Genomic DNA, 121,896 nt, shown 5'->3' with positions numbered 1-121,896 from the left:
AACATACTTAAAGTTCACTGCAAGGCATGAGCCACGGAAAGGTTAGCATACGCTTCAGCTACACCAAAATCTATTACTAATTTATTATGTTTTTGTTACAAAATTACTGTCCAGCATTTGCTTTTGTAGTTTTGCCCTGTAGAGTAACGAAGAAGTCTATTTCACACCATGTGTTTTTCTTAAATATAAGCATAAATCTTTGAATACTTTCTTCAGATTACATTGTTAACCTAGACTATATGGCTAAAAGTATGGGAACACCTGATCTTCACACCCATATGTGGTTCTTCCCCAAACTGTTGCCACAAAGTTGGAGTGGAAGAAAGGTTAGCAGAAAGAAAGAAAGAAAGCCCTGACATCAAACCCACTGAACACCTTTGGGATGAATTGGAGCACTGATTGCACACCAGGCCTCCTCACGTGACATTAGTTCCTGATCTCACTAATGCTCTTGTGTCTGAATGAGTACAAATTCCTAAAGTCACGCTCCAAAATTTAGTGGAAAACCTTACCAGAAGAATGGAGGTTTTTAAAACAGCAAATGGGTGGTGGGGCACAACTCTGTGTTAATGCCCTTGGATTTGGAATGGCCTATATGGGTGTGATGGTCAATAGTCCGCATTCATCAAGGTGGAATAATTCCATGGTTGGTTTTGACGGTGTGGTCTACGAGGTGAAATGCTAACTAATTGTGCTGAGAGAAAAAAAGAATTCCAGTTTTCTTAGATGGCTGTCCCCAGAACTGCACAGTGTTTGGCTATATGTTTCTTTTTTTTCAAGTCCCACTCTGAAGAACAGGACATGGTTTGCTGCAGATATTTTTTGGGGCTAAAACTGACTTCCATTACTTTTTTTTTTTTTTTTAGCTACAATAGCCTCATAACTCCATTGAAAATCTAAAAAAAGAAAAGAAAAGAACAGGAAAAAAAAAGGGAATGTCAGACAGCAGCTAAAGCACACTTCCGACATCCCCACTACTTATTAATCCTCTCATCTCCTCTCGTCAGCCATGACCTAAATGTGTATCAGAAAGACAAAAGCTCCTCCATGTCAGTTCTGCTTTGGAAGAGTGGCTCAAGAGAAGATTGTACTTATTTCACGTGACAGTCCCAATCTCATGAGGCCCTTTTGGGAACCAAACATTTCACAAATAACCCACAAATAATGGCACAGACTCCTCTGACACTGTACAGTCATTAAAGTGAGCCTGTTTTACTGCTTTGCTTCACAGAAATAAAGGAAAGGTAAAGAATGCACTAGTTGAAGGGCTAACTTTAGTGGCTCTACGTCAAAATATAGAGAACAGGCTTTTACAAAAGCTCCCAAGTATGACCTCTTTAGAAAGCTCGAACTTTTAGACACTCAACAAATCTCAAGTCCCAACTCCATATAGATAACAAACACTACATGATGTTAAGGTATCAAATTGTTTAATTTACAATATGGACAAAAGAGTGATTTGTGTGGTTAAGGGTTCTACTGCCATAAAGAATTCTTCATTGTCTGAAACATTTCCTTGTAGAGCTCTTCACGGTCCCTGAGCTCGGGTTACTGTCTATGTGGAACGTCTGTGCATGTTCTCTATCCCTACGTCCCAGTTGGCTTACTTATACTATATATTAAAAGTATGTACTCTTTTTGGGAATAAAAAAAGTGGATACTTTTGAGTGTGGATTAAAAGAGTATGCAAGTACCGGGACATACTACACGTCATGTAACAGAAGAGAATGTTAAACAAACTCCTCGTTGCATTTCAGCTTTTCTTCATTCAATATTCCTTACATAATTTATACTATATAACTGAATTTACTATTTCATTGATTTCTTTTTCCACAGTTCATTTACACCTCTCTAAAATGCGTCCTTGAATTTGGCCAAGCAAACGGACACAAAGGTCCTCCTCCCTCACGCAAGGGCAATATTAGCTGAAAAAGTGTCCACGGATCCACACTTCGAAAATTTACCAGAAACAGTAGACCATCCGAGGGCACACGGTGGCTTAGTGTTTCGCACGTTCGCCTCACACCTCCAGGGTGTGGGGGTCGATTCCTACTGTGGCCCTGTGTGTGTGGAGTTTGCATGTTCTCCCCGTGCTGCGGGGGTTTAATCCGGGTACTCCGGTTTCCTCCCCCAGTCCAAAGACGTGCATGGTAGGCTGATTGGCATGTTCAAAGTGTCCGTAGTGTATGAATGGGTGTGTGGGTGTGTATGTGATTGTGCCCTGCGATGGACTGGCACCCTGTCCAGGGTGTACCCCGCCTTGTGCCCGATGCTCCCTGGGATAGACTCCAGGTTCCCCGTGACCCTGAAGGAAGGATAAGCGCTATAGAAGATGGAAGAATGGAAGGAGTAGACCATCCGGGTACCTTTGGGATACTCGTTTCAATATACTACGAATTGGGACATGCTGTACAAATTCTCTTCTCATCTTGTGTTTACTCAGGTTGCCTTTGTTTTATGTTGTATTTCATTTGAAGCTCTAAAACGATTTAGTTTGAGATATACACAAAACCAGAAGAAATCGAATCCTTTTTCACAGCACTGTAGAACCTTTTAAGGGTTCCAAAACAAACCGAATTTCCCTTTAGAGTGCTAGACTCAAGCTTTATACAGTCAAAAACAATCGAGGCACAATCAAACGCATTAAACCAGGGGTTCCCAAACTTTTCCAGGGCAAGGCTGCCCAAATGGCATTAACATTTGACCAAGGCCCCCCTTTTGCAAGATGTCTTTAAAACACATTAAAAATACAGATTTCTAAATACATCCCCCGTTTTATTAATAATTACATCTTACATCTTTACATCACATTACATTAGGAATTGATTGTGTGTGTGTGTGTGTGTGTGTGTGTGTGTGTGTGTGTGAGAGAGAGAGAGAGAGAGAGAGAGTGAGAATTTATTTTTCACACCAAATTGTTGAGGCCCCCCGGGCGCCCCCTGGCGGCCCCCACTTTGAAAACCACTGCATTAAACAATTGCGTTACAAATCTGGCTTTTTCAAACTTTCCATTTGAAGTATTTTTAGCCATATTAAATGCTTTCTGTCATCTGTTGCTTTCAGAAAATCTTACTACAGTCATCTACTACTAATTGTGTACCAGTTATGTTGGTGGAGCTAGTAGGAAAATTAAGAATCTCTCCCACGGCTTTCCCGGGAATTTATTTTCTCCCCGTCCGCGCCGCTGCCTTCCTACGCGCACACGCTTGCGCGCTCCCGATAAACCCGCTCCAGCGGGAGCGCGCACTCGAGGATATGGTTTGCTTTGCTCGCGAGCCGCTCACAGAGCGAAGGCTGCAGGCGGCGAGGCGCTGAAGGGTGTGACAAGTTTGGTCTGGTCGCTCGTCAATGTGGATCATTTTGTCAGTTCCTTTTTGCTGGTATGCATGGAGTTATGGTGAGTTTGATCGAGTTTTATTGTCACTGTCCGTGATCTAAAGTGCGCTGTCGCGGTCGATTTTATAATGAATCCTTGTCAGAATTAAAAAGACAGCACGAGCTCAGCACTAGGTGTCCCACTACTTTTAAAAACAACCACGAGCCGTATTGTATTTGTTTACTAAAGCGAGAGATTTCTGAAGAGTCATGTGACAAAATGTTACTTTGAATAAGTTTTGTTGTTTGTACCTGTTTTGACTGCTATAAACCATGCCTAGGTAAAAATAAATAAATAAATACATATATAATATTTACCATTAACCATCTTATTAACCAATTAATAGCTCTATAATACTTTAAATACGCTAATGAGAGTCAATCAGGTCGCAGTGGTTGAAGAACTAAGACATTCAGTTGAAGTGAATGAACCTTAACTGATCTCATCTCACGGTATGTCTTGAAAATGAGGTTTTAATGACCTATCATTAATTGATGTTTGCTTTTCTTTAGGTAAGAGCACCTCAGTGCTATGTGGTAGTCTTCAAGAACCCCCTGCAACTAAAAAACTAGACCAGTCCTGTTTAAGGCTGTGTAGAACATGCCAGCAAAAAGCACATGAAAACTACAGGCTGATTTTTAGCCCGCATCTAGCTCGTATCCGTTTATATCCCCGGCCTCTTTGTTCGATTTGATTCACAGTTTGAAAATGCTCAAAAGTGAATCCAAAAGCGACCGAGTGCTACGGAGTGCCTCTCCTCACAGAAATGCATACAAATCAGACTTCCACTCCATCAAATGCTCTTTCGAGGGCCCATCCGTCCTTTACTCCTTTGGAGGTAGCGAGGCGCGAGGCAGACCGTCAGGGAGCCGGGTGAATGAAATCAAAAACATCTTTCTTCAAATGGATGCCCAACAGCCTCAGGACAGCACAAACCAAACCAAACCTGGAACGACTAAATTGCAACTAAGCTCCTCTTCGTACAGGTCTAGCATGGGAAGTGCCTCCAGCGTGGAATCGGGCACCTCGGACGTGGTACGAAAATCAGAGAATATTTCATTTGACAAAGTGGCACTGGCTGAGAAGTTTTCAGAGACTAGAAAGCTCTTTGAGAGTGGACTACCAACAGACAAAGGTGCGCCCGGTAGATCTGTCAGCCGATCTTCTGTGCGTAGCGTTTCAGAGGAAGGCAGGTGTGTGAAGAAGCTGACAGAAAAGACAGACCAAATTCAAGGCAAGGACAGAGGAAGGACTGAGCGTGAGACACCACAGCATAAGCATGCAGTGATGATGAAGAATGCAGGACCTATATCCAGGAGACTGGAGAGCTTCATGTTAGACAGTGACAATGAGTCCTTGTCTGGCCCATCTGTCTCAACGCGTTCCCAAAGTCCAAGTGGTCATTCCCAACCACCATCGTCCCCAAACAGTGAGCATTCAGGTCCACCTTTGTCACCAGAAAGTGACAGTTCTCCCACATCATACTCCCTGTGGCCTGACAGCCCTTTTGGCCAGGCAGATGCAAACTTAACTTCAAAAAATGAGTCCCAGTATTCGCCTACACCAGTGAATGGAGTGTGCGCAGAAGAAAGCCCTCACTGGAGTAGCCATTGCACGAACACTACAGTGGACAATGCTAATGAAACTTCAGTTTCTGTTGTCTCAACAGAACCAACTATTCTTTTTAAAAGCGAGAAGCGTCATCGTTTGTCTCTGAGCAGTGGTTCTGGCAGTCCTTCAGCGGATGGAAATGAATGTTTGGAATCGGATGTCTCCAAAGAGAAGCAACACAAGGGGGTGTTTGGCTCCCCGAGTCTGTCTACGGTCCGAGCTGAGTTAGTGGTGGTCCATAATGAATCATCAGAGGGTGAGAGCAATGAGGAAGACCGCAATGTGGATGACGTTTTTGAGGAAGTAAAGAGCGAGCAACCTCCCACAGACCTTCCTTCAGAGAAGGAGGTCCAAATCATATATCATGAAGATAAATCAGGGAGGGATTTTAGGATAGGGGAGGAGAAAAAGAAGGAGGGGATGGACGGAGCAATGTTTATAGAAAACAAGGATCAGGAAAGGCAGGAAAAATTGGCTGAGGGTAAAAGTATGCACAAAGAGGAGCAGAAGGAGGAAGAGGAAGACAAGGAGGTGAAGGCAGGACAAGATCAGGGAGAGCAAGTGCAAGAGGAACCATGTCCAGACAGTGAGATGAAAGCCAAACACGACTTGAAGGAAGAGGAGGAAAGCGGCATGCAGGATGAGCAGAGGGAAACCGAGGAGAATGTGGAAGATGATAGTGATGTGGTGAAAGAGGGATTAGACGAAGAGGATGATGAACATGATGTTGAAGTGTCTGTGGAAGAGAGGCAACAGCAAGTGAACGAGGACTCTGCTGGGAAGAGACCTTTAATATGTGGGATTGAGAATGCTGCTTTTGTGGATGACCGGGAAAATAAGTTACACTATCAGCAAAAGGGACAGCACACTGGACCAGACTCTGACCACTTCCAGGAATATGAAGAGCTTTCAGGCCTCTCTGATGAAGAAGACCTCAGCCCAAGGAGGAAGATCAGATTCTCCACTGCTCCCATCAAGGTATGGCTAACTTAACCTTGTATTTTCATGCCTCTATAAGCACTGCTTGGCAATAACAATAGGTGCACTCTGTGTAAAGTAGACATTTTGTGGAATACCTATACAATACCTCTGTCCTAGCTTACTAGCATTAACCAAAATACCTTGACAGCACTTTCTAAAGGTCTGCTTTTGTATATTGGTCAGTCCCGGCACATCCTTGTGTTGGAAAGTTTTCTTTGTGTGTTTATCTCTGTTTATCCTTCCTCTACATTTTTAAACAAGATCTCACATGCTGGTAAAAGTGTTTTGAGTACCTACATGTTGTGCAATAGTGGCAACCAAAGAGCAGGTTTTCAATAGTACTGTGTACATTAGAAGATCTGATTCTGGATCAGTAAATAGTGCACTCAAGTGTGAGGAAACAATCCACTTTTTGAATGAAGGTCCTGTTTGAGCTTGCATTAATTCAGGCATGTCATTTTTTGCCTCTGACAGTTATCGCGGAAAAAGAGACTTGGAGGAAGAACGAGAAATAGCCTTGGGTATGGTTTATTTCTGTGAGTCAAGCTCTTAGCTTGACCTGAAATAAGGGTTGAAATTGGCAAAAACTTTTTCACAGGTGGTAACCAAATGGTCGATGAAGGTTAATCCCATCTATTTGAGCTCATGTTCTGAGGGTGTAGAAAAGTAAAAGTTCTTGGAGCAGTAATGCTGATGGGCTGAGACATCAAAAAGTGATCCCATGTTCAGTGTATCAATATGATCCCATATTGATATATCTTGTGAATAGGTTCCTTAAACTGTTATTATTATTTATAAATGATCGGGCCTATGAGGAAAACTGTTTCCAGATCATTTTAATGGTAAGAGCAGTAATGCTTCACCAACGAGCTTGGGTGACTGTGGATCAGGTAGGGTTGTCCACTATCGTAGGCTTGGTGGTTCGATTCCCGGCCCACATGACTCCACGTGCCGAAGTGTCCTTGGGCAAGACACTGAACCCCAAGTTGCTCCTGATGGCAAGCTAGCGCCTTATAATGCAGCTCTGCTACCATTGGGGTGTGTGTGTGTGTGTGTGTGTGTGAATGAGAATCAGTGTAAAGCGCTTTGGAACCGCTAAGGTTAAAAGCGCTATGTAAGTGCAGACCATTTCCCAGACCATTACCAACGATTTTGCCATTTGATTGCAAATCTTTATTACTTAAAATTGACTTTGACTTGCCCTGCCTCTGTTGTTACAAATACCACAGTGGGTTCACATAGGATATTTACAGGAGATCTTATCTTAATAGCATTACTAATGCTGTCTGTTATAGTTGCTACATGGTTTAAACGACTTCCAATTCCAGCACTCCGTTTTCCCTGCTTAGAGATAGAGTTGTGCCTGAGGACTAGACCACTGAGATCCAGTGGGACTCATGGAACAACCCAACAGATAAGCATATTGTGACTCCCAACATGGGATCAGATGTGTTAGGGGCAGGGATGACATGGTAGGTTAATCGCACTGAAAAATTAAATTTCGTCTGAGGGCCCTGGAATTTATCCCTACCATCCACCCCCATTATGCTTGCCTTATGTTGTATTCAACTAAAGCTCAACTAAATGCAACTAAAGTCCGACTTCTCACTTCCTAGAGAACATAGCATGATATGGAAGCTACAAAAACTGCAAATCATTCACGGTACTGCTTTCCCAGGACTTGTGTTGAGAGATCCTGGTCTAAAATACAGCCCATGGCACTTTGTACTTTACCATTCTACCTCATTTAAGACAACTGACTCAGCTAAGTACCAAGTTTTGCTGTACCAGAAGAGGTGAAAACGCTCATTTCTGCAGCATTCATTGTCTTCAGGAATCGACTCTGACTGCCTAAACCGGGGTGTCCAACCTTATCCGCAAAGGGCCGTTGTGGCTGCAGGTTTTCATTCTGATCAAGCAGGAGCCACACCTGATTCCACCTGTTTAATCAGTTGAGCTTAGCTTTCAATAGACTCGGGTGAGGTTTGTGCTTGGTTAGAATGAGAACTCGCACCCACAACGGTCCTTTCTGGATTAGATTGGACACCCAAAAGTCATATTCCCTCAGGGCAGTTCAGGAATATTTGCAGTTGTACACAATGGCTTGCTTCACATCAATTTCTATTAAGCAATGTAACTACAGGTTTCGCCTTAGCAATAAGTGCTAACTCTCCAGATGTTGACTTTCAGTCCTTTTCGCAATATTAATTTTCCTCTGTTGATTTGTATGTATGTTTTTGCAAGGTCATGCAGTCGTCCAGATGCCAAAGCAGGGACATCCTGGGGGGGATAAGGATTGGTTGGCATCACATAGGAAGTGTATTGTTTACAAGGTCACATGACTCTGTTGGACTACTAGAAAGTGGAATACTTGAAAGGCACAGATCCTGTTTAGGAAAGAAAGACCCCTCTGTGTGTCTGTGTCTGTGTGTGTGTGTGTGTGTGTGTGTGTGTGTGTGTGTGTGTGTGTGTGTGTGTGTGTGTGTGTCTGTCTCTGTGTGTGTCTGAGTCAGATAGTCTGTCTGATTTCTATGTTAATGCACATGGACTGTAGTGTGTGTGTGAGTGTGTGTTAAGTGTGTTAACTGGTTGTAACTAATGTTAATTTTACATTTAAAAGGTGTTTTAGGAACAAAAAAAGGGGTTAGTATTTTCTTTAGTAGATAAAACATTTCCATAATATTGTACCATTTTTTTTTTCCTCTTATGGATTTAGTGTTTTTAAATTTCCTTCATTTAATTGCGATATTTATTCTAGCAGACATCTTCCATTTTGCCTTGTCTTGTCGTCTATGGCACACACTTCAGTTTCCTCTTCTTGTTCTTTTCCTGGTGTAGTGTGTAAATTTGGATTATCCTCTGATATGTATCAGTGTAAGACAGGTTAGATCAGGATGTTTGTTGAGCTGCCTGTCTTGAATGACAGAGTGTCAAGCTTTTTTTTTCTCTTTCATCTTGAGCTAAAAACAGGTTTCTCCGATGCCCTCGTAACTATTCTGTACGCGTAAACAGTTTTTCGTGCTCATTAGACTTTCAGCACCATTATTTACTGTCCAAGTCCTGTTATGTAAAATATTTCCACGAAAATACCCCTCTCACATTTTGTATTGTAAGATTACATAAGCAACCAAATACATTATATTTATATATATATATATATATATATATATATATATATATATATATATATATATATATATACACACACACACACACACACTCTGAGTGTGTCTCAGTTGCTAGAGTGAGAAGTCAAGATGTCTGGCACTAGCAGGTGGGGCTAAATCAGGCTGCTTTCTGTGCTGCTGTGGTGTAGGAGAGATTTCACCCTCGACTAGTTTCACCTCGAGTCTTGCTATGCTTATTAGCAAGCTGAATCCAGAGCCTGAGACACGGCAGTTCCTTCTTAAAAAAAAAAAAAAAACCCGCTGTGGAATCCACGCCTAATGTGTGACCTGATTACTGCGCTCACTCCTGTGTGGTTTCTCACTCTCATCTAGTTGTGCAGTTATAAATCTCATCCTTGCTTGTTTCTAAGAATAAACTGTGCCCTTTGTTTGGGAAAAGAGACATGCAGATGGAAAGAGAGACTCCTCTGTGCATGACTGCTGAAGAAAGGACATTGTTCAAAGGTGCACGGTTACTCCATGACAACCAGAAGGACTTAAACAGAAAGAGAAACAGAAAATGTTATGCATAAGACAGGGTTGGAAAAAAAAATGCAGATTGTGACGTTATAATGTTTGGGTCTGTTTGGAGAAAGTGCCGTTTTGAGATACGAGGCATTGTTGTGATGGTCCAGCTAGCAAAACTACAATGTGTCCCAAAAGCCTCCTTACATATGGGAAAGTAACACGTTTCAGCAAAAATGTCTTCAAAAATGTTCATACTTAGTCTAATGTGTTGAAATCATTCTCTTGGCTGGATCGGGAAGCTGTCGCAAGGTTGCGATGAACTTTAACAGGAAACATGGCGAGCACATCACACACGACACTGTTCCCAAACTTATTAACAAATTCAAAAAGACTGGAAGTGTTGAGGACCAACTGAGAAGTGGACGTCCACAAACATCCACTGACGAAGGCACGACCGACGTGGTGCTGGTAAACACTGTATGGAGACTTTTGGGACACTCTGTAGTATGAATAAAAAGTGGTTACTGTAATCTTTATTAACAGCTCAACAAGGCCTAAACTTTACAGTGACCTCAAATGTACCTTATCAAAGTTTTGAGACAATTAGTAAGTGAATTATTTTAACAGCAGTGAAATTCTGTCAAATCAAAGCATTTTCATAGAAAGTCCATATTTCTCACTACGGTTATTAAATAGAAATGACAAAACGTAATGTTTCAGGTTTGGGTTTTAAATGCACACTGTGATCACATTCCTGATCATGGCTGTGGAGCCTTGACTGTGTACGTTTCGCTATAGTTTTGGCAGTTCAATCTTTCCACCCAGTGTATTGTTTTATATGGATTACAGTCAGGATGGCAATAATAATGGGCTTGACTTACTGTAAGAGACTAAGGAGAAAGAGAAAAAAGGGAGTGGCCTGGTTGTGCCACTCTGGACTGGTAACTGATTTGTAGTCAGTGTGTTTCCTTTATTAGTTCCTTGCAGGCAAAGATTGTTGCTTGCATGAGGAGTGTGCGCACACACACACACACACACACACACACACACACACACACACACACACACACACTCACTATCTGATCTGCTTTAGTCTGCCAAATTAAACATACCTAGGCCTATGTTTAATAGAGCCGTTCAGTCAAACATGCTTATAGTAAATACTAAATTCCGAGGCTAAAATGGCAGTTGGGGTTTCCTTTTTGTTTCCGGAAGGATTTCTCTATATCTGTGCTCCTTAAAGTTGGGCCTGGGGTCGAGGTCAAACGATAGACATTGGTATTAATAAAATCCACTAATAAAATCCAATAAAATCCAATTGAGTAGTACCTGCCAAGTACTGATTAATTAACAGAGTTTTTAAAATGAATATTGAATGAAAACACAACACACACAGTAAAATATTGTAGAACTTTATTACAAAAATGAAATGTACTGACTGTGCCATGAAACTGTACTGTAGTTTTTTTTTAATGAAACAAATATGAATATATATTACAGTAAATAAAATATACATTCAAACTAAAAAAATAAAAAAAAAGAACACCCCAAATAAATATAAATAATAAACAAGTGAGACATCCAAAATTAATCAAAAACACTTCAAATAACACAACAAAATCAGTCAGTGAGTTTTTATTTCGCTAGAGGCCCTTCTCGTACTCTATAATGAAAGCGGACCCTTCTCAGCCGCTCCACAACAGACGCAACTAGGAAAAAATATCGGTGTGGATTTCAATAACCGATCGTTCCAGGAACCGCTTCTCAATGCAGATTAATCAGCAAAACCAATCATTTGGTCAGCCTCTAATCCGAGGAGCTTGGGGGTTTGTGGTTACAGTGGTGGAAACCACAGCCCTGTTATCAAAGTTATGCTTAGAAATAATCAGTATTGAAAGGGTCCATGATCTTTAAAAAAAAAAAAAAAAAAATTTTTAAACAGTTAAAAGGACTCCTGGCTATAAAACGTTTGAGAACCCCTGGTCTAGATTAATCATTTGTTAATCAAAAACTAATTTGGGTCACATTGAACTGTCATTGTCTGACTTAATCATTATGGGATTCAAATAACGCTCTGTGTGTGTGTGTGTGTGCGCACGTTCGCTCCGCAGGTGTTCAGTACATATTCCAATGATGAATACGATCGCAGAAATGAAGAGGTTGACCCCGTATCCGCTTCAGCCGAGTACGAGCTGGAGAAGAGGGTGGAGAAAATGGACGTCTTCCCAGTGGAAATTCAGAAAGGTAAGGTATGAAAAAACACCTTGTAACTTGGTGAGTGAAAAGCCGGGCTTGGTTTGGTCACTACTGTCTGTTTTGGGTATCATGGGAAATTAGATTTATCAGGTGCAGGGAAATAACCTTCTTTGAAAATAGGTGATCATCTGGAATTCCAGTTATGGACTAGACCACAGAAATTCTTAAGTGGAGAAAAAAATGCATTTAAGAGAGCGAACCCCATTTTATCCCAATCTCTACTGTGAATGAGATTTCACTTCCAGTGATCATTATGGGATGGATATTTTCATCATCTTTTGGATCTTGGCACTTGAGTATATAATCATTCTTCCATATGTGCACTGGTTTTGTTTTGTTTTTTTGTTTTTTTCTACATGTATTGGCTTATTGTTTGTATTGTATATTATATACTTTCCATTATATATTTGTTAACCTTAATTTTCTGAAACATAGTTATGCACAGAATTGTATTCTCTTCAGTGTAGCTATCCTGTGTGTATTGGTTTGTTGGAACAGGAGATGAAGGTCTGGGGATCAGTATAATAGGAATGGGCGTAGGAGCCGATCAAGGTCTGGAGAAACTCGGCATCTTTGTCAAAACCATCACCGAGAAAGGAGCAGCTCAGCGTGATGGCCGGTACCTAACCCAAGTCTTAAGTTTCTATGCAACAATGCTAATAATGTGTTAGGGAAATATTGCGGGCCAATTCCTACTAGCTGCTAATTCATATATATTGCCCAGCTTTTAATTTATTGATCATTTTGAGACTAAATTAAATATGATAAGTCAATCATTTTTTCCAGTATTAGAGTCAACGATCAGATCGTGGAGGTGGATGGGATCAGCCTCGTAGGAGTCACCCAACTGTTCGCTGCCACTGTACTGAAGAACACCAAAGGACTCGTGAAGTAAGAACACGCATATAAACATGACTGAGCTCAAAAATACATAATGAATCAATCATTTACTGTTAAGGAATTCATGGGGAGGTCCATTTATCGTCAGAGCTTCATTATTCATCAGTGCCTTTTTATTGTGACCTCTTAACTGTAGTGTCTGGTTTTAGTGGTCATAGATCGTAGGGCGTGGTTGTGTTTGTTCACTGATAGTGCACACTGAGACAGGGAGATCAGTTAATGATTTATTACACTTATCTCTTCTATGTGCCTTTACTGCTACCGATAAAGGGACAGAGAACCTAGAGCACGCCAGGAACTGGTAGATAGACTAGTTTTAGTCTTGTACTATTAAAAGTCAAATAAAATAAGAGCTTTTCCACATTGTTTTGGTGAAATATATGTATACATTACAGGTAGAAAAACTCAACTGGCCAAAACTGGAGTTTCAGCTCTCTGTGTCCAAATGCAGGTTTCTGATTGGCCGAGAAAAGCCAGGGGTCGAGAGTGAAGTAGCTCGATTAATCAGTGAAACTCTGGAGCAAGAAAAGAGCCCACAAAAACAGGTCCAACAAGATGACGACACTGACGACCAGGAAGCAGACAGTGGAGAAGATATCCCCCAACCTCAAGAAGCTCAGCCTGAAGACCAAACAAGTCACATCCTACAGGAACATGATCACGTCAAGCTAGAAGACCAGCTACTAGCAGGAGAAACGAACAAGAACACTATGAAGGAGGTAAGAGAGAGACAGTAATGATTGATAGGGCAAGAGGCATCGCCATAAATGATGGGCTTGTTTGATGACTCGTTTACATTAGATCTTTTCAGCAGTATCTGATTCGTTTGCATTGTTTGGTGCCATAATACAGGATGGAGAGACTCAAGTGGAAGAGAAGAAGGAGGAGGAGAAAGAAGACGACACAACCTTCGATTTGGCTCAGGAAGTGTTTGCACATCTGAAGAATCAAGGCATCGTTATTCCAGAGGACATTAATTACACCGAGCTGGACCAAACATTCAAAGAGGTATTATGCAGGAAAATTGTATAATTGGATGCTGAGATTAAACTCTTACTGTGTTAAATGTGAGGTCATTAACATTTAAGTCAAAAGAAGTTTTCTTATAAGCTTAAAAATGGCTAGCTTCAGCTAACTTCCTACTGCAATAACTACAATGCCATTTCAAACCTAACTAAACCTGATATTCATACTGAACAATACATACTGGAGAAAATTAGCATTTATGCGCTATGCTAAACTGGTAATCATTCCTTTCCTTTACTTGTTAGCAACAGTTGTCTTGTGCCTTCAGCGCAAAGCAATAAAAAAAGCTAACTTTGCACAGGAAACATGTTTGGGATGAATTTGGTGAGTGGGGACAATTGTGTGCATTTGATTTATATGAACAAATTTATTGGCATTAGTACCAAAATTAATATGTCTAAGAATGTAATAACAATAAAAATAACAATAGGGTTGAAAGTAATTCCCCTTGGCTAATGCATGACTTCCAATGTAAGCTTTCTTTAATACTCTCTATGCTAAATCTATCTCTCTTACAGCTCCAAATGAAGCACAACACAACTATGCTGGAGCTGAAGCAGATGAAGGAAAAGGTAAGCAGAATCTCTGCCATGCCCTCTGTGTTCATCTGTAGCTGCAAAACACTGTGTCTGTACGTGTTTCTGTAGCTGCGAGTGTGTGATGCCGAGCGCTTAGCCTGGGAGGCTCGAGGCACATCTCTGGAGAAGAGTGTGAACGAGAGCAGAGAGAGAATAGAGAAGTTGGAGAAATACTGGCTTGATGCTCAGGCTCTCTGCAAGACCATCAACCAGCGACTCAGCGAGGCTCAGAGCCAGCACGAGTCGCTGCAGGTCAAATACGACAAAACCAACACACTACTACAACAGCACAAGGACCGGTACTGCATACACTTATGTTCAAATATAATAAAGTAATGGCACCCTGACATTGTACACTGGACCATTCTTGTAATGGTTGCACTATGTAGAATAGTCAAGTGATTTCTACAGGATCTAAATTTTCCATGCTAATTGGTGGCTTTTATACTATTTGGTATTTAAAATAAAATGGACAGAGTCTCTTTGCACCTGGGTGAAAATAGCATTGGCCAAACAGAATAGCACTCTGAAATGACTATTGTCCTTATTTAGTAACATTAGCTAAGGCAGCCATCTAACTAAATACAGCAGTGCACTAATGTTGCCAGTATTTAGCTTAGATAATATTGTTGAACTTTTTATAACTTATTATAACCATCTACATTTACTAGCTAGTCATGTTTGCCAATTAGCTAGTTAATGCTACTCCTAATTAAGCAAATCCTGAAGATCCAGATGGGGATCCAGATGGGGATCTTCAGAAGATCCTGAAGATCCCCATACCTAGGCCCATCATCTGTTTTGTTGGTCATCCCTATACACCACTGGCCCAATCTTGGTTTGCTACCAGACCAAAATTTTAAATATTGTATCAGCATTGGCAAAGTGGATTTAAACATAGTTGAAAGTCTTATCAAATGGTTGGACCATTATTGGCAAGATGGATTTAAAGGTGGCCCAACAGCCAAAATTACATTGGACCAATGTGGGCAAAGATTTACAGTTGACTCAACAAACAAAATGACATTGGGTCAGCATTACAAAGGTGGATTTAAAATTCACCCAGCAGACAAAATAACACTGGGTCAACGTTGGCAAGGCAGATTTAAACGTAGCTAAAAATCTATTGGCCCTTTTGGCCAAACAGACATTATATTGGGCTATCACTTGAACCAAACATTGGCCCAACAAATTGGTATCTTGGGGCTGACTATTATATAAATTTATTTTGTATAGCTATTATATAAGTAGTCAAGGTTGCTAGCAATATTTCTAACTTTAGGCATTGATATAGAGTAAATCAGCAGTCAGTGTTGCCAACAAGCTAGCTATTAGGCTAACTGTAGTATAATTATAACAGTGAAACAGATTTGTTAGCAAGCTCTCTAATAGTAGGCTAGTATATTGTGTATACTAGAAGCCAAGGCCACTAGAAAGAGTTGATATCAAGCCTAACCTCCTAGAGTTTAGGTAATGACTGCTGCAGGGTTAATATCAGCAATGGTTAAATTAGGTGCAAATAGTATAGCTTTTTACTTTTGCAAGTAGCCTGTGCTTTATAAATGTAACTAAAACTCTCAGAAATACAAGTTAACACTCACAAGCTAATTAGCGTTCGATTTTCATAACACTTACAGCTATTGACATTGTTAGCAGAATTCAATTTTTTTTTTTTTGATTGAACAGTTTTTTTTATTTACATAGAACATTTCTTCTAAAGTGGCATTTCTTCTCATCGTGCCAGAAGTCACAAGATATTTCTTTCATTATAGTGGTATTTATTATTTAAAGATTTTCCTCTTCCATTATCATTGAGATTGAAGCGAAACTCTGTTTTGCTTGTTTCAGCTCACTAGCCTTTTGGATCTGAAGAGGCCTTTGGGTAGCTTCTAAAGTCTAAAAGAGTGGAAAAGGCCTTGAATAATTAATTGATTTGAGTGCGAGCGAGTTTAATTGTGCTCCATTTGCAGGGAGGCTGAGTTTATGAAGAGAGAGGAGGATTTGAAGAGACTTCTAGAGGAAAGAGAGAGGGATTATAAGAAGACTCTGAGAAAGCTTCATGAACAGGTAAATCTGAGATTAGTGTGGAAGTGTGCTAAGCCTCGGGTATAATATAGACAGAGAGCCATCACTAGATGATATGATGCTAATTTGTGATTTTAAATTACAGCGTTTCTAAGGACTAGGATTAATATTTGTCTGCAACATTTTAATAATTGTGAAATTTTGTGACTTAGCATCATTGTTGTGCAGTGTGAGTGGTCATGTAAGAATTTATACCACAGCATTGTTGAATCAGCTGAAAGCTGATTGGTCATGTTGGTTAATTTTCTATAGCAGCAGCTCTGACAGTGGTTGTGGTAATGCACTTCTTCTAATATATTAGCATTTCTGCCACAGGTAAGTCTTCAGAACAGAGGACGTTCTGCTTCTTGGTTTCTTACTCATACCTCCACCACTAGGTTGTCGAAGCGTTCTGTTTTCAGGTTGTCCGTGCATGCGAACATCCGAGATATTCGTTAGTGTAATATCTCACGAATGAATGTTTGTAGGCTTTATATGGAATTATCATTGTAACAAGCAGATGAACTGATTGGATTTTGGATTTGATTCGAACAAGGTCAAGCTCACAGCAAGGTCAGATGGTTGAAATGTGTCCGTTTTTCTTCAATAGCGTCCTTGCTGTTTGAAGTATATTTTCAGGGTATTTCAGGCATAGAGATTTGTAGCTAGAAGGGTTAGACTTGTTGGTGGATGAGGCATCCTCTTTTTCCAAATTGTCCAATGTGTGAACCCATTGCGATTGTGCCCTGTGATATGTTGGCACCCCGTCCAGGGTGTACCCCCGCCTTTTGCCCAGAGTTCCCTGGGATAGGCTCCAGGCTCCCTACAACCCTGTGTAGGATAAGCGGTATGGAAAATAGATGGATGATGTTTACATTTTGTCTCTCTATTGGTCCTCAGGTTGCTGTTTTGGAAGGTCGAGTGAGTTCGGATCAGCCTGAGGAGTCCTGCAGTCCTGCAGTAGAGAGCCAGCAGAGCAGCCCCACCTCGGGATCCTCAGATAGGAATGAACACGCTTCAGACTGCCTCGTCCACGGTAGTGCAGAACCATTACCGTGTCTTACATTCTCATTTATGAGGCAGCTTTGCCCAAAACATCCTCACCCTTTTGCATCAACAGGATTACAGACTGTGTTATGGTAGTGTGGTTTGCTCACAGAGTGCACTACGAACTCTTACTACACCTTAGAGATTTTTGTTTTTTGTTTTTGTGTACTTTTTTTGCCGAAGTACTCTATAAAATATTACAGAGTGTCCATCTCAGTGGCTTGATACTTTGCTATGCTGACAACCCAAATTTGCTCCTAGTTTGCACTGCAAATAATGGCCGCTGTAGCAATAATAAGCAGATCATAATGTAACGTGTCACTCCTCAGATGCAGGCTTTGGAGAGGCGGTGCCCCGGACGGATCGTCTTGACTGCAGCGCTTACAGGGCCAAAGCCAGGCTCGCCCAAGGAGTCCAGCGCAAAAGGCCATCTCGAAACAAACTCCGAGAGTCCGCTAAGAGCACACAGTCCTCCATTCAACCTCAGGTGACTTCCAGGATATCGCTGAGCCTGTTTATAACTGGTCATTTAATGCAGTTTGTATTAGGATTCTCTCACTTGTAGTCAAATGTGTTTAGGTTCGGCTAGATTAATATCAGAATGTGTGTTCCGTGCAAATCGGTTCCTCACACGTTATAAAAATATGTTTGCTTTGAAGATCGCATTGATTTTTCCCAAAACTATTATAGTGTGTATAATACTACATTATAGGATCTCTAGTATTTTCACTGTTGTCTGTTATAGTATGGTATATTATTATAGTATTTTCATTGTTGTCTGTTATAGTATGGTATATTATTATAGTATTTTCATTGTTGGCTTTTATTATAGTATTGTGGTTGTTGTCTGTTTTAGTATTATAGTATATTATAGTATTTTGACTGTTGTCTGTTTTAGTATTATGGAATTTTGACAGTTGCCTATTGTAGCATAATAGTATTCTAGTACTGTAGATTATAGTATTTTAAATGACTGTTATAGTATCTTATAGCATTATAGTACATTATGGTGTATTATAGTATTTTGATAGTTGCCTGTTATAGTATAATAGTATTCTAGTGTAGAACAGTATTTAGATTGTTGTCTGTTGTAATATAGTGTAATATTATAGTATTTTGTTTGCTGCCTATTATAATATATTATAGTATAGTATTTCGATGGTTGCCTATTATAGTATAATAGTATTCTAGTATATTATAGTATTTTAAATGTTGTCTGTTATAGTATATTATAGTATTTTGACTATTGTCTGTTTTAGTATTATAGAATTTTGACAGTTGCCTATTGTAGTATAATAGTATTCTAGTACTGTAGATTATAGTATTTTAAATGTTGTCTGTTGTAGTATCTTTTAGCATTATAGTACATTATGGTATATTATAGTATTTTGATTGCTGCCTATTATAGTATATTATTTTTATAGTTGCCTATTATAGTTGAATAGTATTCCATTATGTTATAGTATTGTATTTTGACTGTTGACATTGTAGTATAGTATTTTGAATGTTGTCTGTTATAGTACAGTGTATTGTAGTACATTATGCTATCTAATAGTATTGTAATATATTGATTGTTGCCTTTCATAGTATTACTTCAGTGCTTTAATTCCAGTGATTATTTCAAACATATAAGGCTGTTAAATTTCATTCTTTATTTCTTTCCGTAGCAAGAAGAGAGTATAAACGATAACGATATTGAAACTAACCGGAGACGATCCTACTTGGAGAGCCTCACCATACCTGTACCCAGTGCACAACCAGGCTACGAGCAAAGGAGTGAGTTTCAAGGCAGGACGAGGCCTGGAGGAGAAAGAGGAGGTGATCTGTCTAGCTCTCCCTCCCTTCAGGGTCTTCTGCCTCATGGAGAAGGCAGTACAAGGTCTAGCCTGTCTCCTCCTAAAGACTCGTCTACACCTCACTCTCCCACGTCCAGCCAGTCATCCACCGGCCTGCTCCACAACCTCCGTAACAAGAGGTACAAGAAGAAGGAGAGCAGCCAGAGCAGGAAGAGCAAAGGTGTAGCATCACTTAAATCTATTCATTTTTGATCATGTAAACCTATTGACTTTTGGACTGTCTTTGAGATGTATATTGTAATATTACAGTGATTTTAGGAAAGCAGATTAGCACTGATGCTTGTTTTAATGAAGAACAAAAACACTTTAGGATCTGCTATAATAGGAAATAAACCAAGATGCTGCTGTGATGTGTTCCATCACAAAGTGGGATTATGTTACCAAACCAAAGTTGATTTATTTTCCTATAACAGCACACCCTGAAGTGTTTTCTTTCTGCTTATACCACAGCAATTCATCAACAATTGCATTAGTTCTCTTTTGAAGTTTAAGACCAATAAAAAAGCTCATGTTACAGAGAAACCAGAAAGCACTGTTCAAACTCCTCTTTTCTGAAGACTTTCTTGTGGTGGAAAACTTACAAGAACTGACACTGGAGACTCCTTCCATAAATGTTAAACAAATGACTCCTTACAGAAAAAGCCATGCCAAAGATTATACATTATTCTTTCATAAATAACACAATTTTCAACCCATTTATAATTAAACTTAAACTATGCGGAGCGTCCGTCGTACAGTTCTTTTGTGAAATAGCTGTTGCTATAGATACGACAACATATTAGAACGATCACATGTGATTTGCCTTTCGGCCAGGAATCCGGTCGAAGCTGCAGTTAGAGAAACTTAATCAACACTACCTGACCAATCAGAATCGAGAACTCAACAGCGCTGTGGGATAAGCTAAATAATCAAATTGCTCTTTTTATATGACAAAATTCCCAATGTTAAATCGACACCTTTAGTGTTTGTATAAAGTCCAGCTCAACCCAAACGAGCGTTAAGAGAACACTGCGTGATAAATAAATCTTTTCTCACAGATGAGGAGAGTGACAGCTCAACGTCAAGAATGTCCAAGAGAAGATTTCCAGATTTTGGGTAACACTCAAGATCTTTCAATCACCATATATATGTAAATATATAGTACATGTTCATTGTGTTAATTTTTTTTAATGATTTTTTTCATTAGTGGTCTGCGCAAATCCGGTGGGAAAGGCCGCAAGCAAGAAAAGGAGGCCCAGCGGGGTTCGGTAGGGAGCAGGTAGCGTTTTTTTCCCCTCCTCTGTTTTAATCCTGTTTTGCATTATTTCTCTATATCATATAAAATCTGCCGCTTCTCTTTACTAAGTAATATTTAGTGCCACTTTATTTGCGCTGATTTCTCGTGTCTAAACGCAGGAGCTCCAGAGAGCTGGTGGACGAATCCAGCGGAAATGCCTCTCCCTCCGACTCTGTATCCTCCATCCCATCCTGCATGCCTTTTTCCTGGTTCGGAGACCGGGAGAGATCTAGAGACAGGGAGCGAGCGAAAGAGCAGTCGCTGTCCAGCTGCAGTCTCCCCCATAGTCCTACAGAAGGACACGCGGAGGACGGAACGGAACGAAGGAATAAGGTGAGAAATTGACGAGTCAGGATTGGCTGCTTTGATTTAGCGTGTGTGAAGTGCACAAAAACACCTGCAGTAAGCCGGCATTCGTGTAACATTACATAGTGCTGTTGGGTTCTCGGTTGGTTGGAAGGTATTAACTGATTTTCTATAACAGCAGCTCTGACAGTAGAGCAATTCAAATCACAGGTTTAGATTAATGCACTTGTTGAAATACGTTATTGTTTCTATAGTAATAAGTTGACGAAATGATTTATAAATAACAGGTCCTATGACAGCACACCTACCTTATTGGGTTTTTTTGGGGGGGGTTTTCATGTTACAGCATGTGTAAACATTTAGCCAGCCTTATCATGTGACAGATGAACATTCATTTCCTGTTTGTGAAACATCACAGCTTGTCCCAGTGACTGGCCACACCCACAAACATGCAGGTCCTACACAACCAAAGTAGACAAAGAAAATGAGCAAAATGAGCGACTTAGCTACCTGAAAATGCGCACATTGAACGCAGAACAACCATAAAAATGATCAATTGAGGCGTGATGGCAGAAAAGTGGCTCTCTGCAGGAACGAGGAACAAAAGATGCTCACAAAAAGACCACTAGTTTGCAGGACTTGCTGGACGACATCTCGCACATCGCACTCTCTTCTCATGCATTTCTCTGAACTGTCAATCTGCTCATACTTTTAAGATTAAGGTTTAAGATTCTTCACCAACTACCTCACGCATTTAATATAATCAAATTGTTCATGTTCAGTGATATGATGGCTTTAGAGTATACAGTGTTTCCAGTCAGATAGCCTCTTGATTTAATGGCTAAGTTGTTCATTTGGTGAATCATTTTGTTAAACTCTTCTTTGAACTCGCACACTCCTTAGATTTGGTACAGCATGAAATCATTTTCAGAGCATCATAAGCGCCTTCGATAGACCCAGTGTAGCAAACTAACACGTCTCACTCATTTGTCATAGAGGATATTAGTGTGTTATGTGGAGTAGGCATAGTTGAAACCTCTGGTACATTTAGTCACCACAGACGGTCTCCACGAATGTACCGCAAACGTTGTGCATGTGTAGCAGTGTTACCTTATGAAATAGTGCCACTCTGTTACAGTTGGTACCAATTTTAACAATTACACCTAGTGTCCTAGGACAGGGCGCGTTGTCATTCTACTAAAACTAAAAATTCAGCACTCTGAGGTTAGAGTATTCTTAAATTTGGGGGGAAACGTGAACCGTTCTTTGCTTGTTCATGCCAAATTCATTAGATATTTTATTCTATTCTTGTTTGTACACGTTCGTTTGTGTGTGTGTGTGTGTCCTGTCCTGCCGTGTCCTGTCCTGGCCACTGCAGAGCTTCGATTTGAATGCCAGCAGTCCTCGCTCTGCCCTGGCGTCTTTATTGAGTGAACCTCGTACACGAGGACACTCCCAGAAGCCCGTCTTCTCGTCCTGCGAGGTGAGCGACCCCAGGGGTCACACGGTCGCTGCAGCATCGTCAGTTATGGATAACCTGTCGCTGTTTGTATCCCAGATCAGGGGTGCTCAACCCACTCCTCAATGCTAGTCTATATATTTATATGTAGTTCTCCAGTAGCTCCAAATACCAGGCATTGAGCCAGTCAATTATCCCTTTCTGACATGACTAGGTTGAGAGTCAAGGTTATACAGTCTTGATTTATCAGAAAGACTTGCTGTTTTATGGTAAAGGTCATGTGTTGGACTTGTAAGTGGAAGGCCTTCATGTGTGTGTGTGTGGAAAGACAAAGATTGATATATATATATATATATATATATATATATATATATATATATATATATATATATATATATATATATATATATATATATATATATATATATATTGAGGGCCTGTTTACGGCGGAGGACTGTCTTGATTTACTTTTATACACAACATCCATATTGCATGTGGTAAACTTGCCAGTTTACAAGAGCAAGATTGCCTGTGTAACCTATAAACGCTGCAGTCGTTATTCTGTTAAGATCAGCCTGCTGAAGTGTTTCCTGTAAGTCACAGGTGGATGGTCTCCATGTACAAATCTCATTGAATATGATATGAAAGGTTACGATTTCTCTTAATGTCAGCATTCTGTGGGTTTAGTATGTAAAATGTTGATTGTGACTCAATGCTTCACCCAGGCAGAAAGGTGTAAGGTACAGAAAGGAGTGTTCAGATTACTATCTTCCTTGTATCAGTCTATTTGCTCCCTCACTCTTGCTCGCGCTTTCTATGGCCTCATTCTTGACTGTGCTCTAGATTCGACTTGTCCCAATAATTTTTTTTTTTTATGGAACTGCAGTAACACGATTGCAGTATTTACACAGCTCACAGTTAACTGAGCTATTGCAGAACTGCCCTGGCTTTTGTAAGAATATGTTAGTACATTTTAGATTTTCTATCTGCTGCCACGCTATACCATGCAGCTATTAAAAAGATCGCAGTCTGCTGTTTTGTTAACAAACTACAGATTGTTGGAAATGAGATCAGTCACACAAGCTTTAGATGGTGATGTTGACACGTTTTTAGCCTTCGGATTCAAAAAGTCTAAATATACCTGCATTATCTCTGTAATTCGTTTCAATTAACGATAACTTCCACTTTCTTCCCCAGAAAATATTCTCTTTATATTCAGCTGTGTGTGGTGTCCACGTTATCTTGGCTGGCATATTATGGATGTAACCAAATATGAGCGCATTATCAAGAATGAAAAGATAATGTGTTCATTTTTTCACACGAATACAAGTGGCTGCACAGTGGATTTACAGCATTCGTTCCTTTCATCTTTAGTAACTGCCTGATCAGGGTTGCGATGGTTTAGATTAGAGTGGTAGTTTGTTTATATTTTGAGAAATAGAACCAACTCAATTTGTTAGTAAGTAGAGGTCGACCGATCAATCGGCACCAATAACCGATCGCTGGAACTATCGGTTATCAGCAAAATTCGTCCTTTGCGGAGCAGCTGAGAAGGGTCTGCTGTCGTTATACAGTATGAGAGCGGCCTCTAGAGGCGAAATAAAAACTATCACTGACAAATTTTGTTGTGTTATTTGAAGTGGTTTTTTTGTGTGTGTTTTTTTTTTTTTTATTTCATTTTGGATCTCTCTTTTTTTTGTTATTTGTTGTTTGGACTGTTACTTTTTGGTTCAGTTTAAAGGTATATATTTTATTTACGTTATTTAGTTAATATATATTAATATTTATATATTATTTCATTTAAAAAGTACATTACATTTTCATGGATATATCGATAGGTACTGCCCAACTTAGTTATCGGTAACGGTAAAATCCACTATCGGTCGACCTCTGAAAGTATTTCTGCCATGTAGAAGCAAAAATATTATTATTAATATGATTGTTGGTGTTCCTGAACTTCAGTTATTGTGTAAAACTAATACTAGGGATTATTCATCCCTAGGTTTAGGGTTGTTAAACTTTTAGGGTTAGTCTGATTTTTCAAATAAAAATGAAGGCAGCGACATTAGTAATAAGCACAGGCTTGTAGCTTGAAAAACTTGTGAAAATGGTGTAGGTTAAACATTGTATATCCACAGCATGTCCTAAATTCTTTATGCAAATCAAGATGAGTTGTGTATACGTGAAGGCTTATCATACCTGTGTTCTTATTCAGACCCTCGATGATGAGCCTGCTCCTGTCACAAGGCAACACTTGTGGCAGAACCGCCCCCTTTCAGAGTGGACCAATCAGCAGGTGTGTCTCTGGTTGATGGGCATGAGCATGGACCAGTACATAGCCGAGTTTACTGCAAAAGGTGTTGACGGAAAACGTCTGGCTGTTTTGGACAGCAGTAAACTCAAGGTGGGAATTCATTAAATATATTCTCTTCATTCTAACGTGCAGGCATAGCAAGTGTTAGATGAAGTGCAACAATGTGTAATGATTTTGTTGTAGGAGCTGGGGGTGTCGAGTCAGAGAGATCGCTCCACCATTAAGAGGAAGCTAAGAGACATGAAGAAGACACAGGAAAGGTTGGAGAAGCAACGGGCAAAAAAGGAGAAGGAGGTCCGGCTGAGTGGCGGTGGTAAACCTGCTAATCTTGAATCTGCCTGCTGAATCGAAATCGGCAAAAAACTTTGCACTTCAGGGAAAATCCCCCGAACTGGGAAACACGGACATTCCCAGTAGGATGACATGTACGTCATGCGTGTGTGTGCATGCACTGCAAGTCACTGGATAAGATGGGAATAGGAACCCACTCAATTGGAAGTAACTTAGATTCTTCTAGCACTTAACAGTTCCTCTGGTTAAGTAAAAAATATTTTGTATGATATTTAATCATAGTTTTATATTTTAGGACTTGATTCATCACCTCCAGACTTAAGACACAAGGTATCTTAATTACACTGCTGCTGTTTTGAATCGATTCTTGTGTTCCACCTAAATGAATTTGTTTAAGTTTATACTGCCCATGCAGAGTCTCATAGTCTCTTGACTGATAATGTCCTGATTTTGGCTAAGTGACAAGTGTTCCTCGGTCAACAAACGTGAGACTCGCGTTACCTTTCAGCATATCACACACCGAGGTATACGACATCACCATTGTCCCGTTTGCTCACTCACTTGACTTGATTGTATGCTTAGCATAAAATATTACATATAATTACACAATATAATAGTAGGAAAACACAAACGAAGCTTGCTAGCACTACAACAATGGTACTTCTTTTAGCTAACGTTAAAAAAACGCTAAGTAGCTAAGGAGCTGAATTATATTGTGTAATTAAAACCAGGAGGCATGTTTCCTAGCAAGAATGTTAACATTAGGTAGATTACAGAACATTAGGTAGTTAAAATCAAAAGCTACATTTGTTTATAGCTCCATTGTGTCTACATACTAAAGAAAACCAATATATTTGCACATGCAGGTTGGGCCTAAAATTGAGCCCTGGGGTACCCCAGATGCTTATCATAGGCTAAACTATTATGATGATGTCATGTCCGGTGAAATCTCTGGTTGGCTGATCAAATGAAACCTAAGCTGCACCCATGTTGAGCCAGTGATGCTGGGACATATACAAAATCTAGAGTGGCAGTCCCTATTTATTCACACTGGAGGGCAGCAGTGTAACTGAGGTGTTCCATACAGAACTACTACTATCAGGGCTGGCATTCACAAAGATTTTCCAAGTAAAACTGCTTCTATTGGGTCTGTCTTAATGTCCATAACTGCCATAAACAGGGATTTTATCGTGTCTGATTTTAACATTAATCTGTAGCAAAAGTCTTCGTTACGAAGCACGCGCGCGCACACACACACACACACACACACACACACACACACACACACACGCGTGCTTTGCTGAGCAAACCTACTGAGGAAATTGAGTGCGCACTTTTAAGTATGTACATCACCTCCCTTACTATACACTTTGTCTTTTTACTTTTTTTAAAAAAAAAATCTGCTTATTTTTATCGTCAGCTGTAAATAATGAGGCAATGGTGTCAGTGGAATTGTGTCAGGAAGAAAGGTCTTCAATGTCTTTTATGCCACAGATGGTTTTAACTGTGTAACAATAAATAAAAAGTATTTTACATGAACTGCCGATCTGTTTAATTCCGTTTCTTTCTCACACTTAATCAGGGAAAAATCATTTTTATGGTACTGTTTTTTTTATTAGGGGGCCAAGCACCGAAGGTGGCGACGGTGTCTATGGCAGCCCATAATGCCGTCTGGTAAAAAGTTGTGAAATTTGGCACGCTGATTGGGAAGGATCTAAGGAACATTCAGACCAAATTGGTTCAAGTGCTGCCAAGGCTCTAGCGCCACCATCGGGTCAAATTTGAGCTTAATTTGGAAGTACGTTTATGGTCATAACTTTTGAACCGTGAGTCCAAAATGTAAAAGCCAAGCAGCCCTGTATACCCTGGGTCGAGATGAGTTCAACAGCTATACGACAAATACGTCACCAAATTTGACTCACATCATCATCTTGAGACCTGCTTGAACAAAAATTTTCAAAGGATGTTTGGTGCAGATACTTGCACAAAGTGGAGAGGGGAAAAAAAGGCCCAGACTGATGAGAAAAACATAAACGTCTCGGATGGTTTTAAATTGCAAGAAGAAAAACTGTTTAAGTCAGAGCAGTACCAGTCATGACCACAGGTCAAAGTAGGAACAGACACCACAGGAGAAAGCAGTAGCAGCAGCAATGCCACCCTGCTGTTCATCTAGACCTTTCTACCTACAGTCAGAGAATTCCACCACTGTCTGTGATCAAAACATACAATCCTTTTGCCTGAATTTATGGCTCTGATTTCCTGTGATTGCTTAGGCAATAATTGTAACGCATCTGTGATTGTGTAGCTCACAGAGTCTGGGGGTTTGGCCCCCGAAAATGCTACTTGCAGCTTTAATTTTTAAATGAATTTAAATGAATTAAGGAGGGAACCATGTGCATGGTTGAGGGTGTAAATTCTGGGACAATTAAAAAAAAATAAAAACATGCAAAGAAAAATAAAGAAAATGGTCTGTAACAAAGCGATATGTCTACGCTTTTGAGGTTGATATAAATCTCAGTTTCAATAAACAAACAAAATTGATGGTATATTCTTGCAAGTGACCTCTTATACTGCTCGTTCCCCTCTCCTCCTCTCATTTTTAAGAAATATAAAAGCAAACTTGAGGAAAAACTTCCTGGTTAGAGCCCTGAAGCACAGTGTATACACACACATACAAAGATTATGAAAAAAAACAAAACAAAAAAAAAGGTGTAGCATTTAAAAAAAAAAAAAATCCTCTTTATTTTGTTTTATTGGACAATGATATGTTTGCATCAGATTCAGGAGTTATACTGTTTTTAAATGTGAGATGTGGTTTTTGTATTTTCTCTCTCAAGAACAACTGCTTTCAAACAATAACTTCTTGTTACGTATTATGTAACCAAAAAATATGGCTGACTTTCCTTTTCCATTATCAACATCTTCAAGTCAACCTACAGTATGTAAACTCATAATACTTTCCTATAAAAAAGTGCCGGATTGCATGAGCAAATTTCAGCCCTTGTACATGTACGGTAAACCCTGAAATTATGACCTGTGAGAATTAACTATACATGCATCAATGTGAAACAGAAATCAGTACCAATCTTCACAATTCATATTAATTAAAAAAAATAATAAAAATCTTACAAAACAAGCATTAAGAAGTAAATAACGGTTAAGGGAAAAAAACACCCCACAAAAATATTTACATTCGTCCAAATGGTTCTGAGTAAAACTGGGTGGTAAGGATGGAGAACTTTAGAAATTTAGGAGTTAGAAATCTAGCCATACAAGTATTCATTAAAAACAAACAAAAAAAAAAGTCTTAAAGAATCTTTGGCTTGCTTGTGAGAACCAGAGAATAAATACCAGTTCTCTTAAAATAATTCATACATAACAATACACAACTAGGCATGTTCTTACTTGTGCCAAATTTATCCCTGTTTACGATATTATCAGAATATTCTATTAAAAAGTGACCCATTTATCAACAGAAATACAGAATTACTTTCTTTACAGAGCAGAATTTAAGTGGTTTTGATATTAGAAGTTATGCTTGTTCAAGAAGTTAAAGCTGAGAGAACACTGTTGCTAGGCAACAGACTGCTTGCACCTCCTGGAAATGAGGCTAAAGTTTATCTAGCTAGCATGTAGCCCACAACTCTTGTATGCACATAACGTAAAGACATAAGGACAGTGGAAATTAGATAAAACTGTCAGGAATATCAACATTTACCTCAGATGTGTTGGAAAATTACTAAAAAAAAACCCATTTCAACACTACTAAAATGACACTTTAACTACATGTAGCATTGATTGCTAATGTCTGTGGATTCTGTGCATATTAACAAATGTCAATAATGTGTCATCATATATTCAACTTTTTAAGCTCTGAGAACTATGATAAACATGATCCTGTTTGAATGTATTGTGATATTTCCATGAGATTGTGTTGAATATTGTGATACATATCGTACAACAGACTATTGGCACATGCCTATATGTACGGTAACAGTGAGGATCATCGAAGCATAGAGAAGCTGAAAAATATCCATCTCTCAGTTCTTATCTCGTTTATCGGTTTCATTTATCGTTTTTGAAGTAGTCCCTAAAAACAGGATTTTACATTTCTGTTCATTTTGTCACCGTCATATTTACAATCAGAAGTTCTGGGTGTGCAAAGACGAAGCACTCGACGTCTTAGAGAAAGTGTCTTTGGTTTGTTCATGTTTTGTTTGTTTGTTTAAAAAGCAAGATTAGCATTAGCAGCCGATGTAGCATAAGGCTAGGAGTAGCTCTCATTCTCGTTCCAAGTTGTCATCCACTGTTTCTTTTCCACCGAGGCCGGCTGCTCTTTCCCCGGTGGATCTCGGCGCTCTTCCTTCTTAATCCTCACGGCGTTGTAACTTGGCACGCTGTCGTTGTATTTGGAACGTTTGAAAAATCCACACTGAAGGGAATGACAGAGCACGTGGATTAGCATTAGTGTTAGCATGAGCCAAATGTGGACTGCTATTTTCTTTTGTATTAATACACATTTAACGCGTGCCAGACGTGAAGGAAGTGTGATGGGCGACATTTTGTTCAAAAGAGGCAACAGAAAAGAATCTAGCACCAGAAGATACAGAAAATGTAACATGCGCAAGAAAGCAGGAAAGATTCGAGTCTGCAAGGTCCAAGCATCTGCAATCAAGCTGAGCTTAGCTGTAAACATTTTAAATTGGATAATCACACAGTTATGTATATCTATAAATACGTAAAGCTTTATATGAGGAAATATGACGCATTCATGTATGTAACCCTTTTTATCTCCTACATCAACACCATACATGAAAGGTTTGCATTCAAAGTCATCACTATGCACTGGAAGCTTCAATATGATGAATAATAATAATAATGACTGCCACCATTTCACCAGATCTAAGCAATGCAAGGTAGCATGATGATCCGGGCTAGCGTGAGTTAGCGCAGCCTGCGCTAACTCCCCATGCCACCGCTGAGCTTGAATGGATCTTTAAAGGTCCGTTACCAAAAGAGAGCTGCTCGAATTTTCTTTGTCACTCCCTCTCGCTATGCATCAGAAGTCAGCGTCTCTTTCTCAGGTTCATATTTGGGCTCGCTTTTGCCGAAGAAGCCACACTAAAAGAAGTAAAGTTGTTTGGTTAGGGCCTTTTCCCACTGCACAAGTAGTACCAAAACTTCTGGCACCAAAAAAAAAAAAAAATTTTTTCCAGTCCTGTACCAAACATTCCAGTTGTATATTTTTGGTCCTTGCTCAAGATACCAACAGGGAATAATAGGCTTTGTGGGTCGGGCTAGCAATACTGTTGGATGGTTTGTTACTGTCACGTTTGTGTATCATAAATATTGGCCTAAAACACTGGGTTTGGACGTTGGAACGATCCACGTACGTATTGTGCACACGTTGCCATTGGGCCTCTGATGATGTGGAAAATGGAAAGTATTGAAAGTATTGAAAATGTAGGATCGGTGTATCCCTATTATTTTTGTTACTTTTAGTTTCAGATAACTCGAATTGTGTCATAATGCGATGCTTTGTTTGTTTTGTTGTTATCAGTGATGATTTTATTTTTGTGGCAAATTTTGCCATAACCTGTATAAGCTAGTTAACCAAACGCCGTCAGACTAGTGTTCATTTTATCAGCTATTCTTTTAATTGAGTCTTCGTCTTAGTCCTGTGTTGAATGTCCTTGATAGTTGTAATCATATTTAGTCAATCTTATCTTTTTTTTTTCTTTTTTTTTTTTTTTCTTTTTTTTTTTTAAGTCAAGCTGTCTAAAAGTCTGGGCATTTTAGTCTTATCATATCAAAGAAAACTTAGTCTAGTTTTAGTTACTGAAAACTGTAGACCTTTTCAGCCATAAGATTATTACTGATTAACATTTCAGTCAATCTAGTCTAGGAAAAACGAATATTAGCTTGAAAGATACTCCCCACTGTGCTTGCTTAGTCCTGCTATGCCACACGCAGCACAGGAAACTGCCGCTCATGCCATCTAATGAATTTGGATTGTAATTTAAAAAAAAAAAAAAAAAAAAAAACAGTCTATAATATTTTGTCTCCTTTTTATTGTTGGAGAAAATAAAGAAAGATTGTGGTAAAGTTTTTATTTTTTAAACTACATTCTAGTCTCGTCTTTTTCGTCAACGATATTGCATGTTGATATGTCGACAAACATTTATCGGCATAGTTTTCGTTAATGGAATTAACATTACATCAGACGTAGCACTTCGTCCATTCTTGGCTTTACAGTGATGAAATGATTGTCATTTTTTTCCTCATCACTCTGACCGTTCCAATTTCTCAAGTAAACTACAACGCGGTGGTTTCTGTGTGGGCTCATTCTTGTTTTTGAATGTGCAGTGGAAAAACAACCCTACAGCCATGTTAACAGTGTTTATTTCTTGGTATAGTCCATCTGCAGCATTCCTCTTTCTCTCACACACACACACACACACACACACACACACACACACACACACACACACACAAACACACACAGATATTGGAACAGACTGGACAGTCATCTTACCTTCCAGAGAAGGAAGGCCAGTAAGCCGAGCAGGAGCAGGCCCAGTAATATAGCCACCAGTATGACCCACCAGGCTAAACCTCCATATTGTGCTGCCTTACGTACTGGGAATACAGTCACTCGTACCTAATACACACACACACACACACACACACACACACACACACACACACCAATAATGTGTCATAATATTTCTAAATACATAGTTACTCATAATATAATTCCAAATTTACCCCAGCTCACCAGTGTATCTTTATTTGTCAGCAAAACATTTTTGGGGGCATTGTCCAGACTGAGTGATGCATTCACAACTATGTCGACATAATTCATGTCTGAGAAGTCCTGCATGGAACAAAAACAATGTTACAATTAAAATGTGGTTCTTATAATATTCCAAACAGCAAGCCAATAGAAATATTTTAAACAGTAACCCTAGGACTCATTCACAAAAGTAGGATTTGAATAATAAGCAAATTAGCTCTAATGTGAAGCTGATCTTGAGGTTTATTTTTGTTTTGTTTTGTTTCAGGAATCAGGCAACTCACAGTTCACAAGATATGAGACATATTGTAAAACACTGTGAGTGACCACCAGTCCAATCTGGCCCATCTTGCTTGCCCGAATAGCAGGGAGTATTATATATTGACTAAGTGCAATGTCTCTATAGTTTGAATTCTGCTTTGTCCTGCATGACTTGTTTTGGGCCAGAAAAAGAAAGACGAAGAAAAAAAAACAAAAAAAAAACAATAGTGTTCCATTATTGTTATATTATGATATATATAATTATATATAATTATATTATTATTATAATAGTTCCATTATTGTTATGTATAACAGTTATATTATTAGGGGGTGCTTGGACCAGTAGTTATATAAAACACTCATTCTCATATTTGTTCTGCACAACACATAACTGTTCACCTCTATGAAGGTGCCATTCCACAGATGGGCTCTCAGTGCAATGACGGCATTGCTGTCCAATCCCTGAAGAGGACACTTTAGCTTCACACACGATGCTCCATCATCACAGGTCTGTAAATAACACAACAAACAACTGCTTACAAACAAAACGAAGAAGACAGAGGACTAGGGAAAAACAGAGGTGAAGAGCAAACATATTTTACCAAGACTTTAGATTTCCTCTTGTCAGAAAAAAGGGCTGATAAAACTCCTCCGTTATCTCCTCCTGTGCTTTCACCTCCATCTTTAGTTTCACGCTTGGACCTGGACAGTGATGGATCCTGAAATAAAAATAAAGCAGGATATTAACTTCAAATACAGTCTTCCTTTGGTAAACGTTCAGTGTTTCTTTCTGTCTAGTCTCAGATTCAGAAGCTCCACACATGGATAATCAGATGCTTTGTACAATCTGCTTGTCATCAAGCTTCAGAATCTTGACAGTAGAATTTAGTTTGGCTCGCCATACTTCCATATATCGGACAACAAACTGTGAGCCAGTTCGTTTTTTTCTGAAGAAAAAGAAGAAGAAAAAAGCCGCAGGAAAATCAAGCATTTTTGGCCGCAACAATCACACAAAAACTCCACAAAATCCTGTACGGACTGATTTGAACCTTATTGTTAGTTTTAATCTGAACTTTTATTTTCTGTCAAGTTTGTTACTGGTGGATTTTCCCCCCATTTTATCCCTAATTTCATCTTGGCTAATTCCTAACTTGCTAACTCTCCCCTGTCATATGACAGCTATCAGAGAGGGTGAAGGCTAACACATGCTTCCTATGAGACACGTGAAGCCACGTGTCTCATAGGAGTGACACTCTTGGAGTGGTAAATGTAAACAGTCTGCACTTATATAGCACTTTTATCCAAAGCGCTTTACACTGTGTCTCATTCACCCATTCACACACACACTCACGCACCAATGGTAGCAGAGCTGCCATGTAAGGTGCTAACGTGCCATCAGGAGCAACTTGGGGTTCAGTGTCTTGCCCAAGGACACTTCGGTATGTGGAGTCATGTGGGCCGGGAATCGAACCGCCAACCATATGATTAGTGGACAACCCGCTCTACCATCTGAGCGACAGCCCAAGCTGCTCATGCTGCAAGACAGGGCAGTGTAACACACTCCGTGCTATCTACCCTCTTCCACATAGATGAGCTCACAGATGCCTAGTCGCTATGAATGACACTGTGAACACGGGCAATTTTGCTCATAAGATCATAATAATCAACAAATAAGCCGTGAGATTTGTAACATCTGGGACTCTCTGTATATAAAAGCCAACTGAATAACAAGCAAACATTTAACTAATTATTACTCATAACTGCTTTCCATGAACATAGAAAATTCATCGGTTAAAGTTAGTGTAGTTGCCCAAGCACACAGAATAGATACATGTCATACATGTGCAGGGGTAGAGAAAGTACAGAAAACAATACGGAAGTGACAAGTTGCATATTATGTCCAAATCTTCTAGCGTGTGCTAACTTTGAAAAAGTAGAAATGTTTCTTTTCAACCTGGTCTTACAATTTCAAAACTATTTTCATGACTTAATTTGTATGAAAAGTTTAAGTTTAGTAACAGTGTTAAGAGTTATACCTCATATTCCTCATACTTCATTTACACTCATATGTAAAATGACTACTGTATTAAGAGCCAGTGAGATTAATAGCAATCCTTGGGCAAACATGACTGGTTGTGGTATCCATACTAATAGTTATGGATTTGATTGGATGTTAAAATGCACAGAAACACCACTGATTGGACTGGGAACTGGGTAAAAGGAAATAATAAATGTTACTCATGAATATATACTCATATTCTTATTCATCTGTACATACAATGAGGTGTTCATAGTGTACATATTACCATTATTATTACTCTTATTCTTATTTTTCTATTCCGATTATATTTATTTTAGACATTTTTCTATTCTATTCCTATTTAATGTGTATTTTCTTATCCGTTGTGTCTAATTGAGCTTGAGATTGGAAGGAAAATGTAAATAGAGAGAAACATATGAGGTGATTGAGTATTCTGTATGAATTTTAGTTACAATTATATAAAGTTTGAATCGCCTAAAATGATACTTCAGTATCATTTGTTTTGTAACAAAGAACTTAATTATGTAAGGACATCCCACCTCCACATATCTAACGGAAGAGGTATCGCTGTATTCAAGCGGCTTAAATGCACAAAAAGCTGTAGTCTGAGGTGTGGCTTACCCTCGGTAGCCTGAGCTTGTTGACCTCATCTGGTCTGCAGTGGACATTATCTGTACCCGTAGTAGTGATCTTCATCAGGTACAGCAGCCATTTCTTTGTAGCTGTGTTCTTGGGCCAGTCGATGTTCAGAAACGCCGTGCCGAACGACTTCAGAGGCTTTCCCAAGTTGATCACCTTCAGAATTCACAATAAACAGAGTTAACCTATTGATAAAAATGAACTGGAGGAGAGAAAAGGTTTACAGTGAGGCAAGTTGTTCTTCTATAGCGTGTTATAGTGTGACAATGATGACGTATTCACCCTGAATTCATAGTCAATCTGGTTTCCGATGTCAGTTTCCGACTTCACAGCGCTCTCTCCTATGACTGTTCCAGAGAACTCCAGCTGGGACGGCTTCGCCACACTGAAACAACCGATCCGTGTTTATCCTTAAAGATTTCCATTTCTACTCAGGCATTTAAAAATATTATGCTCTGAGGTCAAAACTCCAGTCTGATGCGTTACTTAACTATTATATTTATTATGTAGGTGTGTCAATCATTCCCACTTTACCTTTACATATGCATTTAATTTGACATTGAATAATATTTATCAAAACGACATTATTATTTTAAGGTATTTATCGTATTTTGTAACTCACCCAGAAAGCGACAACAGCAGCTCAATTACAACGTTAGCTTTCTTTGTCACTATCTGTGGTGCCTGGTCACTTGTCCTACAAGGCACACAAACAAAAAGTTACACTCAATAATCTTAAATAATCAGAAACTCCAATGTTTTTTTTGTTGTTGTTGTTTTTGTTTTTTAACTTAATCTCCATAAAGTGTATCTGTGTCATATGTGTGTTTACCACAGACAACACATTTCCCTGTCCTTAGAAAACAACACAACAGCTGTTCACCCGAAACAGCCTTATAACAGAAGTTTAAGGACAGCTGTTCAATTTGTCAAAAAAATGATTAGGTGAAACATATTTATTCATTCTTCAATCAGACTTTAATTAAGCACTAACCCTTTATCATCTGCCGGAGGAAGAGTACGTGACACCACAAAATGTTTACGTAACCAGAATGACTTTTTACCATATAGGTCTTGAAAAAATCTTGTTCAGTCTCAGTGGAATCTAACTTTCTGTCAAATCTAACTCATTTTAAAACCTCGGTTAGTTTCGACTGAACACTTTTTCTGTTGTTTTCTCCATTGCATAGAAACATCGGAAATTTCGAAACGTCGAAAATTGTTCTCCATGGTAATCACTAATGTGCTTCAAATATGGTGTATGGAGATTAAGATTAAAAAAATCAAATAAAACAACAACATAAATGATCAATTATTCCTTTAAACATAAAGAAAGCAAATATGAACGGCCAAAAGGGTCTTTTTCACTTGACACTCTAAAAATCACTTACGTTTTGAGATCTAGCTTAACTTCTACTTCGGTCGTGTCCAACGAAATCCCACCAGTGCTCAGAACGATGTAAAATACTATCTATAATATAAAAATAGAAAGATGGTGTCAGAACAGATTGATCACACTGGGAAAAATGTCTGTGCAATCTCTGTGACTTACTTTCGAGTCTCGTTTGAAAGGATTTCCCAGTTCACACTCAGCTTTTGATCCGTTCAGATTGGCCTGACATGAGATCTGCGTACAAACAAACATTCGATTAAATGTAAGAAGGTAAAAAAACAGGCCGCTACGGATTTGGTAAAAAGCAGGGCGCTACGGACTTGAGACGTCAGACTCACAACATTGTTGGGGCGAACTGCGGCGTAAGAGAGGGAGTCGGGGAACGATGCGGTCAGAACTGACTCGTATGCGTCATCTCCGTTCTTATTGGTCACCGTGACCTCCAGGGCAATCTCCTGTTGGTGGCTGAGTGAAATGACTGGCACTCCCTTTTGCCTGAAAGCATGACAGGAGATGGTCAGTAAGAAGTTTCTTTACAATTACACTTACATCACATTTTAATTATTCGGAGCAAATATAAAACGTGATTATAGAATAAATTCCCCTAAACTTTATTCAGGTTTTTTCCCCACTTCCTATAGTACTGCATGCAAAATGCGGGCTGCTGGATGAAATCGAAATGTCTAAGGTCTAATATCTTGACATTTTAATACAAATATTTTATTGGTTAAATTACTGGAGTAACTGAACAAATAATATACAGTATTTACTAAATAATAAATTCCGCCGATGTGGCACAGAACAATTCGTTCACTTATATAAGAGAACTCACACTGGCAGTGGAATGAAGATGTCTTGGTTGCGCTCTCGAGAGCAGAATTTGTACTCTAGCTCCAGGTTACTCTGGCACTTCAGGTCACTGCCGCAGCCCTCTTTCAAAAAATTCACCTGAGACCAAAATAATTAATAAGAAGAAGAAGAAAAAGAAGAAGAAGCATCTTCGTGCATTTTAAAGTGTCCTTTAATTAAAGAGCTGATTAAATGTCGTGGTATAAAGAGTGTTTACTTCAGTAACACTCGGTCGGCTGGCAGCGAGGACGGGACTCAGATCGGTGAGGGCTATCTGTCTCTTCCTGCGTCCTGCTGACGGCTTCAGGATCTCCACATTCACCTCTATGGGCAAGGCTCTCAGCTTATCCCTTAAGTTATCCTTCACAGCAGGAGAGCATAATAAGTTTCATAAGATGATAAAATACAAAAACTATTTTCCCACAAGGTGGTGGTGATATTGTTACACGCTTCTGACAGAGAAATTCACCCTAGTCATAACATTTAAACAGCTGTTTACTAACCAAGAAAATAGTAACTTAGTTTTTTATTATTGACTTTATTACAGTGCATTTAACCCTCTTATCTGCAGCCTAATCAGTTGCCTTATTCATTAAATGTACACTGTTAAAGAACTCCAGGACTTGAATTAAGAAACACTGCAGGATTACATGACGAACTTTCAAAATCATAGCATCTCTGTACCTTTTCATGTTTATTTCTTACAGATTTTTTTTTTTTTAAATAATTCATCATTATCAAAGTTATTATATTTATTATTGACTTCTTATAGTTATTAGCCTATTTGACTGGTAACTTGAATTGAATACGTTTAATCCGAACCTCAAAAATAACTCAAAAACAAGCAGGTGTATATAATGTTAACTATTTCTCCAACAAATCGGCAAAAATATTATTGTACACATTTAAATAATTGTTTTCTTTTCTTGTTTATCTATTGTAGGTCTGTAATGACCCCTTTAATGGGAACTCATTACAAGTATTAGCTCAAATATGTGAGTGAGGAACTGAATTCAATTGCTATGTCATACCTAATTTGCATAGAATTGAGAACATTTCTATCGGAATGAATGAAACTCCGTCTTCGAATGACGTCCTGTCATTTTGTTCGTCACTAGTTTTGTTTCACTGTGTACTGTACCAGCTGGTTGAAACGCCAATAAAACCACTTGAACTTGAACTTGAACCCAGTCTAACACTCCAAATTCTAACACATCAATTTAAGAGGTTCAAATTTGACCACCTATCTGCCTCATCGCCTAAAGTATGGAAAATATAGTCATTCTGCCCACCCACATGCTCATCTAACAACTTGTTTTTGTGTTTGTTGTACCTGAAGTTTAAGGGTTTTTGTGACGCATTTTTGCTCATTCTGCTTTTTAAGCTCCATGACTCCTGTGCTCTCATAGTCAGTGTCGGTGGAGGTGGGTTGGACGAAAACAGCACGAGATGGAAGACCCTGCTTCTTCCTCTTTGTCTCCACCTGGATGGAGTACTTGATTCCTGAGTGGAAGTAAGGAAAGATCAATCGGTTAAAAAGAAACATTTCACACATTTTTGTAGGATTTTAGTTCTAAATTGTAAGTCCGGTTCAGCAGGGAAGCGAGAAAATGTATGTACTCACTGAGGCTAGGGCTGTAGTTTTTGGAGTTGGAGGTAAATTTGAAACAGGTGGAAACCTGAACACTGGAAACATATCCATTTCTTTGAAAAACACATCAGCACACAAGCATGTCAAAACCTCACAGATTGACGTTTGATAAGTCTCTCTTACCAAATGTTGTCCCCGCAGTTCTTCTTAGTGAGGTCTATCTCTTTGGGAGTGGTGGTGACTGTCTTTTCTATGTTGACCACTGGCCTTGCTCTGTGAAGTGTCAGGAATAAACGATCAGAAGGAGCAGTGGAGGCTGAGCAGTCAGAATTCAGATACAAAAACGAGAAGTAAAGGCTGTAGAGGTTTGATCCTAGTGAATATATCACGGCTGTCATCGTGTCATTGGGTAAGGCACTTCAAATCAAGCTGGAGATAAGGCTATAATCTGTGAATAGAAGCACTTAAGGGGAAGAATGTACAGTATACAAATGATCTATTTTTCTATATGCTATTGCAAATCTATAACCTGATCGAAAAGGCCTAAGATAATTCTGAAGCTGTAAAGATTCATCGTGTTCGCACTAATCCTGTCAGAACGAATTTTGAATTTGTTATAGTAATCACATACAGTCCCGTCCAAAAGTTTAGCAACAGCAAGGCCAATTCTATTGTTTTCGTTGTACATTGAAGACATTTAACACATCTAGATGTAAATATGAGGAAATGAAAGCTGACATTGTGGTCTATCGTCTCATATTCATCTTTTGATCTCAAACGCGAATGTCTTCAATGTATAGTAAAAAAAAAAAAAAAGAATTGGCCTTGCTGTTCCAATACTTTCTAAGGGGAATGTGTTTGATGTCTACAAAAACACTGTTTCCTAAATGGCGTTGTGTTAATGTCATTAATAACATACTTTAACATCACCTTTTAAAACTTAAACTTAATTTATGTAATTACTTAGTTAATTACTTAAACTTTATATATATATATATATATATATATATATATATATATATATATATATATATATATATATACACACACACTACTGGTCAAAAGTTTAGACACACTCATTCTTTATTTTGACACATCCCCCCCCCCCCCCCCCCCCCCCCCGCCCCCCTACACACACACACATTTTAGAATAATAATAAAGTCATCAAAACTCTGGAGTAACACAAATGGTACTATGGGAATTATGTTGTGATAAAAATCCCAAATAAATGAAAATAATTTAGTATTTTATCATCTTATAAGTAGACGCTCTTTTTTCCTAGAATTTCCAGAAATGTATTCTTGGCATTTTCTCGACCGATTTCTTGAGGAATTTCCCTGAGATGCTTTTTAAACAGTATTAAAGGAGTTCACACCTACACTGGACTCTTTTCGCTGGCCACTTTTCGGAATATTTCGCTCCGAGTCGTCCGTTTAAAATAAATATTTTTTGTTCCTAATGAAAGAAATGAACACGTCGGCACGATTATATTTTTGTCTACAACACCGATTTCACACATTTAATCACACACCTTCAGATCAAAAGCTTCTTAAGGTCATGAGAAACATTTCAGTCGAGTGTCCACAAACTTTTGACCGGCAACATATATATATATATATATATATATATATATATATATATATATATATATATATATATATATATATATATATATATAATATAGTGTATAATATTATATATTAGTGTATATATATATATATATATATATATATATATATATATATATATATATATATATATATAATTACTATATATATATTATAGTAATATAGTGGTACATGTAACAGTTTGCAATCTCAAATGATGTTATAAATGCAAACTTTAGGTTCCACAATGCCATTATGTTATACCCTGTGTACAGAGCATTTATAGTGAATAGGAAGCCATTTGGGATTCGTTCTGTGTTATGAAGGCTTATATAATACGATTGAAGCTGCATATTTAAATGATTGTTTAAATGTAATCCAATATTTAATGAAATGTTCCAAGTTATAAAAATTCGACTTTTTAAAGTGAATAAACAGCCCCAGTTCTTACCTGTACACGACCACAGTGTCAGAGAGAGATCCAATGGCCACGTCTGGGTATTGGTTGTTGTCTAAATCCATGTTACCAGCTATGGAGTAACCAAACATCTTAATGTTCAGGTTTCCTCCTTTCAGCACCTGGTAGAGACAGAAAATGTTACCAATGGAATGAGTGAGTAAAAAAGACAAGTATACAAGCAAGGAAATGATAAAGCAGGCAATCATTTCTTTGACTGTATTAATACTCCTTTATCATTCCCAGCGTATAAATATTATCTAAAGTCAAATAATGTCAATCATTTATGAACAATCAGTTGAAGCAGACTAGATTTCACTGTTAGCTTCTAGTCTGGTATGCTATAAGATAAATGTTGGAGTGATGGGGTGTGTATTAAACCTGAGCAGGTTCTTTATTGAGGCCGCTGCTTGAGCCGTGATAGATGTAGACACTTCCTGCTCCTTCATCATCATATGGAGCCCCAACAGCCACATCTACACAACACAAATAGCCCATGTGACATTTCTTCTTTATTAGCATGCTCACCATAATTAGGATCATTTCATCATGTTCATCGCCACCATAATGATCACCTCTAAACAATATATAAATACATGTATATCATATAATTACTGCAAATGATGTTGTTGTTGTTGTTTTTTTTACGTTTCCAATCGTCCTTAATTTACAGTATGTACATTATCACCTTATACTTATACTTTCAACAGATTTTCTGGCACAAACTAGGCTTTTTTCAGCTACTTTATAATCTCAGTCTGAAAAACAATCAGTGAAGAAGCCTCAAACCACGCTTACTCTGCTAAAGCCACTGCACATTCAGAAAGACCAAAGACCAAAATGGCCTACACTGGAACCTAGAGGTACTCAGGGATCGAATTTATTTTCCAGCAATTTTCCACCATTTTTATTCTCACAGTGAAAGAAGCACTACTGTTGATGTCGTTGCATTCTCTGATTGGCCGTTTAGGTCGTCAGCTTATAGAGACTGCAGCAAAATTACTGATAACAAATGTTTCAGCATCAAAGATCTAAAAGTTTTTTTTTTTTTAACGTACAGTGCAATTAAGAGAATTTTTTTTTTTTAAATGTAAAATCAAGTATATTTTTTTAAAAAGGTTAAAAAAAAATTATTTGACTAAAATATGATGAAATATACTGTAACTTTATAAGGACGTTATAAAGGTGTGAAAAACTTCAGAGTAGTCACACACAGTGATCAGAAAACTGAAAGGTTGTACTGTATAACAATATATAACAATGCCAATACATCTTTCTTTGCAATGTTTTTTCCGATTTTAGTTTTTTCATCTCAATGTTTCACCTCCATTTCATGCGATACCACTAACCAATCAGCAACAAACTAATGTAACCAATCTTAAGTAGCTACTAAAAACCATCCAACTGGACTGACGGAGATTGGAAAAGCAGTTCAGGTTTTCTGGTATCAAAAGTAAAAAAAAATCACATTTGTACAGTGGAAGACTATTATTCTTTACAAAATCTCAAAGTCACAAACCATTAAATCCATCCAGGTTAAGATCCCCCAGGTTTTCAATAGCCAGCCCAAACATGGAGTTTTTGGGTCCGTCTATTCTAGTTTTGGTGGCCTCGTTCCAATTTCCGTCACGATTGATGTAGACGTAAACAGCGCCACCGATGTCACCGTGCCTCACAAAGAACTGAGGTGCTCCAACTACAAGATCCTGCCATCTGTAAACGAGTAACAGGAAAGATCAGTTAAGCATGCACAGATGTCACAGAATCTGTTTAAAATGGTTGAATTACTGGTCTTACCCATCTCCGTTTAAATCAACCACTGCGAGTTCATAGCCAAAAGACGAGGCTAGTCCTTCTCCTTCGAGGATATACTCAGTGACCATGGTCGAACCTGTTTCTGACTCCTTCCTCAGTAGAACCACAGCTCCACTGTGATTGGCTCGCGGGGCTCCGGCGACCACGGTCAGCTGACCTTTCTTAGTCAGCATCTTACCAGAGTCAAGAGAGAATCCTACATGGACAACAATAATCCACTCTTAATCCGATTAAGACCATACTCTGATTAAGAAACTACCATGTAAACAGCCATTTTTACTTACCTTAATCTAATTAAGGTCATAATCGAAGTAAGCAATAATATAATTAAGACAGGTGGAGTACTCCTGTTTTACTCGCATTATGGACGTGTAGTAGTGACATGTAAACACCTTAATCACATTATGAGCGTCCTGTGGGAGTTTTCACCGCATTTTGCGACAGGACACGATCACACATGGCAGTTTTACGTTTTACGGCGAACAAAAGAGTTCGGCTGTGTCCCGAATCGCATACTTTTCTACTATAGGCCTGTAGTGGGGAAAAATACATGTATCTCGGCTACTATATAGATGGTAAGTACGCGATTTGAGACACACCCACCGCTTCAACCAGTCGTCTATTAGCACGTATAGCATGACAAATAATTAACTGCACTTAAAGCGTCCGTAAAAAAAAAATTAATAAAAACACCCAAAACTGTATACGGTACCATAACGAAGACGAACTGTACGTTGATACGTGAAATTCTGAAGGGACGTCGGACGACGTGGCGCGGGGACGTAATGACGCGGGCTGTTAATCTAATTATGATCTATAACATGTAAAACGGGTACATGACAGGAGTATTCTAAAAGCGACTCATGTAAACACCTTAATCACATTATTACCTTACTTAGATTAAGGTCAATAATTAGATTATTGCTGTCCATGTAAACATAGTCACTGAAAACAAAAAAAACATGCTCCTTCTTTGGGTGAAACGTGGACTCAAGGAAGCGTTTTTGGTAATGGATATGATGTGATGAACACTAGACGCACCTAAATAGCTGTTAGCAGGGACGGCCACTTCGTCGAGTCCTTCGACCGTGCTGTATTTGACCTCAAACGGTCCATCATCGTAGAAACCCAACTCGAACAGCGTGTTGTTCTTCTGCTCCATGCGTACAACACCTGAGGCCACGCCCAGGGTAAAGGATCATTGGAGTCAATGGATGAGAGTGGACGATAGTGAAGATGTGGGATAGTTGGAGGGCAAAGTAGAGAAGGTGAAGGGAAAAGAAACAAAATAAGATGATAAATGAAGTGCTGTATGGTGAGAACTGAACAAAAAGTGTTTACAGTGAAATGGGACTGATTCAACTAGAACAAATTTAGAACAAATCTCATCTCCTCTTTGCCTCGCTTCCCTTCTTTCCTCTTATCTTAGTGCTCCTCTTCTCCTCCCCTCTTCTCTTCACGCCCCCTTTCCTTTCCTCCATTACCTTCTCCTCTTCTCTTTTCTCCTTTCCTCCCATCTCCTCTCGCAATGTCTCTCTGCCTTTCTTCCCCTCCTCTCTTCTTCTCAGTCATCTTTAATCCTCCAATCTCATTTCCACCCACTCATCACCTCTATATATTCTGTTCCTCATCTCATCCTCTCCTGTTCTTCCTAGTCACCTCCCATCTTCTCTCCTACATCCTCTCATCTCCTAATTTTGTCCTCCGCACTCATCCACTCACCACTCCGCTTCTTCTCTCCTCCTGAACTCCCCCCCATCCCCTCTCATCTCTCTTCACCCCATCTCCTCCCCTTTCATCTGATCACCTCCCTCCCTTCCTTTCTCATCCCGACTACCCTTCCCTCTCATCCTTTCTTCTCTCTTCTTCCTTTTCCCTTCATCTCCTCTTTTTTAACTCACATCCTTTCCCCAAACCCTTCATCCCCTCTCCTCTCTTACCCCTTCTATTCCTCCACTACCACTTCATCTCTTCATATCTCCTCTCCTCTGTTTATGACTACTCTAATCTCCTCTCTTGTACCTTCTGTTCCTGATCTCTACTCCTAAATTCTCCTCCCTTCTAACACCCTTTCTCCTTCTGACCCCTACTCTTCCTCTTCTCTCCTGCCCTCTCCCTAATCTATACTCCTTCATTTCTCCCTCCTCATCACTTCTCCTCCTAGTCTATACTCCCCTTCTATTTCTCCTCCTGATCTAAACTCCTCCTCTTTTCCCCTCTCCACCCATTCCTCTTCATCCGTCCTGATTTCTGCTCTCTACTCCTAGTCTTCTCTCCTCCTCTCTCCAATCCATTCTCCTCTAGATCTTTACTGCTCCTCTTCTCTCCTCCCCTCACCCCACCTTTCCAGTTGAAGGCTCCGGGTGCTCCAAACACTATGTAATGGAAGTCCTTGGTGAAGGTGACAGACGAGCCTTGCTGGCAGGAGCCGAACCGCTCGTGACCCCTGGGTCGGCCCGCACAGAAGGTCCAGTCTCCTCCCTCGTCCTCATCGTTGATTTTCAACTCCTGACTGAGAACGTAGCAGCGGCCCGTGATGTCCCGGGACTCCTGCGGCGAGTTGGTAAAGAATCTCTTCTGGTAGCGATGGGCACACGTCTGAAACAGGTTGAAACTTACTATAGACGCTTACTGACTAGAACAGACCTAGTGGATGAATCACACACACACACACACACACACACACACACACACACACACACACACACACACACACACACACACACACACAAGCTAGCAAACACTGACCACAATCTTGCCCCCTGGTCCTTGACTCTGCACTGTGACACCCATCCACTGGTTATCTTTGCTCTCCTGGGCCAGGTTCTCTACAAACACACACACACACACGACATGAAATCTCAGAACTAGAAACAGTTGGATCATTTTCCTCAATAAATTAATGACCAAGTATAATATTTTTGTCTCATTTGTTTACTTTATCATCTTGTAAGACTTGTGTGAAAATCTAATGATGTTTTAGGTCAGATTTATTCAGATATATAGAAAATCCTAAAGGGTTCACAAACTATCAAGCACCACTGTAGTTTATGATTTCACAAGTGAATCTTGAATATAGCCAAATTCATCTAGTATTTCCAACAACAAATATATCATTATTACACCAATTTCTAGACCGTTATTGCTCATTTTAAGCTTGAAACAGTAGAGTTCTATTAGCAGGTAATTCTTCTCATTTTAAGCATATATTTCTAGAACAATGATCTGCCAATAGAGTAATCTCATAATAAAGAATATCAGATAAATTTGCCTATAGTTAAGATATTTATCACTTGCTAAGATATCATTTTTTTTGCAGTGTAAGTGTACCATCATTGTCGAAATCAACTCGCTGGCAGGCAGAGCTGACGGTGTTAATATCACAGTTGTACAAGCCTCCTGTTATCTGTGACTTCTGATTGGACAGTTTCTTTGCCCTGGGAGCGCCAACGAGCAGCCTGTGTCAAAGGGAGAAAAAAACAACAACAACAACAAAACGAATTTAATCCAAGATCAAGCTCACACTTGGCTCCTAACTGATGTGGCTTTTAAGTCATTCTTTATGTCCATATACAATATTTTTCATTGAAAATTTTATCTTCAATTCACTTCTTATTTTCAATCAGACTTCCCGGTAGTCATTAATATTCATAATATCTCAGAGTTCTCGAATCCTTGATTGTGATGGTTCAGAAGGTGTTGATTGATTTTTCTATGACAGCACGGCTCTGACAGTAGTTTTGTCTTAGTTTATTTTTTATTAATGCAGTCATTTTAATATGAAATCCCTTATATAATAATTTACACAGTGGCGGACGGTCCACATAAACATGTGTAGTCATTGATATAGTGAAGCCTTCTGCGAGACGACGTGTATTTAACATTTATGGAAGGAGTCTCCAGTGTCAGCACTTTGTCCCAGTTAGAGGTAAAGCTGTAAGTTTATGTTTTCCACCACAGGAAAGTCTTTGTAGATGGTTGGAGGGCTTTGCAGTTCCTGGGTTTTTTTTTTTTTTTGTCGTATTAATTTTAAAAGAGAGGGACAAAACAAAAAGAATTGTTGGTGAGGGAGTGGCTGTTTATAACTTGTACAAAGCTTGTTTCACAACATCGAACAAAACTATAAATTAATAAAATGTACAACATGTTGTACTTAGTAAATAAAATATAATAAAATGCTGTCTGCCTTCTTTCGCATACATGAGCTCAAAGACGGCCATGACTGGCTAGTCGCTTTGATTGACAGATGAGAGATTATGCCACCCAGTGAGCACAGCCAATTTCTGCTCACTTGCTGCCTGACCACAGATCGCTGTGGTGTCATCGGCATTCAAACTTACGATCTCCTGACAATCGGGCAAATGCTTTATTTTTGTGATGCGATTTGCTGAGTATTTTGTGCTTTTTTTCGGCGAAAAATTGAATTGGCGAAATTGCAATTGTAGGAAATTGTTTTGTACTGACTTTCACAGTGATGTTTGTTGGTAAATGGGTCCTTTTATCTGTACTCGAAGAGGGCTTTGTCTGAATGCGCATTGTGATGACGTCACACATGACGTCTTGGGCCAAATCTGCAGAAAATCTGCTGTAATGTTGAAAAACTGCAAGCTCCTCCGAACATTACAGAGTTTGCTTGATTTGACGTTCATTTCTGCGATCGCTAAATCCTGAAGGGACTGAAATACTTATGGTATAATCCAACAACACACAGGCAACCTACAGAACAAACAACACACCTATTGAAAGCCTAAGCTGTGTTTAATGTTCGTCCAGAATAAAGATGATATCTACACGGCATCCCAGTTTTATTTACTGTTCAACAGAAGGACTGATTGTGTTTAAGTTTTCCTCTCACTACAGCACTGACACCCAGAATTTTAAACATGTGCACTGACAATAAACTATAAACCGACACTGACAGTAAACTGCAAACTTCAACTTAAGCCAATAACAGTGCTTATAGACTGTAAACATTCGAAGACACGGAATATCTCTGGTATTGTAAAAGCACTAAGTAAACTATGCGTGAACTTCAAGGAACTTCAGACACACCACAGAGTTCTGATTATGCTTGCTGTTCCAAGCAGCGAGACGTTTAAAGAATGATGTCATTCAAAATAAATTTAAAAACATTACCAATATATAAACAACACAATGCATCTTAAAACCGGCGCATTACTATTTCTATGTACATTTTGGTACCGATAGTTTGATATTACCGGAGTATTTGTATTCTCTTTTTAAATTAATGTCGAGTTTTAATTGATATGTTTATTGAGTTGTCCATGGACTAGGGTCTGCTTCATTTCTACGTGCAGTAACATCATCTGGTGACATTTTTTAAGGGGAATGTGCGCTTTAGAACATTAAACAAGAAGAATGTGTTTGTATACACCACCGAACACCCTCACTGCAGTCTGCCACACATCACTCATCCCATTCTCTCACGCTTTTCCGTGAAGAAACGACAGAGCCGTCCTTTCTGCTCTCGTCGGAAAAGAAGAGCAGCAGTACTGAGAGCACGGCTGACACACACAGGGCAGAGGCCATATCTCTGCTTTCAGCATGTCTGTCTGACTCAAAGGCGCTTTTCTTCTTTTTCGGATCGGTTGCTGCGTCGATAACATTCATCCAGACACTTCAGAGTTGGCTACACAAGTTCTCTTTGTGGCCACGAACAAAAAGCGGCTCTGACGGCGATCGAGACTACGTTACCCACGATGCAGCGGCAAAAGGCCTCGGGGCAAAATCAAAGCGCTTGGCAACCCAACAGGTCTGTTCCGAGACTTTGTAGATTTAGACGTCAGTTCTAAGTTAGATACAGTTCAGGAAAATGCGGGAAGACGTTACTCGGCTATCAAGTAACACGACAGTTAACAACGAAGAAAAAATTACAAAAAAGAAGAATTACCTTAACAAAGATGCGTAACAGATTTGGACACGCTTCACGAATCAAATATATTCCAAATTCAGCGGGCAATACGAAAAGTTTTCTGTAAATCTACAAACCTTTTAAATGTGTCATCGGTCATTGACCTTTAATTCAGTGTATCCAGGAGGCCAAGGTCAGTGAAGTCAAATGCCATAAGGGCAAAACACAACTGCACTCATTCATAATAATTAAAGCTACTACTGTGTCACTTCCAGGGTTTTCAGGCTTGCTAATTGGCTGGCTTAGAGTAACGGCAGAAATGCAGCCATGGACATATTCCAGTCTAATGTAACAGTGATTTTAGGTATATTTTAGGTACAGCATGGTTTTCAGTGTGATACTTTCATAATGTAACCTTCCTGTCATTGAGGAAGGAATTTCTGGAATGATGTCCTCTCAAAACGGCCAGTTTTGTCTAAAATCGCATTTCAAAATGGAATGAACCACATTGATTACCTTCTTTCCTTTCTGTCTCCACAGTATAATTTGAAAAATACAATGCAACAACCTCACCTGGGTGTGACACCTAGTTTGAGAATCCCTGGTATAGTCAAAAAGACATTATCTATAATCTTGTTCTAACGTAACAAAGTAATATTTAGAAGTGTTCAAGTGATGACTTTGCTATTGAAAACTAGATATAGTGCTTATTTATCTCATTGACCTTTAGTTTTTTTTTTCTCCAATCTGTTAGAAATCCTGCTGCACATGGGAGGGGCAGTCAACAAAAACATCCTAAAGTTCCATACAACAACTATTGCCAAGCCCAAGAAAAATCTGCTTATCTTCCAATTTCCCATAATTCATTAAAACTTTATTGAACCGTTATTAAAGCAGCCGCATTCTTCAGTATTCATCATATGTATAGTATGTATAGTCAATGAGACACTTTGTCTCAAAGTCATAGAGGTGACATTCACACTCACTAACACTGGAATTTCTCTTATGTGATTGACAGAATAATAAAGTGTTTGAGTCAATTACAGTCTAAGACATGACCCAACAATCTCAACAATATAAACCAAAACATTTACAGTTTATTTGTTATAGGTTACAAGTCCGGGGTGTTGTCATTGGTAATTAAGTTCAGATAACTGTATCTCGAGAACCGTAAGTCTGAGTAAGCTGGTATTTGGTGTACTGACATGATGGGCAGTAATCTCTACATGGATTTTTTTTTTTTTAATGATGACTGGGTTACTTCAAAATTATGGCTACCATCAGGTCAGTCAGTCAGGTTTCAGCAGGTATTAGAGACTAGCATTGTGCTACTGTCATATAACTTGATATTTATGTTCATCTATGGTCTCTTTATTGTTCTAGGTAACATGGCAAGAACTGGACACTGAGGGCAATATTTGCAAAGAGTGCTTGGACCCCACAGATCGCCACCATATGTGATTGTATTTTTTAATATGTAGCTACTAAGCTAGCTTTATCATTTTTGCACAGAACAAAAACAAACAGTTTAAATGCCTTAAACCTCATTTTAACTCATTATGTCCATTAAACCCACGCCCACTGATATATATATATATATATATATATATATATATATATATATATATATATATATATATGAAAAATATCAATTAGATCTGTAGGTTATTAATCACTGTAGTGCACTTGGATGCACTACAGTAAATATCTCTAATTTCACCCCAAGGTGCTTTATTTGACATGACTGACGGAGATACAAGAACAGGCGTTCATGAAGCCACGCTCTTTTACAACGCGTACAGAGAAATGGGTCAGATTTTCCAATGAGACAAACATCTCTTTGTGTTGCTAAATACATACTTGGCATTTGCTTCTGTCTGATTTGCACGTTCTGAATTCCAGTAAGGCATTTTTAAAAAATTAATTTTCAATCTAATTTTACAGAGTTAATGACAAGAAGTTGTAGGGAAAATATTAGTAAATACCATACATGCAGGTCAGTTGTACTATTTTGGGTCAATTTGTCGTAATTAGGGTTTAATCAGAAATTGCTGAGAAGTGTACAGCCACTAGAATCAGTCAAAAAAAAATTTCATTTAATCATGTGGTTTTAATGGTCATATGTTTTCTACAAAACATATGGTGAATGTTATTCGATATGCTACTACTCCTATATAGAATAAGACATTATGTAAAAATATAAATATCCCCAATATTTAAGTTTGAATTATTGACAACTGGTACAAAAATATACTGTATGTCTTATCAGTTACTTGTTACATTGCGCTGACATCTGAAAATACCCCCATTATTCTCCTCTAATGTATCATGATGGTCATATACATTGTAATATCGGGGGGGAAATGTCTGTATCGCCCTGGTGATGTTCTCTTATCCTCTATCTCCTCCTCTGCCAAACCACAGATCTGGCTTCAGTTTCAATTTCTCAAGTAGGCATCTTCCCTAACCGACCGCAAAACCAATATCTGATCAAGTAGCTGAGAGCATGATTTCCTCCCTCTCACATTTCTCCCAGAGGGCTTTGCATGACCCTGCTAATGAATTCTGGGTAAGAGGTTATACATATCCATTACTCCCTTCAGCCCTCGGCATGAAAATCTCACAGCCACAATATGTGTGGAATTCGCACAATCGTGTTTCCATGAAGATTTGCAGTTAGGGTTACTGCTTGGGGCAGGTGGTCATCTTTTAATGGCAGCATAACTCACAGGAAATGCAACTGAATCAACAAGTCGTATAAATTCTCTGTGAGTTCAGGTTACTTAGAAGTAAACAGAGCAATGGTGTGCAAGTGAGATGGTCATTATTAGCAGTTATTATACTGCTGTTATACTGATCTGAGATTGGTTTTAAACTACCACTTACAGTAAAGAGTATTAACATTAGGGAGATATTCTAAGATCATAATGAATGGACAGTAGACACCATAGTGCAGTTTCATATCAGGACAATCATCCAAAACATCCTGCTTTGTCAAGTCTTTATATGTCAGGGAGTGCAAGTACAAGTGATAGCACTATTAAAGACTGATCAGTAATGGTAATAATTAACCAGTTGCTGAAGTTCCTGTATTCCTATTAACGTACAGGGAACGCAGTCAGTCACATAGAACACAATGTCCAACATTGTCAATTTCATCTATCCATCCATTTTCTGTACCACTTTTCCTACACGGGGTCACAGGGGAGTCTGGAGCCTATCCCAGGGGCGGGGTGTCAACCCTTTGCAGGGCACAATCACACACCCATTCCCACACTATGGACAATTTGGAAATGCCAATCAGCCTACAAAGCATGTCTTTGGACTGGGGGAGGAGTATTCAGAGGAAAAAACCCTGAGGTGGGAGAACATACAAGCTCCGTGCACACAGGTTCGAACCCCCAACCCAGGAGGTGCGAGGCAAACCTGCTAACCACTAAGCCACTATGCCCCCCCCCCCCACACACACACACATCTTCTACTCTGTCACTATTGCTAAACCTAAGCATAGTACAAATTCACACAAGTGTAACTGACCTCACATGCACATATTTAGGTCCAGCCTGATATCACCTACTATGGGTAGACATGGTAGCCAACAAAAACATCAAATTGTTCAAAGAAAGTTAAAAAAAAAAAAAAAAAAAAAAAAAACAGTTGCTAGCAGCCAAGTAAGATTGGAGTGGAAACTCAACCGCTATTGCCAATCTAAAAAAAAGATATGTTGTACTCTTTTGTTCTCTCCACTTAATTCCTGTTAAAACTTCTTTAAACTGTAATTAATGCAGCCTAATTACACAGAGAAAAAACAGTTTTTCAGATCCACAACATTAAATGTAACTATAAACATGCTGTTTAAAGAAAGAAAGAAAGAAAGAAAGAACGAAAGAAAGAAAGAGCCGTGTAATGGCTACTGATTCATGTTGCCTGAGGGCACCAGTGACAATAAGCACCATAAATCCTAATCCATTCCACTGTGCCAAAGAGCAAATGTGTCTCATCTGTAAACTATGTAAAAACTTAATCTTTAAGGATTACGACGAATTAACTTTTTCTGAGGAAACAGGTCTGACTCACAAAGCATGAAATAAACTGTCAGGATTTTTTTTGATTTCATCAAGAAAGAAAGTACAAAAATCTACCAATAATCACTGGTTGTAACATCTTAGAACCAGAAACAGTGCAGTGATAACAGTTATTTGGTACTTTTTAGAAAGAGAAATGATCAAAGAAAAAGATTTTGTCACAGTGACCCTCTATTAAGACAGTTACAGAGGAATTCAATGAACACAAGCAACTACTGTTCTCTCTTCTGGCTTTTTTATATTGTGACTGAAGAATCACAAGATGCCTTATTGGGTTGTACAGCAACAGCTCAGTGTTCACCCCAGACAGCAGGCGAAAGATAAACAGCAAATAAAATTAGAGCAAGAGAAGGACATAGAGAGACAGAGCAAGAGGATATTTAAGTATATTCAAGTTCATTATCATTTGAGTCCTGGATGTTTTCTTCTTTATAATGACCTATGAAGCAGGCCCTCATTGGTGTAGTGAAGGTTCATGGTATCCAGAGTGAGACCCAGCGGCTCAACAGTAATGCAATAGAGGCATTTGCGGCCAGGTCTGGCTGACCTCCACTATTAGATAAACAGTTTTGAGCCAAGACAAGTCTGTACAACTAAAGACTGCCGGAGCAAGCAAACAAACATGCAGACTTATCAGACACGACACATTGTTTACATCAGGAACTTCACTTGTACATGTCTCAACTGGGCATGTACGAATATATTTAATTCTACTGTATAGTAGAAGTGTAATGATACACTCGGGACACGGTTTGATGCCATTTTTCATTTGAATGTTTAAAAAATTTGATTGGAGAAAAATTATTATTCAAAATTATTATATGAATCGTAAACAATGCAAAACAATGTGCATTTTTCTATGTATTAAAGTAAATAAATCAAAACATTGTACGACAGGTTCGGCATATTTTATAAATTCATTCATTCATTTAGAAATTCTCCCAAAAACTTTGATTGAATGAACAAATCTGATCTGGGGAAAATGATCCATTGAAACATTATTCTCCATAGCAGAACTAGAGCTCCAAAGTAGGCTAAAATGGCCAGTTTCTGTGGCAGTTTTATAACATGGCTGTGTAACCGTATAACGTTTAATGCATGTTGGTCATCGAAATCTGGAGCTAACGGCCTTTGAGGCTTCACACGCGCAGATCTCGCAGGCTCTCCGCTAAAGAATAAGATCATGTACATTCATCTCTATGGTTTGTGCAAATTGGAACCTCTGGTGTTCAAACAGTGAAACAGCATTACATGCATAATTGGAGGGGTCATGACATGAGAAATCAAATTTTCCTTGATCTTTTGACATATAAGAGGTCATCGTATCAATAAAACGTCCTGCAAGTTTCATAGTTTAATACGTCCTCCTCAATCCAAAAAGAGCATTTGTTTAACCAAGCTCCAAAACTGGTTTGGATGTGGCAGGGGCATCACACGGGCAAATACATTTGCATATGACTGTCCCTACAGTCTACAGTAAGACATCAATATCTACTTTTACATCATCGCGTAGTTTGGCATCTGTCTCTACTCGCCAAACATGGCGTGGTGACATTCATTCTTATGTAAACAAACGCATGTCGTGCGCAGCAAAAATTCTCAAGGTCATGTCCATATAACGTACAATACGCCAATAAAACGGCCTAATTGGAAGATTATTATGGAAGATCTCATTCCTGAGAATGCCTCACTTTGAATAAAGCGATCTGATAAATGAATAACTGATCCTTTTTAGAAGCTAAACAATATGGTTTATCATTAACAAGTCCTGCTGAAGACACTAGTAGCAACCTGTACTGGTTCCTGCAGAGGCGAGCTGTACTTCATCTCATCTTACTGTCTGACTCGGGATGACAGCTTTAGATGTGCTTCATTCCTTTCCAAAGCTTTAGGCTTAGAGACACACACGCATGCAACACTGGCTTACTAGTATACTAATAATACTTCACTTAAGGGCTAAATGTTAGACAATGAAACTACTATCTGACGGGGGAATGACAATGATGAATACTTTTGGTGAAAATGAATATCTGCTGATGTAGGAAGTCAGTTGTCCATCGACACTGATGTAATGATAGGTGCAGAAGGGCAAACCTGACCCGACATCAATGTTCTTCCATTTCATCTAACTGAAGTTGCTTCTAGTCTGTTATGTTCAAGTGGTAAAAAAAGAAATAAACATATAACTAGAGTTAAAGTGTAGCAAAACATCCGCTTGAAGTATAATCTCTGCAAAGCCTCTGCTGAGGTATGAAAGCATTAACCTTTTTACATTAAAACTTTTCTGCACTTACTCACATCCGGACTGATGGACAGATGCATTCACGTACATTTGTATTATTTATTTCTTAAAACCAATTTCAGTCATTGAAATAGGTATGTGCCCTTGACGTGCTACTGACCAATTGCACTAAAGCTAATTCTTCATTTTGTAAAACTGATTCGTTTATAGCTTGACTTGAACAGTATGTGTAGCATTTCAGTGTTCTAGCACTCCAACCCTCCATCTTCCTAAATCTGCACGTTTCTCTGGTCATTTAAGTGGACTTAAGTTTAGTGTTGCACCACTTGTATCACTGTCTGCTCCAGGTAGCAAATACAATGCTTTTTGTATTCTGTCGCACTCTTTGGATTAATACATCTAACATAAGACTGAACATGAATATAAACGTAAAGGATTATCATCAAGTATTCTAGTATTTATAGCTAAACAGTGTAGCCTGGAAAGTCTGGTACACCACGGACAGCGATTCCAGTCCTGGAGAGCACAGCACAGTTCCGTGTTTAAAAAACCCCAAAGTACACTACATGGGGTACCCATGGAGTCCACGATTGTCTAATTTTGTTGCAGTGGTGGAAACCAAAAACCACCATTATCGAGTATAACGATTATAAATAATAACAACTGGACCACTGGCGTCTAATGACAATCTGAAAATAAAATGGGGTCTATGGACAGAAATATCAGAAAGTCTGCATCCAATAGCCAAAATATTATTGTATAGATTTAAATATTGTGCCTAACTATAAAATAATCTGTACTGTGTACCGTTAAAGGGATTCCTGACCATGCATTAGGGAATCTAAACAGCATATGTTGCCATTTTCCTTTTTGCTTGTATTTCCTCATTTGTGAGCCGCTTTGGATAAAAGCGTCTGCTAAATGAATACATGTAAACGTAATGTAATGTAATAGGCTAGAATGTTCTTCCCAATCTGGCATGCCTTCTTTTCCTGAACAGTTTGAAACCAATTCTGTCTTTGTATGTGTTTATCCAACGTTCTTATTTCCCACTTGCAAGGTCATAATTATGTCGTTTTATGTTTAAGTGAAATGCTAATATTTGCTAGGTAGCTACTATGGTGCTACGGTAACCATGTAGTATAATGAAGTCTCGCTAAATTGGATGCTTTAAATTAAAGATATTCACCATTATTGCGGCAAAGCTGAACTTAAACCTACAAGGAAGCTCATGAAGAGGAAGCTGAGAGAATCAGAGGAAGGAAGGGGAGCCTGTTTCCACACAGACTAGACCCATTACATGCTGGGATATGGGCCAGGTTATATATGGTGATGTTTGGGAGATGATTAAGGGGATTTCTTGATATATTTGCATTGTTCTCCAAAGCTGGTGCATGGTATGATTACTGTTTATTTTATTGTTTTTTTAAATATGCGCAAAGGAAACACCAGAGGATATACCATATGTGCACGTACACATCCAGATCCAGTTATCATTTTCTTAGGAGTTACTTTTGGACTGTAAATCCACTACACCTTCCTTAATGGAATCGATATATCTGCCAACTTTTAGCGCAGGTAATAATATTTGGGGGGAAAGTCGAAAAACTTTCGAATTTTGAATCGTTTTTTAACATTCGTATAGGATTTCTGTCATGTGACATGCATTCTTAACCAAAACCCCTGTTATCTAAGGCTGTTGCTGTGGTGTAACAACTGATCATGCTGAACATTTCTTCTCTCATTAAAACAAGCACCAGCCCAAAATAATTACCTTACACTGCCTGCCAGGACCAGCAAGGTACAGGTGAGCCAAAACCAATCAATTATGGAGGCGGAGCTCTGTACTCAGCCAAGTTTTAGCTTTCTTAGTCAAGTTTTTATCCTCACTGGTAGTTTCAGCATTTCTTCACCTTCAGGGCTTTCTTTTCATGTTGCTTCAGGCTCAGAGCTGAAGGTAACCACAGCTTTTTACCAAACCCTAAACAAACGTCACGGCCCATGGCAACAGTGTGCGAAGAGACCGACTTTACTCTTAATTTGTACTTCATGCCATGCATGAAAAAAGGAAGCAAATTGCTGCATAAAAAGAAACTACAGGTACTTAATTGTCTTCATGCTATGATTCTGGGTTATACAACTGCTCTTCCACTTTATATTCCATTCCACAGTATATACATCTATACACTGTGAATTCAATTGTATATCTGCACTACATAATTAACCTGAACAGAGAAGCTCTGTTGCTGACTGCAACACCTCTACTGTACATTGTTCGTAAGTAATGTTACTCGATCGCACCGGTTACGTTATATAGCATCTGTATTGGTTTATATTCAATGATTTATTAGCTTTTATCCAAAGTGGCTTGCAAATGCGATAGAGTATAATCCAAACATGGCTGAACAGATATGACTTTGCTCAAGGGCCTATGAAAGTGGAAATTTTTTCCAATCTTGATTGTCACTTAGCACAGAGCCTTGAGATCTTACTGCCCAAGTGCTGACCATTATACAGTCTGTACAGGATTTAGCGGAGTTGTATTTGCGGCCAAAAACGTTTGATTTTGCCGCGACTTTTTTCCAAAACTTGCGATGCAACTTGCGGAGTTTTTTGTGCTTTTTTTCTGCGTAAAACTATTTGAATTGGCGAAAGTGCAATTGTTTTGCACGCTCTTTGGCAGTGATGTTTGTTGTTAACTGAGACCTTTAAGCTGTACTCGTGTTTGACGCACATCGAAGAGGGCTTTGCCTGAACGCGTGTTGTGATGATGTCACATGACCCAAATCTGCAGAAAATCTGCTGTAATTCTGAAAAATTGAAAACTTCTCAGAACATTGCGCAGTTTGCGTGATTTCGCGTTAATTTCCGCGATCGCAAAATCCTGGAAAGACTGGTTACACCATATTATATAACCATAAAAAATAATTTTGTTATACAGTACAGCTGTATGTTCACTCTTCCACATGTTTATTGACAATACACGAATATAGTATCTGTTTGTTGACATAGGGAAAGATTACAGAAATGCCATTTCCCGAATATGAACATCAAAAATGTGAAAAAAGTCAAATATCAAAACTTTTTAAATTTGATATTAGCAGATAAATTGTCACTATGGGAACTTTCCCTGCTGAAAAAAAAACCAATAGAAACCGTCATAGAATTTGTAATGGTTTTAATGGTTATAATGGGAATTGCATTGGTTTTAATGGAAACTCTAATGGTCCCTGTGGATCTCTACTGGTCATCTGTTGCCTTCTATTGGTGGCATGTTATGTCTAGTGGATACCATTAAGGACAAATATTGGTAATGCTTTCAATGGTTAGTTGATGATATGTAATGGTATTTGTAGTGGAAACCATTAGAATTTCTGTGATGGTTTCTATTGTTTATTTTAGCAGGGGTGACAAAAAATTAGGGAAACATCAAAACTACAGTTTTGTGCAGTTTTATGTGATTGATTATTTAATATCTATATATCTATCTATATATATATATATATATATATATATATATATACGCCTACGAATAGCTGCAAAACCTGGATCAGACAGTGTTCAGCTCTCTCTTTGCTTTGTATTCTGTGTAGGTCTGAAGAAGGAAAATCAAAGAGAGGTATTTAGTGACAGTGTGCCCAAGCTCTATGTGCGTGTGCGTGTGTATGTGTTTGTGTTTGTGCGTGTCTATGTCTGTGTGTGCATAGGGGACTTTAATGGGTTGGTTAATGAGGCATATGCGTAGAAAAACTGTTTGTGCATGTTAAAATTTTGTCTCTACACTGACTCACAGTCACAAAAATATGCACGCTCACACACGCACGTGTGCACACACACACACACACACACACACACACACACACACACACACACACACACACACACAGAGACACGACTACTCTCACTAGCCATGACAGGATAAAGAATGCTATGCCCAGAGCTCACACACACACCCTTCTTCCAACACACATGCCTAACATTGCCCTGCCTTGGCCTGCAGGTATATGAATCTCTCTCTCTCTCTCTCACACACACACACACCTGTAGGTACACTTTTGGAAGGAAGAGGCATTTTCTTATGTTTAAACAAGGCAAGCCCATGTACCATCATCAAGGATATGAGTCAAGACGGGCCATTCACAAACACACACACACACACACACACACACACACACACACACACACACATACCAACCATAATATTCAGACTTCTGATTTTCAGGTGCTACTGCACCCTTTAACAGACCCTTGTAAAGGTTTTCTACCATACTGATTTCAAACTGTAACCATAGTGATAAGAAATGTTTATACAACACACAAGCGACAAGACTTGTGTGTATAAACACACACACACACAAACACACAAGGTCAGAACGTCTTCTACAAACAGTACTGTTCACAAGTTTGTTATACATTTCTGTCTTACGTGCCTATTTTATGCCTACTGCATTAGTATGTTAGTAGAAATTAAATGTGTATATTTTTAAGTAGTGGACACCATGTCTACCTTGGAGACATGAAATGCAGGTTTGTAATGTAATGTTTGGTTTGTGGAATCTGGATACAGAACAATGATTTTGAATACATTTCTCTGTGTTTGTTTTTATACAAGCAAGCGACAAAGCAATGGGTGACTGATCATGCGTGGCACGGAGCTGTGATTGTGGTGGCAAGCTACAAAGCAACAATTTGAATTGAGATGTTCTCAATTCTGTTCAAATCAGATATCATGCCCCCGCTGAAAAAAACAATAGAAACTATCACAGAAATTCTAATGGTTTCCACTACAAATACTATTACAAACCATTAAAACCAAATGTCAAAGGTGTTCTATTAGTGGTTCCTTAGTGGTGTCCACTAGACATAAAATACCACCAATAAAGGCAACAAATTACCAGTAGAGACCCACAATGATCATTACAGTTTCCATTAAAACCAATATAATTCGCATCATAACCAATAAAACCATTATACATTCTATGAGGGTTGCTATTGTGTTGTTGTTGGGGGGTTTTTCAGCAGGGACAGTACAGCAACAAATCCTAATGACTGGCTTGGATAATTCCTTATACCAAGCGTAGACTGAAAAAATGGCATATGTGGTCGGTCATATTTAAGAGAATATGTCATGTGAGCATGGGTGTAGACTTGGTTTGAACACTGGGGTTTGAAGTGTGAATGGGTATGCTTCCCAATATTTTTAATACAATTTTTAATAATAAATTGGGAAAAAAAAAATCAGCTTTGTTATATATGCAGTGTCATTACATGATTATCCTCTTCTTATCTATCGTTCTATCTATCTACCTATCCATCTATCTATCTGTCTAATCTATCTATTACCATCCACAAGCATTTATGATCAAATGATTGTTTCATCAAAACAAATTTCACAGGGCATAATAACAGTGCGAATGAATGCACACTGTAACTGGTTAAAACTTAGACACATCATTTAGTGTGACGTACCTGCTTGTTGATAATAATGGGAACTATTAAAATAGAATTTAGCTAACACGAGGCAGTTTTTTGCTAACTTACATTGATAGTTAGTCAGTAGCTAGATTTCACCATATTAGCCGACCTCTTGAGTACATGTTTTCTAATTTTTTACTATCCCTCACTGACCAGCAACGCAAAACTGCTGAGAAGCGCCTCTCTTCATCTTCAAAGCTACCTACGCTCTCCCATTCAAACAGCGGAAATCAAGTGTTGTGTTGCGAGGCAACGGTTGGGCGCCACCAACTTGCACAATGGAGTGAGTAGTATTATTTATCTGATTTATTATGATAAACTCACAGTCGACTTGATAATAAATTACTTCAGTTGATCATGGTATAAATATATTTAAAGTGCGAGGGGGGGTTGGAATTGGTAGTTCTGATTATTTGGGGGGAGAGGGATGGGGCTAGTTACCTCTCCCCAACTATTCCCCTGCTTGTGAGGTTGTGACTTTATTCTTTACACTATATTAATTATTTTTTAATCTAATCTACCAGCTTGGATTATGTAGAGTGAGGGTGAGCCATTGACCTTGGTGACTTGACATTGACCTGATCCAATGACATTAAGAGAGGGCAAGTTGTATGGCACGTGTGGTCTTACATTTCTTTAGGTACTTCACTAGGTTAGTTCCCATTTAAGTGGTCTCTACTCACCCAGAGGAGATAAACTACAAGCAACACCAGCAAGTTGTCCCTTTCTAGCATAAATGTAGGGTCATGGGTATAATTACGAACCTTCTTTCTCAGCGCTTCTGTGTTTTCATTTGTGATGCAAAACTTAAACCTTGTGACTCAACATGCGGTTGTACACCCTACAGCAGTGTGTTGTGAGATTTCTTGAGTGTACTCAATATTCCTTACTAAGCTTTCATCCCTGACTACGAAATAGTGCACTATGTGGTGTAAAGGGTGTGGTATTGGACGTTCGGTCGCTCCCACAGTATTTCACTCATCTTTCCTTCACTCTCTCTTTCACACTTTCCCTCAGTGTCTCACACAAATAGGCTACACACGCTCTCACAGCCTCCTTCTCTCTACAAAGATCAGCAGTTGGGCTCTGGCACTCTCTCTCTCTCTCTCAGGAACGTTGGCAGTTGAAGAGAATTTCAGGAATGAATCATAATCTGACTCACATAAACGACCTCAAAAATTCGACCTTATTCGACCAGTAAAACTACTGTTTCCTCACAGACAGTAATTAAGACAATTATGACCCGGTCATTTGTGAGGGGAGAAAAACTGAATAAAACAAATCTCTCTTTAGCTTCTGCTGCTAACGCTTTTGAAGATGCAGATGCGTGATTGGGGCGTGGCCTCATTACCTCAGACTAACGGTCGCAATTCCTGCACTAAGGATTGATATGTTTTATAGGCTATCATTTTGTTCTAAACAAGATATTTAGCATTTTAGTTCATCTAAATGTTATATATCCGTGGAAAACACCTCGGCAGATGTGTCTCAAGTAAGTAAACGTTCAGCTTGGTTTTCAAATACAGGTAAACTAGACTAATAACTGTAGGCCATGGTTATGCATATTAATCAGCAAAAAAAAAAAAAAAATGCGTCTTCGCCTATAATATTATGCATATTAATGAGTAAAATGGCGTCTCCGTTGTAATTTAGCCTAATCCATATGAACTGTCCATATGTTGATACGAAAAAGAGTTTTAAAAAAACCCGATGAAACCGTCAAAGTAAACATGCAGTACATCACTTACTTAAATCTATGATAAATGAATGTTTCCGAGTACAATATGGTGTATTTACCTCACAAACCCTCATCACTTATTGATTAGATTGTTCACCGTCATTAAACAGAATATTAGACTAAATCAAAACACTAGAAATATAAAGCCACCAAAAATATGCTTTAATAAAAAAGTTTAAAAAAAAAAAAAAAAAAAAAAAGTCATGTTCAAAGTAGAATATGTCAAAACTCCTTATTTCACCAGCACTCAGCTGTCAGAAGTTAATAGGGCAACTAACAAGTCGCCTAAATGATGACTTTTTTTTCTTTTCTTTTTCTTTGAATGAATCACACCACAGAAAAACTTTCAACCGCTCCCTCACAACCACTGCAAACATCTGCATCTGCCTGCAACCTGCCGGGTTTCTCGTGCAGAATGACAACTACAAGCGGACGCACGAGCAGCACTCACCTGCTTTCATAACACATTACTAGGCTATAAAAAAAAATACATATTTAAAATATATATATATATATATGCGCTTACATTCTTTTATCAGTCGGAACGAGTTGCCGGTGCAGAGCGAGTGAGAACCCGAACAAGCTGTTCGGCTCCCCGCTCTTCCTGATCACATTCTCCGTGTCCAGGTTGAAGGCGGAAATGAACCCGCATTCCATTAAACAGAGGAGAGACAAGGTAAGCGTCCGGTAACGCGCCATGTTAATGCGGGGAGAAATCTGAACAGTGTGCTGTGGTCTGGTCTGGTCTGGTCTGGTCCGCTCGCGCCTCTCCAGCCTCTGGAACCTCGTTCTCCAAAAACCTGCTGTTTCAGATTGTTCAGTGAAATCTATAACGGAGGCGTTTTTGTGTTATGGTGTGGGAAGGATCGCTGTGACGAGGTCGCTTCCACCCTCTCCTGCCCTCCCCACCCCGTGCGCGCGACTCCACCCGAAGCGAGAGTTGTGAAAACCGCACCCTTTTACCTGCATGAACTTCCGGTTGCACCAAAAGTAACCTCAGGCGGTAAGTACAGGTTTGGTGATTTTTATTTTGTGTGTGTGTGTGTGTGTGTGTGTGTGTGTGTGTGTGTGTGTGTGTGTGTGTGTGTTTGTTTGTTTGTTTCCCCCGAAGCTAAAATATTTAGAAAGAAGTCTAGTTGGGTGGCTAGATTTCACAAGACGGCATTCAAATAATAAAGCTTTATAATAATAATAATAATAATAATAATAATAATAATAGGGCGCACGGTGGCTTAGTGTTTCGCACGTTCGCCTCACACCTCCAGGGTCGGGGGTTTGATTCCCACCGTGGCCCTGTGTGTGCGGAGTTTGTATGTTCTCCCAGTGCTGTGGGGGTTTCCTCCGGGTATTCCGGTTTCCTCCCCAGTCTAAAGACATGCATGGTAGGCTGATTGGCATGTCTAAAGTGTCCGTAGTGTATGAATGGGTGTGTGAGTGTGAATGGGTGAGTGAGTGTGTATGTGATTGTTCCCTGCGATGTATTGGCACCCTGTCCAGGGTGTACCCCGCCTTGTGCCCCATGCTCCCTGGGATAGGCTCCAGGTTTCCCCGTGACCCTGAAAAGGATGAGCGGTATTTAAGATTGATGGATAATAATAATAATAATAATAATAATAATAATAATAATAATAATAATTCTACTATTACTACTACTAATAATAAATACAATAGGCTATACCACTTGTATAATTAGGTATCAATTCTTCACCTCTTTTTATGTTCTTCTTAGTTTTCTTCCCAGAGGACATTTCATTTCAGATGATAGAGGACACTAGAAATAAATCATACTATGTGAACCAGTTAGGGGCTGGATATCAAAACTGAAATGCTGATATTATAGGCATGCATGTTTGATTTCTTCCATTTTTGCATTGTCACATGTTCAGAATGAAACGGATGCAATGCACCTCTGTGCTGTCTGACACTGTTTCCTGTATCCAGTATTAACTTCGCAGGTACTCAGATAACTGAGCAGTTAAAGAAATGACCGTTATATAGTATCTGTTCATATTTGTTGAAGGGTGGTAACTTTCCTCTGAGCACAGCTCTAGATGTTACTCTCACTAAAGAGAATACACCGCTTGGCAGGAAATGTTTTCTAATGGAAACAGGAAGTCCCAGCCGGTATAGCATATTGTTACCAACAGTCCAGAAATGACTTGGAAGTTGGGGGAAAATACCAAGCAAACATATGCGAAGCAATTGAAGGGTTTTGCACGGGATTTGAAGTCACAACCTTGAGCTCGGTAGCAGTAAACCTCAACCGCTACATTTTTATCTAAAAGAAATCTGAAAAGACAATGCAAAACACGACAATTGATTCTTTTAGGTTGGGTACATATTGGGAATTGTAAAGACAGGCCTTTAATTAGAAACATAAAAAGTCTGAATATAAATAGAGTAGGGTAGAATTTAAGAAGGACAATGGAAAATAAATATGTAGAAGTAGATCAGGTATATACTAAACCACTTATACTGCTTGGCATGTCTAAACCACTAAGGTTTATTATCTAAGTATGGTAAGCACCTTGTATTTATTAGCTTATTATATAGTAATTACACGTAGTGTCCAGTACATACCTTGTATGGTGGACATTTAAATATGTAAGAACTTGTGAAAAGTATTGGTTTCTACTGTATGTCTGTACATGGGGCTACAGTACAATAAACACTCAGTTTATGTCATTGTGCATAGTTTTTAAAGTTGAAAAATGCTTCGGAGAAAATACAAGGTATACAGCTACAGTAGCCTATATTTGGACTTTTCTAAGTTACAATGTATTTAGGCCTACATATTCAACTTGAAAGTAGGCATTGTATATTATCTGTGCATGCTACACTGTGTACAATGAATTTCTGGGCAGTTATTGAATTGTGGCACCAGTTAGTGCTGTACAAATCGGGTGTATATGTACTCTACAGTCCAATATACAAAACATAGCGTTTAATTACTGCATACATACTCATTGTGTATTAGGTACTTGTTGTATTGTAGTGCCTAGCCTTAAATTACAGTGTTTTACAGTATAGTCACAGTATTGATTTACCTCAGTATCATATTGAATTACTGTTTACCTGACCTTGCACAATAATCCATGGCAGGCATTTTGTGCTCCTTTTTCAGTGTCAGTCACCTGCAAGATTTCCAGCTTAGATAAAACACAACTGCTCTTTTTAAAATAAAGCTGACTCACAGAGCTAGGTAGCTCTCTAGTCGACTGATGGCAATTATATTTGCAGATTAATAGTGTAGTATATTAAATAACAGCTTGACAACACATGCTTGATATTAAAATCAAAGGTTAGTTTCATGAAATGGCAGTCATCATTCAGCTCTTTCTTCCCTGCGTACCTGCTATTTTTTCATTTTTTTTAGCATTGTCATCTTTTTTCATTAAAGCCTCGGTAACATTTCTTACAATCTGACAGCAAATCTTCAGAAAAAAGTGGATTACTTATGTCCAAGCCTCAAACAACAGGGGCAGTGAAACAATGTGAGCTTTGTGTCCACCTACAACAATAAATCTGCACTCCTTTTATCCCAGCAACAGAGGGGGCGGGAGTGAATGAGTGAGAGAGATAGAGAGAGAGAGAGAGAGAGAGAGAGAGAGAGAGAAAGAGAGGGAAAGAGAAAAGAGATGCAAGAAAGCCAGCAAACCAAAGAAGTAGATATTCGGGTTATTCACAGTCAAAAGATCAAATATAAATCGGAACAATAACTGAGAAATCAGCATGGACGTTTACAGTACTGGTCCATTTTGAAGACCACGCTAAACTTTAAAATTCCTTTCGAGGAAAGATTTTTCAACACAGTAAATCCATTGAACACAGATTGGAAAAAAGATAATAAAGATAATAGGGTATGTGCATGCCATGCACAGTATCTCAATCAGAAGTCAACGGTAACTTTGAGCAAGATCACACACATTTCTCTTAGAATGGTCGTTTCTATTTTATTTTTGTTAACGCATCTGACTTTTTGCACTGCATGCAGCATATGTTACGGTGATATCAGTGATGCAGTGTAGAATGTGGGGCTTGTACGTAAGAGTCAAAAGATCAGGAGTTTATATAATGTAACGGTTTTATCGCAATTCGTTCCATAGACAAATCAATAGGTAGCACGTGAACACTCAGTCCTCGAAGTTGATGTGTTGGAAGCAGGGAAAATGGGCAAGCGGAAAGATCTGACTTTGACGTGGGTTAAATTATGATGGCTAGACGACTGGGTCAGAGCATCTCCAAAACAGCAGGTCTTGTCTGGTGTTCCCGGTATGCAGTGGTTAGTACTTACCAAAAGTGGTCCAAGGAAGGACAGGGTCATGGGCGCCCAAGGCACATTGAAGTGTGTGTCGAGCGAAGGCTAGCCCGTCTGGTCCGATCCCACAGAAGAGCTACTGTAGCACAAACTGCTGAAAATGTTCATCCTGGCTATGATAGAAAGGTGTCAGAACTATTAAAGTGGTGGTGTGTGTTTTAAAAAGTAGTTTTAACATGCATACAAAAATAGATTTGTTCAAACACTATTCATTCTTAAATGTATACGATGAAGATACGATGAAAATGATGTCTTCGATTAATATGTCTTAAGTCTTTCTTCAGAAAGGATGTGTATGTACACATAAACATGTAATAATTCTTGATTTAATATTTGATTTGCCCTCATGTGCACACCCTCTGTACAGCACACTCGTCATCCATCTACACTTCAGGTGTACTGAGCTGCTCCATCATAGTGTTGAAATCTCAGGCTTCAGGCTATGACTGTACAGAACACTCAGGCTGGGTGTGACCTCAATCAAAGCCATACACTCCCTTATTGACATCCCTCTGTCTTTCTCTTCCTCCGTTCCACCCCCGTTTCCTTCAACATGCATATAGAAAAGAGTCTTGGAATCGTGTCTCTTTCTTCTCCCCCCCTCTCTCTCTTACTCTCTCTCTCTCTATCCCATTTTCTCTCCTCCAATCTCCTATACCAATGTCGTACAGATATCTGAAGAATGAGCCTGTTGTCCGGCAAAACGTTCCGTTTCGTTCATCTTTTATGTCTCTGTTCTTTACTATATTTAGTGTGTCTGCGTTTATCAGGCTGTAAGATATGAGGAGAAGGTATCAGTGTTACAATAATGTATATCAGTTCCAACACAGACCAACTTTATTTTTTTGTAAATGTTAAAAAAATGATTGTTAATTTCATTATTGTTAAAAATGTTTTTGTTAGCATAATCTCAGAAAATGTAAATATCCCGATTAAAACTGAACCCCGACCTTCTGATCAATGTCTTACTATCATGGAAATGGTTTTGTGATTGGAGCATGTGATTGGATGATGAAGCTGTTCCAATGGTCACAACAATTTACACATAACTCCTGTAAACCTACAGCCAATCCCCCAACCTCCACAAACCCCTCTGCACTTACAAACCTTAACACTAAAAATAATGCGATACTGAGTGCTGAGTAATAGGAGCAGTTGTATAATTAAAACTCTCAGCACAGGGTTTATGTAGTATTGACTGTATTGATCCTGAGACTGTGTGGTAAACACGTATGACTAATTCATGAGCCCTGGGTGTCGTGTGTCACCAAAGAACCAAACCAATTCAACACTTAACAAGCTTTAGCCATAAAATTTAGTTTTACAATGTGTGGTTGTAAAGATCTCTTATCAGGAGCCAAGCAACGTTACTTGGGTAACACAATATAAAGACTTTATTCTACAATAATTTACAGTTCATTCGACTGATGTTCCAGTAAAGTGAGCATTCTAGCATTATGGATGCCACGTTTGAACTTATACTGTCCTGTGACGGGTCTCAATTAACTCCACAATCATCACTGAGGTAGTGTTGTGCATCAGGTGACCTTTCGAGGAGAACACAGTCTGAAATTAAGCGCATTATTACAGATTTAGCAGTTCATCAGGTATATAATTCTGACAATGTCACTTTTAAAAACATATCAATGAACATTATTGATATGACATATCAAACAGTCCTTCACAGGCTGTGAATATCACACAGTTAAGTGGTTCAATGATGTGTAATACAATCAAAATAGGAATTGGGAATACACTAAGAAGAATGAACCAAGTTGAATATATACTAACGACTAACAATTTGTACTAGTGACTTTATCTTTCTGTCCGAAGATTGACGTTTGTGTGGAATTTCCCAGTACTGAGTGTGTATGGGAGCACATTCCACAGTGTGTGTTAAAATGAGAGTATTGATCTGTCTCTTGTTCTGCTCCCTTATTGATCCCTGACAACTGATTGACATTTCTCACATGACAACTCAAGTGTATTGGTTGTCACACGCCTGCATGCACACAAACACGCACACACACACACACACGAAAACTCACACACACGTACGCTTTTCCCTATGCAGGAAGCAGAATATATATAAACAGTTATATATATAGTATGTGTTTAGTGGTTAGGACGTTCGCCTCACACCTCCAGGGTCAAGGGTTTGATTCCTGCCACGGTCGTGTGTGTGTGGAGTTTGCATGTTCTCCCCGTGCTGTGGGGGTTTCCTCCGGGTACTCTGGTTTCCTCCCCCAGTCCAAAGACATGCATGGCAGGCTGATTGGCATTTCCAAAGTGTCCGTAGTGTGTGAATGTGTGTGTGATTGTATCCTGCGATGGATTGGCACCCTGTCCAGGGTGTACCCCACCTTGTGCCCCATACTCCCTGGGATAGGCTCCAGGTTCCCTGCGACCCTGTAGGATAAGCGGTATAGAAAATGGATGGATGGATTTATTTGAAGTTCTCATATCCTACAGCTTCAACAAATCTCTGATGTCTGTGTTGCCCAAGACTCCAAACCGGAGACAAAAAGCTGTCTCACACACTAGCATCCAAGTGTTCTAGCTTTACAGATGCCAAATTTGCAGATTATGCCTTTAAATCTCAAACTGTGTCAATTAAAATTGATATCACATACCAACAATAACCCAAAGGGAGATAGAGCAGAGATCGTTTTACAAGGGTGAGGCAGTACTTTTCATCCCCTTCAGACTGAGACCTGTAAAGTTGCAGCCCAATCTAAAACGAAAGTCGATCAAATTTATTCTTTGTTTTTGTGCTGATTTGTGGTGTTAGTGCTGGCTTGGTTTTTGAGATATTATATCCGCGTCTATGGCTGAGAGTGACATAATTGTGCATGAAAACCCATTCAACTCAAAACCAAACCATAAAAACACTGTAGAATTTTTTTTTTTTCAGTGTCTGTTTCGTTTTTTTTTGTTGTTTTTGAGACATTACATGTTTTTCACTGTGAAGACACTTTTAACCGTTGCCTCGCATCGACATATCTAAAACATTTCAAAAACCATACTGGCTCAATCGTTTTTATTCCCCCATTTATTTGGTCATTTGTTAATTACCACCTGCTAGCGAGCTCTCCAGTTTTCAACTGGGGAGAGTGAAGGCTAGCACTTATTTCCTCCGAGACACATGAAGACAACCAACATCATCAGCTCATGCTGCATCATGGGGCAACTGAACACTCGAGGAAAGCGCTATCTGCCCTCTTCCGCATACATGAGCTGTCAGACACACAGGATTGGCTAGTGTCGCTGTGATTGACAGGAGATTAACACTATAACACCCAGTAACTCCCTCCCAGTACAGCCAATTACTTTCTTGGATTCCTGGCCACGGATGGCAGTGACACTGTTGGGATTCAAATTCACGTCATTTTTGTGGCTCAAATAACCCGGACACAGCACAAGTGAATGTGAATGGTTTTATTCAATTTCTCTCTATATTTTCATATGCCGAGCAACTCCACAGAAGTCTAATAGAGTAGAGTGTGTATGCATTTCTCTTTCTTTCTTTTGAATTATGCTTGTTTTTATTGTTCAGTGGTTAAAAAAATGAAATATCATGATGAATAGTGTGTTTTATGAGAAGGTCTTCAGGTATCGTGATGATTTGCAATAACGCACAGGAACTAGAATGTTTTTGTTTGATTGAATCTGACTCTGCAGCTACTTGCATCAAGAGTGTGTCTGCACATGTGTGTTTCTTACACTGTGTGTATGAAGGCGTCTATCACTGTGTCCTTGTGGAAGTCTAATGAAGCTCTTCTGGTGAAGGCTAAACTCTCAGCTGTGGCCCTGTGAGGGTGTGACTGAGAAAGAGAGAAAGGGAATAAGTGTGAGAGGGAGACAGGAAAGAGCAAGTCCAGTCATGACTGAACACACATGACCTCACACACACACACTGAGAAGGAGAAAACACACAGGGTCGGTGCCATGGCAACGAGAAACAGTACTGCGGGAATGCGTACCCACATTCTTGGCAAAGCAATGGACCACGCTCAAGACGGCCCTCAGTGAGAAAAGGTTCATAAACTTTTTGCCAGCAAGTGCAAAATGTTTCGGTGTTTTTCTCCACAAGGACCATTTGTCAACTGGAGGGCGTGTGTATGCTCGAGGGTGTTTGTACGCTGTTAAAAATCCTCACAATTATAGGAAATAATACAATAAAATGGACAATGCAGGAACACTTTGATGGAAAATACCTTTTTTTGTGCACATTGTAATGCAAAAACGCAAGCACCAGATGTGCTTTTAAATCCAGATTAAGTACACTTTGCTAAATATACTTTGTTTTGTAGAATAGAATAGACATAGAATAGATAGATAGTTGATTAATGATTGTAGTAAAAAACTTTTTTTTAAAAGATTTTAGACTAATAATTAAGAGTAAATGTAATAATAATAATAATAATAATAATTATTATTATTATTATTATTATTATTATTATTATTGTTGTTGTTGTTGTTGTTGTTATTAATATAATAATACTTGTTTTTATAATTATAGTAACTGGTCAAAGGTGTTAAAAATATCCTGCATTGTAACAAAATTTTCCATTTTTGTTCAAGGACCTCCCCAAAAACAGAGAGAGAGAGAGAGTGCGAGAGAGAGAGAGAAAGAGAGAGAACGAGAAATTGAGTTTCACAACAGCTTACATATAAATAGCATTAATACATTTTATAGGTCACAGTGTTATCTGGAAGCCTGCATAGTTGCAACACTGTGAAACCTTTCCAGCTGGAGGGATTTCATAAATAACTAACCAAAACGGGGTGGAACAATGAAATCTGCATTTTTCACATAACCTCATGATAGGTTTCCTGTTATGAATATTCCCATATCAAAGGAGTATCAGAATGGTGTCAGGCTGAAATGGGGGTGCTTCGGGTAAATATTGACCTAGTTGGTGCGTGGGAAGTCAAATAATAAATGTCCTGTTTTTTTGCTGGATCACACACACACACACGCGTCCCATCCTACCATAGGTCCAAGGTTGCGTGAAAACAATTGTTATGTGTCAGCCCACTGGTGCAACTTTGGGCAGGACAGCACTCAGTCTGCCAAAGGTCTTAACATAGAACCTCCCATAAAGGCCCTGGAGTGTGTGCGTATGTCACCCTCATGCCTCTTTACAGGCTTCCTCAGACGTCCCCATTTTAGACAGAAGCCAAGACTTCCTTCCACTTGTTTTGGAGGCGAGTGGCCAAGGAGCCACTGTTGTTAAAAATAAGGAGTCTGAGGGGGAAAAAAAGAGCAACCGTCTCTGAAGCAGCATTAGTCATCCAGTCAGAGACTGGCGTAGAATCGAACATTACACACAGTCATGTATTTGGGTCGCTGCACACTGCCACCAATGTCTGGTTTGTATTATATTGACAAAATGATCAGTGGGATTATTACGATTATCCTTTTCAGCACCAAATGTTTTATTGCTTTTGCGTCTGGGTTTGGTTTGTGGATTCTGACCATTATATCCTAACTGACGAATGAGAACGTAGTGGATCAGTAGTGCAGATTGGTGTGTTTCAACCAGATGGTTAGAATGTCAAGTCCCAGGACTGCTATAGTTGGGCCACACATTTGACCCTTAACTGTTCAGCTATGTGCTTGGATTGTACTCTACCTCACTCAGGGCCATTTTTGTCACATAGAGACCAGGCAAGTATGTAGGCCTTTTTTCTCTTATCCAAAAAAGCACAAAAGATCCATGGTTCTGGCAGTAGTGTGGTTTCTCTTTTGAAAGGTAGAATAAAAATGTGGGCTTCTTACTTAAAACTTGGATTAAGTTCATTTCTATCAAGCTAGTTGTTTGTGATGTGAGTATTAAGTAAACTCACATTAAGTTCTTAGCTGGATAGTTAACAATAGCCAGTGGGCGGTCCTGTCATTGAGCACATGAAACAGTGAAATGTGGGTTGTTGTTTTTTTTTTTGTTTTTTTTTAAAAATATGTACTCTGCAGTAAAATAACTGTCATTTAAAAAGAGGTTCCTTTTAATGTGGACCACAGACCTGGTGCTACGTTCTCATGTTAGCCTGTTGGCTAATTGCTGAGTTTAACCATTTATGTGGCCCTGAAGTTGGGATGAGTATATCTCAAAGTGTATGCCAAAAGAATAAATGTAACAAATGTAATCTGTTGGAGGAATTTTTCTCTGTTTGACTTGTCCGAAGAATAAATTCTGCACTTTACACAACCATGCCGTGCTTTAAATCGAGTCGCTGTTTGTATGTGAGGCAGAAAGTGAGAAAACAACTGAGGGAAAAATTATGGCTGAGGGAGTCACGCTTGTCTAACTGCATTCTTATTAAAACCCAATGCAATTACACTAATTTGTTGTAATCGCTATAAATTCTTCATCGGATTATGTACGGGGAAAAATGTGTGTGTGTATCTGTGTGTGTATAAAACTCTGGTTCCCTTGCTCAGTCTCTGGAATTTAAAGAGAACGGTGCTCCACCCACATCTGATAGTTCTTCATCATGAAACCGGTTTTCCCCAAAGCAGAAGACAACAAAGGTAAAGCGCGCGCACACACACACACACACACACACACACACACACACACACACACACACACACAGACTAGATGCGATCTGAGGCTATCATGCCAAAATTTATGTCAGCCCTGCCAGGGCATGTAGAAGCACATCAGGTCTTATTTCTTATCCACTTAGAGTTCATTTATCACTGACAATCCAATTTGATCCAACTGTGATCATTTTTGTCTATCTAACCCTTTTTTTGTTGGGGGGGGGGGGGGGGGGGGGTACAGGAGAGTGGAATGGTTGGGGGAGATCATCATTTTAAAAAGCAGATGAATGATAATAATTCCCTTACATGTGAGGAAACATGATGAAGTGCCCTAATGGGTGCCCTTCCAGTAGGAGAAATGAGATGAAGTACCCTACAGGTTCCTCTGCATACATGAAAATGAGATGAAGTGCTCTCCAGCTGCTCCTAGATGTGACAAAATGTGACCTCTAGGGTGCCTCTATGGCAAAAAATACATGAATTAATATTAGTGTCTGTTCTCCTCACTGTGTGCAGTAAGTGCCCTTTTCATTTTTCTCGCCCATGCCGGTCGGACAGCGTGTGTCCACCCCTGCTTTCAGGCATCTAAGAACGTTATCATTATTTCTCCATTGAACCCTTGAGAAAATCTTCTTTTCTGAAAGTGTAGCTTGGGAGCACAAACAATGCTCACCTTCATTCTTTGCTAAATAGGTTCCCTCTAGTAACCTAAAGGATTTCTCCTATGAGTCGCTCTTATGAGTAGATTTTACATAGAACTCTAAAGCAGATGGTTTCCCTTTCACAAATCCTTTACATTAGAAGCCCTTTAGAAAGATAAACCCTTTATGCTTTGCACAGTTTATGCAATCTTGTCTTGTCTTGGCTTAAACTTCAATGTGTTTTGTGAGACTTCACAAGGAAAGTGTCTGTTTAAAAGTGCATGCTCTAGGCGCAGCCTGGTGTCTCGCACATGCTTTCAATCTCTCACTTATTTTCACTTTCTCATAACACTCACCACACACTAAACTGCAATAAATGAGATGTTTATGCCAAAATCACGGTTTGTAAACTCAGGAAGCTCTCCACACTCCCTGAAACACACACACACACACACACACACACACACACACACTTTTATTATCATTACAACATCCAAACCACTGTAATGAATAATGTTTGTTCACCGTACAACATTTTAGAATCAATCTCTCTCTCTCTCTCTCTCTCTCTCTCTCTCTCTCTCTCTCAACCCACTGCTTGAATGTGGTTATGGTTATTTAGTATTCCTGATTACCTGTAATGGTGGTCATATGACCCTGCTGCTCATTAATGCTAAGTAGGACAACATCTGAGGGACTTCAGCTTGAGAAACTGTTTAAGATCTTTCTGTTGTCTTTTTTTACACTGGTGTTTTGAAGTAAACGTCTAATATTTGTTGTTGATTAAAAAAAAAATAAAAAATTAAGCAGTTTGGGACCTTGTACCTAGATAGATATGAGGTTACAAAACAGAACGGTTAGAAAATTAGAAAATACTTCATAGTTTTTGCTGTAGCAGGCCACGGTATCAAGCTTTAACACATAAGGACCCAACTGTCCCTCTGAATTCAGCAAGACATTATGTATAACAGATGATTATCTTAGATTGAAATATTCCATATATTGTTATCAGTGAGAGAAGACTGTCAGTTGATATATTACATGTTTTGCAGATTTTATCCCTTTGTAAATATAAATCCTTCCTCTTGGCCTCGGGCAACAGTTTCACAAATTCGACAAAGGGTGTCACACTGTGAGATGTTTAACTAGATCCAGAGATTATGTTCGCATTAGCTAACACAAACTATTCAACATAAACTTCAATTGTACTTGTACAATCAGAACCTGAGACTAGCTTATGGCATTTGCAAGGGAGAACATTTTTAATGTGTTATTAATCTTCTAATATAAATCGATTTTCAAACATTTCGAAAGGAGGAAGAGTACCGAAAGAGAACGGTTTGGTGTGTCGGCTGACGAACTGACGACAGGCCGAGACATAAACTTGATCAAATCGTCATTCACACTTCAAAGAGTGAAGGTGTGCCTCCTGGCTGTGTGTTTATGACTCGGCAAATATAATTCAGTCTATGTGGTATCATTCTGGGCATGTCTCTTAATCCGAAGCACACTGGAGACATTAACCAACCATCCAACACACCTTTCCTGTTATTAGCCAATCATGGCTTCAGGTATGAGTTTTCCCTTCCCCATGGTAACACACTGTTCCAAATGAACAAAACTGATGGAATGAACAAAATGTCACTATGAAACGTTCAGTGCTATATACGAGCTACACAAGCCTTTGAATGCTCCCATCCCCATTACCCTGGATCCCCAGTGACAATAATGACATCAGGAATTAGCTAAGCCTGTTCAGTTTCAAAGAGATAAAGCAAGTTCAAATATGGACAATTCCAGAGCCACTGGGAGTCCAAGAGAGCAAAACTGGGCATGCTCTCTGTGTGGCAGGAATGGTATATTCTCTCTACCCTCAGCATCACTGGCTAAATGTGGGTGTCTATGAACTCCAAGTGTGTTACACTGTGCCCTGAGCAGCAGTTCCAAAAGATGTAGCTGACTAGAGTCACGTGTCTTGTAGGGATGGTGGGCGGTTGGTTAGGTGGCGATTGGCAGGTAGCGAAAAAACAGTTCTTATTATCTGATGGATCCATTATCCACATCAGTGAATGTCTGAATGTCACGGTGTGGGCATGACAGATGGTTATAAATATTCGTAAAAAGCTAATAAAAAGATCAGAAAGTTTAGCTCAAGTGTTTGACCCTGGTTCATTTCTGTCAGTCATCACAGATGCTGTCATCACTCTTGATGTGTGCGATTGGCTCAATTAACAAATTAACAATAAGTGCCATCCAGATACAGTAAACTGCTACAGATTACAGATAGATCCTTATAATAAAAAGGTCTAGGCCTTCTAAATGACATCCAGTAATCGTAATCAGAACTTATTGTGTTCATATATATATATATCACTATTAATGTGTGTTTCTAGTGCTTGTGCTTAAGGAACTATAAATCAAGGGCCATCCCCGAGTTAGAATGCTGCATTAATGCCTTGGAAGTCCAACCCTTGCTCTCCTACACAGTTTCTTTCCCTTTTCTCTTTAGTTTACATAATCTTATTTCCTCCCTCCTCCACCTTTTGTTCCAGTCTGTTCTGTGTCTTCCTGCAAATACACTTAGATTATTATTCTAACAAGGAGGACGATGTCGTTTCTGCACCTATCCGCTAGTTCACGCTCTCTTCCCGTTCCTCTCTTCATGGGGCAAAAACACTGGAAGTATTGTTCTAATATCATTTATAGAGCATGACAAGACCTGTAGCATCTTAGGAATACAACACCCATGATTTTGGTTATTTTAGCTCCTGTAAGGTCAGGGTATATATGAGGGCTAAAAGTTCATTATCTGTTCTCAGATAATGAAAGTTATTTGTATGTACGTGGGAAGGCGAACAGAAACCGAGGGAAATGGAGTAATAGTACCAAAGTTCTGGCATTTAACCTTAACAGTTTATACTTGATGGTTTTGCTCAATAATTCTTCATAGTGAGAGACCGAGGGTAAATACTGCAAACCCAACTGGCTGCTTGGTAAACCTAAAAACCACCAACAGCAAATAAAATACATTAGCTTGCGGATTGGGAAAGTCAGTGTGTGTGTGTGTGTGTATGTGTGTGTGTGTGTGTGTGTGTGTGTGTGTGAGAGAGAGAGAGAGAGAGAGAGAGAGAGAGAGAGAGAGAGAGTATGTGTTGTTTCATAGATTACTGTGCAGACTACTCATTACCCTGAGGAATTACATTTGGGTGCCAGAAAATGCAAACACACACAATGAATGCTTAAATCACTCTACTAGAGGTCTACGACGCTCCAATACAGGAAGAGGCACTGTCGAGAAAATTGTAATTTATAAACAGTTTCCCTCTTTCATTTGGAATTAAGATAGCATTCTTACACTGACCATACTGTGGCTCTGATTGGTTGGCCTTAATGGCTTTGCTTATCCTCATCCAAACACATTCATTAAACAGCTTAAACAGAATTTTCAAAACAAGAAGTCAAAAGAAGGCAGTTTTGCATGTTTCACACAATTAAGATCTGAATCCTCATTGCTGTTGTCTTTTATATGTTTAGTACAGATGGCCAGAAGTAACGCAGCTATCACTCACCTGTAAATAGTTATACTTTCCACTAACCTGGCAGTAGAGTTAATAAATGCTAGCCTGATTTCCTTGCTAGCAGGTTTGACAATTTGTTAGTACAAAAGTCTCATAGCATACTAGCATCTTAGTAAAGTAGCGTGTACAAGTAGCCCGCAAGATCTCTAAGCAATCTCAAGGTGCCATAGTCCTGATACCAGATCATATTTATAAGTATAAACTCATTGTGTAGCATCATCACAAATCTACACAACACAATGCTAGCCAATCCATGTCAACATCCTTGCATGACCAAATCAGGAAAGTAAAATCCAATGGGTAAACAACAAACATAGCACTTCCTATGTCTGACACTGACATTCAACAGCATTCTCCTAAAATGCATTAAAACTACTCCATTTGAAAGTACTGTAGGGAAACCATATAGACTCTAGCATTAGTTAGCCAAAATGTGTAAATCTAAACCAAGCACAGCATTCCCTGTGTTTCAGATTAGTGCTGTACAAGGACGGCAGGATGAAATTAGCATTAGCACGCTAAGAAGTGGACGCACAGGGTAATCCAGTGTGTAAATCGAATGACAAATATGCCAGGATGACAAAGTGTGTAACGGTGTGAGTGCAAAACCAATTCAGACACTGGAATCCTAAGAGACATTCCGCATTAGACATGGTTACCCTGATACTCATTCTCTGGAACTGGGAGCAGGGTTACCAGGACTTAGCGAAATTTCCAGCCCTGTACAAAAACTACACAAAAAGAGCATTGGTAAAGAGACATGATTTTTTTCTTCTTTTCTTAAGTCACTGTGTGAGGATGTGCACACATTTCTAATATACAAACATTATTCACATCATAATCCCCCTTTCCCTCTACTAATCTTTGCACTATATCTTACAACAGAAATGAGTCTGTAAATTGTAGATACACTATCTGCATTTTCCTTTTGTTGGTTTCTGACCTATTATGGTATTTCTTTTTAAAACAAGATAACGTGCCGGCCAATTATCTTTTAAACGAGACCAAAAATGCCACCTGCAGACTTGCTTTTTCCACTCGCAACCTTGTTCCAAAATTAGCCCAGTTTGGCATGAACATTGGAACTCCTGTACAGAACATTTTAATACCACCAAACTCACATAGAACCAGTCTGATGGATGTTAGCTTTAGGACTCTTTTCATTGTTGTATTAATAAAATGTATGAAAAACAAAACAAAAAAATAGTTTAGCAGGGATGGTTCTTCTATAAATATACTTAACTGACAACACAACTGCCAGCGCTAGTACGATGTACTGCTGCTGTGTGTGCAAGTGCGATAATATTCAGTATCACATAATTGTGGCTCTTCAGCTGTATCATAATGACACACAATGGATGTTCAGACAGAGACAGAGAGAGAGAGAGAGAGAGAGGGAGAGGGAGAGATGACAGTTTTGAGCTTCTGATCAGAAGCCACTTGTGAGAAGCCACTGTTTGGCCTTCAATGCCTCAACTGCTCAGCTCTACACTGCTTAAATGATATTGTTTTATTGTAAATCACTTTGCTTAAGCTTGTCTGTGTAAAGCATTTATGTAAAATGATTTTCATAGCACACATGGAATAATCTATAATCTACTGTACTCCTCAGATTTTCGTATTCTCATCAATTTTTATGTCATTATGTCAAATATAATTCCTGTTAACACGTGTTTAGAATTTTTTTCCCCCATTTAAAACAGAGACTTTTTCAGCATGTCAGTGGAACTCTGAATCAGGGAACATTTTGTGAACATTTTGTGAATGCCATGGTTCCTGGATGCAGAGCTCGCTACCTAACTCGGTGATAAATAAATAAAAAAAATCTTGGGTCCTGTGTTATATTTTGACCTGGCTGACTACTAAATGAATAGTTATGAATATGATTATGTAGAATTAAGATATTGAAATACAAATTGTGTCAATATATACACTATACAAAAGTTTATGTACACCTGACCATCACCGCCATATGTGGTTCTTCCCCAAAATGTTGCTGTATGCTATAGCATTTCAATTTCCATTTACTGGAACTAGGAAGCCCAAACCTGTCCCAGCATGACAATGCCCAAAGCAACCTCCCTGAAGACATCATTTGTCAAAGTTGGAGTGGAAAACTTGAGTGTCCTGCTCAGAGTCATGACCTCAACTCCACTGAACATCTTTGGGAAGAACGGGAATGCCAGCTGCACACCAGGCCTCCTCACCCAACATCACAAATCCTAACAGTCATGTGACTAGTCACAGTCTAGTGGAAAGCCTTCCCAGAAGAGTGGAGGTTATCATAACAGCGAAGGGGGAATAAATCTGGAACGGAACAACAATTCAACAAGCACATATAAGTGTTATGGTCAACTTTTGGCCATATAGTGTACTGAATGTTAGCTACTTTACGAGCAGATAGTTAGCACATTAGCTGTACTTGGCATGACAAGTGGACAGATTGGAGATTCCAGTTTGCATGTCCTTGTATATTCATATTTTCTAGCAAGGGTAAAAGTGTAGAGATGGTATAAAGGAAAATGTTTATACATAGACCATTTCTTCTATATAAAATGACTTGTTCTGAGGAATGGATGTGTCCGTACGCAACATGAGAGTGTAACATTTAAAAAATGCTTCTTCTCTGAAATGTGAAGTAATGACCTGTTGGAACTAGCAAAAAAGTTTCCAGCCAGAGAGCGTTACCTGTTTCAACACACACCCTTGCACCCTGTTCCAACACACACACACGCACACACAGACACACATGTCCCACCCTTCTCATTCATGCACATCTCATCATTCCCTGTTCCCACCCAACCTTAAGGCTGTTCTTCACAAGATCCTTCAAATATCCACAACACTAAGTTACTAAAGCTCTTACTGTATACACAAGCTTATGATGTAGTCAAAAATGATCTCATGATTTTTCTAGCAGCTGTTTTAATTTCAGAGATCTGATTCCCTTTAAATGAACCACAGACTCCTTAGCCTTAAAGAAATACTTCGGCATTTTTAACTTAAACCCCCAATCCACTATATCTGCAGTGTTGGTGTGATTACCACAGACAGGAATTTGAAAGTTTCCCTGTACTGATAAAAGAAACTCACTCGCTGAACTTCCCCAATATACATGTTATGTGAAATGCATTAATGTAGAACTTCTGTAATTTATTCTTCAGTGTAGATGACTAAATATATTAACTCTGTCTCTATCGGTATCGTTCATCCTTTTTTCCTCCAGATTCAACAAGTTGTAGTTATCGGTTACGGTACGTTAGTAATTTTAGAAATAGGGTTCTTCAAGGGTTCGTTAAGGGTTGACTGGGTAATAAAGGGTTCTTTGCCTTTGAAATGGTTCTTCTGTGTGTGCAAGTGCAATAATATTCAGTATCACATATCTGTGGCTTTTCAGCTTTTCAAAACATGGGAACGTTTTGAGCTAATGATCAGAAGACACTGATTGGAAGCCACTTGTGAGAAGCCACTATTGAGCAACTGCTCAGATCTACACTGCTTGTAGGGACAAGCGAAGAACCCTTACATTTTATAAGAGTTGTTGTTTGGATCTGATGGTACATGGACACCACCAGAATTTCAAAAAAAAATTTATGTACTGCTCCAGTGTTGGGAAAGTCCATAAGAATTGTTTTGGTAAGATGTTCTCTCATGTCTGCCTCATCTTATGGCCTTCATTGTTAGCAGGTAGCAAAATTAGAATTTTAATATAGTTGTGTGTGTTTTTTTTTTTGTTTTTTTTTAAACCTTATCCACAGAGTTTAACAGCTGCCCATAGACTGCCCATTCTGTTCTTTCTACAGTACAAAGAAATTTCAATGCGTTTTGCGATTTACAAAATGATGAGGTATTTCTTTAACATTAACTTGACCAAGTGTTTTTCAGAAGCACATTGCCTACCCTCAAAACTTTCATCATAAAATAAACTAATGAAATACTGCAACAGGGCAGCTGTATGGAGGCCAGCTATAACTTTAAACCACATTTGAAGCTGAGAATCTTATCTCATCTGGAAACAATGTGCCTAAAAGCACAGACGTGGACATACAGGTGTGCTCACCGTATCACGGAGGCAGAGCTGGCTGGGGGAAGGGGAAGATAAAGGGAAAAAAGGGTGTGTGTGTGTGAGAGAGAGAGAGATCAGGACCAGAGAAAGTGAAAAGAGGAGAATGTTGGAATAATACTCCAGGAAAAAGAGTCCACTTTCTCGTATTTCATAATGCCACTGTAATATCTTTATGGCGAATCTACACTCCTTTATTCATCAGGCATGAATGAAACAGTGGCTCAAATGGAAGGACATACTGCTCCTCCCTGAGACGGCCTGAATCGGCCCGTCAAGTAACTGACACAAACACAGGAAGTCTGTTCAGCACAATGCCATATTAATCATGATCAGCAGGGACTGGCAGGCAACTCCCACAGGAAATGACACTCAAATAGTGGATATTATGGTTGATATGGATGATGATTCATGCATAAAGAATACTCACTTTTAGATATGACTAACATTGAATATGACATTGAATTCATGTTAAAGATTGTTCTTACTTAATGAATAATCTTAATTTATGATAAATGACTATGAAAAGAAAAAATCAAATTATTACAGTTAATCACAGAATGTACGTGTGTGTACTTATTGCCCTGACCTCAACCCCACTGAACACCTTTGGGATGACCTGGAACACCGACTAAGTGTCAGGCCTTCTCCTTCTCACTAAATGCTCTTGTGTCTGAATGAACACAAATCCCCACCACCACACTCTAAAATCCAGTATAAAGTCTTCCCAGAAGAGTGGAGATTATTATGAGGGCAAAGTTAACACCTATGGTTTTGGACCATGATGCACATATGGGCGTGATGGTCAGGTGTCAACATAGTTTTTGGCCATATAGGGTATATAATATAGAGTAGGCCAAATAGGATCCATATGTAATCATCAGGAAGCCAAAGCATAACTTATTAAACAGGTACAATCAGTCATGGCTCCTGCTTGGTTGAAAGGAAAACCTGCAGCCACATTGACCCTTTGTGGATATGATTGAAGACCCCTGATAAAGAGTGTACATATACATTTACATTTATTCACTTAGCAGACGCTTTTATCCAAAGCGACTTACAAATGAGAAAGATACAAGCAAAAGTATACCAAATCCATCATACTATATCACGAGGTCTCACTGATGAAGTCTGAAATAATGCACTATTCTGAATACCAAACATAGTTCCATTCAAACAAACAAAAAAAAAAAAAAACACTAAGCTTATGGTTCTGTCATCTATCCTTTTGTGTAATTTGTATTTTGACTAGAAAATGTGTGCTTAGTCTGCCAATTTTAGTTTCTCCTCCAAACCCATTTTGGTTGGAAAAAAAATTCTTTATCACTGCTGATGACATCTTTTGAGTGTGTCAGCAACATGGCCTAAAAAACATATTAGCCTAAATCTAGAGATGAAATCTAGGGGGCATTTCAGTCTGACATGACTTTCACTGATATGCTGCATGAATCTACATTCTGGGCTAGAAAAGAAATCAGCCTCGGTCTCGCTTCCTCATACCATTCTGTTTATTTTTCTTGTGATCATAGGTACTCCCGTTGGTTCCACAAAAGGTCCAAAATAACCTACTTATTAACAGCAAATAATCTGATGTGGATGCCAAAATGAAACAAGACAGGGTGGCTATGCTATGCTAGCCCATTTATACATGTATACACTAATCAGCTAAAACATTAAAACCACTGACAGGTAACATGAATGACATTGAATGGCACCTGTCGAGAGGTGGGATATATTAGGCAGCCATCAGTTCTCAAAGATGATGTGTTGGGAATAAGGCAAGCTGGTGGAGGAAGTGTGATGATCTGGGCAATGTTCTGCTGGGAAACCTTGGGTCCTGTCAGACCAAGTACACCCCTTCATGGCAACGGTATTCCCTATCGGCAGTGGCCCCTTTTAGCAGGATAATGCGCCTTGCCACAGTGTAAAAATTGTTCAGGAATGGTTTGAGGAACATGCCAAAGAGTTCAAGGTGTTGACTCTGCCTCCAAATTCCCCAGATCTCAATCTGATCAAGCATCTGTGGGATGTGCTGGACAAACAAGGCCCAATCTTGCAATTTACAGGACTTAAATGATCTGCTGCAAATGTCTCAGTACTAGATACCACAGCACATCTTCAGAGGTCTTGTGGAGTCCATGCCTCGATGGGTCAGAGCTGTTTCGATGGCACAAGGGGGACCTACACAATATTAAGCAAGTGGTTTTAATGTTATGGCTGATTGGTGTACATAAATACACATATAATAATTATAAATGATACATCATATAGTAGCACTGTAATCCTGCAATGTAATATTGTGTAATTGAAGCTTTATATTTTGTACAGGACTAGTTACAGCATGTGTCAGCTCTATACCTTGGTTTTTCTATTACTACTGGAACACAGCTAACATCTACATCTCCAGGTCACATGCCAGACCAAAATACAAATTATCCGTTCAAACCAATTTTGCTGCAATAATATAATATTGGCTCTCAGTACAATTTCACAACAAAAAAAGGGTTCAAAGAAAATCACGTACTCCACGATGTTTTTTTTATCACTGACAGAACAGTCTTTCAGACAACAGCAGCACGTCTGCGAGCACGGGATGAGATTCCTTTGTTTTTTTTACAGTATTGGCATTTGTTCTGATGAAAGCCAGGTGATACACTAACTTTGAAGTATATTCCAAGAATCCACACACAGGCGCTTGTTTCTCTCGCTCGCTACCCTTTATTTGGAAATCTTCGGCTGTAACTGTCTCCAGTGTGAAGTGTGTAGCCTGGAGGTTCTTCTCAGAATTACCTCATACCGTCACATTCACACATCAGTCCTGTTATAAAGCAGACCGAGCTGTTAGGCTTACATGACCAGTGTTCATGTATAAGGCAAAATGTGTGACCGTGAATGAGTAATCACCACCCAGGCATGATGTAGGTCTGTATCAGCGGTTCTACAAGCCTGCACTGTAATCTGAAAGAACAGCCAGTCATCATGGGAGTAACTCATTAACGCAACTGTACGCTGAGCTAAGATCAGTTGTGCTTTGTTCTTACCACTGTAAGGATAGGATTTAAGAGCGACGCTTACTCAGACCAAACAGATATCCAATTACGCCATCTTGTGGTGTCATTTTCTTGAAACACCTCAAGTAACGTACAGAGAAAATTATCAGTTATTTTGTACAATACAGGAACAAGGCCTACGATACAAAATATTAATACACAATTACACAGTCTTCAGCTTAGTGGTTAGCACGTTTGCCTCACACCTCCAGCGTTGGGGGTTCAATTCCCACCATGGCCCTGTGTGTGCAGAGTTTGCATGTTCTCCCTGTGCTGCGGGGGTTTCCTCTGGGTAACTCCGGTTTCCTCCCCCAGTCCAAAGACGTGCATGGTAGGTGGTAGGTTGATACGCTACGTGTCCGTAGTGTATGAATGGGTGTGAGAGTGTGTGATTGTGCCCTGCGATGGATTAGCACCCTGTCCAGGGTGTACCCTACCTTGTGCCTGATACTCCCTGGGATAGGCTCCAGGTTTCCCCGTGACTCTGAAAAGAATAAGCGGTATAGAAGATGGATGGATGGACTCTTCAAAAGTTTAATGGTTATAGTTTTCAAGATGATGTGCTGGTGGAACCTTTTTTTCTAATACACTATCAGGAAAAAAAAAACATTAAACATACATTCCTTGTCCCTGATGTGGTATCCTCAGGAGTAGACCTTTGATAACGTTAGTATGTATATTTTCCCAAGAAAACTGCGTGTAATGTACCTTTAAAGCTTTACTCTAAATGGTAATTATGGTCCAATTCTGTACATTAAATCTTTTTTTTTTAAGGTACATTATATCCACATTACATGTACCACAGCCTGCGACAAGGAAATATTTTCTGAGAGTGTATACTCCTTAGAGAAAAAGTTTACTTGTAAAGGCTTTAGTGTTGTTCCTTTCTTTTCAGTTGTTACCTTTTAAGTATCACTTCAAGTTCTCTGGTTTGTCCTTCTGGTGTATGTGGAACCTTACAACACATTTTCTCTATTAGAGAAGGTTCCAGATAGAGCCACGTTAGGAAGCTAGGAAACCCCTGACTACCCAAAGAACCCTTGAAACAGGAATTGAAATCAGGAGAATGTAAATATTAGTGATGGGGGTTCAGACAAATTTTTCTACTTGGCTACAACTTAAATTAAAAATTGACTATTCCTTCTCAACCTCACAGGAATTTATTTGTTTTGTGGAAGAGCACATGCAGTAATCATTTGCCACCTCTTTGGGGCGCCATAGCTTCAGCACTACACTCTTAGAACAATGGTTCCTCAAGGGTTCTTCAGAAGAGTCTTTGTTTAATTAAAGGTTATTGACTGGGTAAAGTACTAGTTTGGAACCTTTTCTCATTGGTTTGCTTTATGTCTAATGTGTTTTCATTTGAAATACTGTGCTTCCACTTTGCAAGCGTAAATGTTGTTGCACATAGGACATTTTTGGTTGGGATTAAATATGACTTTCCCATTTTGGGGTCTTCATTGTTTTATGTTAAATGACTAATTTTAAAAAGCATATTTTAAAAGTTTTATTTTTTAGTTTAAAATTTTACATATACAAGCTGTGGAACAAAATATAATTCTAACGATACAAATCTTCCAAAAAAAAATGTCATTTCAGCTGCCCTCAAATAATCAAGTTACAAATGAAAACTCCCTGAAAACTCATGATTTCCTAGCTCACTACATTAAAATAATCGTATCTAACTAGCTATCACTAAGGCTTCTTATACAATAATGTAAATAACATGCACACTCCCATATACATGCTGACATTTCATCATTTCTGTCTTTATGTCCCTGTATGTTTCAAATAAATATTGCACATTTAAATGGTTACAGATAGGCTAGCTACCACAATACTGTAACATGCATTTTAAATATGTTATTACTTTCTTGTTTTGTTATTTGAGATTATTGTGTTAGGTTCCTCCTGTTTTTGATTAAACAATTTAGAGCCTTTGACTTTTCATAGTGTCACTCATTAGGTATCATGACCAAACTAGGTAACAAGATTTTTTTTATAGGTGATACTGATATTTACACTCACTGAGCATTTTATTAGGAATCCTGGTATACCTACTCATTCGTGCAATTATCTAATCAGCCAAACATGTGGCAGCAGTGCAATGTATAAAATCATGCAAGGTCATGTTCACGTTAACCATCAGAATTGGGGAAATGTGATCACAGGTATTTTGACCGTGGCATGATTAACGATGTCAAACAGACTGATTTGGTATTTCTATAACTGCTGATCTGGAATTTCACACACATCAGTCTCTAAAGTTCACCCAGAATGGCGCAATAACGAAAAAACATCCAGCGAGCAGCAGTTCTGTGGACGGAAACACCTTGTTGATGAGAGAGGTCAATGGCCAGACTGGTTTGAGCTACAGTAACTCAGATAACCACTGTGTACAATTGTGGTGAGCAGAAAAGCATCTCAGAATGCACAACACGTTGAACCTTGAGAGGATGGGCTACAACAGCAGAAGTCCAAGTCGGGTTTCGCTCCTGTCAGCCAAGAACAGAAAGCTGAGGCTGCACTGGGCACAGACTCACCAAAACTGGATAGTTGAAGACTGGAAAAATGTAGCCTGGTCTGATGAATTTCAATTTCTGAGGCAGACAGATGGTAGGGTCAGACTTTGGTGCGAACACCATGAATCCATGGACCCAACCTGCATACTTGAGTATTGTTGCTGACCATGTACATCCCTTCATGGCCACAATTTACCCAACTTCTAATGGCTACTTCCAGCATGAACATGACAAGTTCAGTGTTCTTCAGTGGCCTTCCCAGTCACCGGACCTGAATCCAAGAGAACACCTTTGAAGATTTGCAGCATGAACGTGCACCTGAAAAATCTGCAGGAATTATGTGATGCTGTCAAGTCAACATGGACCAGAAACTCAAGGGAATGTTCCCAACATTTTGTGCATGGCAGGAAGAATTGAGGTTGTTTTGAGAGCAAATGGAGAACATACCCAGTATTAGTACAGTGTTCCTAATAAAATGCTCGGTGAGTGTATAGATGTAGAGGTAGTACTGTATAGTAGGATACACAAAACCAAGAAGAAGAACATTTTGTTCTTCTTCAAAAGTACAAAAATCAGCCACAACTTCTTGAGGCTGTGACCGGTAAGAGCAGTTGATAGTAAAAAATTATTAGATGTTGAAAGTGTAAAGATTTATTCCAGTGATTTCAGCAGTTGAAATCATATTCAAGTTCTAATATTTCTTGATATGAGATTATTTTAAATCAAATATATTATTCGGCCTGTTTTCCAAGCTGCTTTTTAAATACTTTTTTGTTGTTGTTGTTGTTTTAAATATTGTTTTTTTATTTTAATTTGTTACTCTAATGGCAAGTAATTTTGTTTTTTAAATATATATATATACTTTTTTTTTTTTTTGTTACTTTTACCACTTACCATTCATACTTATGGTCTATAATTTTAGCAGGCTTTCTAAGGAGTCATGGTTATGGCAGTCGCACTGGACCAATCAGCCATAACATTAAAATCACCTGCCTAATATTGTGTCAGTCCCCCTCGTGCCACCAAAACAGCTCCTGACCCGTCGAGACATGGACTCCACAAGACCTCTGAAGATGTGCTGTGGTATCTGGCACCAAGACGTTAGCAGCAGATCCTTTAAGTCCCATAAGTGCGAGGTGGGGCCTTCATGGATCAGACTTGTTTGTCCAGCACATCCTACAGATGCTCGATTGGATTGAGATCTGGGGAATTTGGAGGCCGAGTCAACACCTTGAACTCTTTGTCATGTTCCTCAAACTGTTCCTGAACATTTTGTACGACGTGTCCTGCTGAAAGAGGCCACTGACGTTAGGGAATATGAAGGGGTGTATTTGGTCTGAATCGATGTTTAGGTACGTGATACGTGTCAAAGTAACATCCACGTGAATGCCAGGACCCACAATATAACCCTTGTCAAAGTCGCACAGATCTTTACACTTGCCCATTTTCCCAGCTACAAACACATCAACTTCGAGAACTGGCTGTTCACGTGCTGCTTCATATCCCACCCATTGTGAGGTGCCACTGAAACAAGATAATCAATGTTATTTATTTCATACTTCAAGTGATCGGTGTCATGGCATCATCGAACAACTCTTGATAGATGTTCTTCATTATCTTGTTAATGTTATTTAAGGCTCCCTGACCCTGTTTTTCATCGTCATGTTATTTCAATTCATGTACACTGTGTGATTTAAAATGGCGGGATGTATCACTGGTATACTTGTTAGCATGAGAAGGCTATACAGTGAGGGAGGGGGAAAACAGGCTGTGTCATGGAGCTAGAATAAACCCAACAAGACTTGCTGTCCTAAGAGAGTATTACAAGGCTCAAGGAGAAATCTCCTTCAAACTGTAACGCTGGCATTTTCGGCAGCCAAGAGCCAAGCCTGCTCGGCTGAGTATCCTGAAATTAGACTCGACCTCAGTGGCGCTGACTGGAGACTCAGAGAAAATTGCCACTTGTTGGAGTGTTTTAGGGGGGGCGTTTGGCGCGACAGGGCATCAGGTGGCCTACGAGCTTCTTCTTTTTTTTTTTTTTATCCCCCGGTGTTTACCGGAGGTAAATTGCTGTTTTGCTCACCTGAGGAGGCTGAGGCGACTGTGTGGCGCCGTCTGCGTTCAAGCAGTGCGCATGCGCAGTCCAAACAGGGTGCAGTGCACACCTTGACCGGTAGGTGGCGAGTCGTGTTTGATAATGACCAAATACTATCAGAGAGTAGCTGAAGCCCAAATGGCTCTGAGGTGTAGAAATCATTATGCCTAATGTCCTCCACTTACATAGGAACTAGGTAGACATTTAGACTTTCCTCTACAGAAGGAGATCATTATCATGCGAAACATAACCATAAACATTTGTTAACAGATACTGGTAGTATTTTGTATTAATGGTTAATATCACAGTCTGGAGTGCCTTAATGGAATTACATGTGATTTAAACGGTTTCTTAGACGAGTCTGCTGGTCTCTGATGATGACATTTTGGTAATAAGCTTTGGTTTAATGGTGACTTAATAGACCTGGACCTCTATGATGTTCGCAACTGTAATGACCCTGCACTTGAGGAAAGGAAAGGAATGAAAAGCAGGATACTAAAAAGAAAACAATATTTATAACAAACAAACAAACAAACAAACAAACAAACAAACAAACAAAAACATCTAGACCAAACTACCCAATGCACCATTAAAAGAATACTCAATACTTCCTCTCCATCATATCTGTAGTGACAGTGCCAAAACAATTGACACTTTTCCCTGTATTTAATAACACACACTAAGACTAATATTAATTCTACTACTACTAATAATAATAACAACAATACCCTAAAGTGCAAAACAGTGAAAGAGCAGGTAACCTTGTTGCCTCACAGCTCCCCGGTTCAATCATGAGCTTTGGTTACTATGTGTGAGGGGGCTTTCAGATGTTTTTTTTTTGTAAGTGTGAATTTCCTTGGGGTTCTCTGGTTTCCTCCCACGTCCCAAAAACATGCTGGTAGGTGGACTGGCTACGATAAATGACCCTGCAATAGACTGGCATCTCATCCAGGGTGTATTCCCACCTCACCCCCAGTGTTCCCAGGATAGGCTCCAGTTCAATCGCCACCCTGACCAGGATAAAGCAGTTACTGAATGAAAGAATGAGTGATACCCTAAACTGTATTAATGAAAAATGACTGGACTCCTATAAACCATTAAAACCATAAGATTCAGGCAGAAAATGTATAATAGAAAACAGTATATATATATATATGTACAGTTTTTTTTTTTTTTTTTTTTTTTTTTTTTTTTTCAAATTTAAATATGTATAAACCACCTGCCTTAAAAAATGTGGCTTGTGGCATTTATGACAGGTTTTTGCTCTTGGCCTTTGCTATGTTTGGGCTGCTATTTTTGATGTACTATGTTGTCATCCAACAAAATTGTTGCTCAGTTGTACAGTTTGTACTGCTACACGCAACTTACTCTGACCTCTAGAATGTGTGTGTGTGTGTGTGTGTGTGTGTGTGTGTGTGTGTGTGTGTGTGTGTGTATTTATAAAGGCATTGAAGAACCTTTCAAGAAACATGTGAAACATAGGGCACTAGTTTTTTGTGGAACAGTTAAGCTTCGTCACCCGATTTGAAACACAGATAGGATGTCAGGTATGGAGCTGGGGAAAGATGCAAACTGGAAGTTCCCCCATCCAAACCCAGAGCTAAGTAGGGTGAATGGTGAAAGTTGTGCCAGTTGTATAGTTACTATTATTAAAGCTGTAACTCTGTCAGAAATGAAAGTGTTCTAATTGTAATTCATTTCTCTGAATGAAATAGTCATGCAATAAAACAAATATTAAGTTATTGGGAATTAATCTGCGCTTCACCGAATGCCTATCCCTCTATCCATCCATCCATCCATCCATTGGTTCCTCACATGACGCCCCGCATGATGTGCCCACCCACTAGATTGACTCCACCCACCACTACCTCGAACACAGGGACTCGGAGCACCAATGCATCACCAGCAGTGTATTGAGACTTCAGCAGGGACTCCTGAGAAGCACTGCCTCTACCGGGTCAAACATCTATCATTAAACATCAAGTTCCAAAAGACATCGGATCCTAGTCACATACCTAAACGGAAGTATTGTCAGTTCGTTCCGATTACTGCTTTAATTACTACGAAGGTAATTACTAGAAGGAAAGGAGAGAGATGACCGCGGTTCTGGATAGCCTTGGTTCGGATATGCACACAACACATCTTACCTCCAGCAACTTCAGCGCCGTGCACAAGTCTCAGGACTCACCCACACTGCCGGTGTCCACCGTCACCGATAGCAGTTTCTACAGCGTCCCTCAGAGCGCAAACTGCGCAGGAACGGCGGCTTACGCGCAACTCGCCTCCTACTCGTACTCCCATGGAGGAGTGAGCGGCGGACCCTACAGCCCCAAACCCTACGACATGGGCTTCGGCACTTCATACGGCGCTTATGGCGCCTATGGACCCGGTTCTTCATCACCCACGCCTACAGAGCCAGGTAAAGATCTGGTGCGCCTCCGTGCTTCGTAATGCTCATTCAGACACAATCAGCCTAGTGAAAATCATTTGTATGTGTGAATTTGCACGAGTGATGAAACGTTTTCTTCAAGAAACCATTCCTAAATTTTTGAGGAGAAAATGAAGAGAGAAATAAACAAATAGCAGAGAAACCAAAATGGTCTAATCTCAGTGTCAGTAGGGGAAAACAAGAGGAAAGTCATGTTTCTTAAGAAAGTTGTCCATACAAGAATTTACAGAGAGGAAAAATAAAGACTTGGAGAAATAAATAAAAGCAGGGAGTCAAAAGTTTTTAGCCTCACTGAATAAAGAAAGGAAGAAATTGTTCTGTGTCAAAAATTTCAACTTTGCCAAGAAATTATAGCAGAAATAAAGTCTGAGACGTTTCTCACTGGAGAAAAATATCCACACTTTGGGTAGTAATTGCAGTGTAGACTTTTGGAATAAATGTAGAGGTTGGAAACATTGTGGTACGCATGGCTTGAGAAACTTTGCCCACTTTATCTAACTCGCAGAATTTTTCCAACTTCTACATCTATGCATATTCTGGTTATGTATGCAGCATGTTAATCAAAGTTTTATGTGTGTGTATGTGGGTTAGAGAAAGACGAGAGCGAGCCGGAGGTGCGCATGGTGAACGGCAAGCCAAAGAAAGTCCGGAAACCACGAACCATCTACTCGAGCTTCCAGCTGGCTGCTCTTCAACGCCGCTTCCAGAAGACACAGTACTTGGCGCTACCGGAGCGCGCAGAGCTCGCAGCCTCTCTGGGCCTCACCCAGACCCAGGTCAGCAATCTTGCACATTTTCATTTTAGCACTAGGAACCCCCATTCTCAAAAGTGTGATCTCTTATGTTTTGCATTGCTCTTACACCACGCAGGTGAAGATCTGGTTTCAGAACCGGCGGTCCAAGTTCAAAAAGTTGTGGAAAAATGGGGAGATTCCGCCGGAGCAGCACGTGGGCTCAGGTGACTCTCCTCCTGCGTCTCCTCCCCCGCACACCGCCTGGGATTTCCCCCCGAATCAACAAGCTGCAGGAGACGGGGACTCTAACACAGAGCAGGCCGCTGGTCCCCCCAACACCACTGCACCATCGTATTTGTCCAACTATCCATGGTACTCATCCACGACCGCGCATTTACAGCCAAGCGCGCTCTCGCAACCCCATCACAACTCTGCCATGAGCGCTGGTGCCATTTTCTAGCCACAAACTTGGGAATCAGATGCACCTGTTACAAGACAATGAACTTGTAGTGCACATAAAAGCACGGAGAGAGAGAAAAAAACACAAACTCCGACATGCAATTTGAATTCTGATGGTTTTTATTTACTTTGTGGATTTCCGTGGCGCGCTCGAGCTCTGCGCAGAACGTGCAACAAATCGACGAACATTAAATTATTTTTCTATTTATTTATTTGTTTTGTTTGCAGTCACAGGACAGTGGGACCAATCACATGCCAAGTAAATAAAAAAAAAAAGAAACGGGTAGCCTTTTATTGCGTGCATTGTACATTTTCCTATCAGACTATATTAGGCCTACAGAGTAATCTATCATGCTGTTTATACAACTTGTACTCACAATAAAAAAACAAACAAAGAAAACCTGCATTTTGATGTCGACCTAGAACTGTGTCTCACTAACTTTACAACGTGGCTGCACTGAAATACAAATAAACCGCGGAGTAACTGGTGGCGTGTTTTACTGATGGTTAGCAATCCCTACTGTTTAAAAAACAAAAAACTCTAAGAGACCAAGAATTGTGTCAATGATAACTCAGTGCCCCTATAGGTGAAGAGGACCATCAAGGGGCCTGAAGTACATATTTTCATAATGGGACTGTATTTATACAATACCTAGGAATTTCCTTGAGAACCCCTGAAAAAAAAACCCCCATCTCAAGTACAGTACACTCTTAGAAAATGTCAAATGTGACAGAGTGATTTCCTATTCCAAGCTAATAACCCTTAACTATCCCTATGAGCCTTTAAATAACGTTTAAAGACGTCCGTAGCTATAATAATACACTTCACAATGTATTTATTTATTTATTTATTTATTTAGTACCATTTTAAGCCAAATATACACTCCCAGAAATACAGCTTCCAAAATGTCCTGGGCTGCATCAAGGATGCATATTTTCTACCTTTAGTACGTAACTTTTACCTACACTTGATAGTTAATCGATACAGGAGTGGTCCTTAGGGTCCAGTTATGTACCTTAAATCGTTTTATAGGTACAGTGCCTTCACATTACCATGTAAAGGAACAAAAGATGTAGGCTACCTTTCAGGTTACCACTTAACACTCCATAAAAATGAAAAGACTTTTTGAGTGTATGAAAGTGTAGGCCTGTGTGATGTACCTCTAATTAGCTCTAATTAGCTTTTAATAAGCTTATGTATCTTAAATTACTTTTAAAGGTTTCCAGGTAACAGATGGATATTAAAGGCAGCCTGTACAAAACGTGCCCTTGATGGTTCAACAAGAAAAACGTAGTTAAAGTTTAGTACATTTATTTTTGAGAGTATAGGTAGTTTTATTGAAGGATTTATTGTCCTTGTTTGTATAGACAGAAGTGGAAAGAGAAACGACGCCTTGAGGGCGCTGAGAGGAAACGGCTGGACTGTTTCAAACCGCACACCTCCGGTCCAGTAGCAACGTGTATTTAACAGCCGCCATGTGCGTGTCTTCCAGTGCAAATCATAAGCATGAAAGTACTAGTACGAAATCTCGGATGTAACCCTTACACGGTTGATAGAGCATGCTGACTATGTAATAATAATAATAATAATAATAATAATAATAATAATAATAATAAACGCATACTATTGTATAAATATGTAAAAATAATAGTAACCTGTTGTAATGCTGAGATCTGGATTATGCGGTTATGGGCTATGCAAATGTAGACATAGCGGCCTACTGTAGGCTATGTGAGCGCCAAGGCGCACTATTGCTACTATTTAGTGCGCTAGTATGCGGCTCAAGTATGCGTGGAAGCATGCGTTTGGAGAAAGCAGCACGCGGGGCGGTGTGCGGGTGCGTCTTTTGGCACGCGGCGGAGAAACGGGGCGGGGAGGGCGTTCCGTGTGCGGCTACACGGCTCTTCCCACTACAGACTTTCTGGAGTCATTGCGCGCCTCTCCCAGACGTTTTATGAGCGGCACTGAAGCAAAGTAAAATAGAGAGAGAGAGAGAGAGAGAGAGAGAGAGAGCATAAAACCGCCTCAAGCATAACCGCCTCGGAAACATTATTCTCCCAAAAAGCCTTGCGCTTCCAGCTCCGACTCAGCCTTGGATTATTTTTGGTATGGGGGACACGCGGTCGTCTAAAATTTCGTTACTTGAAACTCAGCCTTTTTTTCTAGGAATAGGATAGATGATGCACAATATGTATAAAGTGCCATAGTGCAATTAAAACTGTTTGTGTGTGTGTGTGTGTGTGTGTGTGTGCTTCAAGATTCACACACCTGGAGATACCAATATGACAACAATCATTTCACATCGTAAACCCTGTACCACGTGACCAATGAGCAGTCATGGTTACATTATGTAAATAAGCTGCTGAACTGAAGATGAGAATGTGTAAGGATGAGGCCGTCACACCAGTCGTGAGAATCTTATTTGTGTGTGTGTGTGTGTGTGTGTGTGTGTGTGTGTGTGTGTGTGTGTGTGTGAATTGATCTGAATAGCATACGCATGACAGAAAAACAAGATAAAAAATGTCGCTAATAACCTACTGACCTTTCAGAAACAATGAAGAGAGGCAGGTCATAGTTTTCAGTGCTTTTTAATCTGGCAAGGCAAGAAGAGGAGTTAGTCATAAACTCATAAATTCCCGTTAGCACACTTAGCACTTTTTGACTATACAGTATACAGTAGAAGATAAATAATTTCCCATCATCAAAAGGGAGGATGGGTTCCCTTTTGCGCCTGGTTCCTCTCAAGGTTTCTTCCTTGGGTCGTGTCGTCTCAGGAAGTTTTCCCTTGCAACCAAGCGCAGCCTCTCGTTTGCTCAGTAGGGATACATTTATACATTTTAAAATGTATATATGGAATGTATATATTTCCATAAAGCTGATTTGTGATGTCTATTGCGAAACTATACAAATAAAATTGAACTGAATTCAATTGAAGTTACTTGGGACCACGTGTGCAGTGCTGTCAGTTCTGTGTGGCATAATTTTGTCAATTACTAATGGCCTGAATTATTTAAGGGTGTAAAGATAGTGTTCCAGATGATATCCCAGTTAAAAAAACAATACACATACAGTTATTTGTCCTAACAGCTGGCAACACCAATACACTGGCGAAAGCCTTAATAGCTGTGTCGCCTCTGTCACATTTAATCAAGGATTCCAGTAATCACAGCACTCAATAAAACATTAAAAGTTTAATTTGTATTCGACAGCCTTCACTGATATCAGTATTGCAAAGACCAGTACTAAGGTAACACTCCAGGACACATTTCAAGTTAATGGCAGGCTACTCTCTCAGAAATAAGGGTACCAGTCGGTACTGTTCCTTGTTGCTAATGTGGGAACATCAAGGGCACATCTTTTGTATCTTTAGTATAAATCATTATACCTATGAGTATGTTTATAATTGGACCATGTGCACTTTCCCAGGTATAATAGTACTAAAGGTACATAAGATGTACCCTTGATAGTCTCACCCAAGCCACAAGGAACTTTCATTACTTTTATTTCTGAGAGTGTGCACCAGAACAGTTCCTTCATGCGATGTCAAAGAAGGACCATTTTTGGATCTCAACCGCACCTTGATTGTTGGTTCCACCACCAACTGAAGAGACATTTCATGAAGCTTGAGTGTTGTTGGAAATGATTATTCACGCCATTGTAGCACCAAAGCACCAACAATGATGGTTCAGGAAATCATCGATTTAAAAAAAATGTGCTCTAGAAAACCATAAAATGTTCTTCTATAGCAATTGCTCTATTGGTCTTAAACTTACGTGTGTATGGGAACCTGTATGGGAACCCCCTTTGTCCTTTATGATAGAAACCACATGTCCAGCTGATGCAATTTGATTTACAGTGTAAAGTCCCCAGAGTTTACAAAATAGGCAACATGTGGGCATTTTTGGGGGGAAGTTTACATTACAAACCTCCATTCAAAGTAAGTTGTGAATCTAATTCCATTTACAAGATATATATTTAGTTAGTTAGTTAGTTAGTTAGTTAGTTAGTTAGTTAGTAAAAAATAGCTCCAGAATATACTAATTTTAAAATAAAAATCTCAGTTCATATTGATATAAATTCAATGTGAAGTATAACTCATCCCCTTTGATGGGGGGGTTTCCATCCCCTTTGCATGGGTTTTCTTCATACACACCCTAATTTAACCTTCAACATCCCACACCCTTTAAACATGAATATTATATAGGCCTAGATAGATAGATAGATAGATAGATAGATAGATAGATAGATAGATAATATATGTATTTATTTTTATTTAGAAGAACTACCAGGTACTGTGCTGTAATGTAAGCTATATGTGACAAATAAAGGTTTCTTCTTCTTCTTCTTCTTCTTCTTCTTCTTCTTCTTCTGAAACGTTTCAGTCTAAATTCCGCAGCCATAGGAATTTCCACCAATGTACAGTCAGCCTATTTATGGCCTTATTACCGCACATTGTAAGCATGTCACATATTCCTCCAGCGTTTCAGCTGGCAATGATTGAAATGCCGACCTTTATTTGCAAACCACATCATTAGGAGTCTCGGCTAATCGCATCCGTTCGCTGAGCACTATACACATCCGTAGCTTATATCCTATACACGCCCGCATATCCCATAATACTGTACAAGCTCAGGATTTTACGCGCAATTTGGTCGCTATAACAACAATAACGCAAGCACGTCACTAAAGGATAACACTATAGGCTTCTCATAATACAGTATTCTCACATTATATTTATTTATGTAAAATAAATAAATGGATCTTATTTTTTTCTAAATATGTTTATTTTTTTTTAAGTATTTCGTTTATTTTCTTTCGTTTCTTAGAAATAATTCCGTTTTATTTTCATTAAAACATGCTGTATTTTTCCCACATGTACATTTTAGAGACACATGATTTAACATGCTTTAACAACAATGGAAAAAAAGAGCTATTAGATTGTGAAATAAAAATGCTGTATTTATTTTCAAAGAAAGAGAAAGAAAACAATAACAACAACAAAAAAAAATCATATAATTTCAGCCATCTGGGGACCCAATGTAGACTATAATATTCTACATATTTAAATATTTATAGCTAAAATGCCAAAGGCGCGGATAAGGTAAGCCTATATTAACTTGATAAAAGACTTAAATGTGTGGTATTTTGTCCACCGGTTTGTCCTCGGCTGCAGTCTCAGTGGGAGGTCATGATGATAACATGGCTGATTTAAGCAGCTCTTTTCTCTAACAGACCCCCTGCGCGCGCGCTCAGGACCACCTGCAAACGCTTTAGCAGGCGGCTAAAAAGCTAACCGCGAACCTCTCCACCTCTCCACCCACCCAACCACTGCCAAACACCAAAACTCCATTTCATATCTCTCTCTCTCTCTCTCTCTCTCTCTCTCCCCCCCCCCCCCCCCCCCCTCACATCCCATTCTTTTTGTTCCACTAAAAAGATTCGCCGAAATTGCTTGTAATTGCGACACGGAAAAGGCAAATGTGCACAAAGACTCTGCAAAATGACTGCAATTACATTTCGATGTAAGAGTCGCGTTTAGAGGAGCTGCTATCGACCACAGCTCTACACGCGCGCGCGCACACACACACACACACACACACACACACACACACACACACACACACGGGGGGGGTAAAGAAAGACAAAATACATGGGCTAAAGTAGGCTAAGTCTTCCCTTAAGAAAACGACAAAAGTAAGCAGTAAATTCCATTATTATTATTATTATTATTATTATTATTATTATTATTATTATTATTATGGTTGTTGTTATTCCTCCTTAATCTCTTAATAATTAAATAATAGGTTTAATAAAAAGAAGGAAGGCTAAAAAACAAAAAATTCCTCATTTATGTAGAGCAGCAATACCACCACCACCACCAATAATAATAATAATAATAATAATAATAATAATAATAATAATAATAAGAGGAAGAAGAAGATGTAGAGGAAATAAGAATAAGAATAATATTTTGGAGACAATATTAATGTCGATAATACTTTATAATATTATGACTAGGCTACATATATCTATCTAGATAGACGGATAGATAGATAGGTTATTATTATTATTATTATTATTATTATTATTATTATTATTTTTATTATTAGCTATAAGAAATTATTATTATAGCCTACTAACAAAATAATCATAATAATAAAATGATAGTTAAAAAAGAGGACATGCCTAAAATAACAGTCTGTGATGAATGAGACTGAATGAGATGAATATTTGGGTAAACAGTAGGCGACACGATGATGCTTCCCTACACACGGTGCTAAATCAGTGGGAATTCTAGGCTGTTTGAGGCTATGTAGTACGGTAGAGATGCGGTTTGGGACGCAGCCATTTTGACAGAAGAAAGTGAGAGAAGAAGTAGAAATGAAAAAAAAAAATCAGTTGAAAATCGCATCTGTGAAAGGTTTCGGGAGAAAGGTCCGCTCCAGAGACGAAAATAACATTTAAATGACCGTTTTTATTAGCTGACACTATTGTGTCAGTGAATTAGATTAAATCGTAGATGAGGGTTTTTATAAACCCGTGTTTTACAGTTCCGCGTTACAGACTCGTCTGTTTAGTTATCTAACTGTAGTTAGATGATTGTTGTGTAATAACTCATCGTTCGTACTGTCATGCGGTTTGAGATGTTGCCATGCTGACTGTTGGAGACTTTCCTTATTTTTATTTCTTTTTTTTTTTTTTTCTTTTTTTTTTTTTAAATATAAACATAAACCTGCTAATGGGCGGGGTTCGTCCGTTAATTACTCGTGCGCTTTGTTGTTGCCGCGCGACCACGGCGGTTGCGCCCTCACGAGCCGAGTTGAAGAGCAGGATAACCGGCGAATATCGGGTTTAACGAGGTACGGTTCCAAATGGCATTCATTTAGGACACACCCCACTTACAAAAGAAAGGGTGTAACAGTTACAACATCCGGGCCGGGTCAGGTCGGGTCACGTGTTGTCTTTACACCTGGTTCCGTTTACACCTGATTGTTTTGTTGTAGCCTCCGTCATTGAACTGCAGCATGTACATGCATTCAAGATGTGTGTGGGTTTGTTTTTTTTTAACTCCTTTGATTTTGATTAGATTCCTTTAACACACATTTATATCTGATGAATTCTCGATTCTGATTGGTCAGAAGGTGTTGATTAATTTTCTAGAGCAGCAGCTTTGACAATAGTGCAGCTAAATCCAGTTTATAGCATATGAGTGCGCTGGATTTAATACATCTAGATTAACATAATCCCAGGCTAATAAATAGATTAAAAACATGTAGATTATTATTTAAATAAAAACATATTGTTGATATGCTGAAGGTTTCTGCATGCAGATGGTTATTTAACATTAAAGGAAGGAGTTTCGAGTGTCTAAGCTTGTTTCTACAACTCAGTAAGATGTCTTCAGTAATTTAAGAACATGACAAGCTGAGATCTTAAATTTTTTTTTGTTGGTATTATTAACTTGAACAGAGAGAGATAACAGAGAGGCTAGTGAGAGAATGACTGTTTATATGTTTATTTATAACATACTTAATAACAGGAACTAACTCGCAGATGTTCCACGGCGTTATGTGTAACTATGGATGGATAAAAAGCAGCACATAATTGATTAATAAATTAAAAATGATAACCAGTGTCCTATGATATATGAGGAATAAAATGGGAAAATAATCAATTGCAGGTAACATTAACCGTACAGTAAGAGTAGCCTACTCCTTACTTATTAAATTGAAATGTCCCCCCATATATGTATAGCTATAAGCTGAATTTGTGAGGTCACTAAATAATTGGCACATGTTTGAAACAACCAGGCTTGAGATTAAAGGACGATCCGGAACCCAGAAATGTTTAGTCCTAGAACCCGACTGCTGTCTTAGCTAATGTTAGTGATCAACAAAATACAGTAATTCTGGCTGTTATGGTATATTTTGACAGGTTGGGCTACGGTTCAATAAATCGAGATCTAGATACTGAAATCTCACAAAAGGTTTACCTGTGACCTTGAGTAATATCTGGATGAAAATGATCCACATATCATTTAAATACAGTGCAGGTCTGAGATACATTTGAGCCACATGCTATAAGTGTAAATGTATCTGTCTCTCCAAGCCATATTTGAGACACAAAGAGGCATATTTGACCAAGTGAAGGTTTATGAACTTTTAGGGTTTTAAATTGCCATCTGTTTCTGTGGTGAATGTTCTGCCATATGGTACTTTCTCAAATGTTTTTAAGTAATACATGTGAATATTTGATGTCAGATGTTACTACTAGGGCTGGAGGAATCACATTAGGTCTTGAGATGTTTTCTGTATTGACTTGGACTTGTCCCAGTCTTGGGCATTGGTCTTGCTAAATATTGTCTTAGTCTCAACCGAAACTTTGTACAGCCCTAGTTACTACTATACAAAATTCCTGGTATTAGACAATCAAATATGCTGTATAATGTATGGCGTAAGAATATAGTGTGTAGTTCATGATTGGAGGCATCGCCAAGATATAATTAGCGCTCTACAGTAAGCCTGTTTGTGTGGTTCCATCAATTTGTTCATGCACAGAGTTGCTTGGCATGAAGCCTCATAGTTATATCATGTCTTGGTGTATGCAGTCTTGTGTCATGCATCATCCATCAAGAACAGATCTTAGCTCCACCTGTCCAATCTCATCATAGCCCTAAATATGATCAGTTACTAAACTTGATTATATAGGAAGCCCCCGATGCCAGGGAGCCCTCAAATGCCATAAATAAAATCACCTCTCAGTGGATGTGCGCTCACATAATGACATTACTCTACTGTAATCTCATGACGCGAGCAGATAGTGAGCGTGAGCCATGTTAATGAGATGTAACGAGGTTTTCCTGGTCATTCCGGCGCTGATCTTGAGACACATTTTAAGAGTGATGTAGTATACGCTCTCCTAATGAAACATTTAGCAGAGCTTAATGTAAACAAACTAAAAGGTGGCTTCAAGGCTTTAATTTTTTAAGAGAAAAGTAGGAGTCAAAAAGACAAGTTATCAAAACAGTAAAAAAACACAAGCTGATTTATTTCTTGGCTTTATACTGAATACATTTTAAATGGGATTAATGTACAGTGCTGTGAAAAAGTATTTGCCCCATCCTGATTTTTTTCTGTTTGTGTGTACATCTCATACTAAATTGTTTCAGAAACTAAAACTAAATCAAAGATAAAACAAAAGCAACCTGAGTAGACATATAAAATGCAGTTTTTAAATGATGTTAATGTTATTTACTGAAGTAAAAAAAAAAAAAAAAAAAAAAAAGTTATCCAATACCAACTGGGCCTGTGTGAAAATGTTTTTGTCCCCCGTAGTTACTAATTCCACAAATCTATGAAACTGCATTCATAATGGAGTTCAGCTGGATTAGAAACAACCAGGCCTGATTACTGCAAACCCTGTTGTCAAATCAACACTCAAATAGAACTTTTTCAACAGCATGAATTTGGTTAAAAGGTCTTACCCAGTAACACACTGTGCCACAATTGAAAGAAATTCCAGAAATGATGAAGAAAAAGGTGATTGAAATATATCAGTCTGGGAAGGGTTACAAAGCTATTTCAAAGGCTCCGGGACTCCAAAGAACCACAGTGAGAGCCATTATCTCTAAATGGAAAAACTCGGCACAGTAGTGAACCTTCCCAGAAATGGCCTACCTTCCAATATTCCTCTAAGAGCACAGCAACGACTCATCCGAGAAGTCACAAAAGAGCCAAGGACAACATCAAAGGAACTACAGGAACCAGATTTTAAGCTTAAGGGGGCAACTAGTTTTTCACACAGGTGACAGGTGTTTGATAACTTTTTTTTGCTTCAATAAAAATAAATAAAAACTGTACTGTGTGTTTACTCGAGTTGCCATTGTTTTATGTTGCATATCATTTGAAGATGTAAAACTATTTAGTATGAGATATACACACACAAAAAACCCCAGAAGAAATCAGGATGGGGCAAATACTTTTCACAGCACTGTAAAATCCCTCTGAAATGTCAAACTGGTACCAAAAACAAAATAAGGCACACTTTTGGCTAACATAACAAACATCACAGCACAAAAACTGTTGTTCTTTCTTTAATCAGGAATAGCCTGTGAACAGTGAGAATTCGCAAAAGCCTTTTTGCCTGTGAACACGTTTTCAAACACTACAAAATATTTTTACTGCACTACACACGTCATACAATATCTTCACTCAAACAACACACACACGCTTCTTGACCACAATCATTCCTCATCTGGCAATTTGGTCAGAATCTCCACACCATCAGAGGTGATGATGACTGTGTGCTCAAACTGGGCTGATCTGGAAATCACAAACACACACACACACACACACACACACACACACACACACACACACACACACACACGCGAGATATGAGTGACTCATATTTAAACAGCCTAAGTAATTTACATTTAAGGAGAAGCCAGTGATTTGACCCTGTCTCTTCACACTACCTCTCCCTTCAATCCACCTTAAACATGGGAGTTCAGCTAAAGCGCTGACCAAGCAATGGTGCAGACTGTCCACACCTGCCGACTGAGCCATTAGCAATTAGCTTGAGGGTGCGTACGACAGGCTATTCAAGCAAATGCATCTATGTCATTAAAAAGACGTGGAAGAATTGGGGAAGGCGGAATTATTTCAGCTTTTAAAAAGCTCAGAATTAACACTGATGTTAACATGGATGGGGGCATGGTGGCTTGGTGGCTTAGTGGTTAGCATGTATGCCTCGCACCGCCAGGGCTTGCGGTTTGAATACCACCTCCGCCTGGTGTGTGGAGTTTGCATGTTCTTCATTTTATTCCTCCAGGTACTCAGGTTTCCTCCCCCAGTCCAAACACATGCGTTGTTGGCTGACTGGCATCTCTAAATTGTCCGTAGTGTGTGATGGTTGTATTCCCCACCTTGTACCCAGAGTCCCCTGGGATAGGCTCCAGGCTCCCTGCGACCTTGTGTATGATGAGTGGTATCAAATATGGATGGATTGATGTTAACATGGATGATTTTCCCAGTCCAGGGTTGATGGGCACTGGCACTAGGGAAGCACCGATCTAATGATTTCTATTTCTGACACCAATATGAGCGTATGTCAAAATCCAGTAAGTCTGGAAGTGGATTTCGTGTGCAGGCTATTCGTGTTTTATTTGTAATTGCCCATCGAACACGCAGGTCTGAAAACCATTCCTCTCCACAATTTGGTCACCCATCAATTCCCATTCACCAGCCAGCTGTCTCTATTGTCTCCTCTATAGCCTGAGCAGGGTAAAGGCTAACACATGTTTCGTCCAAGACATGTCAAGCCAGCGATGTGCATCACTGAAACTGCTGTTCATGCTGTCACAGTGCAGTGCAACACATTGGGAGGAAAGTGCTATCTGCCCTCTTCCACATACTGTACAAGAGCTTAAAAGGTACCCACGATTGGCTAGAATCAATGTGATTGACAGGGAAGAGAGAGTAATCAAAAGCAATCAGGTTGCTGGTAGAACAGTTTTTACTATAAGGTAAAATAAATAAACAAAGTTCAATGCAAAGCTGTTATCAATCCCTTCAGGATTTCACGATCACAGAAATGAATGCAAAAATCAAGCAAATGCCACGATATTCTGAGACTTTCCACAGATTTGGGCCAAGACATCATCAAAATGCGTATTCAGTCAAAGCCCTCTTCAACTCACGTTCATGGAACATGAGTGTAGCTAAAAGGTCTCGTTTACCAACAAACATCATAGCGAAAGACGCCGTAAAAACAAAACAAAATCTCCACATCGAAAATTCGGGAAAAAAATCAAGCATTTTTGGCTGCAACAATTACAAAAAATATGTAATTTTACAAAAAAATATGTAACATTTGTGTTATATAACTTGCCTTCCATTTAAACATATTGGCAGAAAATAAAGACGCTAACCAGACTCGAGTAAAATCTTTTACATGCGATGTGAGAATAGCTAATAGCTGAACAAAGGCCAGTGTCTTTGTTGCTTTTTATTGAAGGCACAAACAAAACGTGCTATATTAGAAACTATCTGCCCATGCTGGCAACACGTATTCATGTCATAAAATATAGAAAACGTGTATATCTAATACAGTACCAATGCTAATGGAGATTGCGTACTCCCATATATTGTGAATGCAGAATACATCAACCAAACTGCACTTCAGACTCTCATACCACTCTGTTGGGTCTTGCTAGTCCTTGCGCTAATTAACAATAAAGCTCCTCCTCTACATTTCCGATAACAACTGCCCACTTTATCAGATACACTGCTCATTAGCAGTGTTGGGTGATCAAATATGGACTGTCACTAGAACCCTGCGATGGCATTCTATGAACACCTGAAAGTGTGGAGAGCAGAAGAGAACCTTTTGTCATCTATCGAGACGGCCGTCCACTTGTCACTGAGGATCCTAAATTCAGAGGTTCCCTCCATCAGAATGGGCTCTGGAAAAAATTGAGATCACATGAAAAACTACTGGTAGAATATGATCACACACGCCTAAAAATATATAAAAACAGTACACACACACATCCAACAGGAATGTCTATACAAGCACAGACCTATTGTGAATGCCATGCCCTCTTCCATCAGCAAATCATTATCGTTGGCTGTAAATATAAAAGAAAAAAAAACAAGAGAAAGTAGTATCATTAAGAAGACGCTTCAAATCTTAATCATGACATATGCGCACGTGACCTGAAGGTTGTAAGCTCAAACACTAGGATTGAGTGTCACTGATGAGCCTTTGAAAAAGCCTCAACAGCTTGAGTGTACAGTTTGGACTGGATTATTACTGGTCTCATTTGTAAGCCTCTTTGGGTAAATTCAATTATAAATCATTATCCCAGTCACCCTAGGAACCTTTCAGGAATCCGGAAATTTTGGTGCAACCGAGGTCTCAGGGATGATTTTAGTTCCTGGGCCTAGCTTCAACAACCCGAGTAGGGACTTTTCTGCGGGACCAGGAACCGCAGGGGACCCAAATGACCAACCCTCTTAACCATCATTAAAACAAAAGAAAAAACAAACAATGACTAACCCTTTCACCGCTCCATTTAACAAGTAAATATTGAAGCTGCATTCTACTAGAATAACCAGGGCCAGACGACTTAATTCTTTCAGGTCTAGTTCAGTTCCTTTATGGATGTTCCTGACGATGGATGCAAAAAAAATCTTAGAAAAGAAGTGAGAATTTTATCAAATCGGAAACATAGAGACGCAGACAATGAGGATGTCCGACATCTTTATCATGCAAAACCTAGACAGTATAAGAATACTCTAAGGAAGTAATTAAAAAAAGAACAAAATGTAGAATATCAGTTAAAAGAAATTTAACAACCTTTAGAATCAAATCACTTCCGGGAACATTGGAACTTACTAAATAAATCTCATCATGAAGAACTAGCCATCCAGAATGGAGGAGATGTCTGGGTAAACCACTTCTCCAAGCTTTTTAGTATTGTAAACAAAAAGCCCTGTACGACAAACTACAGTGCCCTCCACTAATATTGGCACCCTTGGAAAATATGAGCAAAGAAGCTGAATCTCGATTGGCTAGTGTCCCTGTGATTGACAGGCGAGGTTCTATGACATCATTCCCACCCTGAAAGCATGGCCAGTTTTTCTCCCTAGGCGCCCAGCCAGGATTGCTGTGGCATCATCGGAATTCAAACGTGCAATCTCCTGATGACAGGGCAAACATTTTTCTGTTGCGCCACCATTTCACCAAAAATGTTTTTGTACACTGCACTAGTTCCACGTCAGTAAATTGAGATTTCCGAGGAACTTCGCCTTCACCCTCTCAAACTGGTAGCGGTCACGTGATATGACTAAAATGGGTAAAAATGGGTTACAAATTCAAACCATCAAGTTTTGAGTGAATAACACCACAAAAGCAGTAAAACATGAGCTCTTACCGTGATGCCAGATCTCGGGGTGGCCATGGAAGTAAGACCCGATCCCATGACCGATGAAGTACGGACACACACAGAAACCATTCGAAAGGGCGATTTCACTGTGATTCAAACACACAGAGATGATGGCTCTGTAGTTCAGAGTGAGAAACTGACATGACAATTGAGCAAGAACTACAGGAGCTCATGCCGGGTGCACGGATGCAACTTTATTGATCTATCTGAGTCATGGGAACACCGCATGGTCGCTATGGTCACATAGGTCAGGCCGCCTTTGGTGAAAATTACATGAAAAGGTGGCAATTCAGTAAATAAATTTTAAAAAATGAATGAATAAAATAGGCGGTAAAAATGTAAACTCAAGAGATGCATTTAGAGAAACAATAAGAAAAACTAAATAATTTAGACAAAATAGAGAAGAAGGGGGGGAAAAAAACAGAGGTCTGAGTGCTCTTTCCTGAGGAGATGTAATGGGCTCCTGTGTACATGTAATGATAGTGTTAGTCTTTGCACACACTCTGAACGTAGAGCAAGAGAAAGAAAGAAGTAAGGGTTAGAGGAAAAAAAAGGGAAAGAGACACAGACAAAAGACAAAAGCACAGCTTACTCAGAGAGACATGTCTGTACCTGCACAGAAATCTACGGAAAACACACACACACACACAAACTTATAAACTGCCCACATATTAAAGCACACAGGAAAAGTCTAATAAATTACTGCTGTACATATTAACTTAAATCCCCAAACAATTCAATTAGACAGCAGATTTGCTCTAAATAGATAGATAAACAGAGTCATGGGAAAAAGAAAGTACACCCTCCGTCAGTTCTATGTTTTTAGTTATCAGGGCCTACGTAACAATTGTGTGGTCTTCGGCAACTTCTATAAACAAAACAAAAAAAACCTGTAGATTTCAATATGTGCGGTCCTGAGAAAAAGTATTTGCTCCTGATTATTTCTTCTGTTTTTGTGTATATATCATACTAAAGAGGTTTAGATCTTCAAACAAAATACAACGTAAAACAAAGGCAACCTGAGTAAACACACACAACGCCGTTTTTATTTATTATTATTTTTTATTGAAGCAAAAAAGTTATCCAACACCCATGTGAAAAACAACAGTCTTTCACTTACTTCTACGACTAGGACGTGTATGCTTTAGATCATTGTCTTGCTGCAAAATCCAGCATAATCGGACTGAAGACCGGACATTCTCCTTTAGGATTTTCTGGTAGAGAGCAGAATTCATGTTTCCATCAATCATTACAAGTTTCCCAGGCTCTGAAGCAGTAAAGCATTCCCACATCATCACACTTCCACCACCATGCTTGACCATGGGTATGATGTTCTTTTTGTGGAAATCTGTGTTTGGAAAACAGGAGTTCCATTACATCTGGCGTAAACCAACCAGTTCCACTTTCGGCTCATCAGTCCACAGAACATTCTCCCAAAAGGTCTGAGGATCATCAAGGTGTGTCTTGGCACAATGCCAACGAGCCTTAATGCTCTTCTGGGTTAGCAGTGGTTTTCACCTCACCTCTCTTCCATGGATGCCATTTTTGCCCAGTGTCTTTCTGATAGTGGAGTCATGAACAGTGACCTTTATTGACGCAAGAGAGGCCTGTAGGTCCTTTGATGTTGTCCTTAGCTTTTTTTTGTGATTTCCTGGATGAGTAGTTGCTGTGCTCTTGGAGGAATTTTGTAAGGTCGGCCATTTCTGGGAAGGTTCACTACTGTAACGAGTTTTTCCATTTAGAGATAATGTCTCTCGCTGTGGTTCTTTGGAGACCCAGAGCCTTTGAAATAGCTTTGTAACCCTTCCCAGACTGATGTATTTCATTCTTCATAATTTCTGGAATTTATTTCAACTTGGGCCTAGTGTGTTAGTGGGTAAGACCTTTTAACCAACTTCATGCTGTTGAAAAAGTTCGATTTAAGTGTTGATTTGACTGAACAGGGTTTGCAGTAATCAGGCCTGGTTGTGTCTAATCCAGCTGAACCCCATTATGAATGCAGTTTCACAGATTTGGGGAATTAGTAACTATGGGGGTAAAATACATTTTCACACAGGCCCAGTTGGTATTGGATAACTTTTTTACTTCAATAAATAACATTATCATTTAAAAACTGTATTTTGTGTTACTCAGGTTGCCTTTGTTTTATCTTAGATTTTGTTTTAATTTAACAAAACCTGTTTCACAGCACTGTAGTCATTTTTCTTACCAAAAAGTAAACCAACAGAAACCAAGCGTGAACAAAGAACTACACCCATCCTACATTCATAATCATTAAGAGATTAAAAGAAAATCATTAAGAAATTCACCACTGTTCAGTGAGAAGGATTGTTTACAAAGCTATTTGGAGAGCCATCAACACAGTCTTCTTTCTATCCATCTATCTATCTATGGATGGATGGATAGATAGATGGATAGATAGAGTACTTTATTAATCCCTGAGGGAAACTTTGTAGCCTTCAACATTAACACAACTCTAAGTATAATCACAAAAAATGTGTAGGTATTAATAAGAATTGGTCTTATGTTAATTGCTCAGTGTGTTGTATTGTCTTGATAGACACATCTACATCATTTTCATGGAGGATCAGTGGTGTGGTCAAGGCCTTTTGAGCCAATTCTTCACTTTACGTATACATTAAAGCAATAAGCCATTCGAGGACAGTAATTTGTGTTACAGTAATTTATCTGTATAATGGGAGGGGTGTTCTTAGACATGAATGGACCCAGGGTAAAAATCACTATAATGCACACACGAGTGCTTTTATAAAAAAAAAAAAAAAAAACCCTGTCAACAATCAATACGATACGAAAAAATCACGTGTTCAATAAATAATTATTAATAATATTCACCATAAACTATTCCTCCACAGCACAATGTTACAGTAAGCTTTCATTGCTAAGTAGTACAACAAGCAAAGATTACACTCTTCTACAGACAGAAGATTGGTTTATTGCTAATAAGGAAATCAAATTCTGATATGGTAATAGGTGTGCTTCAAATGACTTTGAACATGGCTCTGATTTTAGAACCGAAACGATCCAGATCATAAATATATACATATATGTTAATACATAGACCATACATGAAATCTATACGGTTGGCTACATGATTTGCTATGCAAATTTGAGAAATCAGACAATATAAAAGAATATTAGAAAAGAATCAATAACAGTACTGAAAACGTACGGAACTGATGAGCAGTTCTGATGGTAGAATAGTAACATTACCCAATTACCAAGTCTTGTGGGTAAAAAGTCCAGAAATAAAAAAAAAAGCCTAATGAAAAGCTCTGATGATACATATTTGGCTAATGAACCGAATATTGAACTTTTTAGATGATTATTTTGATGAAATAATTATTCCGTGGAGACCATGAAGGGGTCGGGTGTGTTCTGGACATTTAGAAGTAGTTGTGAGAACCCGTGCTGTAATCAGTGTGAGAATCAGGTGATGCTGTTCTAGTCGTGTCTTTTGTGCGACACTACAGAAAGAGGTTTTTGTGTGTCGTCCCTTTCCGTGTGTCCTCCTTCTTCCCGTGGCTGTGAGTGTGTCTCGGCAGGGAGCTGGACTCTGCCTGGCAGACGCTGCATTTCTTCAAGACAGCACAAGCTAGCCTGTAATTTACATCTCATACACACACACGCACACACGCGCATGTACGCACAGCTAGACCAGCTAACCTGTAATTTACACCCCATTGCAGGGAGAGAACCCTGGTGCACTCTGGGTAATTGTTCGTTTCGTGCAAGCCCAGAAATACATTAACTCTATGTAGTGCTGTTCAGAACACTGCGATGGGAAATGGAGGGTTCAGAGCTGTGACTCGTCACATCCTCCCCTTTTCCCCCTTTCTCTCTCTCTCTTTCTTTTACTTTTATGTTAAGATGATGTTCTTATAGCCAGGTTTTAGAGGTGACATTCTAGTGTGTGTGTGTAGGCTGAATCCTTACACTCAGACAAAGGCTAGTGAGCACTGGAGAGTCCTTGAGTTAATTATAGCTGTGAGAGAGCGAGAGAGAGAGAGAGAGAGAGAGAGAGAGAGAGAGAGAGAGAGAGAGCGAGAGATTTCTGCCATGTTAATCCATGATGAGGTTGATCTGTAAATAATGTATTTTCACCCACTTTCTCACCATATCTCTCTTCTCCTTCAATTCTCCACTCATCTCTTCCTCTTTTTCCTTTGACTTCCTGTTTTGTCTCTTCTCTTCTGTCTAGCTCTCCTTGTTGTCTTCTCATCCTTTCCTCTTTTTCTCTTCTCTCCCTCCCTTCTCTGGCCGTCTGTCCTCCTCCCTCCTCTCTTCTCTTTATTTATGTCTGTCCTCTTTTTGTCTTTCCTCTCACTCTCACTTCTTCTCCCTTCTCCCCCTCTCCTTTTCTCTTTAACTTTGTCTTTTTCCTCGCATTCTTTCTTTTCTCCCTTCTCCTTTTCTCCAGCTTCTTCTCTTTCACTTTACTCCTCGCTCCTCATGTTTTTGCCATTCTCTCATCTCTCCTCTTCCCAGCCTCTCTTCTTTTTCTTGTCACTCTCGCCCTCCTGTTTTCCTTCCTTCCCTCCCCCTCTCTCCATACTACTTCTCTTCTTTTTACCTTACCCTCCTTCACTTTTTGTCTCGTCTCTTCCTTTGTCTTCCCCTCTACATTGTCTCTTCTTTCTTCTCATCCTCTTTTTCTTTTCTTTCCGCCACCTTTCGCTCTCTCTTCCGTCTCCCACACTCTCTCCTTTCTCTATTCTTTCCATCTCCCTTCCTTTTCCCATTTCTTCTATTTTATCTTCCATCTATCTCTCTTCTTGCTTTATTTCCCCACTTCTTATCTCCTTTTCCCTTCTCTATCTTCCCCTCCGTTCCATCTGTTTTTTATTTAGTTGTCTTCACCTTTTTCTCTTTCTTCCCATTTCCTTCCTTCTCTCCTTCTTTCTTATTCTCTCTCTCTCTCTCTGTTCAGTCAGCTTCAATGCCATAACCATAGTGATGCTGAAAACTAGATTCAGCGTGAAATGGTCAAAAGCATGTCCATTTAAAGGGACAGAGATGGAGAGTGAAGGAAAACTAAATAAATAGAGGGCATTATGGTGTGTGTGTGTGGTGAAGTCACTCACTGCCCTTCACACACACTCAAACACTTCTCTCTTTCTTGCCTTCTTCTCTGACTCACACATGACACAAAATAACATGCATAACTTCAATGCATATTCTCCCCCCCCCTCCCCCCTCACTCACACACACACACACACACACACACAGACACAGTGTGTACCTGATGGTGTTCCCAATGACGCGCAACGGGCGTTCTGGTCCACATGCAGCGATGGCCTCGTCTCTACACTGTCGTGCCACATCCACTAACTTCCTACCTTGCTCGTCCACCGAACCAATCAGAAACGTCTCGGAGGTGTCGCCATGGTAACCTTCCAGGTAAACCTACACGATACACAAACAACAGAAATTCAAGACAATGCATGAAATGACCCAACAGGTCCCTTAGTAATAATAAACATTTTATAGTTGTAGCAGTTAATAGTTGCATGTTTGTGTGTGTGTGTGTGTGTGTGTGTGTGTGTGTGTGTGTACACTCACAGTAACGTCTATGTTAATGATATCTCCATCTTGAAGTGGCCGACTGAAAAAGAAATATGCATGTAGTTCTATTAAGACAAATGTGTAGCTAATGCTTCTAGTAACGTTACATATTTTTATGAGACAACTTTTTTCATAAGAAGTCTGCGATACTCACATAATTATATATATCATAACCAGTACGTGAAGTGAACATTAACTACAAGTTGGTGTTTCAGGTCATGTTGGTTAGCTAGCTAACAACAGCTGCAGTTGTTTAGCACTTAAACAGGGTCATTCCTATGTTCCCAGGGTTTTATGTTCCGCAGGTCAATATTCTGTTAGCACACATTAAGACATTTTTCCAAAAGGTTTTCATTTTCCCAGGGCTCTATTAACTTCGTAACATTTGAACTTTAAACATCAAAGACACGTTTAAATGAATAACAACATACAATAAAATCCAACCTTCATCCACACCTGAAATTTATGAACTTGGAAAATGAACTAGGGTGCACATGCTGAACACCACCATGCATGAACTACAGTGAAATGTAGACACTAAACTGAAGAAATGCCATACTGTATCCTTTAAACACACAGTAAACGCTCATAAAAGGCATAAAATTATGAACATGTCCCAGATCTCACTTATGCTGAAACCTAACTAAAGCTGAAGCTTTAAATCACCATGTATTCACAGTTACAATCAAACGTATTCAACCCCCATTGCAAATCAGGTTTATTGTCAAAACTGATGGAAATTCAGCTGTTTGCAACGAACAAATAAAAAAAAAAAACACAAGGAATGCTTCTAGTGGTTTCCACAAATTCAACTGAAAATGCAACTTACTGTTGTGCCAGGATTATAAACCATAAAATCAGTCTGTGTTAGCTAGCTAGGCCAGCTTAGCTACTTTAAGAGAGTAATTTAGTTCCATTCAAGCAGGAGTTTCTTCTATCCTTAAGTCTGAAAATGTGCTGCTGGAAATAACTAAACTAAAACTGCAAAGGAAGTGACTCATGAAGTGTTTTTTTGGGTTTTTTTTTTTTTTAAAACCAAAAAAAGCCAAATAAATAAGTACTAAAGTCTTTGTTCATTATGTTCAATGGCTCATTTTCTTCAAGAGGAAGCTCCAGTTAGCTAGCTAGAAATAACACCCTGGACAGTTTAGCTAGCTAGCACCAGTGATTATACAGTGCCCTCCACTAATATTGGTACCCTTGGTAAATATGAGCAAAGAAGTCTGTGAAAAATTGTCTTTATTGTTTCACCTTTTGATGTTTTGTTAAGAAAATTCACAAAGATACTCTGCTCTCATTGATATCAAAGAATAGCAAACACAATAGAGGTTTATCAAAAAAAAACTTTGTTAAATATGGGTGTGCAACAATTATTGTCACCTTTTTGGTCAATATTTTGTGCTAACTCTCTTTGCCAAGATAACAGCTCTGAGTCTTCGCCTATAATGCCTGATGAGGTTGGAGAATACATGGCAAGGGATCTGAGACCGGTCCCCCATTAGTCCAAATCCTTCAAATTTCAAAGTCCACGCTGGTGGACTCTCCTCTTCAGTTCACCCCACAGGTTTTCTATGGGTTTCAGGTCAGCGGACTGGGATGGTCATGGCAGGACCTTGATTTTGTGGTCAGTAAACTATTTTCATTTAATATCTGTTGATAGTTGATAAAGTCAGTGATGCCACGTATCCTAACAAAATGTCCAGGTCCTCTGGCAGAAAAACATCCCAAAACATTAAAGAGCCATATTTAAAAGTGAGCATGAGGTACGTTTCCATATGGCTACCTCTCTGTGTGCACCAAAACCACCTCTGGTGTTTATTACCAAAAAGCTCTATTTTGGTTTCATCTGACCATGGAACCGGATCCCATTTGAAGTTCCAGTAGTTTCTGGCAAACTGAAGACGCTCGAGTTTGTTTTTGGATGAGAGTAGAGACTTTTTTCTTGAAACCCTTCCAAACAGCTTGTGGTGATGTAGGTGACTTCGGATTGTAGTTTTGGAGACTTTCTGATCCCAAGAGACAACTAACTTCTGCAATTCTCCAGCTGTGATCCTTGGAGATTTTTTGGCCACTCGAACCATCCGCTTCCGAGTGCGTTGAGACGATATAGACACGCGTCCAATTCCAGGTCGATTCATAACATTTCCAGTTGACTGGAACTTCTTAATTATTGCCCTGATGGTGGAAATGGGCATTTTCAATTCGTGTGCTATTTTCTTATAGACACTTCCCATTTTGTGACGCTCAACAACCTTTTGCCGCACATCACAGCTATATTCCTTGGTCTTACCCATTGTTATGAATGCCTAAAGGGAATTTGGCCTATGTGTTACCTCATATTTATACCCCTGTGAAACAGGAAGTCATGGTTGAACAATTTCCTGTTCCTAGATACCCAGGTGTACAAAAAAAGTAAAATATCAATGGGAATATACTTCAGATATATTTTTCTCATATGAATTCATAGGGCTGCCAATATTAGTACACTGTAAGTTTATTGTTGTAACTCACTTCCTCAGATTTTCCTCTGAGGTAACGTCCTGTGACGTGGAAGTCGCCTACACTAAAGCTAAAAGCAAATAATCATTAAGCTCTTACAGGAGCGTTTCCCCATTACCATGTCTTTCCGAGTTCATTCTCAAAATGTTGCTTGGCAAGACTGTTCTTCCCAGGAATGTTCTTCACTTTCTTTATAAACAGGAGTAACAGCTGGACATTCATGTACAGATTAGGTACTAACAGACTAATGAAATGGCACTGCTGTGGTCATGTTACCTGTCTGGAATGCCGTGACACACCACGTTGTTTACAGACGTACACACAGACTTGGGAAATCCACCGTAGTGCAGTGGAGAGGGATAAGCATTGTGTCTGATCGTCTCCTGGTGCACGATGAAGTCGATTTCGTCTGTTGTCATACCAACCTGCGATCAAAATGTGATGAATTAAAGGATGAACTCGGGTATGTTTCCATCATGTGGATTTTGGCACACACCAATAATCTGAATAATAATAAAAGAAATTGTATTAAAACAAAACTAGGTCCAATAATTGCTAGTTATTCAGCACATGTATCTGAAAGCAGTAAACACTAAGTTATACTACTTATTCCTAGTGTAACCTGTAATGTTACAACGTTCGACCAACATTCAATCTGTTCTTTAAATGACTTAGGGTTGGTATACTGACCCGAGGTTCATCCCTCAGTCAGATAAACTGAATGTTCTAGAAACTGAGGATAAGAACCTTGAGGCTGCTTCCGGCGAGGAGGAGGATGTGTCTAGCAAGCTGACATGCTCTCCTCAAACCCTCAATCTGCTCCTCATCGTTAATCTCAATATAGTCAGGCCACTCGGGCACAGAGCTGGAGGAGACGTAGCCCGGCTTCTGGATGTGCTGAGAGACAGAGAGAATGAGAGAGAGAGAGAGAGAGAGAGACAGAGGGAGAGGGGGGCAGAGACAAAGAGACAGTGAGAGAAAGAGAGACAAAGAGAAAGACAGACAGCAAGAAAAAAGAAAAACAAACAAAGACCAAATAAAAGTTTACTTTACATTCTGCTTGTTTAACTGCACCTTAACTGACTGAATTTGTTCAGGTTAGACTCTTCTGAGCATCTGCTTCCTGCCAGCTTTATAAACACACAGATATAATGCATAAAAGGATTCTCCATATAAAGATTCTTCCTGCATACGAGGACTCTCCGTGCACACGAGGATACTCTGTGCAAATGAAGATTCACCCTGCATACAAGGATTCTCTGTGCATACGAGCATTCAACCTGCATACGAGGATTCTCTGTGCATACGGGGATTTGCCCTGGATATGAGGATTCTCCGTGCATACGAGGATTCTCTGTGCATACGAGGATTCACCCTGCATACGAGGATTCTCTGTGCATTTGAGAATTCTCAGCGCATACGAGGATTCTTTGCGCATACGAGGATTCATCTTGCATAAAAGGATTCTCTGTGCATACGGAGATTCTCTGTGCATATTAGGATTCCCCCTGCACACAGGATTCTCTGTGCATACGAGGATGCCTCTTGCACATGATGATTCTCTATGCATATGAAGATTCTCTGTGCATATCAGAATTCTCCCTGCATATGATGATTCGCTCTGAATATGAGGATTAGCCCTGCATATGAGGATTAGCCCTGCATATGAGGATTAGCCCTGCATATGAGGATTAGCCCTGCATATGAGGATTCTCTGTGCATATGAGGATTCTCTGTGCATATGGGGATTCTCTGTGCATACGGGGGATTCTCTGTGCATACGGGGGATTCTCTGTGCATACGGGGGATTCTCTGTGCATACGGGGGATTCTCTGTGCATACGGGGGATTCTCTGTGCATACGGGGGATTCTCTGTGCATACGGGGGATTCTCCGTGCATACGGGGAACCCTGTGCAAATGAAACTTTGCCCTGCAGGCAAGGAATCTCTGTGCATAAAGGGATTCTTTCTTCATATGAGGATTCGCCCTGCATACGAGGATTCTCTGTGCATATGAGGATTCGTCCTGCATACGAGGATTTGCCGTATACGGGGACTCGCCCTGCATATGAGGATCTGCCCTGCTTACGAGGATTCGCCCTGCATACGAGGATCGCCTTGCATATGAGGATCTGCCCTGCTTACGAGGATTCGCCCTGCATACGAGGATCTGCACTCCTGTATCTGTTGCCTGATTGACAGTGCATCCTGTTTGGGGACATTAATGAGGCAGAGCTTAACACACTCCATAAATACATATCTGGGATAGACACTCATCTCACAGCCTCATAACATAGTTATCAGATGATTATAAAAGGTGGACAGCATTGAGTCATACTGTCACGGGCTTAATTTTCTTGTCCGTAAAGCTCATTAATATTCCAAACTCTCGAGTCACCCTGGGCATGTACAGTCCAAGACAACAGTGAGTTATAATAGCCAAGACCATCATTCTGTTTTCTCAAGGTAGATAAAGGAAAAGTGCTGTTAACATGATACAACCCATTTCAAATCTACATTTGACCAAATTCTAAAATTTGAACAGTTGGATAATGTTTTAAAAATTGTTTACATTATACAGTTATACCTTGGGTACTGGGTAAGGCGGCCGCACCACGGCGGGCCGAACCACACTGTGTGAACTCGTCCCTTTTCTCCAGAAGAAGTGGCGGCGTTGTTGACAATGACCACTGCGCGGGCATCGCTGGCATCCTGGCAACCGCACTGCTCTCTGTGACAGGCCTGAGGAGGATGACCACAACGCCAACATGACCAGAGAACAACCATAATACACCTATTACACAAACCAGAAACCCAATAACCCCAACACAACCAAACAACAATCATGACTATGGGTAAAACAGTATACACCATACAACACCATACAACTGAATGTCACACAGCATCCAACAGAACACAAGAACATGTGCTACAATTACATTTTCAGAATGCTCTTATTTAACGAATATTCTGATATTTTTAAACCTAATCTCTATCCACTGCATCTGTAGTGTAGGTTTGATTACAACAGACAAGAATACTAACATTTGTCTGCAATGAGAAAAGAACAAAAAAACATTCACTTGAAACTCACTTATAGTAAATAAAATACTAAACCTGGTGAATTCTGTCAATAAACAGTGTAAAAACATGGCTACATAATTATATATTGAGGGTTTTTCAATATCCATTTGAGATCAGACACACACAATTAATAACCATTGATAATAAATAGTATGCAGCCAGCTCCAGAATTATTGGCACTCTCTGTAAGGATTGGTCATAGAAGGAGAACCTTTATATACTATTTATATATTTAAATATATATATATATATATATATATATATATATATATATATATATATATATATATATATATATATATATATATATATATATATATATATGCGTGTGTGTGTTTTTCAAAACCACGTTACAAAATACAGACCAGCTTGATCCATCCTGATGCTCTACTTCTAGTTGGAGTTCACAAAACACAAAACAGTAAACACACATCAGTAAACTGTTTATAACTACAACACAATAGACACGTTAAATCCATCATGAATTTCCTGATTCATTTCCACAGTTATAGAAGGGAATTATCCGTTGTCACCCAGATGAGGTTGGGTTTCCCTCTTAAGTCTGGTTCCTCTCAAGGTTTCTTCCTCATATCATCTCAGGGAGTTTTTCCTCACCATCGTCGCTTCCGGTTTGCTCGTTAGGGATAAACTTATCAATTTAAAATTTAGATCTGAAATGTATATGTTTCTGTAAAGCTGCTTCGTGACAATGTCGATTGTTAAAAACAATGCATAAATAAAACTGAAAACAATAAAATTGAATCGAAATTCTCACCTATGGAAATAAGGCTGGCAAAAAATACACAATTGGAGTTTAATGGAGAGAAAAAAAAAAAAAAAAAAAAAAAAAAATTTTTGATTGAAGTGTTGTATAAAGATAAATGTTTCATATAAAGATCCACAACTGCCCTTAGACTTCTATTTACACGTTCGTTTTGACTAAACAGGTTTTTTTGGTTCTTCCCACTACAGATAAACATGCTGAAGTTCCTGTCTCTGATGAACCACACATACACTACAGATGTAGACATTTAAAAAGTTGAAAAACCCCGGAGTATTCCTTTTTACGCTTAAAAACTATGTCTTTTATTAACATTAATTTAATTATAATCTAACTAAAGACATAACTCTTACATAAGACTTTAAAAATTCTTAAATCACTTCGAAATGTGTGAAAATAATTAAAGGATATTAACAAGAGCGTAAGAACACTTTGGGAGCATGGTTTTTTTTTCTTTTTCTGTTTGCTTTAAGTCACTGAGTGTTGGTTCTGGCTTTTAGTGCTCTGCAGACTTTATTTTGAAAGGCTCACGCTCCATCTCTCTCTCTCTCAAGCCTTTCTCCAGTGTTTAGAATATTCTGTGCTACGTCAGCCATTTTCTTGCTCTGAAATCTCGGACTTTACTACAAGCATAATTCATCCAAGGGGACGGCCAAAATACAGAGCCGCCACACCGGAGCCGCGCTGCACACGCTACTGTAAAACCACCCAGTGATGCAGAGGAAGAGAACCACAAAGTCAGAACAGAGCAGAGCAGAGCTGAGTGACCACAGACCCAGAATAGAGCAATGAAAGAGAGAGAGAGGGAGGGAGGGAAGGAGGAAAAACCACGGACTGATGAACAGAGCAGCGGCAAAGGAAGTGTGGAGGAGGGGAGGGGGGAGAGAGGTAAATATATAGATTGTAGATAAATAGACAAATAGATATAGTTAGGTAAGTAGACAGACAGATAGGTAGATGTAAAAGAACAAAGAAAGATAGAAACTAGAAAAAGACAGATTGATAAACAGATAGAGAGAGACAGGACAGGGACACCAAAGAGACGGATGATTGGAAGTATAGCAAGCAGAAAGAAGGACAGATGACTGTAGGTAAGAAAGTAAGAAAGACTGAGAGATAGATGACTGAAATAGACAAAATTAAAGAAGGAAAGGAAAGAACAGATAGGACAGAATAGACAGACAGAAAGGAAACAGCAAAAAAAAACTATGAACTAAGAACAAGAAAAAAAAAAGAATAAACAGAGTCGAATCCAAACAGAGAGAAAGAAAGCCAAATCAACAGTCAGAAAACAGAAAGAAAGAAAAAAAAAAATGAACAGATGGTTAGATGAACACAGAGAAAAGAGCAACAACAACAAAAAAAACAAAGAAAAAAAAGCAAGAAAGAGTGAACAGAGTCAGATCGGCAGAGAGACAGAGAGAAAAAAAGAAAGAAGCAAGAAGGAAAGAAAGAAAGAGAAGACAGATAGATGACCGAAATAGACAAAAATAAAGAAAAAAAGAACAGATAGTTCGACGAACAGAGAGAAAAGAGCAACAAAAAAGAGAAAAAAAGCAAGAAAGAGTGAACAGAGTCAGATCGGCAGAGAGACAGAAAGAAAGAAGTAAGAAAGAATGAAAAAAGACAGAAGACTGAGATAGATGACTGAAATGGGCAAAAATAAAGAAGGAAAGACCAGATAAGACAGAAGAGACAGACAGAAAGGAAACAGCAAGAAAAACAAGGAAAAAAAACAAAAAAGAAAGAAGAGTCAAATCGAGACAGAAGACAGAAAGTAAGAACAGATAGTTAGATGAACAGAGAGAAAAGAGAAGAAAAAAAACTAAGAAAAAAATCAAGACAGTGAACAGAATCAGGTCGGCAGAGAGATAGAGAGAGAGAAAGAACGAAAGAAAGAAAAAAGCAAAAAAGAAAGAAAGAAAGCTCATGGCTAAGCAGTGTTGTGGTGTGGGTGGTGTAATGAATAGGAGAGAGGATATGGGTGAGTGAGGATTTGGAGTAATTTAACCCTCCTCTGAAGTGTGTGTGTGTGTGTGTGTGTGTGTGTGTGTGTGTGTGTGTGTGTGTTATAACCAGCATAAACAAAATCCTGTGGTTAAATGTAGATCTGCACTGAAGCATAGTTTATCTGCTATAGTATTATGAATGGAATCACGGCATTATTAGTCTAATATTACTGATTGAACACACACCAGCCTCTACACAGCTGTGGAGTTATATACAACTGACTGCAGCGACACTCCTGTGGTCTTCAGTAGTCTTCTCTGTTAAATTATGACTTGCGTTCATGAAAAGCAGAATAAATACGCTGCAGTATGTATGGTGGATCACGATATAAAGTAAGCGAACCACATAATATATGTAAAAAAACAATCACACCACAAATAAGCAAGAATGTTCAAATATCAACCAGTTATCCTGTCGAATTCTCTGACTGAGACTTTTGATTGGGGTTGCATGAGATTTTTGACCAGATGTTAATTATTTTTGCTTTATTATTAATAGGAAGGTTACACCACACAAACCACAGAGCTGTTCGGTGCTCAATTCTGATTGGTCAGAAGCTGTTGAATAATTGAATAATCATAAAACAGCAGCTCTGAGCATTTTCTACCAAGTTATCATTTCTACAGTCACAACTTGACGCTCCACATAAACATAATACTGCGAGTTAAAATATGTTTATGTAGTATTTATGGAAAGAGTCTCCAGTTGTAACAATCAGAGGTAAAGCTGTAACTTTCCGACATAGGACAGTCTTCAGGATGGAGGGCTTTGCGGTTGCTCAGTAACATAAAGCGCTGCATTTTTTTTGGTCTTATTAACCTGATGACAAAGGAAAAAGCTTTAGCAGACATTCTACAACATAAATGTAACTATAAATGGATAAAAGGAACAGGTTCGGGCTGCGGAGTGGCGTAAAAGAAACACGTTCGCCCTGTCCAAAGTGCGAATCCAGACAATGCCACAGCCATCCATGACCAGTCCAAGAATGCAAAATGGGCCGTTCTGTCAGGGTGGAAGGGATGTTATACTCGCTCTCCTGTCAATCACAGCAACACTAGCCAATCACGTGCTTTACGTAGCCCAGGATCGTGTTACACCGCCCTGTCACACGGCATGACCGGAGGTTTCAGAAGATGCTGTTGGCTCACTTCATAATTCTCAGAGGAAGCACGTGTTAGCCTTCAGCCTCACGGATTGGTAGCCGTCATACGATAGAGAAGACCTAACATGTGGGTGGGAATTGGCCAAGACTAAATTAGAGACAATAAATAAGACCATTTTAATTGTTGTCAGACTGCTGTTGTATAACAGTAACATAATACTTCCGTATGTGCGGTTTGGAAAGTACTGAATTTCTGAGTGGTAATGGAATCACACCACCTTGTCGTGATTACGGTCCTCATTATGCCCCTATTATGTTTTAATCCTTACTTTGTCAAATCTCTGTTTAACCATGTCCGGTGTCACTGCAGTGCTGAGAATAATCCACCATCCAAATAATCAGATCAGTGGTGGTCCTTTTACACTGACATATAAGCTACAGTCAGTAGGTGTACCTAATAAAGTGACTACTCGGTGTATATTACCTGTTATTTGTTGTGCCAAAAAAAAAAGGGCGTGGCATGTGAAGTTAGCACCGGTGAAGAAAACAGTAATAAACACGCAGCCACTCCTAACCAAAGCATGAATG

General features: G+C 39.2%; 4 protein-coding genes and 1 long non-coding RNA gene across 9 annotated transcripts in view; 3 read left to right on the top strand and 2 right to left on the bottom strand.

Moving 5' to 3' along the window:
• The first annotated feature begins 3,240 nt into the window (after positions 1-3,240).
• On the top strand, positions 3,241-26,520 carry ppp1r9alb (protein phosphatase 1 regulatory subunit 9A-like B). 2 transcript variants are annotated; one of them, XM_017457435.3, is made up of 19 exons: positions 3,241-3,397; positions 3,889-5,965; positions 11,715-11,847; positions 12,358-12,478; positions 12,646-12,750; positions 13,211-13,478; positions 13,612-13,767; positions 14,304-14,357; positions 14,433-14,662; positions 16,334-16,430; positions 17,328-17,463; positions 17,804-17,961; positions 19,142-19,490; positions 20,368-20,425; positions 20,517-20,588; positions 20,726-20,939; positions 22,291-22,395; positions 24,587-24,775; positions 24,869-26,520. In XM_017457435.3, the coding sequence occupies exons 2-19, from the start codon at positions 4,085-4,087 to the stop codon at positions 25,028-25,030; spliced, it is 4,488 nt and encodes a 1,495-aa protein (XP_017312924.1). In that variant the 5' UTR covers positions 3,241-3,397; positions 3,889-4,084; the 3' UTR covers positions 25,031-26,520. The 2 variants fall into 2 exon arrangements, with proteins under 2 accessions (XP_017312924.1, XP_017312926.1); XM_017457437.3 differs by lacking the exon at positions 22,291-22,395.
• Positions 26,521-27,688: 1,168 nt separating this feature from the next.
• itga6b (integrin, alpha 6b) lies at positions 27,689-62,680 on the bottom strand. 2 transcript variants are annotated; one of them, XM_017457439.3, is made up of 26 exons: positions 62,365-62,679; positions 45,757-45,884; positions 45,175-45,254; positions 44,769-45,024; positions 43,468-43,599; positions 42,409-42,622; positions 42,131-42,324; positions 40,993-41,087; positions 40,606-40,733; positions 38,730-38,819; positions 38,580-38,641; positions 38,289-38,458; positions 37,173-37,316; positions 36,939-37,054; positions 36,445-36,601; positions 36,266-36,340; positions 36,105-36,184; positions 35,336-35,410; positions 34,996-35,098; positions 34,696-34,869; positions 32,636-32,752; positions 32,433-32,543; positions 31,755-31,853; positions 31,512-31,637; positions 29,988-30,097; positions 29,188-29,408 (listed from the first exon to the last, which is right to left on the bottom strand). In XM_017457439.3, the coding sequence occupies exons 1-25, from the start codon at positions 62,535-62,537 to the stop codon at positions 30,029-30,031; spliced, it is 3,168 nt and encodes a 1,055-aa protein (XP_017312928.1). In that variant the 5' UTR covers positions 62,538-62,679; the 3' UTR covers positions 29,188-29,408; positions 29,988-30,028. The 2 variants fall into 2 exon arrangements, with proteins under 2 accessions (XP_017312927.1, XP_017312928.1); XM_017457438.3 differs by lacking the exon at positions 29,988-30,097 and having other exon boundaries at positions 27,689-29,408; positions 62,365-62,680.
• LOC124626364 (uncharacterized) lies at positions 61,175-62,578 on the top strand. The gene is made up of 2 exons (XR_006981141.2): positions 61,175-61,592; positions 62,177-62,578. It is a non-coding gene; the product is annotated as an uncharacterized LOC124626364 (long non-coding RNA).
• A 27,500-nt stretch (positions 62,681-90,180) lies between the features above and the next one.
• On the top strand, positions 90,181-92,784 carry dlx2b (distal-less homeobox 2b). The gene is made up of 3 exons (XM_017457440.3): positions 90,181-91,074; positions 91,696-91,880; positions 91,975-92,784. The coding sequence occupies exons 1-3, from the start codon at positions 90,750-90,752 to the stop codon at positions 92,296-92,298; spliced, it is 834 nt and encodes a 277-aa protein (XP_017312929.1). The 5' UTR covers positions 90,181-90,749; the 3' UTR covers positions 92,299-92,784.
• Positions 92,785-101,319: 8,535 nt separating this feature from the next.
• The window catches only part of metap1d (methionyl aminopeptidase type 1D (mitochondrial)), a 20,811-nt gene continuing 234 nt past the window's right edge, over positions 101,320-121,896 (bottom strand). Inside the window, exons 2-11 of one of the 3 annotated variants that reach the window (XR_006981140.2) lie at positions 116,919-117,073; positions 115,079-115,228; positions 114,608-114,756; positions 111,830-111,872; positions 111,510-111,673; positions 106,842-106,873; positions 106,238-106,335; positions 104,882-104,929; positions 104,686-104,764; positions 102,562-102,620 (exon numbers count right to left, since the gene is read on the bottom strand). Coding sequence is in view for 2 of the 3 variants with exons in the window: in XM_017457433.3 (XP_017312922.1) it covers positions 102,542-102,620; positions 104,659-104,764; positions 104,882-104,929; positions 106,238-106,335; positions 111,510-111,673; positions 111,830-111,872; positions 114,608-114,756; positions 115,079-115,228; positions 116,919-117,073 (992 nt within the window). In the remaining variant the exon portion in view is untranslated. Of the gene's footprint in view, positions 102,621-104,658; positions 104,765-104,881; positions 104,930-106,237; positions 106,336-106,841; positions 106,874-111,509; positions 111,674-111,829; positions 111,873-114,607; positions 114,757-115,078; positions 115,229-116,918; positions 117,074-121,896 lie in introns of all 3 variants that reach the window. The other 2 variants (XM_017457433.3, XM_017457434.3) reach the window with 2 other exon arrangements.

Source organism: Ictalurus punctatus, chromosome 26 (genome assembly GCF_001660625.3).
Source record: "Ictalurus punctatus breed USDA103 chromosome 26, Coco_2.0, whole genome shotgun sequence".
NCBI lineage: Eukaryota > Metazoa > Chordata > Actinopteri > Siluriformes > Ictaluridae > Ictalurus > Ictalurus punctatus.
Note: the sequence above shows the minus strand (reverse complement) of the source record. Positions and strands in the feature narration are given on the sequence as shown.

Coding starts and splice junctions, on each gene's coding strand:
- ppp1r9alb (XM_017457435.3), top strand. CDS start 4,085: ATGCTCAAAAGTGAATCCAAAAGCGACCGAGTGCTACGGAGTGCCTCT. Junction 5,966..11,714: donor TCTCCACTGCTCCCATCAAG/GTATGGCTAACT, acceptor TTCGCTCCGCAG/GTGTTCAGTACATATTCCAA. Junction 12,751..13,210: donor AACACCAAAGGACTCGTGAA/GTAAGAACACGC, acceptor GTCCAAATGCAG/GTTTCTGATTGGCCGAGAAA.
- itga6b (XM_017457438.3), bottom strand. CDS start 62,537: ATGGCGCGTTACCGGACGCTTACCTTGTCTCTCCTCTGTTTAATGGAA. Junction 42,325..42,408: donor GTTGATTTAAACGGAGATGG/GTAAGACCAGTA, acceptor ACTCGTTTACAG/ATGGCAGGATCTTGTAGTTG. Junction 35,411..36,104: donor GTTAAGCTAGATCTCAAAAC/GTAAGTGATTTT, acceptor TGTGCCTTGTAG/GACAAGTGACCAGGCACCAC.
- dlx2b (XM_017457440.3), top strand. CDS start 90,750: ATGACCGCGGTTCTGGATAGCCTTGGTTCGGATATGCACACAACACAT. Junction 91,075..91,695: donor ACCCACGCCTACAGAGCCAG/GTAAAGATCTGG, acceptor TATGTGGGTTAG/AGAAAGACGAGAGCGAGCCG. Junction 91,881..91,974: donor TGGGCCTCACCCAGACCCAG/GTCAGCAATCTT, acceptor TACACCACGCAG/GTGAAGATCTGGTTTCAGAA.